This window comes from Erinaceus europaeus, chromosome 18 (assembly GCF_950295315.1).
Source record: "Erinaceus europaeus chromosome 18, mEriEur2.1, whole genome shotgun sequence".
Classification (NCBI taxonomy): domain Eukaryota; kingdom Metazoa; phylum Chordata; class Mammalia; order Eulipotyphla; family Erinaceidae; genus Erinaceus; species Erinaceus europaeus.
In genome coordinates, this window is record NC_080179.1 from 31,053,655 (window position 1) to 31,197,833 (window position 144,179).

A 144,179-nucleotide genomic window follows, 5' to 3' on the forward strand; every position below is an offset into this window, starting at 1 on the left:
ACCCTCCCCTCCCCGGATAGCTTTCCTATTCTTTAACCCTCTGGGAGTATGGTCCCATGGTCATTGTGGGATGCAAAAGGTTGAAGGTCTAGTTTCCATAACTGCTTCTTCACTGAACATGAGCATTGACTGGATGATCCATATTCCCAGCCTGTCTCTCTCTTTCCATAGTAGGGTGGGGCTCTGGGTAAGTGGAGCTCCAGGACACATTAGTGGGGTTGTCTGTCTAGGGAAGTCTGGTCGGCATCATGCTGGCATCTGGAACCTGGTGGCTGAAAAGAGAATTAACATACAAAGCCAGACAAATTGTTGACCAATCATGGACCTAAATGCTGGAATAGTGCAGATAAAGTGCAGATAAAATGTTGGGCAGGTGCTCCATTTTGTAGATAGCTAGTAGGCATATTTTAGTTATATTTCAAAGGGCCTGTAGCTCTACTAGTTTTTTTATTTTAATTAATCATTTTTAAATCAGGTTTCTTTTTCTCAAGATGTTCACTGGAATTTTTGTGATAACAAAATATAACTTCCACTATATTATACTTCTGAGTCCCATTTTTTTCTTAAAGTTTTCTTTTCACCTAATTTTTTAAAAATAAAAAAAAATACTTATTTGTTATTGGATAAAGACAGAGACATTGAGAGGGGAGGGAGATATAGAAAGGGAGAGACAGAGAGATACCTGTAGCCAGGCCTCCTTCACACTTGTGAAACTTTCCTCCTACAGGTGGGGACTAGGAGCTTGAACCTGGGTCCTTTCAGACTGTAATGCTAGTGCTTAACCAAGTGCAACACTTCTTGGCCCCGTAGTTCCATTTCTTCATTAATGGTAACTGTTTGTAAAAAGTGAAACACTTATTTTATAAATATAAGACTAAATATTAATATCTCTTGGACATATGCCATTAAAAATTTTCTTTTTTAAAAATATTTATTTACTTTCCCTTTTGTTGCCCTTTTTATTGTAGTTATTATTGTTGTTGTTACTGATGTTGTCATTGTTGGATAGAACATAGAGAAATGGAGAGAGGAGGGGAAGACAGAGAGGGGGAGAGAAAGATAGACACCTGAAGACCTGCTTCACCGCCTGTGAAGCAACTCACTGGTAAATGGGGAGTCGGGGGCTCAAACTGGAATCCAAAATTTTCAATCATTGCCATAAACATTAAAACTATTAAAATAGGCAAGTTATAAAATAATATTTTTCCCCTTCTACTTTATACACAAGAAATGTGAGACCAGTTGCATTTGGTTTTAGAAATTTGATGCCTCACATAATTATGCAGAACTAATTAATTCAAAATCTGTTTATCAACAGTAGTCTGTAGCTACAGCATTTTCTCCCAGAGGCATTAACAAAGGCTTATCACCTGTTTTCTTGCTGTAGTTTGTCTCAAAGGCAAATCAATACAAAAAATAAATGCTATTCCCAGAACTAACACTTTCAACAACTTATGAGAACTTTTAGTATCTGATACCAATTAGTTTCCTTAGCTTAAATTAAAGCAGTTTTATTTAGAAATGAAATGTCTCAAAATAATGATTTTAAAGACATAATATGGTTTTCCATAAGAATTTAAAAAATTAGGTGTTTCTCTCTTCTCCTCTCCCAGGCCAACTAGGAATACCAAAGGAGACCACCTGGGACTGCAACAAGACAGGACCAGAACAACTTTAGGAACATACCAAATCACTTCTTCTAGCGTTTGCCCTTCTTCCGTAGCCAGTCAACAGCATCAGGTTGAGTCTGATGTAAAGTTTCGAGACCTCCTTTGAATCTGGAGAGGTGGCAGTCGTTGACTATGTGGGTCATAGTCTGTCTGTAGCCGCAGGGGCAGTTTGGGTCATCTCTGGCTCCCCAGCAATGGAACATAGAACATAGCATCCCACCGGCCATGGCCTGTTCGATAGCGATTGAGGAGGGCCCAATCATAACGTGCTAGGTCAAAGCCGGGTTGATGCTTGCAGGGGTCTGTGATGAGGTGTTTGTTCTTTACCTCAGCTGGTTGCCAACTCTGTTTCCAAGAGTCTGGAACAGAGAAGTTCAGTGTAGGCGTAGGAAACCAGATTGGATGACGAGGCGTCAAGCGTTGAACAGGGTGGATATCTGCATATATTGGCAGGTCCGGTCAAGCGTAGACGTGGGAAATGAACTTAGATGATGCCGCATCCCGACGAATATCTGGCGGGGCGATGTTGCTAAGAACTGGCAGCCATGGAACTGGGGTGGGATGGATGGTTCCAGAAATTATCCTCATGGAGAAATATAATTTGGAATCGACCAAGTGGACATGGGGGCTACGGAACCGTACTGGGGCACAGTATTCTGCAGTGGAATAGCATAATGCCAGAGATGATGATGGTAGTGCGGAAGCACTCGCGCCCCATGAGGAGCTGGCCAGTCTTGCAATGATGTTATTCCTCACACCCACCTTTGCTGCAGTTTTTATGAGATGTTCGTGAAATGACAGAGTGCGATCGAGAGTAACACCAAGATAGACTGGCTGGGCTTCATGCCAGATTCTCGTATCGTCAAGCTGCACATTAAGCTCACGTGAGGCCGAGGCATGGTGTAGATGGAAAACAGATGATACCGTTTTTGCAGTGCTAGGGATTATTCACCATTTTTTACAGTAATCAGATATCAGAGACATGTCTTTCATGAGTGAGTGCAAACATGTATGGCTTATGGACAGAGAGGAGCCTAGGGAGAGATTAAGTGTCTGGTAACAGTCTGACTGTTTACCAGTTGAAACACCACCTCCAGTCTGTTTCCCCAACAAAAAGAAGGCTGAAGGGAGGAGAGAACTCCTCTAAACTCACCAAATACAACCGTGAGTCTCCACTGCTACTGCTCTCAGAATCTGGTCCAGTGGCAGGGAGGTCCTGTTTTGACACCAGGGACAGAGTGCTAACCAGGAAACTCAGGAGAAGATCTATACTTTGGTGGCCTAGCAGTGAGGCTGTGAGAGTCTCTTTGCATAACCACTGGATTATCCTGCCCCACCCTGCTTTATCTCTTGGTCAGGAGTCAGTGATTAAGCTAAGAAGATTACTTACAGTTTAAAAGCCCTAGGGCTCCCTTAGCCTACAGGGAAGAAAAAGAACAAAAGAGGCTTTGAAGCCACTGTGCTCCAACTCAGGGATTAAGATAATATTGAAGCAACTGTTAACTTCCACAACTATGAACTCTTTAAGTACCTTACTTAGACACAAGTCAATCCAGGAAATAGTGATCAGTAATTTGAGGGGTACTAAGAGAGAGGCCTCATAAGAACTATCTAAAATGGTTAAAGCAACAAGAAGAAATATTGGAGAAATGAACCAGGACAAGAGTCCAGCTAAAAGCTCCCCAAAGGTTGAAGCACAAAATGATGAGGTCAACATCCAAACACTAGTTAAGGAAATAACCATAGAAGTGAGTAAAGAGTTTGAAAGAATTGTCATCAGAAATGCAGAAACAACAAATGAGACCCTGGAAGAAAACATGAATTATCTCCAGGTTAATAGAGAGCTGAAAGCTGAAATAGCTGAGCTAAGAACACAACTAGCTGGACAAGCTAAAATAGTATCAGAACAGGGTAACAAAATAGATTAACTGCAGAAAACAACAGAGAAGAGAGAGAATAGAATCAATGAGGCTGAAGACAGAATTAACAAGATCGAGGATGAATTAGAGACAACTAAAAAAGAAGTAAGAGATCTCAAAAAGATATTAAGGGATACTGAAAACAACAACAGAGACCTATGATATGACTTCAAAAGAAATAATATCCACATTATTGGCTTACCAGAGGAAGAAAGAGAGGGAGGGGAAGAAAGCATTCTTCAGGACATAATAGCTGATAACTTCTCTAGTCTGGACAACATAAAAGACATAAAGGTTCAAGAAGCCCAGAGGGTCCCAAACAGAATTAACCCAGACTTAAAGACACCAAGATGCATCCTATTTGGAATGAAAGGAATAAGGGTAAAGAAAGGATCCTGAAGGCTGCAAGAGAAAAACAAAGAGTCACCTACAGAAGAAAACCCACAAGATTAGCAGTAGACTTCTCCACACAGACACAACAGGCCGGAAGAGAATGGCAAGATATCTATCTATCGATTATTCAGTGAGAAAGGCTTTCAACCAAGACTACTGAATCCTGATAGACTGTCATTCAGACTAGATGGAGGCATAAAAATTTTCTCAGACAAACAACAGTTGAAAGAATCAACTATCACCAAGCCTGCTCTGAAGAAGTTCTGAAAGGTTGCCTATAAACAGTCAGACCACCATAAATAACCCATATATCAGAACACTCTACAAATCTACAAGAATGATGTTAAAATATCTTCAATCTTTGATATCAACAAATGTCAATGGAATTCACCTATTAAAAGGCAGGAAAATGGCTCAGAAAACACAACCCAACAATATGCTGTCTACAGGAAACCCACTGAACTCAACAAGACAAACACAGACTCAAAGTGAAAGGATGGAAAAATATCATACAAGTCAATGGCCCACAAAAAAGAGCAGGGACACCTACTCTCAAATATGACATGATAGACTTTAAAATAAATAAAATTTAAAAAGATAAGGTAGGACACTACTTAATGCTCAGAGGATCAGTCAACCAAGAGGACATCTACTGAAAGAGCTACAGCAATATATTTACAGCAACACAGTCATAGTAGGGGACTTCATCACCCCACTCTCTCAACTTGACAGATCATCAAGGTAGAAATCAATAAAGACATGAGGGAGCTAAATGAGCAGGTAGATAAACTAGAACTATTGGACATTTTGAGAGTCATTCATCCCTAGAAACTGGAATACACATTTTACTCAAGTCTACATGGGTCATTCTCCAGGATAGACCATATGTTAGACTACAAATACAACATCAGAGCATTGAAATCATCCCAAGTGGCTTTTCAGACCACAGTGGAATTAAATTAACACTTAACAATCAACAAAAGATTAGTAGAGTCCCAAAATGTGGAAACTCAACAGTACACAACTTAACAACTACTGGGTCAAAGAGGAAATTAAGGAAGAAATCAAAATGTTTTGAGAGTTCACTGAAAATGAAGACACAAGCTATCAAAATATTTGGGACACAGCTAAGACAGTACTGAGAGGGAAGTTCATAGCCATAGGCACACACATTAGGAAATAAGAAAAATCACAAGTAAATAGCCTGATTGCACATCTTAAAGACTTAAAGAAAAAGACGAAAGGAACCCTAAAGCAACCAGAAGGACAGGAATAACTAAAGTTAGGGCAGAAATACATAACATTGAAAATAAAACCATACAAATGATCAATGAAAGTAAATGTTGGTTCTTTGAAAGAGTGAACAAAATTGGCAAACCTTTAACCAGACTCACAAAATGAAAAAGGAAGAAGACCTTAATAAATTGGATCATAAATGAAAGAGGAGATATCACAACAAACACTGTAGAAATTCAGCATATCATGCAAGACTTCTATGAACAACTATATGCCACCAAGGTAGAGAACCTGGAAGAAATGGATGATTTTCTAAATACCTATGAACTTGCAAAACTAAGTAAAGAGGAATTAGATACCATGAACAGGCCTATCACAGCTAATGAAATTGAAACAGTTATCAAAAACCTTCCCAAGAATAAAATTGCTGGACCAGATGGTTTTACAAATGAATTCTAAAAAACCTTCAAAGAAGAACTAATACCTCTATTTTAAAAAGTCTTCCAGAAGATTGAAGACACTGGAATACTCCCAACCTCAATGAAGCCAACATCACTTTGATACCCAAAGCAGAAAGGGACACAACCAAAAAGAAAACTACAGACCAATATCTTTGATGAACATAGATGCTAAAATAGTGAACAAAATTCTAGCCAACTGGGTACAGCAGTATATTAAAAAAATTGTTCAACATGACCAGTGGGGTTTAACCCAAGCATGGAAGGTTGGTTTAATAGATCAATCAGTGTGACCCACCACATCAAAAAAAGCAAGACCAACAACCACATGGTCATATCAATAGATGCACAGAAGGCCTTTGACAAAATCCAATATCCCTTTAGGATCAAAACTACAAAATGGGAATAGATGGAAAATTCCTCAAGATAGTGGAGTCTCTCTCTATATATTTATTAATTCATTTATTTAAAAAAGCATACATTAATAAAACTGTAGGATAGGAGGGGTACAACTCCACACAATTCCCATCACCAGATCTCTATATCCCATCCACTCCCCTGATAGCTTTCCCATTCTCTGTGCCTCTGGGAGTATGGACCCAAAGTCACTGTGGGTTGCAGAAAGTGGAAGGTCTGGCTTCTGTAATTGCTTCCCCAATGAACATGGGTGTTGACTGGTCGATCCATACTCCCAGTCTGCCTCTCTCTTTCCCTAGTAGGGTGGGGCTCTAGGGAAGCTGCACTCCAGGACACATTGGTGGGGTCCGCTGTCCAGGGAAGTCTGGTCGGCATCATGCTGGCATCTGGAACCCGGTGGCTGAAAGGAGAGTTAACATACAAAGCCAAACAAATTGTTGAACCATTGTGGACCTAAAGGCAAGAATAGTGGAGATGAAGTGTTGGGGGTACTCACTGCAGACTATTGTTTACTTCTGCTCTCAGGTATATATTTTACCCTAGTTTACGGATCCGTGTGAACATATGCTTTATCTCAGGGGACCTGTCTATATCTAGGTTTCCGGACTTTGTTAGGAAGTGCATCACCTGGAATGGAATTAGGAAATACTATGAAAGGAAAGGTCTCACCCAAGTAATGAAGCTGAAAGGTTGTCATTCCACATCTGAAGTCTCTGGACACAGTCTGAAGTGAAGCATGCTGGGGTGGCACTCCTTGCATTGATTAAGTTTCAATCGGCGGATCAATATTATTTGATATGAATTGAGAGAAGCATGCAAGAAAGTGGGCCCCACCCTAAGGTTCCAGGACTGGGGGAAATATAGGCTCTATATTGGAACTGTGAGGGTACTGCTGTCTTAGGGTTCAAGAAAACAATGGATAGTTATTGTTGTCATCACATTATTTGGTAATTGGGTTAACTTTGAAAGGTCCCTTTGTTAGGTTTTGCTAACAGCATCTTGTATATAGCTGTAACACTGGTTGTTTCTGTTATACATGGTCTAGGCTTTTGAGAGAGTCAACATATCAAAGACTCAGCCTATGTATTAAAAAGACTCAGCCTGTGTTTTAAAAAGTTTGAGACATACAATCAATTTTTTCCCTCTCATATTAATTAAATAGTGATTTATATGACTACACTTTAATAGGAGTGTACATTAACACCATTACCACCACCAAAAGACTTTGTCCCATCCCACCCACCCACAACCGACACCCTACCACCCTGGGAAGCCAAATGTCCAGCCTCTCACTCACCACAGGGTTTTTACTTTGGTGCCCTACTCTCAATTTAGTCAGATCCTGCTTTTAGTTTCCCTTTCTGTCCTTCTTTCTTAACTTCTATTTGTGTGTGGTATCATTCCCATACTATTTTTATCTTTCTGACTTAGCTCACTGAACATAATTCCTTCTAGCGCCATCAAAGATAGGTCAGAGAAGGTGAGTTCATTGTTCCTAATAGTTGCATAGTATTTCATTGTGTATATATACCACAGCTTTCTCAGCCACTCATCTGTTGTTGGGCATCTGGATTGCTTCCAGGTTTTAGCTATTATGAATTGTGCTGCTATGAACATAGGAGTACATAAATCTTTTTGATTGGGCGTTATGGAATCCTTGGGGTATACCCCCATGAGAGGAATTACTGGGTCATATGGAAGGTCCATGTCTAGCCTTGTGAGAGTTCTCCAGACTGCTCTCCACAGAGGCTGGACCAATTTACATTCCCACCAGCAGTGCAAAAGGTTTCCTCTGTCCCCACAGCCTCTCCAGCATTTGTTGCTGCTATCTTTTTTGATGTATGCCATTCTCACAGGAGTGAGGTGGTATCTCAGTGTTGTCTTTATTTGCATTTCTCTGACTATCAGTGACCTGGAGCAGTTTTTCATATGTTTGTTAGCCTTTTGGATCTCCTATGAAGTGAATGTTCTGTTCATAGTCTCTGCCCATTTATGGATGGGGTCATTTGCTTTTTTGGTGCTAAGTTTGCTGAGCTCTTTGTATATTTTGGTGATTAGTTTCTTGTTTGATGTATAGCATGTGAACATCTTCTCCCATTCTGTGAGGGGTCTCTTTGTTTGTGTGATAGTTTCTTTGGCTTTGCGGAGCTTTTCAATTTGATATAGTCCCATAGGTTTGTTTCTGCTTTAGTCTTCCTTGCAGTTGGGTTTGTTTCATCAAAGATGTCCTTGAGGTTTAGGTGGAAAAGTGTTCCACCAATGTTTTACTCTAAGTATTTGATAGTTTCTGGTGTAACATCCAGGTCCTTGATCCATCTAGAGTTGATTTTTGTTTCTGGTGAGATTAGGTGGTTCAATTTCATTCTTCTGCATGTTTCAACCCAGTTTTCCCAGCACCGTTTACTGAAGAGAGCCTCTTTCCTCCATTTAATGCTTTGGGCCCCCTTACAAAAGGTTAGATGTCCATAGGTGTGGGAGTTCATTTCTGGGCTTTCAGTTCTGTTCCACTGGTCTGTGTGCCTATTTTTGTTCCAGTACCATGCTGTTTTGATGATGATGGCCTTGTAAAATAGTTTGAGGTCCGTGAGTGTGATGCCTCCATTTCTGTTTCTTTTCCTCAAGATGGTTTTGGCAATTCTAGGTGTTTTCTGGTTCCAGATAAATGACTGTAGTTTTTGTTCTATTATCTTAAAAAAACTTGATGGAACTTTGATGGGTATCACATTAAGTGGAATATATATATAGCAAACCTACAGCCAAAATCATATTCAATGGTGAAAACCTGGAAGAATTTCCCCTCAAATCAGGTACTAGACAGGGCTGTCCACTATCACCATTATTATTCAAACATGGTTGGAAGTTTTTACCATAGCAATCAGGCAGGAGCTAGGAATTAAAGGGTTACATATTGGAAGAGAAGAAGTCACACTCTCCCTATTTGCAGATGACATGATAGTATACATAGTAAAACTTAAGGAATCCAGCAAGAAGCTTTTGGAAATCATCAGACAATACAGTAAGGTGTCAGGCTACAAAATTAACATTCAAAAGTCAGTGGCATTCCGCTATGCAAACACTAAGTTAGAAGAAGTTGAAATCCAGAAATCAATTCCTTTTACTAACGCAACAAAAACAATAAAATATCTAGGAATAAACCTAACCAAAGAACTGAAAGACCTGTATACTGAAAGTTATGAGTCACTACTCAAGGAAATTGAAAAAGACACAAAGAAGTGGAAAGATATTCCATGTTCATGGGTTGGAAGAACTAACATCATCAAAATGAATATACTACCCAGAGTCATATGCAAATTTAATGCTATCCCCATCAAGACCCCAAGCACATTTTTTAGGAGAATAGAAAAAATGCTACAAATGTTTATCTGGAACCAGAAAAGACCTAGAATTGCCAAAACAATCTTGAGAAGAAAGAACAGAACTGTAGGCATCACACTCCCAGATCTCAAGTTGTATTATAGGTCCATTGTCATTAAACTGGAACATGAATAGACACACTGACCAGTGGAATAGAATTGAGAGCCCAGAAGTAAATAAGTAAATCCCTAAACCTATAGAATCTGATCTTTGACAAAGCTGCCCTGACTATTAAATAGGGAAAGCAGAGTCTCTTCCACAAATGATGTTGGAAAAAATTGGTTGAAACATGCAGAATGAAACTGATCCACTACATTTCACCAAATGCAAAAGTAAATTCCAAGTGTATCAAGGACTTGGATGTTAGACCAGAAACTATCAGATACTTAGAGAAAAATATTGGCAGAACTCTTTTCCACATAAATTTTAAAGACATCTTCAATGAAACAAATCCAATTACAAAGAAGACTAACACAAGCATAAACCTATGGAACTGCATCAAATTAAAAAGCTTCTGCACAGCAAAAGAAACCAATATCCAAACAAAGAGACCCCTCACAGAATGGGAGAAGATCTTTACATGCCATACATCAGACAAGAGGCTAATAACCAAAATATATAAAGAGCTTGCCAAACTCAACAGCCAGAAAACAACCCCATCCAAAAACGGGGAAAGGACATGGACAAAATATAGTCACCACGGAAGAGATCTAAATGGCCAAGAGACACATGAAAAAATGTTCCAAGTCTTTGATTGTCAGAGAATTGCAAATAAAGACAACAATGAGATACCACTTAACTTCTGTGAGAATGTCATACATCAGAAAAGGTAACAGCAGCAAATGCTGGAGAGGTTGTGGGGCCAAAGGAACCTTCCTGCACTGCTGGTGGGAATGTCAATTGGTCCAGCCTCTGTGGAGAACAGTCTGGAGAACTCTCAGAAGGCTAGAAATGGACCTACCCTATGATCCTGCAATTCCTCTCCTGGGCATATATCCTAAGGAACCCAACACACCCATCCAAAAAGATCTGTGTACACATATGTTCTTAGCAGCACAATTTGTAATAGCCAAAACCTGGAAGCAACCCAGGTGTCCAACAACAGATGAGTGGCTGAGCAAGTTGTGGTCTATGGAATACTACTACAACGGAATACTACTCAGTTATAAAAAATGATGACTTCACCTTTTTTAGCCGATCTTGGATGGACCTTGAAAAATTCATATTAAGTGAAATAAGTCAGAAACAGAAGGGTGAATATAGGATGATCTCATTCTCAGGCACTAGTTGAAAAGAAGATCAGAAGAGAAAACACAAGTAGCACCTGAACTGGAATTGGCATGTTGCAGCAAAGTAAAAGACTCTGGGTTTGATGGTGGGGGAATACAGGTCCAAAAATAATGACAGAGGATCTAGTGTGGGTTATACTGTTATATGGAAAACTGGGAAATGTTATGCATATACTAACTATTGTATTTACTGTTGAACGTAAAACATTAATTCTCCAATAAAGAAATTAAAAAATATTTTATATATGTATATGTATACAAACATTTTTTTCTTTTTTTTAATCTCTTTTTTTAAATATTTATTTTATTTATTTATTCCCTTTTGTTGCCCTTGTTGTTTTATTGTTGTAGCTATTATTGTTGTTGTCGTTGTTGGATAGGACAGAGAGAAATGGAGAGAGGAGGGGAAGACAGAGAGGAGGAGAGAAAGATAGACACCTGCAGACCTGCTTCACCGCCTGTGAAGCGACTCCCCTGCAGGTGGGGAGCCGGGGTTCGAACTGGGATCATTATGCCGGTCCTTGTGCTTTGCGCCACCTGCGCTTAACCCGCTGCGCCACAGCCCGACTCCCATATACAAACATTTTAATTATTATATTATATGAGTAAATTATTGTAATTAATAGTTGAGTACAAGAATATGTAAGAGAAAGCTAATGTATGGTTAACTAAAAATTATGTTCCGTGTGCATAATCATACATAGCACATGCAAACTGAAATTTAAAATACACTACAGGATGTGTCTTCCTTTGTATAAGATGAACCAAATTGAAAAATGAATTATCAGTCAGTGCATGTGTCTGATTTATGATAGGATTTTCTGTTTAGTTAGGTTTTCTCAAACCTTATTCCAGTGAACATGATGCTTGATAGAACAGTACTTAGAATAAAGTATGAATTTTGGAAAGAGACTTGAAGAGTTTTGGAATTGAACTCACTTTTCCCTATGCTTAAAAAAGCCTATTTGTCTCTTGAAAATTGAATTGAATGTTCCCTTTAAATTAGGTTGAGTTTTAAGTAACTGAAAGATGTTTTATAGTTGACTTTGAAGGCTAAAGGAAAAGATTCACATCTGGTACTGGCTCATTAGACTCAAGGGTTTGATAAGGGTTTTGATACTTGGTCTTCTTTATTTTATAACACAACTAACAGAACTATTAGAAGTTTCCTTATGCCCTATCCAGAATAAATGAGAATCTTCTATACAGCAAAATAATAAACTCATGTTTGAATAGTTTATCAAGGAATAATACATAATCTGTATTGATGAAATTAAGCTGCAATGGAGAATGGGCATAAGTCTTGAACCACTGAAGGTACTGTATCATAGTTAACAATGTATTCCAGAGCTAAGATAGCTTCTTTGAGCTAAGGACATCTGTCTCCTCTATTGTCACAACCTCATATAGACCAAGTATATAGAGATAAAGACATTGAGAGCTATGCAGGAGTACGGGAATGATTAGAGTGCTTTATAAGACACCCACTACCTGTTATTTGCTTTCTTTTTCTTTTTTTTATTAGTGGTTTAATATTGATTTACAAAATTACATGATAAAAAGGGTACAACTCCATACCATTCCCACTACCAGAGTTCTGGATCTTTGATCCCTCCATTGTAAGCTACACTAGTTAAAAAAAAATATATACACATATATATATAATACATATATATGTTTATATATGTATTGTATATATATGTATATAGATTGCATAATGGTTATACAAAGAGACTCTCATGCCTAAGACTTCACAGTCCCAGCTTCAAACGCCCATACCACCATAAGCCAGAGTTGAGCACTGCTCTGGTTAAAACATACATATGTATATATACGTATGTTAAGAATGTATTCCAGAGCTAAGATAGCTTCTTACGTATATATATGTATTGTATATATGTATTATATAAATATATAGTGTGTATATATATATTTTAACTGGTGTAGCTTACAATGGAGGGATCAGGGATCCAGAACTCTGGTGGTGGGAATGGTGTGGAGTTGTACCCTTTTTATCATGTAATTTTGTAAATCAATATTAAATCACTAATAAAAAAAGAAAAAGAAAGCAAATAACAGGTAGTGGGTGTCTTATAAAGCACTCTAATCATTCCCGTACTCCTGCATAGCTCTCAATGTCTTTATCTCTATATACTCGGTCTATATGAGGTTGTAACAATAGAGGAGACAGATGTCCTTAGCTCAAAGAAGCTATCTTAGCTCTGGAATACATTCTTAACATATATGTGTGTGTGTGTGTGTGTGTGTGTGTGTGTGTATGTATGTTTTAACCAGAGCAATGCTCAGCTCTGGCTTGTGGCGGTATGGGGGTTTGAACCTGGGACTGTGAAGTCTTAGGCATGAGAGTCTCTTTGTATAACCAACCATTATGCAATCTACCCCCATCTATTATTTGTATACTATGCTGCTACTTTTTAAAATTTTTCTTAAAACAAAGTAAATTTGAAAGTGAGTGAAGTCTTTTTTTTCATAAATTTGATTATTAATTTGAACCTGTTTGCAAATTTCCAAAGCTGCATTATCCTAGAATACTATATTCAACCCATAAAGTTCAAAATATATTTTAAAAGGATAGACTCTCCAGAGCCCTGACCCACTAAAGAAAGGTAGAAACAGGCTGGGAGTATGATCAACTTAATAATGCCCATGTCTGGCAGAGAAGTGATTACAGAAGCCAGACCTGCCATCTTCTGCATTCCATAATGATGCTGTGTCCATACTCCCAGAGGGATAAAGAATAGGAAAGCTTCAAATGGAGGGGACGGGATATGGAATTCTGGTGGTGGGAATTGTGTGTAATTGTACCCCTCTTATCCAGCAAACTTGTTGATCATTATTACATCAATAAAAAATAAAAATAAAGAAAGGAAAAGAAGGTAGGACCATAGAAAAAATGGGCAAATATATAAAAATATAGATAGCTATAGAAATAATCCGCAGGCCGGAGGAGTAAGAGAACAGGCTATAGACAGATTAATTCCTTTGGAGTTAATCTTGCTCATTAGCAAGATTCCAAGCTTAAAGGGGAGTGAAGTTTCACTCCTCTTTTATCCAAAAGAGGAGTGAAGTTTTTCACAAGCTTAGGTTTATTTATTTATTTATTTATTTACTTTAAGAAAGGATTAATTAACAAAACCATAAGGTAGGAGGGGTTTTTTTTTGTTTTTTTTTAAGGGGGCTCAGACTCTGAGTGGTTGATTTCCTGGATCAAACTCTGCCTCCTGGCGGGGCTGTAAAAATAATCACCTTAGGTTTCCCTTGGGTCAGTTTACCTATCTTTCTTTCTTGAGTTTGTTTGATAGTTGTTTCTTGTAACTGTTTTTTTTTTTTTTTTTTTTGCTTTGTTTTAAGAAGTGAGGTGTTGGGTGTAGCCATTGTGGAATAGTTTAATCTGCAGACTGATACTTAGGTGTTTTTAATCTAATTTTTTCCTTTTTAAAAAATATCTATTTATTTAAGAAAGATACTAACAAAATCATAGGATGGGGGGGGTACAACTCCACACAATTCCCACCATCCAATCTCCATATCCCCTCCCCTCCCCAATAGCTTTCCCATTCTCTATCCCTCTGGGAGCATGGACCCAGGGTCTTTGTGGGTTGCAGAAGGTGGAAGGTCTGGCTTCTGTAATTGCTTCCCTGCTGAACATGGATGTTGACTGGTCAGCCCATACTCCCAGTCTGCCTCTCTCTTTTAGAAGGGTGAGTCTCTGCGGAAGCTGAGCTCCAGGATGCGTTGGTGGGGTCTTCAGTCCAGGGAAGCCTGGCTGGCATCCTGATGGCATCTGGAACCTGGTGGCTGACAAGAGTGTTAACATACAAAGCCAAACAAATTGTTAAAGAATCATGGACCCAAAGGTGGAATAGTGGAGATGAAGTGTTGGGAGGGGGGGTACTCACTGAAAACTCTAGTGTACTACTGCTTTCAGGTATATATTTGCCCTAGTTGATGGATACCTGTGAACATATGCTCTATCTCCTGGGACCTGGTCTATATCTAGGTTTTGGAACTTTGTTAGGAAGTGAATCACCTGAGATGGAATTAGAGAATACTATGAAAGGAAAGGTTTCACCTGAGTGATGAAGCTGAAGGGTTGTCATTCCATACCTGAAGTCTCTGGACACAGTCTGAAGTGAAGCATGCTGGGGTGGCACTTGTTGCGTTGATTAGGTTGCAATCAGTGGATGCAATATTATTTGATAAGAATTGGGAGAAGCATACGGAAAAGTGGGCCCTACCCTAGGGTCCCAGGACTGGGGGAAGATTAGGCTCTATAGTGGAAATGTGAGGTTCCTTCTGTCTTAGGGTTTGAGAAGACAATGGATAGTTACTGTTATCATCACATTATTTGTTAATTGGGTTAGCTTTCAAAAGTCCCTTTGTTAGACATACAATAAATTTTTCCGCTCTCATATTAATTAAACAGTGATTTATATGACTACAATTTAATAGGTGTGTACATAAACACCATTCCCATCACCAAAAGATTGTGTCCCATCCCACCCACCAGCCCCCACCCTCCCACCCCCCACCTGCCCAGGAAGCTGCATGTCCATCCTCCTGCTCGCCGCAGGGTTTTTACTTTGATGCCTTACTTACAATTTAGTCAGATCCTGCTTTTAGTTTCCCTTTCAGATCTTCTTTCTCTACTTCTATTGATGAGTGGGGACATCCCATACTCAGCTTTATCTTTCTGACTTAGCTCACTTAACATAATTCCTTCTAGCTCTGTCCAAGATGGGTCAGAGAAGTTGAGTTCATTGTTCTTAGTAGCTGCATAGTATTCCATTGTGTATATATACCACAGCTTTCTCAGCCATTCATTTGTTGTTGGGCACCTGGGTTGCTTCCAGGTTTTAGCTATTATGAATTGTGCTGCTATGAACATAGGAGTACACACATTTTGGTTGGGTGTTATGAAGTCCTTGGGGTATATCCCCAGGAGAAGAATTACTGGGTCATATGGAAGGTCCATGTCTAGCCTTGTGAGAGTTCTCCAGACATCTCTCCACAGAGGCTGGACCAATTTACATTCCCAGCAGCAATGCAAAACGCTTCCTCTGTTCCCACAGTCTCTCCAGCATTTGTTGCTGCTGTCCTTTTTGATGTATGCCATTCTCACAGGGGTGAGGTAGTATCTTAATGTTGTCTTTATTTGCATTTCTCTGACAATCAGCAACCCGGAGCAGTTTTTCATATGTTTGTTAGCCTTTTGGATCTCCTCTGTAGTGAATGTTCTGTTCATAGTCTCTGCCCATTTATGGATGGGGTCATTTGCTTTTTTGGTGCTAAGTTTGCTGAGCTCTTTGTATATTTTGGTGATTAGTTTCTTGTCTGATGTATGGCATGTAAAGATCTCCCATTCTGTGAGGGGTCTCTTTGTTTGTGTGATAGTTTCTTTGGCTGTGCAGAAGCTTTTCAATTTGATATAGTCCCATAGGTTTGTTTCTGCTTTAGTCTTCCTTGCAGTTGGGTTTGTTTCATCAAAGATGTCTTTGAGGTTTAGGTGGGAAAGTGTTTTATCCTCTAAGTACTTGATTGTTTCTGGTCTAACATCCAGGTCTTTAATCCATTTGGAGTTTATTTTTGTTTCTGGTGAGATAAAGTGGTTCAGTTTCATTCTTCTGCATGTTACAACCCAGCTTTCCCAGCACCATTTATTGAAGAGAGCCTCTTTCTTCCATTTAATACCTTGGGCCCCCTTACCAAAGATTAGATGTCCATAGGTGTGGGGGTTCATTTCTGGGCTTTCAGTTCTGTTCCACTGGTCTGTGTGCCTATTTTTGTTCCAGTACCAGGCTGATTTGATGATAATGTCTTTATAATAAAGTTTGAGGTCTGGGAGTGTGATGCCTCCATTTCTGTTTCTTTTCCTCAAGATGGTTTTGGCAATTCTAGGTGTTTTCTGGTTCCCGATAAATGATTGTAGTTTTTGTTCTATTAAAGAAGTTTGGTGGAATTTTGATGGGTATCGCATTAAATTTGTATATGGCTCTGGGGAGAATATTCATTTTGATGATATTTATTCTTCCGATTCATGAGCATGGATTTGCTGTTGTCTCCCCTTCTCTCAGGGTTGATCAAAATTAGCTGTTGGTGTTTTTTTTTTTAATTTTTTTAATTAAAAAATTTTTTTATTATCTTTATTTATTGGATAGAGATAGCCAGAAATCAAGAGGGGGTGATAGAGAGGGAGAGAGACATAGAGACACTTGCCGCTCTGCTTCACCACTCAAGAAGCTTTCCCCCTGCAGGCGGGGACCGGGGGCTCAAACCTGGGTCCTTGCACATTGTAATACGTGCGCTCAACCAGATGCACCACCACCCGGCCCCTTTTTTATTATTTAAATTTTTTTTTTATTAGGTGTTTTTCCATTGATTGGTTATTGGTGTATTCTCTGTTGTGGGAGAAGCTTGCTTTTCTCTCTCTTTTTTGTTCTCTTCTTTTCTCCTCTCTGATTTGAAAAATCTTTTTCCTTTTGCTGCTGTTTGTTTTGTATTCACTTGCGTTTCTTTGTGATTTATCTTGTGGAAGATGTCGGACTTGGAATGGTTTATCTCTCTCTTTTCTCCTTTCATTTCTCTTCTTTCCCACTCTCTAAAATTTATTTTATTTTATTTTTTCTGGTTTATGGTGGTACTGGGGATTTTTTTTAATTTATAAAAAGGAAACATTGACAAAATCATAGGATAAGTGTGGTACAACTCCACACAAGTCCCACCACCAGAACTCTGTATCCCATCCCCTCCCTTGATAGCTTTCCTAATCTTTATCCCTCTGAGAGTATGGACCCAAGGTCATTGTGGGATGCAGAAGGTGGAAAGTCTGGCTTCTGTAATTGCTTCCTTGCTGAAGATGGGCATTGGCAGGTCGATCCATACTCCCAGCCTGTCTCTCTTTCCCTAGTGGGGTGGGGATATGGGGAAGCGGAGCTGCAGGACACATTGGTGGGATTGTCTATCCAGGGAAGTCTGGTCGGCATCATGCTAGCATCTTGAACCTGTTGGCTGAAAAGAGAATTAACATACAAAGCCAAACAATCATGGACCTAAAGGCTGGAATAGTGCCGATGAAGAGTTGGGGGGTACTCCATTTTGTAGATAGCTAGTAGGCATATTTTAGTTATATTCTAAAGTGCCTGTGGCTATACTAGTTTTTTTTTCCCTGAGCCTGAAATCTGATATGCAGGTGGATCCAAGTTATTATCTGGGGAGATGATGTCATGGCTAGAAAAAGGACCAGAAAACTGCATCAGGGAAGAAAGTATCTCCCAAATATGGGAAGGGTGTATAAATATTGTTGACTGTAAACCCCATCGATTTGATGTGGGCTGGGGCCCATATTCAGCTTAGGAGTCTATGTGACCTCTGCATCCCTGTAGATCTGAGCTCACATTCTGTGGTCATGAGTAGGAATGTTACAAGCTGCCCCAATGTTGTTATTTAACTTAAGAGGAGGTTTGGGGGTTGGGGCGTTGGTGGCTGCTGCTGGGGTGCATAGAAGGATTCACAGCGGGAGCTTAGAACTGGTTTAAACAATACACGGTTTATTAGGGTGAAACAGGTAAAAGGCAAAATAAGCAATTATCACTAAGGGTTAAGCTTATGTTAGGTCTACAAAGTTTGAATATGGTTATAAAAGTTTAGTCCCATAAGATAAACAATTATAAGCTATGTAAATGTTGCTCATGGCTGTAGAGGGGTCTAAAAGTTTACCGGCTAGCAGAGTCACACGTGTTCAGTTCCCAGAAGTAGCCATGGCGCACGTGACCAGAAGAAGCTTCTGATGAGAAGCAGCAGCAACAAAAGAGAGCAAGAGTTCTGGCTGCTGTCATTTTAAGACTATTCAGCCTACCTACAGTGCTTTGCACACCTGCACAGTCTGGATCTACTTACAGTCCATCATGTGCCTGCGGAGATCACTGCACACTCTGTCAGCCTTCTGTTGCCAAGGCTGACATCGGCACTGTGTCAGTGCTCCCATCCATGGTCACCAGTATATTGTGTCACCATAATTCCCCATATTTGATTATAGACATGGACAAGAAGTACAGTCTGAGGGAGTCGGGCTGTAGCGCAGCAGGTTAGGTGCAGGTGGCGCAAAGCACAAGGACCAGCATAAGGATCCCGGTTCGAACCCCGGCTCCCCACCTGCAGGGGAGTTGCTTCACAGGCGGTGAAGCAGGTCTGCAGGTGTCTATCTTTCTCTCCTCCTCTCTGTCTTCCCCTCCTCTCTCCATTTCTCTCTGTCCTATCCAACAATGACGACAACAACAATAACTACAACAATAAAACAACAAGTGCAACAAAAGGGAATAAATAAATAAAAATAAATATTTAAAAAAAAAGAAGTACAGTCTAGTCTGTATGAGCATAGGAGAAATAAGCAAATCTTCAGTGATTCTAGGGTTATCCCTGCAAGCTCTGCCTTCACCCCCAGAGTGCGGGCACAGTAAATGGGTATCAGATAAGGCCCTATTAGCCTGAAGACCTGTGGTCTGTATCTGTTTCTAACCCAGAAATAGTCTATCACTCAAGGAAGCTCAGAACAGAAACTTACAGAGGCATCCCTAAGTTCAAGTAGCTCCTGGGTGACAATCATGGCATATGCAGGGTGCTAGACTGCTGCAATCCATGCTTCCGCTTGTGTTCTTGTGAGGAGAACTCTGAGCATATTCTGCCACTTGAGGAATCCTCAATATCCTGCAGTGAGTGCAGCCTAGAATGTTCCTAGCTGTGACCACAGAATGTGAGCTCAGACCTGCAGGCATAGAGAGGTTGCATAGGCTCCTGTGTTGAACACAGGCCCCAGATCAGATAGATGGGGTTACAGCTAACAATATTTGTTTACATTTCCTATAATTGGGAGCTACTATCTTCCCTGATACAGCTTTCTAGTCCTATCTTCATCTCTGACACCATTTCTGCAGACATGGTGACCAGCATGTTAGCTGTTGAGCTCAGGGAAAAATTAGAAGAGTCATGGGCCCCTTGGAATATACTTAAAATAGACCTATTAGTTTTTTTCCAAAATGGAGGAGACCCCAAATTTCATCAGCATAGTCCTGCCTTTAGATTCCTGATTATTAAACAATTTGTTCTGCTTTAGAAATTAATGATTTTTCAGCCACCAAGTTGCATATGCTACCATGATGTCAACCTGACTTCACTGGACAGATGACCTCACCAGCATACCCTGGACCCCCACCTGCCCAGAGCTCTGTCCTACTAGGGAAAGATAGAAACAGGTGGGGAGTATGAATCAACCTGCCAAAGCCCATCTCCCGTGTAGAAGTGATTACAGAAGCCAGACCTTCCATCTTCTGCACCCCATAATGATCCTTAGTCCATGCTCCCAGGGGGATAAAGAATAGGAAAGCTTCTAAAGGAGGGGATGGGATATCAGACTCTGGTGGTGGGAATTGTACCTCTCTCATCCTACAGTCTTGTTGATAATTATTAAATCAATGATAAAAAAAGAAATATTATCAACCCGTATCTGTAACTTTGGGGGATCTATTGCAGTTTCCAAAGGAGGGAATGGGGACACAGAACTCTGGTGGTTAGAACAGTGTGGAATTATATCACATAATTTTGTAAAACAATATTAAATCACTAATTTAAAAAAAAGAAAGAAAACCACGTAACTACATACAGAAAACTCATCTGGGTCCTCAACATCGCCAATCATTTCTCCCCTTCTTCATGACTATTTCAAACTTCCTCTTTCTCTTCTTCAAAACCAGTATCTACACCCTCTCTACCAGCATATTACTTCACTTCCTATTTTGTAGAGAAAATTGAAGTCACCAGAGAGAAATTATCCTACATTCCACCACTAATTCTGCAAACTGCTTGCCATTCTCTCCACTTTTTCTCTTGGTAACTTGTGTAACAAGTGAAGGTGTGCTTCTTTGCTCCCTTGCTAAGTTTAATTCCTTAGTAATAGTTTGGAATCCCCACACCACAATTTATTCATAGCTTCACTCTTTGCATTTTTTTTCTTTTCTCTCTGTCTGCCTCTCTTTTTATCAGAACTGTGCCTTATGGTGGTGCTGGGGGTTGAACCTGGGACTTTTGGTGGTTCAGGTATGAAAGTATTTTTGCATAACCATTATGTTTCTCCCCAACCCTCACTCTTTACATTTATTTTTCATGCTTACCTCTCTTGTTATGTGTTCCTTTTCCTTGCTTGTAAAATTTTGATTATCTTTAAATTTCACCTGTGAAATTTCTGAGACTGCAAACCAACAGTTTATAGATCCTATGAGAGTTTTACAAAAAGAACTCTTGTTTTCCTCATATTAACCTTAATAGGGAGATTTTATGCAACGTCTGCTTTGCAAATTATGGTGTCCAACATTATACAGTTGGTAAGTGGTAAGAACCAGGATTTGAACCCAAGAAATTTTGTATGTACTATTTTGAAAAATTACTTTAAGTGATCAGAAGAGAAAATAAAATTTAAGAAGTGAAGAAGGAGGAAGTCATAGAATAAAAAGATCATGACTAATTTGTGTCCTATGTTAAAGGTCTGGAAACAGACTTCCTTATTTTAAATACCACGTCCACTTTACCAGCTCTGATGTAGTTTATTTAATCTACGTGTGCATCAATTTTCTCATTTTTTAAAAGATATTTTATTTATTTATTATTGGATAGAGACAGAAAGAAACTGAGAGGAGAGGGGTAGTCAGAGAGGAGGAGAGACATCTACAGCCCTGCTTCACCACTTGTGAAGCTTCCCCCCTGCAGGTGGGGACCAGGGGCTTGAACCTGGCTCCTTGCACACTGTAATGTGAGCACTTAATCAGGTGTGCCTCTGCCTGGCCCTTAATTTTCTCATTTTTAAGAGAGATAACAGAAAGATGATTTCTTACTGGCTGTAAGAAATCAGGATCAGATACAATAATTTATATAAAAACACTTCAAAGCTAAAGAATATGTATGCTAAATATTAATTTTATTTTCCTTACTTCCCCATAAATTTGCTTATAATTGATATTGATGAACAGATAATGTGAAAAGAGAACTGGCAAATATCTCCTGAAGAATTTATGGAAGTGGGTCACAGAGACAGCTTACTTGGTAGGGCATGTGCCTTGTCATGCTCCTGGCCCATTTTTGAGCCCTGCCACGCCATGGTGGTGGTACTAGAGGAAACCGGTGCTTTGGTGTTTCTCCCTAGCCTCAGTCTGTCTAAATGAAAAAGTGATCTGGAGTTATAAAATCATGTACAATTGAGTCACTGGGCACACACGCACACACACTTGAAATTATAGAAGTGGCTTAATCTTTTTTGGTAGATCCCTCAGCTGTGGGTCTTCATCAATAAACTCAGCCCAAGTAAAAGGGGTCTCTGCCCAGGTGCCACACTCTTGAGAACCCCTTTTATTACAAATGCCATAAAGTAATTACAGATCACCTGGGTATCTCTATCACTTGTTTACCCTCTACATGCAGTCTCATGACTAACACTGTTAAGATACCACATCTACCTGAACTTCTTAAAAGCCACATTTTCAAATGGCATGAATGTGTGTGGGCTGAATTGATAGTGACATTAGAGAAGCACATTGTGTGGAATCCAAGGGTGATAATTCATGGAGTGAAATTACTTATAAGACAATACCTAAGTGCATTAATTTGTCAAATTCTTTCTCTTAATTAGCATGAATGAAATAGATTTTTAGATGATAAAGTATCCCAGTAGTATTGTCTATTTTCTTGCTTGACTTCTTATTTCAATTCATTGTTCCAGAAGTACTCATAAATTATTATAGTACTAGAAACAGCTGCACAAGGCTGTAGGAACTCTGCAATTTGAAGTAATTCAGAGTATTCAAATTTTATATATGTGGATATAAATTTTAAATATATAAAGTCTATCAATTCTTTATGTCATTGAATGTCTTTTCACATTGCTATAAGAAATGAAAAAGTTATGTGATAGTTACGCACATGATGAAATTGAAAACTTTGTAATATTTTCTGTAGCAATGATTATCATAATGGCTTTACTATATTGATTGAACAAGATATGTAGATCTAATTTATTTAAAAAGCAACTACATTTAGTAATTTGACAGTTATCATTGCTAGTGCCTCCATGGAGCAAGGTTTCTTCAAACTGAAATTAATAAAAATCTACTTAAGGACAGTAGTGACTAATGAAAGACTCTCTAATCTGATATTACTTTCAATAAAACACAAATAGTTAGAATTTTTTTTACAATAACAGTACTAATGGTTCTATACAAAACAAACACGATTTTTTTTTATGGAATAAGTATATGGTTATTATGAGTTGCATATATCTGCATTTTATTTCTCATCTAAATGTTACTGACCTACCAACAAATGTGAATGGTGAAAAATAAAGTCAGTCATTTGGTGCATTGCCAGTGTTTAGTTATATAAAAATTATAGCTTAACACAACAATTTTCTGTCTTTATGAAGATGTATTTGTCAAGACAGGAACAAAGAACATTTTAGCTCTCTGTTTGCTTTTTGCTTTTAAAGTAGTTGGATGTATGATATGTGGATTCCAATTTGTACATAAATTTGGATCCTTTTGATGTGACAGGAAAGGGAGAGTGATATAGAGGGAGAGACAGAGAGGAGAAACACCTGCACTACTGCTCCATCACTCTCCCTCCCCTGCAGTTGGGGGTTTGAATCCAGCTTCTCATGCATGGTAATATGTGTGCTCTACCAAGTGAGCCACCACATAGTCCTACTACCTTCAATTTTAAAAAACAAAGAAAAACTGAGTTAAAACATTTAGACTTTAATGATGCATCATTGTAAATGAATATTCACATACAGTACTACATCACATTATTGCTAACATTCTAATGCTGTGTTCATCTGTTTATCATCCAATTCATGCCTTTATCTGAATTATGTACCCTTCTTCCCCCTTATTTTCTGGTAATAACTAGTTTGTCCTATAGTTAAAAAAAAAGATTTAGTTTAGTTTATTTATTTGGTTTGTTACTGTATCCACAAGATGAATGAAGTTATACGATGCTTGTTTTTCTCCTTTTGACTTATTTCACTAAACATAACCATTCTAGATTTATTTTAGTTGCTATAAATGGAAGAATTTCACCTTTTTATTTAAAGAAATAACTGAGTAGTATTTCCCACTACCAGAATTCCATAACCCTATCCTTCCATTGGAAGCTTTCCTATTCTTTATCTCTCTGGGAGCATGAACCCAGGGTCATTATGGGGTGCAGAAGGTGGGAGGTATGGTTTCTGTAACTGTTTCTCCACTGAACATGGGCATTAACAGGTTAATCCATACACCCAGCCAGTCTCTATCCTTCCCTACTGGGGCAGGGCTCTGGAGAAGTGGGGTTCCAGGGTACAATGGTGATGTCATATGTCCATTAACATCATGGTAGCATTTGCAACTTGGTGTTTGGAACGTGTATTCCTTTGCTTCCTCCTTCCTTTTTTTATTTTTTATTTATTTTTATTTAAGAAAGTATTAATTAACAAAACCATAGGGTAGGAGGGGTACAATTCCACACAATTCCCACCACCCATTCTCCATATCCCACCCACTCCCATGATAGCTTTCCCATTCTCTATCCCTCTGGGAGCATGGACCAAGGTCATTGTGGGTTTCAGAAGGTAGAAGGTCTGGCTTCTGTAATTGCTTCCCCGCTGAACATGGGCATTGACTGGTCGGTCCATACTCCCAGTCTGCCTCTCTCTTTTAGAAGGGTGAGTCTCTAGGGAAGCCGAGCTCCAGGACACATTGGTGGGGTCTTCAATCCAGGGAAGCCTGGCCAGCATCCTGGTGGCATCTGGAACCTGGTGATTGAAAAGAGAGTTAACATACGAAGCCAAACAAATTGTTGAGTAATCATGGACCCAAAGCTTGGAATAGTGGAGAGGAAGTGTTAGGGGGATACTCACTGCAAACTCTAGTGTACTTCTGCTTTCAGGTATATATTTTGCAGTAGTTTACGGATACGTGTGAGCATATGCTCTCTCTCACAGAAACTGGTGTATATCTAGGTTATGGGACTTTGTTAGAAAGTGAACCACCTGAGATGGAATTAGTGTATACTATGAAAGGAAAGGTCTCACGTGAGTAATGAAGCTGAAGGGTTGTCATTCCACACGTGTAGTCTCTGGACACAGTCTGAAGTGAAGCATGTTGAGGTGGCAATCGTTGTGTTGGTTAGGTTGTGATCTGCAGATGCAATATTATTTGATATGGATTGGGAGAGGCATACGGGAAAGTGGGCCCTATCCAATGGTTCCAGGACTGGGGGAAGTAAAGGCTCTATAGTGGAGATGTGAGGTTCCTGCTGTCTTTAGGGTTGCATTGGATCAACCTTCTCGTGGTGCATCCCGTGAGTACCCATTCATTGGGGAAACTGACGATCCTTCCTAGCCGACTGAATCCACATGGATCCCAGTCACTTTCAAAGCCAGCAACAAGCAGCTCCTGACAGCTTTCAACCTGATGCTATTGACTGGCTACGGAAGAAGGGCAAACGCTAGAAGAAGAAGAAGGGTTCAAAAAGATACTCGATAGTTAATGTTATAAAGTCCCTTTGTTAGGGTTTGCTGTATAGTACCCAGTATCTTGTATATATTTGTGCTATTGGTTGCTTCTGATCTACTTGGTCTAGGCTTTTTAGAGAGTCTGCATATCAATTACACAGCCTATATATTAAAAAGATTCAGTTTGTGTCTTGAAAAACTTCGATACATACTATCAATTTTCCCCCTCTCGTATTAATTAACTAGTGATTTATATGACTACATTTTACTAAGAGTGCACATAAACACCATTCCCACCACCAAAAGATATTAAACAAGATCTTCGCCAACCGGATACAGCAACATATCACAAAGATTGTTCATCACGACCAAGTGGGATTCATCCCAGGAATGCAAGGCTGGTTCAACATCCGTAAGTCAATCAATGTCATTCACCACATCAATAAAAGCAAAGCCAGAAACCACATGATTATCTCAATAGATGCAGAGAAAGCCTTTGACAAAATCCAACACCCATTCATGCTCAAAATTCTACAAAAAATGGGAATAGATGGGAAATTCTTCAAGATAGTGGAATCTATATATAGCAAACCTACAGCCAACATCATACTCAATGGACAGAAGCTGAAAGCATTCCCCCTCAGATCGGGGACTAGATAGGGCTGTCCACTGTCACTGTTACTCTTCAACATAGTATTGGAAGTTCTTGCCATAGCAATCAGGCAAGAGAAAGAAATCAAAGGTATACAGATTGGAAGGGAAGAAGTCAAGCTCTCACTATTTGCAGATGATATGATAGTATACATAGAAAAACCTAAAGAATCCAGCAGAAAACTACTGGAAGTTATTAGGCAATATAGCAAGGTAACAGGCTACAAAATCAATGTACAAAAATCAGTGGCATTTCTTTATGCAAACACTAAATCTGAAGAAGACATCCAGAAATCACTCCCATTTACTGTTTCAGCAAAATCAATAAAATACCTAGGAATAAAGTTGACCAAAGAAGTGAAAGACTTATATACTGAAAACTATGAGTCAGTCACTACTCAAGGAAATAGAAACTGATACCAAGAAATGGAAAGATATCCCATGCATCCTCCTTTCTTGTGGGACTCGGTTCAGTTGTTCTTGTAAGGTGAGGTTGATTGTGGCAAATTCCTTTATTTCTTGAATATTTGAGAAAACCTTTATTTCTCCCTCATATTTGAAGGATAATTTTGCAGGATACAGTATTTGTGGCTGGAATTCCCTCTCCTTTAGAACTTTTAATATGTTATTCCACTCTCTCCTTGCCTCTAGAGTTTGTAAAGAGAAATCTGATGAGTCTTATAGCTCTGCCTTTGTATGTAGCTTCTTTCCTTTCCCTAGCAGATAACAAAAAAATTTTCCTTGTTGACTTTTGATAGTTTTACAATAATATGCCATGGCATTTGTCTTTTTGTGTTTACAAATCTGGGTGATTGTTCTGCCTCTTGGATGAGAATTTTCTGATGGTTTCCTAAGTGAGGGAAGTTCTCAGATAAAATTGCTCTGAAAATAGACTCTGGCATTTGTGGCCTTTGGCCTTGATCTCCTCTTCAGATATACCTATCACTCTTATATTTGATCTTTTGATGGAGTCTGCAATTTCACAGAGAGTTTCTTCAGTCTTTCTAAACCATTCCTCTCCCTCATCTTTGAATTGAAAGAGTGGCCTAGCCATATCTTCTGGATTGGAGATTACTTCTTCTGAATGTGTGGATCTACTTCCTAAGCCTTCTACCTGGGCATGGGTGACAGTTAGAGTTTATTTTACTCCCTGGAGTTCGGACTGAAGTTCTTCTTAAGGAAGAATTCTCTCATGTGTTTTAATTCCATAGTAATATGTTCTTTTAGTTATTGCCTAATTTCTTGGACAGTTCTCATAATGAGCTCTATGTAGTCTGTGTCTTAGAGTCTCTCTAAATCTGTAATTCCTTGGATTTCCTCTGCTTCATTTCTGTCTAGTTGATAGGACATAGTTGGCTGTTTAGTTCTGTCTCTCAGCTTGCACACTTTTTGTGCTGGTTATTGATGGCCAGCAGGTGGTGCTATTGTGATTTCTAGGTTTCTCTTGTTTGTATGATCTGTGGTGGGTGGGATGGCTTGGGGGGTGTTGTTTCTTTGGGCTGTCTTGTGGTCACAAATGCCCTATTTTATGTTGTGTCCTTGCCTTGAATTCAGAAGGCTAAACCCCCCCCCCCAGTCAAAGACTGAGAGTTCTTTTTTTTGTTTGTTTGTTTGTTTGACCTGTTTTCAATTTAAATAAAACTTATTTGAACTTCAGACTGAGAGGTTTTAAGCCCCTGTCTCTTTCTTCTGGCACTAGGAACAATGCTACTTGCTTAAAGTGAAATTGCCAAAATGGTGTGGCTCAGACCCAAAGGTCTAATTTGACTTTGCTCTTCTTCAACTGGAGCCTGCACCCCTTTTCACTCCAATCACACATGAGCACTGACCTGAGACTTTAGAACTTTCAGCTGTAGATAATGACTTCAGTTGGGTCTCTTATTGTATTTGTTTTTTGTTTTGGGAGGAGAGGTGATTTGGTCTCAGTTATTCCATGGCCACGCCTACCAGAAGTCTGATCACCTCTTTTCCAGGACTGGTCACACTTTATCCAGGACTGGTCACATGTCCCTACACTACAAAGAACTCATGAAACAGAATCCTTTTATGGCCAACATAGGAGAAAGCCAGAAATATTTGGTGAACCTTACTAATAACTATTATGCCGTTGCTAATTAAGTGGGGTGATGATGTGAATCTTTAGTCAATTCAGCATTAAGAAAAGAAGGTTTGGTGGCTGACAGTGTGAATATTGGTCTCAGGCTGTCATCTCATATTTATCCTCCTCATTTGATCCTACTAAAGCTTGTAATTTTTTCATCTGAAAGTTTTAAAAATATCATAGAATCAATTCTCATCCATTTTAGAAGATATGCCTCTGGAGTTTAGGGTTGGAATGCTTCCATTACAGAATGACAAAGTGTATGGTGAACTATAGACTATCTGGTGGCAAATATAAATGGAATCCTGCCTGTTATCATTTGACAAATGATGAGAATGAAAACATTTTTTTCTTTTGAACATTCAAAAGTATTTTACATTATCTGTTAAACATCTTAGATATGTTCTCAGTTGCTTTCTTAATTATGCAACAAAATCACTCAGTTCTGGTATGTTGGTTAAAAGTCAAAAAAGCTTGTATTTGAGTACACTTATACACATTCAACATTCAAAGGATGTTTTCATTATGATAATTAGACATTAAATTGTGATTTATATTGTTAAATACGATTTGGAGTTAACCAAATTACAGTTTGGATATTTAGAAGTATATCTTTTTTTTCTTTAAGAAAGGATTAATTAACAGAACCATAGGGTAGGAGGGGTACAACTCCACACAATTCCCACCACGCAATCTCCATATCCCACCCTCTCCCCTGATAGCTTTCCCATTCTCTATCCCTCTGGGAGCACGGACCCAGGGTCATTGTGGGTTGCAAAAGGTAGAAGGTCTGGCATCTGTAATTGCTTCCCCGCTGAACATGGGCGTTGACTGGTCGGTCCATACTCCCAGTCTGCCTCTCTCTTTCCCTATTAGGGTGGGTCTCTGGGGAAGCCGAGCTCCAGAACATATTGGTGGGGTCTTCAGTCCAGGGAAGCCTGGCCGGCATCCTGATGACATCTGGAACCTGGTGACTGAAAAGAGAGTTAACATACGAAGCCAAACAAATTATTGAGCAATCATGGACCCAAAGCTTGGAATAGTGGAGAGGAAGTGTTAGGGGATACTCACTGCAAACTCTAGTGTACTTCTGCTTTCAGGTATATATTTTGCAGTAGTTTACGGATACGTGTGAACATATGCTCTCTCTCACAGAAACTGGTGTATATCTAGGTTATGGGACTTTGTTAGAAAGTGAACCACCTGAGATCGAATTAGAGTATACTATGAAAGGAAAGGTCTCACGTGAGTAATGAAGCTGAAGGGTTGTCATTCCACACGTGAAGACCCTGGACACAGTCTGAAGTGAAGCATGTTGAGGTGGCAATCGTTGTGTTGGTTAGGTTGTAATTGGCAGCTGCAATATTATTTGATATGGATTGGGAGAGGCATACAGGAAAGTGGGCCCTATCCAATGGTTCCAGGACTGGGGGAAGTAGAGGCTCTATAGTGGAGATGTGAGGTTCCTGCTGTCTTAGGGTTCAAAAACACAATCGATAGTTAATATTATCATCACATTATTTGTTAATTGGGTTAACTTTGAAAAGTCCCTTTGTTATGGTTTGCTGTACAGTATCCAGTATCTTGTATATAGCTGTGCTATTGGATGCTTCTAATCTACTTGGTCTAGGCTTTTGAGAGAGTCTGCATATCAAATATATAGCCTATATGTTAAAAAGATTCACTTTGTCTTTTGAGAAACTTTGAGACATACAATTGATTTCCCCCCTCTCATATTAATTAACTACTGATTTATATGTCTACATTTTGCTAGGAGTGTACATAAACACCATTCCCACCACCAAAGGACTGTGACCCATTCCTCCTGCCCACTCCCACCCCCCACTGGCCCAGGAAGCTGCATGTCTACCCCTCACCACTGGGTTTTTACTTTGGTGCCCTACTTACAATTTGATCAGGTCCTGCTTTTAGTTTCCCTTTCAGATCTTCTTCCTCAACTTCTGTTGATGAGCGGGATCATCCCATACTCATCTTTATCTTTCTGACTTAGTTCACTTAACATAATTCCTTCTAGCTCTGTCCAAGATGGGTCAGAGAAGGTGGGTTCATTGTTCTGATAGCTGCATAGTATTCCATTGTGTATATATACCACAGCTTTCTCAGCCACTCATCTGGTGTTGGGCACCTGGGTTGCTTCCAGGTTTTAGCTATTATGAATTGTGCTGCTATGAACATAGGAGTACACACCTCTTTTTGGTTGGGTGTTATGGAGTCCTTGGGGTATAACCCCAGGAGAGGAATTACTAGATCATATGGAAGGTCCATGTCTAGCCTTCTGAGAGTTTTCCAGACTGCTCTCCACAGAGGCTGGACCAATTTACATTCCCACCAGCAATGTAAAAGGGTTCCTCTGTCCCCACATCCTCTCCAGCATTTGTTGCTGCTGTCCTTTTTGATGTATGCTCTTCTTACAGGAGTGAGGTAGTATCTTAGTGTTGTCTTAATTTGCATTTCTCTGACAATGAGTGACCTAGAGCAGTTTTTCATATGTTTGTTAGCCTTTTGGATCTCCTTTGAGTGAATGTTTTGTTCATATCCTCTGCCCATTTTTGGATGGGGTCATTTGCTTTTTTGGTGCTAAGTTTGCTGAGCTCTTTATATATTTTGGTGATTAGTTTCTTGTCTGATGTATGGCATGTGAAGATCTTCTCCCATTCTGTGAGGGGTATCTTTGTTTTTTAATAGTTTCTTTGGTGTGCAGAAGCTTTTCAATTTGATGTAGTCCCATTGGTTTGTTTCTGCTTTAGTCTTCCTTGCAATTGGGTTTGATTCATCAAAGATGTCCTTGCGGTGTAGGTGGGAAAGTGTTTTACCAATGTTTTCCTCTAAGTATTTGATTGTTTCTGGTCTGACATCTAGGTCTTTGATCCATTTGGAGTTGATTTTTGTTTCTGGTGAGATAAAGTGGTTCAATTTCATTCTTCTGCATGTTTCAACCCAGTTTTCCCAGCACCATTTATTGAAGAGAGCCTCCTTTTTCCATTTAATCCTTTGGGCCCCCTTATCAAAGATTAGATGTCCATAGGTGGGGGCATTCATTTCTGGGCTTTCAATTCTGTTCCACTGGTCTGTGTGCCAATTTTTGTTCCAGTACCATGCTGTTTTGATGATGATGGCTTTATAATATAGTTTAAGGTCTGTGAGTGTGATGCCTCCATTTCTGTTTCTTTTCCTCAAGATGGTTTTGGCAATTCTAGGTGTTTTCTGGTTCCAGATAAATGATTGTAGTATTTCTTCTATTCTCTTAAAGAAGCTTGGTGGAACTTTGATGGGTATTGCATTAAATTTGTATATGGCTCTGGGGAGAATATTCATTTTAATTATATTTATTCTTCCAATCCATGAGCATGGGATATCTTTCCATTTCTTGGTATCATTTTCTATTTCCTTGAGTAGCGACTCATAGTTTTCAGCATACAAGTCTTTCACTTCTTTGGTCAACTTTATTCCTAGGTATTTTATTGATTTTGCTGAAACAGTAAATGGGAGTGATTTCTCGATGTCTTTTTCTTCAGATTTTGTGTTTACATAAAGAAGTGCCACTGACTTTTGTACATTGATTTTGTAGCCTGTTACCTTGCTATATTGCCTAAAAACTTCCAGTATTTTTCTGCTGGATTCTTTAGGTTTTTCTATGTATACTATCATATCATCTGCAAATAGTGAGAGCTTGACTTCTTCCCTTCCAATCTGTATTCCTTTGATTTTTTTCTCTTGCCTGATTGCTATGGCAAGAACTTCCAATACTATGTTGAAGAGTAACGGTGACAGTGGACAGCCCTGTCTAGTCCCCGATCTGAGGGGGAATGCTTTCAGCTTCTGTCCATTGAGTATGATGTTGGCTGTAGGTTTGCTATAGATAGACTCCACTATCTTGAGAAATTTCCCATCTATTCCCATTTTTTGTAGACCAGAATCTTGGTAAAGAAAGAAGCTCAGTAGGGGAGCCTGCTAGGAGCTGGTCCCCAGGGACTGGTTATGGGGGCGGGGGAGGTGTGCTTAATAATTTAAAAGGAAAAAAAAATTTTTTCTACTCTATTTTTTAACCATATTAAGTTATAGTCACCTCCTTGGTGTCACCACTAGGACCCCTTATTGACTGGCCTACTAAACGCAGAAAATCCTACGTTTCCAGAGTTGTCTACACATGGGCACCATATTTCAGCTCTACATAACGGGTGTCAGCAAAATACTCCACACCAATCTAGGACTCCAAACACCTCCAAAGATTCTATTCTATACAACTATGTATTTTCAAATATGTATGTGCAATGTACAGAGCTGCTTTACTTGTTTGACTAGCAATACATAGTATTGTATTGATCTACTGTAATTTATTTGCCTGACTCTACTAATGACTTTCATGCCATTTCAAATGTTTTGCTATGCACATAACCACTTAAGTATTTTTATACATGTGTGACATAATTCTTCAAGAGACAGTTCTAGAAATGAAATTACTAGATAAGAGACAAATTTTATTAATAGAAATGTGATTATCATGAACTGAAATTTAAAATGTTTGATAGCATGAAAGTAAAAATGTTTTCTTTTCCCAGAATGAAAAATTTCTTCACTCAAGTGTTTAACTCTAGGGTAGAAATCAAATAAGAGGACCCACGTCCCAAGGTCCTTAAATGATGTAGACAAAAAAGAAGTTTATAAATAATGTAGCTTGAAAACCATTCTAACATTACCTTCATCAGACTTGTTTGCCAGCCTTCATAGTGTATCAAAAGGAGATAGTCAGGTGTTCCAGTGTACATATCTCGTCTCTGAAAATGCCTTAGCTATGGAAAATACTATACTTCTTTAAAAGTAAATGCATTTAAGAACAATGTTCTGATAAAACTCTCACCAGGAATAATATTATCAAACCTATATCAAAATTTCATAAATAGTGGACAAAATCAAAACAGTGATGTGCTTCCTCAAGGTTTTCACTGAAAATCTGATTTGTGAAGCAGTTTCCACTTAAATACAATCAAGTAAGTGTTGTAAGGTCTAAGGGAGTTCACCCAAATAATCTCACCAAGAATTCCTCTTAACTGAAAAATATTCTGTTCCATGTCTTGGGAAAGATATTTGGATTCTTTAGAAAATCTTACATGGTTGAGGATGATTACAGAAAGAATAAGTAGCTCCTTAGGAAAATAGTCAGAATTCATTTTCTAGAGAAGAAAGGTGTGGCTACCCAGAGCAGCACAGAAAGCGTTAAACTATCATTCTTTCTTGATTATTTCATATCATTTATGTAAGATTGCTAAATATCAAAAAGTGTTTATTTTATTTTATTTATTTTTTTTTTGTTAACAGTATAAAACTGAACATACTGTGAGACATAAGGTAGCAGGTGTCTTGGCTCTAAACTATCAAGTCTGTGGGCATTCTGTTATAACAGGTGCTCCAAAAAATGTGAACAGATTTTTAACAAGAGCTGTGCAGGTTTTTTAATTAGCTTGGTTATTCAGCATGTATTTAAAAAAAAACATTAGGTATATGCTTAAAACATCACAGGTTCTAAAAAAAAGGTTCACATAGTCACTCTTTTTTGGGTTTCTCTTTTGTTACTACATTTGACGTATGCACTTTTTTTATTACATAATTTCCTTAACTAAAGCAGGAACATGACAAAAAGTGATCCTTAGTGATAGTAATAGATTGATGAACCCAGGAAATTGTTCTATTACACAAATACTCTACACTTATTTATTTATTAATGTTCTACACTTTTAATAGAACTTGAGTTTGATACTTTTGGAGACAATCTAATCCTACTTGGAGTAATTTCTTTTAAAAATATTCATGAACTTGATGTTGCAAAAGAACCTGGCCTGTGGGCGAGAATGTACTGCAGAGAGCTTTCACAAGAAGATGAGAAATTGTGCCCAGGTATCAATATCTGCACTGTAAACTATATCCCCCAATGAAACTGATAAAAAGTTCATGCACCTCACAGATTTACTATTATCATGTTTATTTATATTTACATATATCATATAATATTTACTATTATTATTTTTACAAACTGAAAAAATAAAGCTGTTACTAGGATCCATGTTTAGGATTTTAGGGATAAATAATGAAATAATCCCTTGGTTCTAATTTAGTTATTTTTCTCAGTTATTATATAAGCATATATGTTAATTCAAGAGTACCTATTTCCTTTTGTTTTCATCTGCCAATGTACATTTTATCTTTGAAATCCAACTTTGCATTATGATTTTTTTCATCCAACAAGTATTTGTTAAAAATTGATTGGGGTGTGTGTATGTATTTGTATGTGTTATAAGAGCAGAAAACTGACAAATTTGCTGGCTCATGGACTTCTGAGACAGCTGAAAGTGAACTGAGTTCTTAAGAAAAATCAGGTGCTGAGCAAAATGTTTATCATAGGGTTGAGGGCTCTACCTGGTTTCAGATTTTGTTACTGTTAATGTGTGAGAAGTGACATCGTTAACTTGTTTGGAGTCAGGCAAGGGAATTAATCAGTAAGAAATAAGTGGTCCTTGAACAGAAAAGGTATATAAAAAGACCTTACTAATATAAATAGGACTATGCTATTCAATTTTTGTACATATAAAAACTTTTTATGAAACACTCCCTCTGTAAGAACACAATGAAATGTTTTCTTTCGACAGTCTTCCTGGTCTCATCTATATTCACTAGTTAGTGCTATTACATTTTCTGTATCAGGGGATTGTTTCCAGTCAACAATAAAATAAAATAGTTTGTACATGTGTAACATTGCTATTACATTTTTGAGAATGGTTGTACAATTTTTCTCCTTTTTCGGTTATAAGGAAAAGATGAAGATATACTCATCTTCCTCTTTCTGCAATTATGAGAAGATATATTATTCACCTTGTTCATATTTTTTTTTCCTTTCTAGATAATTCATTTTGGAGATTGCTCTATATGGGGAGATTCCTATTTTCTTTAATAGCTACATAATACTTTACAGTATGGATTATATTAATTTAACTATGTTCTTGTTGGTTGGCTTTTAGGTTGTTAGAATTCTGTGTTGTTAGAAGTAATTCTTTTTTTATTTCTTTATTGAGGAATTAATGTTTTACATATAACAGTAAATACAATAGTTTGTAGATGCATAGCATTTCCCAGTTTTCCATATACCAGTACAACCTCCACTAGGTCCTCTGTCATCCTTTTTGGACCTGTATTCCCCCCTACCTCAACCCAGAGTCTTTTACTTTGGTTCAATATGCCAATTCCAGATCAGGTTCTACTTGTGTTTTCTCTTCTGATCTTGTTTTTCAACTTCTGCCTGAGAGTGAGATCATATTCATTATTTTGTTTCTGAATTATTTCACTTAACATGAATTTTTCAAGGTCCCTCAAGATCAGCTGAAAACGGTGAAGTCACCATTTTTAATAGTTGAGTAGTATTCCACTGTATATATACCACAACTTGCTCAGCCACTCATCTATTGATGGACACCTGGGTTGCTTCCAGATTTGACTATTACAAATTGTGCTGTTAAGAACATATGTGTACCCAGATCTTTTGGTGTGGGTGTGTTGGGTTCCTTAGGATATATGCCCAGGAGAGGAATTGCAGGATCATAGAGTAGGTCCATTTCTAGCCTTCTGAGAGTTCTCCAGACTGTTCTCCACAGAGGTTGGACCAATTGACATTCCCACCAGCAGTGCAGGAAGGTTCCTTTGGCCCCACAACCTCTCCAATATTTGCTGCTGTTACCTTTTCTGATGAATGATATTCTCACAGAAGTTAAGTGGTATCTCATTGTTGTCTTTATTTGCAATTCTCTGACAATCAGAGACTTGGAGCATTTTTTCATGTGTTTCTTGGCCTTTTGGAACTCTTCTGTGGTGAATATTCTGTCCATGTCCTCCCCCCATTTTAAAAAACTTTTTTATTTAAGAAAGGATTAATGAACAAAAACATAAGGTAGGAGGGGTACAACTCCACACAATTCCCATCACCCAATACCCAAAACCCACCCCCTCCCATGATAGCTTTCCCATTCTCTAGCCCTCTGGGAGCATGGACCCAGGGTCATTGAGGGTTGCAGAAGGTAGAAGGTCTGGCTTCTGTAATTGCTTCCCTGCTGAACATGGGCGTTGACTGGTCGGTCCATACTCCCCGTCTGTCTCTCTCTTTCCCTAGTAAGGTGTGTCTCTGGGGAAGCTGAGCTCCAGGACACATTGGTGGGGTCTTCAATCCAGGGAAGCCTAGCCAGCATCCTGGTGGCATCTGGAACCTAGTGATTGAAAAGAGAGTTAACATATGAAGCCAAACAATTTGTTGAGCAATCATGGATCCCAAGCTTGGAATAGTGGAGAGGAAGTGTTAGGGAGGTACTCACTGCAAACTCTAGTGTACTACTGCTTTCAGGTATATATTTTGCAGTAGTTTACAGATACGTGTGCACATAAGCTCTCTCTCACAGAAACTGGTGTATATCTAGGTTATGGGACTTTGTTAGAAAGTGAACTACCTGAGATGAAATTAGAGTGTACTATAAAAGGAAAGGTCTCACCCGAGTAATGAAGCTGAAGGGTTGTCATTCCACACGTGAAGTCTCTGGAGGTGGCAATTGTTGCTTTGGTTAGTTTGTGATCGGCGGATGCAATATTATTTGGTTTGGATTGGGAGATGCATACGGGAAAGTGGGCCCTATCCAAGGGTTCCAGGACTGGGGGAAGTAGGGGCTCTATAGTGAAGATGTGAGGTTCCTGCTGTCTTAGGGTTCAAAAACACAATCGATAGTTAATATTATCATCACATTATTTGTTAATTGGGTTAACTTTGAAAAGTCCCTTTGTTATGGTTTGCTGTACAGTATCCAGTATCTTGTATATAGCTGTGCTATTGGATGCTTCTAATCTACTTGGTCTAGGCTTTTGAGAGAGTCTGCAACCCTGAAATGCACCTGCATATTGTCTTAGGTAGATTACAGGAAAGAGAGCTTGACATAAAGATCAGAGCAAGACGCCGTGTTCCCACTAGTGCCCCCCCTATTCTGGGTATTAAGGTCCAGTGCTTGGAAAGAGAAAGAATAGCCTTTTAGATAAATGAGAACAGTGAAAACATTTAGTTCTTACTGATAAATTGACTTTTGTCTAAAACCAAAGGGATGTGGTTAATAACCCATGAAAGAACAGTATGGCTGTGCTTTCGTTTTGATGGTAGTTGTATGCCTTCAGTTCCTCCTGTCTGTGTTACTTATAAAAAATCTACCCTGCGTACTTTGTGGTCAACTGACTTGACCAGCTTTTGATTTATGCTTCTTTGTTATGCTATTATAAAAAAAATCTCTATATCAGTAAAAGATTGCAGCAGCATTAAAACTCATGTGTCTCAGTGTTATCTGTCGCGCCGAATCCACCTCCCACCTATAAGTCTCATTCTCCCTGGATCGGCCTGCTGAGCCCCCAGTTGGGTGGTCGGCGGCAGGGTGTTATGGATTCCTTGGGGTATAACCCCAGGAGAGGAATTACTGGATCATATGGAAGGTCCATGTCTAGCCTTCTGAGAGTTTTCCATACTGCTCTCCACAGAGGCTGGACCAATTTACATTCCCACCAGCAATGTAAAAGGGTTCCTCTGTCCCCACATCCTCTCCAGCATTTGTTGCTGCTGTCCTTTTTGATGTATGCCATTCTTACAGGAGTGAGGTGGTATCTTAGTGTTGTCTTAATTTGCATTTCTCTGACAATCAGTGACCCAGAGCAGTTTTTCATATGTTTGTTAGCCTTTTGGATCTCCTCTGTGGTGAATGTTTTGTTAATTTCCTCTGCCCATTTTTGGATGGGGTCATTTGCTTTCTTGCAGCTAAGTTTGCTGAGCTCTTTATATATTTTGGTGATTAGTTTCTTGTCTGATGTATGGCATGTGAAGATCTTCTCCCATTCTGTGAGGGGTCTCTCTGTTTGTTTAATAGTTTCTTTGGATGTGCAGAAGCTTTTCAATTTGATGTAGTCTCATTGGTTTGTTTCTGCTTTAGTCTTCCTTGCAATTGGGTTTGATTCATCAAAGATGTCCTTGCGGTGTAGGTGGGAAAGTGTTTTACCAATGTTTTCCTCTAAGTATTTGATTGTTTCTGGTCTGACATCTAGGTCTTTGATCCATTTGGAGTTGATTTTTGTTACTGGTGAGATAAAGTGGTTCAATTTCATTCTTCTGCATGTTTCAACCCAGTTTTCCCAGCACTATTTACTAAAGAGAGCCTCCTTTTTCCATTTAATCCTTTGGGCCCCCTTATCAAAGATTAGATGCTCATAGGTGTTGGGATTTACTTCTGGGCTTTCAATTCTGTTCCACTGGTCTGTGTGCCAATTTTTGTTCCAGTACCATGCTGTTTTGATGATGATGGCTTTATAATATAGTTTAAGGTCTGGGAGTGTGATGCCTCCATTTCTGTTTCTTTTCCTTAAAATGGTTTTGGCAATTCTAGGTGTTTTCAGGTTCCAGATAAATGATTGTAGTGTTCTATTCTCTTAAAGAAGCTTGGTGGAACTTTGATGGGTATTGCATTAAATTTGTATATGGCTCTGGGGAGAATATTCATTTTGATGATATTTATTCTTCCAATCCATGAGCATGGGATATCTTTCCATTTCTTGTTATCAGTTTCTATCTCCTTGAGTAGCGACTCATAGTTTTCAGTATAGAAGTCTTTCACTTCTTTGGTCAACTTTATTCCTAGGTATTTGATTGATTTTGCTGAAACAGTAAATGGGAGTGATTTCTGGACGTCTTCTTCTTCAGATTTAGTGTTTGCATAAAGAAATGCCACTGATTTTTGTACATTGATTTTGTAGCCTGATACCTTGCTATATTGCCTAGTAACTTCAAGTAATTTTCTACTGGATTCTTTAGGTCTTTCTATGTATACTATCATATCATCTGCAAATAGTGAGAGCTTGACTTCTTCCCTTCCAATCTGTATCCCTTTGATTTCTTTCTCTTGCCTGATTGCTATGGCAAGAACTTCCAATACTATGTTGAAGAGTAACGGTGACAGTGGACAGCCCTGTCTAGTCCCCAATCTGTGGGGGAATGCTTTCAGCTTCTGTTCATTGAGTATGATGTTGGCTGTAGGTTTGCTATAGATAGACTCCACTATCTTGAGGAATTTCCCATCTATTCCCATGTTTTTGTAGAGTTTTGAGCATGAATGGGTGTTGGATTTTGTCAAAGGCTTTCTCTGCATCTATTGAGGTAATCATGTGGTTTTTGGCTTTGCTTTTATTGATGTGGTGAATGACATTGATTGACTTATGGATGTTGAACCAGCCTTGCATTCCTGGGATGAATCCCACTTGGTCATGATGAACAATCTTTTTGATGTGTTGCTGTATCCGGTTGGCCAAGATCTTGTTTAATATTTTGGTATCTATGTTCATCAGAGGTATTGGTCTGTAGTTTTCCTTTTTTGTTCTGTCCCTATCAGCTTTTGGTATCAGGGTGATGTTGGCTTCATAAAAGGTGGAAGGGAGTATTCCTGTTTCTTCAATCTTATGGAATAGCTTAAGAAGTATGGGTATTAACTGTTTCCTGAAAGTTTTGTAGAATTCGTTTGTGAAGCCATCTGGTCCAGGACTTTTGTTGTTGGGGAGATTCTTAATAACGGTTTCAATTTCTTTGTCTTTGATTGGTGTATTTAGATTTTGTAGTTCTTTTTGGTTCAATTTTGGAAGTGCATAGGTTTCTAGGAATTGTTCCATTTCTTCCAGATTCTCTAGCTTGGTGGCATATAGTTCTTTATAGAAGTTTCACAGGATTCTCTGGATTTCTGTGGTGTCATTTGTGATATCTCCTGCATCGTTTACAATTCTATTAATTTGAGTCTTCTGTCTTTTTTGTTTGGTGATTCTGGCTAGCGGTTTGTCAATTTTGTTTAATCTTTCAAAGAACCAACATTTGGCTTCATTGATCTTTTGTATGGTTCTTTTATTTTCGATGTTGTTTATTTCTGCTCGAACTTTAGTGATTTCTGTCCTTCTGGTTGCTTTAGGGTTCCTTTGTTCCTTTTCCTCTAAGTCCTTGAGGTGTGCAGTAAGGTCGTTCATTTGGGCTTCTTCTTGGTGTTTAATATGTGATTGTATGGCTATAAGTTTCCCTCTCAGTACTGCTTTACCTGTGTCCCAAATATTTTGATAGGTTGTGTCTTCATTTTCATTAGTTTCCAGGAACATTAGAATTTCCTGTGTGAGTGAGTCTCTGACCCAGTGGTTCTTAAGGAGCATGTTGTTTAGTTTCCAAATTCTATGTCTTTTAATAATTTTCCGTTTGTTGTTAAATGTTAGTTTTACTCCACTGTGGTCTGAGAAGATACTTGGGATTATTTCAATGCTCTTGAATTTATTGATGCTGTCTTTGTGGCCTAACATGTGGTCTGTCCTTGAGTATGTGTTATGTGGATTTGAAAAGAACATGTATTCCAGTTTTTTTGGGGTGGAGGAGTCTGAAAATGTCCAAAAGGTCTAGTCTGTCAATCTCTTCATTCAAGTCTCTTATATCTTTATTGGTTCTCTGCTTTGTTGATCTGTCTAAGTGTGAGAGTGGGGTATTGAAGTCTCCCACTATTATTGTATTACTATTGATGTATATTTGAAATTCTTTCAGTAGATGCTTAATGTATTTAGATGGTCCCTCATTGGGTGCATAGATGTTAATAATTGTTAAGTCTTCTTGGCTGATTGATCCTCTAATCATTATGTAATGTCCTTGCCTATCTTTTATTACTTTATTTCATTTAAAATCTATCGTGTCTGAGATGAGAATGGCTGTTCCTGCCCTTTTTTGTGGTCCGTTAGCCTGTATGATAGTTTTCCATCATTTCACTTTAAGTCTGTGTTTATCTTGTTGTGACAGATGGGATTCTTGCAAGCAGCATATGGTTGGGTTATGTTTTCTGATCCATCCCCCCACCCTGTGCCTTTTGATGGGTGAGTTTAAGCCATTGACATTTATTGATATTATGGATTTAATGTATTGTAGTGCCATTGTTCTAAAAAACAATTTGTTTACTCTGATATATTGCAAGTATTATAGTGATGTTCTTGTTTATAAGAGGTCTTTTAGTCCCTCTTTCAGGGCCGGCTTGGTGATGGTTGCCTCCTTTAACCGTTGTTTGTCTAAGAAGGTTTTGATCCCTCCATCTAGCTTGAATGAAAGTCTAGCAGGATATATTATCCTTGGTTGAAACCCTTTTTCATTCAGGGCTCGATAGATATCTTGCCACTCCCTTCTGGCTTTTAGGGTTTGAGTGGAGAAATCTGCAGATAATCTTATGGGTTTTCCCTTGTATGTGACTTTTTGTTTCTCTCTTGCAGCCTTTAGGATCCTTTCTTTATCGTTACTTCTTCTCATTGTGACTATGATGTGTCTTGGTGTCTTCAGGTCTGGGTTGATTCTGTTTGGTACTTCTGGGCCTCTTGAACCTTGATATCCTTTCTGTTATTCAGGTCTGGGAAGTTTTCTTGTATTATTTCCTCTAGAATGTTTGCTTCCCCTTCCTCTCTTTCTTCCTCTGGCAGGCCAAGTATATGAATGTTACTTCTTTTGAGATCATCCCATATGTCTCTGTTGTTGTTTTCAGTGTCTCTCAATCTCTTTTTAAGCTCTGTCACCGCTTTCTGAGTTTTCTCTAACTCATCCTCTGTCTGACTAATTTTGTTTTCTGCTTCTGTTAGTCTGCTTTCCCTTGCCTCAGCTTCTTTCTTCATTACAGCTATTTCAGCTTTCAGTTCTCTAATTGCCTCAAGATAATCAGTATTTTCCTTGGGGGTCTCAACTGTTGTTTCCCTAATACTGCCATTCCTTTCCTCCAATGTTGTTTTCATTTCTGTGATTAATAAGTTTATTATTGCTTGCATACTTTTCTTATCTATGGTTACTTCTGACTGATTTGTAGTTTCTTCTGGGCTCTTGTCTTCATTCATTGGAGTAGCAGTTTTATTTGTTTTTGATCTACCCATTTTTTTTATTTATGTGTTTCCTTTTTTTTATGCTCTGTTGTTCCTCAGTTGTTGTGTCTTGAGTACAAGTAACAGTGTACTAAATACCTTTATGACAATTGCATTCACCAAACTCCGGAATTACAGTAGCAACTGAAGTAAGTATTGAAGTAGTTTAATCATTACCAGTTAGCCAAACAATTTCTCCAGTCCGTGAAAAAATAGTAACCAAATCCCAGTGAAGAAAGAGAAAAGAAAGAGAGGATAGTAAGAATAGACAGTTATGCTAATCTACTATGCCTCCCCCCATTTTTGGATGGGGTTATTTGTTTCCTGGCTGTTGAGTTTGGCAAGCTCTTTATATATTTTGGTTATTAGCCTCTTGTCTGATGTATGGCATGTAAAGATCTTCTCCCATTCTGTGAGGGGTCTCTTTGTTTGGATATTGGTTTCCTTTGCTGTGCAGAAGCTTTGTAATTAGTCTTCTTTGTAATTGTATTTGTTTCATTGTAGATGTCGTCTTTAAAATTTATGTGGAAAAGAGTTCTGCCAATATTTTCCTCTAAGTATCTGATAGTTTCTGGTCTAAGAAGTAAATCTTGCATAACACATTGTATATCCATTATGTGTAGAAGCATGTGTGTGAACCACATTACCAGATAGGAAATTTTTCAGGGCCTAAAATATATGCACTTACTATGTTTCTTCTTTTGTTAATTTCAATTTTTAGGAAATGTGCTTCAGTTTAGGATGACCATTTTTCATAACCTTATTAACATAACTCAAATACATTAATTTCTCTTGTTAAAAAGTAGGGCACTTACAAAAATAACTACACCAATTGCACCAAAGTAAAAGACTCTGGGGTAGGTGGGGGTGAGAGTTCAGTTCCTGGAACAGTATGGCAGAAAACCTAGTGGGGGTTGAATAGTTGTGTAGAAAACTGAGAATTGTTATGCATGTACAAACTATTGTATTTCCTGTTTAATGTAAAACATTAATCCCCCAATAAAGAAATTAAAGAATAACTACACATATGAGAACAACTGTAGCACTTCACAAGTATTTAATTTGCTTTTTCTCAGCTATAGAAGCCTGTTCAGAGTATCATTCACACTGCTGGATAAAAGTAGGTTTTGCAATTTATTTAGGTATTATCCTTATCAGATAAATGTCATATCTTGTTAAGCTCAATTTTCTAAGTCTCATCTTTGAGATCAACTTCCAAATGACCAAGAAACATGAAAAGATTATGTTTGGAGCTTGGCTAAGTAATCAGCATTTTAACACTTGAAAAAATATATAGTGAGGTGTCTTAAACATCTTAATAAGATAGAAAATATTTCCATTTATGACTTATTTTTTGTGACTGTTGTTATGTCTGAAACAAGGGTATTTGAAAGTTTCTTTACTTGCCTTATATATTAGAGAGGGTTGTAGACAGTTGTCATTTATAGGCTAAAAATTTGTGTAACTATTGAAAATTTCAGATGATTAAATTTATATATGAATGCCTGATTGTCTAATGTAGTTAAAAAAGAGTTATCTTTCATTAAAAGTATCTCAAAGTGTTGAATACATTACTTTCACTGAAAAGTAAAGTTCTAGAATTCCTGCTGGAAGTTAGGATTGCAGTATTCAATATCTACCACAAGAGGGGGCATTTCTCTTGAAAATGTGAAACCATGGCCCACTCTTCAATATAAGCAATGTCACAGTAAGGCCGAGGTTGTGCCACTAGGGCAAGAATAAAAACTGTAAGTGAAAGTAGAGGATAGTGACTGCACATTAGGTAATTCTCAAGCTCAGAGGAAATTCCATAATTTTTCTGTCCAGCTACCTAAACTCAGTAATGTTGAGACTAGGCAGTCAGAATGAAGGGAGACACAAAATGGCAGAGGCTTCTTTGTAGTCTAGTTGCTAACAACAACAAGAATAATACAGAAGCCAGAGTTGAAGGATTATCTCTTATATACTAGAAAAGATCAGCTTCCTGGGCAAAGCTCAGGAAAACACAGGAGATATACTGCTTTTGCCTATTGCACAGCTTGTTTCTGTATGAATTTTTTGCTGCCCTGCTAAAAATGCAGTACACATTGGCAATAAGCCCTTTTGCACAGATGTTACATATCTCCTTATATTAGGCACATTATGCAAAAATTATTTTCTTTTGTATCATTCCGAGCTGTTGGTATTTTTAACATACAGGCTGTGGAACCCTTGATTGACAGGATGTTTGTCCTTCATTTGGCAGAGGGAGTTTGCTCTAAATGAGACACTAGGTTGCTCATTTATTGTGCAGTGTCACATTGCAAAGGGACACAGAACAAGAGGAATACTGCCTTCCAAAGTTGACTTTCATAATAATCACTAACTGACAAGGAAATGTTTTAACAATCAAGCTTTCTAAATAGAATATTAAATGATCTAAATAAGTTGCTTTACTAGAGGTATTCTTAAAACTAACAGGGGAAAGAGAGAATTTATAAAACAGATTATGGCATTTTATTCTGACATTCTGACTGATGACTGCCCTGGCCATTCTTCACTGGCCAGCATCTGAGGTCATTAGTATTCAGGAGTTTTGGATTCAGTGAATTATTCCAATCTGATAGATAATAAGTATATAAACATTTTCTTCTGTATCCACACTTTTCAAATTTGCACATATATTCAAACTATCTGGGTATTTTCCTTTGGAGGTTTGTGGACATTGCCTTTCATCCAGCTCCAAAATAAAGCATCAAGTTATTTGTTTGTTTTTCTGAGAAGGAAACATGGCTATTATGTTAAATGATGTGAGCATCTGCTTGTTATTGTGGAGAGGCAAGAAAATGGCTGTTTGATCCATGGCAGCAAGTACAGCTTGTCTTATCTCATGCAAAAGGAAGCAATTTATCAGTAACACTGTTGCCAAATCAACATTTCTAATGTATCAAGACAAAAAGAAAATGGTAAAAAAAAAAAAAATCCAAACAAAACAACAAAGCCAAGAATGTAAGGAGGATAATACTGGGTCAAGCTTTGGAAAAAGATACATATTTCATTTCAGAAATAATGATCCAGCTAGATGGTCCTGCTTTTTAAATTTTTAAAAAATTTATTTAAAAAAGGAGACATTAACAAAACCATAGGATAAGTGGGGTACAACTCCACACAAATCCCACCACCAGAACTCCGTATCCCATCTCCTCTCCTGATAGCTTTCCTATTCTTTATCCCTCTGAGAGTATGGATCCAAGGTCATTGTGGGATGCAGAAGGTGTAAGGTCTGTCTTCTGTAATTACTTCCCCAATGAACATGGGCGTTAACAGGTCGATCCATACTCCCAGCCTGTCTCTCTCTTTCCCTAGTGGGGAGGGGTTCTGGGTAAATGGAGTTCCAGGACACAATGGTGGGGTCGTCTGTCCAGGGAAATTTGGTTGGCATCCTGGTAGCATCTGGAACCTGGTGGCTGAAAAGAGAGTTAGCATACAAAGCCAAACAAATTGTTGAACAATCATGGACCTAAAGGCTGGAATAGTGCAGATGAAGTGTTGGAGGTCCTCGATTTTGTAGATAGCTAGTAGGCATGTTTTAGTTATATTTCAAAGGGCCTGTGGCTATACTAATTTTTTTTTTCTTTCTCTGAGAATGAATTCTGATATGCAGATAGATCCAAGTTATTGTTTGGGGAGGTGATGTCATGGCTGGAAAAGGGACAGAAAGCTGGATCAGGGAAGAGAGTAGCTCCCTAATAAGGGAAAGGGGTATAAGTATTGTTGACTGACGATATTCAGCTTAGGAGCCTATGTGACCTCTGCATCCCTGTAGATCTGAGCTCACATTCTGTGGTCATGAGTAGGAACAGTCCAAGCTGCCCCAATATTGACCCATCTTCCTCAGGTGTAGCATAGAGTATGTTGTCCATCCTCCCTTCGGAGGGTGAAACATTCTCTACTGTTGTTAATCCAAGTTGAGGGCAAGGTCCTATGGGGGGCCCACATAGGGGTCTATTTTGTTGTTCCTGATAGAGATGACTGGTAACAATGGAGATAGGGATATATTTGAGGTCTAGGCTCTTCATGTCTGTTTGGGAATCTCCGGACCCCCTGAATAGGGCCCCAGCTGATGGGGTGGCCTCATAGTGGCTAAAGAGTCACCATTAAAGTATGCCAGTCTCTTTCCATTGTTCAACTTTTGCAGTCCTTTTTTTGCTAAGGTTAGCTTTGGAGTGAGTGAGAGAATTGTAATAGGAAGTAGGTGAGGAGGGTTTCTAAGTCTAATTAGATACTATTTCATTAGGAATTTTATACTGACTCAATGCAGACTATTGTGTATTTTTGCTTTCAGGTATATATTTTATATATACCTGAAATATAATGTATGTTATACTTATATATAATATAAAAATATATTTACAATATATATTAATATATTTATATATATTATATATATTTATAGTTTATGGATACGTGTGAACATATGCTCTATCTCACAGGACCTGGTCTATATCTAGGTTTTGGGACTTTGTTAGGAAGTGAACCACCTGGAATGGAATTAAAAAATACCATGAAAGGAAAGGTCTTACCCGAGTAATAAAGCTGAAGGGTTGACATTCCACACCTGAAGTCTCTGGACACAGTCTGAAGTGAAGCATGCTGAGGTGGTACTCATTGTGTTGATTAGGTTGGGATTGGCAGATGCAATATTACTTGGTGTGAATTGAGAAAAGCATGGTGGAAAGTGCGTCCCACCCTAGAGGTTCCAGGACTGGGGGAAATATAGGCTCTATAGTGGAACTGTGAGGTTCCTGCTGTCTTAGGGTTCAAGAAGACATAGATACAGTTATAATCACATTATTTGGCAATTGTGTTAACTTTGAAAAATCCCTTTGTTAGGATTTGCTGTATAATACCCACCATCACCATAATTTATGTCCTTTGACATTATTTGTATATAGCTGTGCCACCAGTTGCTTCTGTTCTTCCTGGTCTAGGCTTTTGAGAGAGTCAACATATGAAAGACTCAGCCTATGTATTAAAAAGACTCAGTCTGTGCTTTAAAAAGTTTGAGATATACAATCAATTTTCCCCTCTCATATTAATTAGTGATTTATATGACTGCAAATTAATAGGAGTGTACATAAACATCGTCCCTACCACCAAAAGACTGTGTCCCATTCCACCCACACCCCACCCCCGCTGCCCTGGGAAGGCAAATATCCACCCTTGCTCTCACCGCAGGGTTTTTACTTTGGTGCCCTACTCCAGATTTAGACAAATCCTGCTTTTAGTTTCTATTCCTGTTCTTCTTTCTCAACTTCTTTATTTTTTTATTTATTTTTTATTTTTTAAATTTTTTATTTAAGAAAGGATTAATGAACACAAACATAAGGTAGGAAGGGTACAACTCCACACAATTCCCACTACCCAATCTCCACAACCCACCCCCTCCCATGATAGCTTTCCCATTCTCTAGCCCTCTGGGAGCATGGACCCAGGGTCGTTGAGGGTTGCAGAAGGTAGAAGGTCTGGCTTCTGCAATTGCCTCCCCGCTGAACATGGGCGTTGACCGGTCGGTCCACACTCCCAGTCTGCCCCACTCTCTCCCTAGTAAGGTGTGTCTCTGGGGAAGCTGAGCTCCAGGACATATTGGTGGGGTCTTCAATCCAGAGAAGTCTGGCCAGCATCCTGGTGGCATCTGGAACCTAGTGATTGAAAAGTGAGTTAACATATGAAGCCAAACAATTTGTTGAGCAATCGTGGATCCCAAGCTTGGAATAGTGGAGAGGAAGTGTTAGGAAGGTACTCACTGCAAACTCTAGTGTACTTCTGCTTTCAGGTACACATTTTGCAGTAGTTTATGGATACGTGTACACATAAGCTCTCTCTCACAGAAACTGGTGTACATCTAGGTTATGGGACTTTGCTAGAAAGTGAACTACCTGAGATGAAATTAGAGTGTACTATAAAAGGAAAGGTCTCACCAGAGTAATGAAGCCGAAGGGTTGTCATTGCACACGTGAAGTCTCTGGACACAGTCTGAGGTGAAGCATGTTGAGGTGGCAATCGTTGCTTTGGTTAGGTTGTGATCGGCGGATGCAACATTATTTGGTTTGGATTGGGAAATGCATATGGGAAAGTGGGCCCCATCCAAGGGTTCCAGGACTGGGGGAAGTAGGGGCTCCATAGTGGAGATGCGAGGCCCCCGCTGTTCCAGGGTTCAAAAAGACAACCGATAGTCAACGCCATCATCACACCATTTGCTAACTGGGTCAACCCTGAAAAGTCCCCCTGCCATGGTCTGCTGTATAGTATCCAGTATCCTGTACACAGCTGTGCCATTGGATGCCTCTAATCCACCCGGTCCAGGCTCCTGAGAGAGTCCGCACACCAAATACACAGCCCACACATCAAAAAGATTCAGTCTGTGCTTTGAGAAACTTTGAGACATATAATTGATTTTCCCCCTCTCATATTAATTAACTACTGATTTATATGTCTACATTTTGCTAGGAGTGTGCATAAACACCATTCCCACCACCAAAGGACTGTGACCCATCCCTCCTGCCCACTCCCACGCCCCACTGGCCCAGGAAGCTGCATGTCTACCCCTCACCACTGGGTTTTTACTTTGGTGCCCTACTTACAATTTGATCAGGTCCTGCTTTTAGTTTCCCTTTCAGATCTTCTTAGTCAGCTTCTGTTGATGAGAGGTATCATCCTATACTCTTCTTTATCTTTCTGACTTAGTTCACTTAACATAATTCCTTCTAGCTCTGTCCAAGATGGGTCAGAGAAGGTGGGTTCATTGTTTTTGATAGCTGCATAGTATTCCATTGTGTATATATACCACAGCTTTCTCAGCCACTCATCTGGTGTTGGGCACCTGGGTTGCTTCCAGGTTTTAGCTATTATGAATTGTGCTGCTATGACCATAGGAGTACACACCTCTTTTTGGTTGGGTGTTATGGAGTCCTTGGGGTATAACCCCAGGAGAGGAATTACTAGATCATATGGAAGGTCCATGTCTAGCCTTCTGAGAGTTTTCCAGACTGCTCTCCACAGAGGCTGGACCAATTTACATTCCCACCAGCAATGTAAAAGGGTTCCTCTGTCCCCACATCCTCTCCAGCATTTGTTGCTGCTATCCTTTTTGATGGATGCCATTCTTACAGAAGTGAGGTGGTATCTTAGTGTTGTCTTAATTTGCATTTCTCTGACAATCAGTGACCTGGAGCAGATTTCATATGTTTGTTAGCCTTTTGGATCTCCTTTGGAGTGAACGTTTTGTTCATATCTTCTGCCCATTTTTGGATGAGGTCATTTGCTTTTTTGGTGCTAAGTTTGCTGAGCTCTTTATATATTTTGGTGATTAGTTTCTTGTCTGATGTATGGCATGTGAAGATCTTCTCCCATTCTGTGAGGGGTCTCTCTGTTTGTTTAATAGTTTCTTTGGATGTGCAGAAGCTTTTCAATTTGATGTAGTCCCATTGGTTTGTTTCTGCTTTAGTCTTCCTTGCAATTGGGTTTGATTCTTCAAAGATGTCCTTGCGGTGTAGGTGGGAAAGTGTTTTACCAATGTTTTCCTCTAAGTATTTGATTGTTTCTGGTCTGACATCTAGGTCTTTGATCCATTTGGAGTTGATTTTTGTTACTGGTGAGATAAAGTGGTTCAATTTCATTCTTCCGCATGTTTCAACCCAGTTTTCCCAGCACCATTTATTGAAGAGAGCCTCCTTTTTCCATTTAATCCTTTGGGCCCCCTTATCAAAGATTAGATGCTCATAGGTGTTGGGATTTACTTCTGGGCTTTCAATTCTGTTCCACTGGTCTGTGTGCCAATTTTTGTTCCAGTACCATGCTGTTTTGATGATGATGGCTTTATAATATAGTTTAAGGTCTGGGAGTGTGATGCCTCCATTTCTGTTTCTTTTCCTTAAAATGGTTTTGGCAATTCTAGGTGTTTTCAGGTTCCAGATAAATGATTGTAGTGTTCTATTCTCTTAAAGAAGCTTGGTGGAACTTTGATGGGTATTGCATTAAATTTGTATATGGCTCTGGGGAGAATATTCATTTTGATGATTTTTATTCTTCCAATCCATGAGCATGGGATATCTTTCCATTTCTTGGTATCAGTTTCTATCTCCTTGAGTAGCGACTCATAGTTTTCAGTATACAAGTCTTTCACTTCTTTGGTCAACTTTATTCCTAGGTATTTGATTGATTTTGCTGAAACAGTAAATGGGAGTGATTTCTGGATGTCTTCTTCTTCAGATTTAGTGTTTGCATAAAGAAATGCCACTGATTTTTGTACATTGATTTTGTAGCCTGATACCTTGCTATATTGCCTAGTAACTTCAAGTAATTTTCTACTGGATTCTTTAGGTCTTTCTATGTATACTATCATATCATCTGCAAATAGTGAGAGCTTGACTTCTTCCCTTCCAATCTGTATCCCTTTGATTTCTTTCTCTTGCCTGATTGCTATGGCAAGAACTTCCAATACTATGTTGAAGAGTAACGGTGACAGTGGACAGCCCTGTCTAGTCCCCAATCTGTGGGGGAATGCTTTCAGCTTCTGTTCATTGAGTATGATGTTGGCTGTAGGTTTGCTATAGATAGACTCCACTATCTTGAGGAATTTCCCATCTATTCCCATTTTTTTGTAGAGTTTTGAGCATGAATGGGTGTTGGATTTTGTCAAAGGCTTTCTCTGCATCTATTGAGATAATCATGTGGTTTTTGGCTTTGCTTTTATTGATGTGGTGAATGACATTGATTGACTTATGGATGTTGAACCAGCCTTGCATTCCTGGGATGAATCCCACTTGGTCATGATGAACAATCTTTTTGATGTGTTGCTGTATCCGGTTGGCCAAGATCTTGTTTAATATTTTGGCATCTATGTTCATCAGAGGTATTGGTCTGTAGTTTTCCTTTTTTGTTCTGTCCCTATCAGCTTTTGGTATCAGGGTGATGTTGGCTTCATAAAAGGTGGAAGGGAGTATTCCTGTTTCTTCAATCTTATGGAATAGCTTAAGAAGTATGGGTATTAACTGTTTCCTGAAAGTTTTGTAGAATTCGTTTGTGAAGCCATCTGGTCCAGGACTTTTGTTGTTGGGGAGATTCTTAATAACGGTTTCAATTTCTTTGTCTTTGATTGGTGTATTTAGATTTTGTAGTTCTTTTTGGTTCAGTTTTGGAAGTGCATAGGTTTCTAGGAATTGTTCCATTTCTTCCAGATTCTCTAGCTTGGTGGCATATAGTTCTTTATAGAAGTTTCGCAGGATTCTCTGGATTTCTGTGGTGTCATTTGTGATATCTCCTGCATCGTTTACAATTCTATTAATTTGAGTCTTCTGTCTTTTTTGTTTGGTGATTCTGGCTAGCGGTTTGTCAATTTTGTTTAATCTTTCAAAGAACCAACATTTGGCTTCATTGATCTTTTGTATGGTTCTTTTATTTTCGATGTTGTTTATTTCTGCTCGAACTTTAGTGATTTCTGTCCTTCTGGTTGCTTTAGGGTTCCTTTGTTCCTTTTCCTCTAAGTCCTTGAGGTGTGCAGTAAGGTCGTTCATTTGGGCTTCTTCTTGGTGTTTAATATGTGATTGTATGGCTATAAGTTTCCCTCTCAGTACTGCTTTACCTGTGTCCCAAATATTTTGATAGGTTGTGTCTTCATTTTCATTAGTTTCCAGGAACATTAGAATTTCCTGTGTGAGTGAGTCTCTGACCCAGTGGTTCTTAAGGAGCATGTTGTTTAGTTTCCAAATTCTATGTCTTTTAATAATTTTCCGTTTGTTGTTAAATGTTAGTTTTACTCCACTGTGGTCTGAGAAGATACTTGGGATTATTTCAATGCTCTTGAATTTATTGATGCTGTCTTTGTGGCCTAACATGTGGTCTGTCCTTGAGTATGTGTTATGTGGATTTGAAAAGAACATGTATTCCAGTTTTTTGGGGTGGAGGAGTCTGAAAATGTCCAAAAGGTCTAGTCTGTCAATCTCTTCATTCAAGTCTCTTATATCTTTATTGGTTCTCTGCTTTGTTGATCTGTCTAAGTGTGAGAGTGGGGTATTGAAGTCTCCCACTATTATTGTATTACTATTGATGTATATTTGAAATTCTTTCAGTAGATGCTTAATGTATTTAGATGGTCCCTCATTGGGTGCATAGATGTTAATAATTGTTAAGTCTTCTTGGCTGATTGATCCTCTAATCATTATGTAATGTCCTTGCCTATCTTTTATTACTTTATTTCATTTAAAATCTATCGTGTCTGAGATGAGAATGGCTGTTCCTGCCCTTTTTTGTGGTCCGTTAGCCTGTATGATAGTTTTCCATCATTTCACTTTAAGTCTGTGTTTATCTTGTTGTGACAGATGGGATTCTTGCAAGCAGCATATGGTTGGGTTATGTTTTCTGATCCATCCCCCCACCCTGTGCCTTTTGATGGGTGAGTTTAAGCCATTGACATTTATTGATATTATGGATTTAATGTATTGTAGTGCCATTGTTCTAAAAAACAATTTGTTTACTCTGATATATTGCAAGTATTATAGTGATGTTCTTGTTTATAAGAGGTCTTTTAGTCCCTCTTTCAGGGCCGGCTTGGTGATGGTTGCCTCCTTTAACCGTTGTTTGTCTAAGAAGGTTTTGATCCCTCCATCTAGCTTGAATGAAAGTCTAGCAGGATATATTATCCTTGGTTGAAACCCTTTTTCATTCAGGGCTCGATAGATATCTTGCCACTCCCTTCTGGCTTTTAGGGTTTGAGTGGAGAAATCTGCAGATAATCTTATGGGTTTTCCCTTGTATGTGACTTTTTGTTTCTCTCTTGCAGCCTTTAGGATCCTTTCTTTATCGTTACTTCTTCTCATTGTGACTATGATGTGTCTTGGTGTCTTCAGGTCTGGGTTGATTCTGTTTGGTACTTCTGGGCCTCTTGAACCTTGATATCCTTTCTGTTATTCAGGTCTGGGAAGTTTTCTTGTATTATTTCCTCTAGAATGTTTGCTTCCCCTTCCTCTCTTTCTTCCTCTGGCAGGCCAAGTATATGAATGTTACTTCTTTTGAGATCATCCCATATGTCTCTGTTGTTGTTTTCAGTGTCTCTCAATCTCTTTTTAAGCTCTGTCACCTCTTTCTGAGTTTTCTCTAACTCATCCTCTGTCTGACTAATTTTGTTTTCTGCTTCTGTTAGTCTGCTTTCCCTTGCCTCAGCTTCTTTCTTCATTACAGCTATTTCAGCTTTCAGTTCTCTAATTGCCTCAAGATAATCAGTATTTTCCTTGGGGGTCTCAACTGTTGTTTCCCTAATACTGCCATTCCTTTCCTCCAATGTTGTTTTCATTTCTGTGATTAATAAGTTTATTATTGCTTGCATACTTTTCTTATCTATGGTTACTTCTGACTGATTTGTAGTTTCTTCTGGGATCTTGTCTTCATTCATTGGAGTAGCAGTTTTATTTGTTTTTAATCTACCCATTTTTTTATTTATGTGTTTCTCTCTCTTTTTTATGTTCTGTTGTTCCTCAGTTGTTGTGTCTTGAGTACAAGTAACACTGTACTAAATACCTTTATGACAATTGCACTCACCAACCTCCGGAATTACAGTAGCAACTGAAGTAAGTATTGAAGTAGTTTAATCATTACCAGTTAGCCAAACAATTTCTCCAGTCCGTGAAAAAATAGTAACCAAATCCCAGTGAAGAAAGAGAAAAGAAAGAGAGGATAGCAAGAATAGACAGTTATGCTAATCTATTATCCACTGTATATTCTATGGGTAACAAGAGGGGAAAGGGAACTTCTGGTGGGATAAAGTGGTTCAATTTCATTCTTCTGCATTTTACAACCCAGTTTTCCCAGCACCATTTATTGAAGAGAGCCTCCTTCTTCCATTTAATGCTTTGGGCCCCCTTATCATAGATTAGTTGCCCATAGGTGTGGGGATTTATTTCTGGGCTTTCAATTCTGTTCCACTGGTCTGTGTGCCTATTTTTGTTGCAGTACCATGCTGTTTTGATGGTGATGGCTTTATAATATAGTTTGAGATCTGGGAGTGTGATGGCTCCATTTCTGTTTCTTTTCCTCAAGATGGTTTTGGCAATTCTAGGTGTTTTCAGGTTCCAATTAAATGACTGTAGTTTTTGTTCTATTCTCTTAAAGAAGCTTGGTGGAGCTTTGATGAGTATTGCATTATATTTGTATATGGTTCTGTGGAGAATATTCATTTTGATGACATTAATTCCTCCAATCCATGAGTATGGGATGTCTTTCCATTTCTTGGTATCATTTTCTATTTCCTTGAGTAGCGACTCATAGTTATCAGTTTACAAGTCTTTCACTTCTTTGGTCAACTGTATTCCTAGGTATTTGATTGATTTTGCTGAAACAGTAAATGGGAGTGCTTTATGGATGTCTTATTAAGATTTAGTGTTTGCATAAAGAAATGCCACTGATTTTTGTACATTGATTTTGTAGCCTGACACCTTGCTATATTGCCTAATAACTTCCAGTAGTTTTCTGCTGGATTCTTTATGTTTTTCTATGTATATTATCATATCATCTGCAAATGTTGAGATCTTGACCTCTTCCCTTGCAATCCATATTCCTTTGATTTCTTTCTCTTGCCTGATTGCTATGGCAAGAACTTCCAATACTATGTTGAAGAGTAATGGTGTCAGTGTACACCCCTGTCTAGTCGCGGATCTGAGGGGAAATGCTTTCAGCTTCTGTCCATTGAGTATGATGTTGGCTGTAGGTTTGCTATATATAGATTCCACTATCTTGAGGAATTTCCCATCTATTCCCATTTTTTGTAAAGTTTTGAGCATGAATGGGTGTTGAATTTTGTCAAAGGCTTTCTCTGCATTTATTGTAATAATTGTTCGGGTCTCTGGCAGGGTGATCTCTAGGGGAAAGGTAACGGACCAGTTCTTTCTTTCTCACGACGGGGGTGACATGAATTAAAGACACTGGGGAGACTTGCAGCATGCTCAGATCTTGTTTATTAGCAGGTGGACATGAGTTAAATAGAAAATCACACAAAGGGAATTATTGAAGTATGTCAGAAATTACAGGTTTCTTAAGGGTCAGCTTTCCCTTATGGTACGGGGCTGGCATGACAGGAATTGATGAGATACAAGACAGTTATTCTCCATAATGCAAGCAACTTAATTATCCAAAGATATCTGAGAGAAGCATAGGGGTTAAACCAGTAGGGTGAGACAGAGAGAAGATGGATATCAAAAGGCCATATAGTTTGGAATTTCTCTTGTCTGGGGTCTGAGGTATATGATGGAGTGTGTGATAAGGTGTGTTCTCCTCTATGATCAGAAGGTAAGGTGACTTTGAGTAAGTGAATCTTAAAATAGGCAGCCATGTGGTGTGCAGTTAATGGGGAGAAGTATTGGGGTTTCCGTGGGCCTGACAGTCAAGAAGGAAAGAACTAAGTCTGAGTTTCTCCCCTTTTGCTCACCTTGGTTGAGAGAGACTAACCAAGAGGGTGTCTTCTCAAACCTCCATCCAAGGATGGGGGAGTTTTCCCTAGCTCTATCAAGCTTACACATAGTCCCAACAGATATCCATGTGGTTTTTGGCTTTGCTTTTATTGATGTGGTGAATGACATTGATTGACTTATGGATGTTGAACCAGCCTTGCATTCCTGGGATGAATCCCACTTGATCGTGATGAACAATTTTTTTGATATGCTGCTGTATCCGGTTGGCCAAGATCTTGTTTAATATTTTGGCATCTATGTTCATCAGAGATATTGGTCTGTAGTTTTCCTTTTTGTTCTGTCCCTATCTGCTTTTGGTATCAGGGTGATGTTGGCTTCATAGAAGGTGGAAGGGAGTATTCCAGTTTCTTCAATCTTATGGAAAAGCTTAATAAGTATGGGTACAGTTTCCTAAAAGTTTTGTAGAATTCGTTTGTGAAACCAACTGGTCCAGGACTTTTGTTGTTGGGGAGATTCTTAATAATGGTTTTAATATTTCTTTGTCTGTGATTGGTGCATTTAGGTTTTGTAGTTATTATTGGTTCAGTTTTGGAAGGGCATATGTTTCTAGGAATTGTTCCATTTCTTCCAGAATCTCTAGCTTGGTGGTATATAGTTCTTCATAGAAGTTTCGCAATATTTTTCTGGATTTCTGTGGTGTCAGTTGTGACATCTCCTCCATTGTTTACATTTCTATTAATTTGAGTCTCTCTTTTTTGTTTGGTGAGTCTGACTAGGGATTTGTCAATTTTGTTTAATCTTTCAAAGAACCAACACTTGGCTTCATTGATCTTCTGTATGGTTCTCTTATTTTTTATGTTGTTTATTTCTAATCATTAATTTTAATGATTTCTGTCCTTCTGGTTGCTTTAGGGTTCCTTTGTTCTTCTTCCTCTAAGTCCTTGAGTTATGCAGTACGGTCGTTCATTTGAGCTTTTTCTTTTTCTCCCAAATGTGATTGTATGGCTATAAGTTTCCCTCTCAGTACTGCTTTAGCTGTGTCCCAAAATTTTTGATAGGTTGTGTCTTCATTTTCATTAGTTTCCAGGAACATTTGAATTTCTTGCTTCAGTGACTCTCTGACCCAGTGGTTCTTAAGGAGTATGTTGTTTAGTTTCCAAATTCTTTGACTTTTAATAATTTTCTGTTTGTTGTTAAATGTTAGTTTTACTCCACTGTGGTCTGAGAAGATACTTGGGATGATTTTGATGTTCTTGAATTTAGTGATGCTGTCTTTGTGGCCTAACATGTGGTCTATCCTTGAGTATGTGTTATGTGGATTTGAAAATAATTTGTATTCCAGTTTTTTGGGGTGAAGGACTCTGAAAATGTCCAAGAGGTCTAGTATGTCAATCTCTTCATTTAATTCTCTTGAATATTTGTTGATTCTCTGCTTTGTTTAAGTGTGAGAGTGGGGTGTTAAAGTCTCCCACTATTATTGTATTACTATTGATGTATTTTTGAAGTTCTTTCAGTAGGTGCTAGATGTATTTACGTGGTCCCTTATTGGGTGCATAGATGTTAATAATTGTTAAGTCTTCTTGGCTGATTGATCCTCTAATAATTAAGTAATGTCTTTGCCTATCTTTTATTACTCTATTTCATTTAAAATCTATTGTGTTTGAGATGAGAATGGCTGTTCCTGCCCTTTTTTGTGGTCTGTTAGCCTGTATGATAGTTTTCCATCCTTTCACTTTAAGTCTTTGTTTATCTTGTTGTGTCAGATGGGATTCTTGCAAGCAGCATATGGTTGGGTTATGTTTTCTGATCCATCCCCCCACCCTGTGTCTTTTGATGGGTGAGTTTAAGCCACTGAAATTTATTGATTTTATGGATTTAATGTATTGTAATGCCATTTTTCAATAAATTTTATTTGCTCTGATATGTTGCAAGTATTATAGTGATGTTCTTGTTTATAAGAGGTCTTTTAGAACCTCTTTCATGGCCAGTTTGGTGATGGTTGCCTCCTTTAACTGTTGTTTGTCTAAGAAGGTTTTGATCCCTCCATTTGGTTTGAATGAATGTCTAGCTGGATATATTATCCTTGGTTGAAACCCTTTTTATTCAGGGCTCAATAGATATCTTGCCATTCTCTTCTGGCTTTTAGTGTTTGAGTGGAGAAGTCTGCAGATAATCTTATGGGTTTTCCCTTGTATGTGACTTTTTGTTTCTCTCTTGCAGCCTTTAGGATCCTTTCTTTATCCTTACTTCTTCTCATTGTGACTATGATGTGTATTGGTGTCTTCAGGTCTGGGTTGATTCTGTTTGGTACTCTCTAGGCCTCTTGAATCTTAATGTTCTTTCTGTTGTTCAGGTCTGGGAAGTTTTCTTCTATTATTTCCTCTAGAATGTTTGCTTCCCCTTCCTCTCTTTCTTCCTCTGGCAGGCCAATTATATGAATGTTACTTCTTTTGAGATCATCCCATATGTCTCTGTTGTTGTTTTCAGTGTCTCTCAATATCTTTTTGAGCTCTTTCACCTCTTTATTAGTTTTCTGTAACTCATCCTCTGTCTAATTCTGTTTTCTGCTTCTGTTAGTCTGCTTTCCCTTCCCTCAGCTTCTTTCCTCAGTTCAGCTATTTCAGCTTTCAGTTCTTTAATTCTGTCAAGATAATCAGTATTTTCCTTGGGGGTCTCAACTGTTGTTTCCCTAATACTGCCATTCCTTTCCTCCAATGTTGTTTTCATTTCTGTGATTTATAATTTTATTATTACTTGCATACTTTTCTTATCTATGGTTTCTTCTGGTTGATATATAGTTTCTTCTGGGCTCTTGTTTTCATTCAGTTTTGTTTTTGATCTACCCATTTTTTTGATTTATGTGTTTCTTATTGTTATGTTCTGTTGTTCCTCAGTTGTTGTGTTTTGAGTACAAGCAACACTGTACTAAATAACTTTATGACAAATGGAATCACCAATCTCAGAAATTACAATAGCAACTCTAGCAAATATTAAAGTAGTTTAATCCCTACCAGTTAGCCAAACAATGTCTCCGGTCTGTGAAAAAATAGCAACCAAGTCCAAGTGAAGAAGAAAGAGAGAGGAAAAAAGGGATAGCAAGAATAGATAATTGCTCAAATCTACTATCCATTGTATATTCTAGGGGTAGCAAGAGGAGAGAGGGAAGTAGAGAAGAGATACACACTACTCTGAGTCAGATTTCTTCCCCAAAATAATTGACAAATGAATATCAGTGAATTCAGAAAGCCAAAGAAGAAGGAAGGAAGAAAGGAAGACAAGAAAAAAAGAGAAACATGAGAGAACAAAAAGAGCTGTAATAAAAGTGCAGTAAAAGGGAAGTTTTTTAATTGATTAATTTAATTTTATTTTTTAATTAGCTATGAGGAGGGAGAAGGGGAGAGTGGGTAGAGGAGGTAGGAGTAGTGAAACAAGTTCCTCTCACAATGGATAAGACGCCGAGTCCTTTAACAATGGAAAATACCCTAAGAGTTAATTCTTGTCAACCTAAAGGAGCGGGAGAAAGAGATAGACCTTTATATAATATTAATAATAAAATAGAGCAGGGTAAAAAACCTGTTCCAGATTGCCTCAAGTCTTCTGAGCAGAGGCAGCTGATTGTTAAGAAAGTAAAACAAACAAAAAACAGAAAGAAAAAAAACACCTCAGGAATAGCCAAGAATAGCAAGAATAGACAAGAATAGCAAGAATAGACAGTTATGCAAATCTACTATCCACTGTATATTCTAGGGGTAACTAGAAGAGAAAGGGAAGTAGAGCAGAGATACACACAGAGTCCACTCTGAGTGAGCTTTCTTTCCCCAAATTATTCCCAAACATGTATCAGTGAATTCTGAAAGCTGAAGGAGGAAGGAAGAAAGGATTACAAGAATGAGAAAAAGAAGAAGAAAAAAAAGAGAGAGAAAAGAAAAATATAAGAAAAAGAACAGCAATAAAAGAGCAGTGAAAGGAAATATTTATTTATTATTTAATTAGCAGGGCGGGGGAGGGGGAAAGTGGGGAGGGGGGTAGGAAGAGTGAAACAAGTTACTTTAACAGTGGATAAGGCATCCAGTCCCCTAGCAATGGAAAATACGATAAGAGTTAATTATGGTTAACCTGAAGGAGAGAGGGAAAGGGATACGTGTTTATCTAGTAATGATAATAAAATAGAACAGATTAAAAAACCCTGTCCTGTCTTCAGATTGGATGGCTCCAGATTGCTTCAGGCTCCCTGAGCATAGGCAGCTGATTGTTGAGAAAATAAAGCAAAAACCAACCAACCAACCAAACAAACAAAAACCCTCTGGCAGTCTTTCCCTGTCTGAATAAGGCTCTGCTTGGTGGAATATTTGTAGCTGGAATTGGCCACTTAGAAAGAAAAAAGGCCAAAGGTTTCAGAAAGGAATATAATTAGAATGAATGACACCCCCTGGTGGGACAGTAATCTTGGTAAAGAAAGAAGCTCAGCAGGGAAGCCTGCTAGATCTTTGGCCCCCAGGGACTGGTTATGGGAGGGGAGGGTGTCAGGGGTGTGCTTTGGGAATAATAATTAAAAATTTTTTTCCTTTCTTTTTACTTTATTTTATAACCCAAATTGAGTTATAGTCACCTCCTTGGTGTCACTACTAGGACCCCTTATTGACTGGCCTACTAAGGGCAAAAAAATCCTACCATTTCCATTAGATGTAGTCGGAGTTCAAGCCTCTAGCAGCTTCTCATTCCACCATCTTCCGGAATCTCCCTCTTATTTTATATCTTGTTTATTTCTGCTCTAATTTTAGTAATTTCTGTCCTTCTAGTTGCTTTAGGGTTCCTTTGTTCTTCTTCCTGTAACTCCTTAAGGTGTGTAGTAAGGTCATTTATTTGAGTTTTTTCTTGTTCTCTAATATGTGATTGTATGGCTATGAGTTTCCCTCTCAGTACTGCTTTAGATGTGTCCCAAATATTTTTATAGCTTGTGTCTTCATTTTCGTTTGTTTCCAGGAACATTTCAATTTCTTGCTTGAGTGCCTCTCTGACCCAGCAGTTCTTATGCAGTATTTTGTTGAGTTTCCAAATTCAGTGACTTCTAGTAATTTTCTGTTTTTGAATGTTAGCTTTACTCCACTGTGGTCTGAGAAGATACTTGGGATGCTTTCAATGCTATTAAATTTGTTGATACTGTCTTTGTGGCCAAACATGTGGTCTATCCTTGAGGATGTGCTGTGTGGATTTGAAAAAATGTGTATTCCAGTATTTTGGGGTAAAGGACTATGGAAATGTACAGGAGGTCTAGTCTGACCATCTTTTCATTTAATTCTCTTGTTTGTTGATTCTATGCTTTGTTTATCTGTCTAAGTGTGAGAGTGGGGTGTTGAAGTCTTCTTCTATATTGTATTAATATTGTTGTGCTTTTGTGGTTCTTTCAGTAGGTGTTTGATGCATTTAGATGTTTCCTCATGGTTGTATAAATGTTAATAATTGTTAATCTTCTTGGTTGATTGATCCTCTAATCATTATGTAATGCCCTTGTCTAACTTTCATTACTTTATTTATTTAATTTAATTTAATTTATTTATTTTTTAAAATTTTTTTATTTAAGAAAGGATTAACAAAACCATAGGGTAGGAGGGATATAATTCCACACAATTCCCACCACCCAATCTCCATATCCCACCCCCTCCCCTGATAGCTTTCCCATTCTCTATCCCTCTGGGAGCATGGACCCAGGGTCATTGTGGGTTGCAGAAGGTAGAAGGTCTGGCTTCTGTAATTGCTTCCCCGCTGAACATGGGCGTTGACTGGTTGGTTCATACTCCCAGTCTGCCTCTCTCTTTCCCTAGTAGGGTGGGTCTCAGGGGAAGCAGAGCTCCAGGACACATTGGTGGGGTCTTCAGTCTAGGGAAGCTTGGCCGGCATCCTGATGGCATCTGGAACCTGGTGATTGAAAAGAGAGTTAACATGCGAAGCCAAACAAATTGTTGAGCAATCATGGACCCAAAGGTTGGAATAGTGGAGAGGAAGTGTTAGGGGGGTACTCACTGCAAACTCTAGTGTACTTTTACTTTCAGGTATATATTTTGCAGTAGTTTAAGGATACGTGTGAACATATGCTCTCTCTCACAGAAACTGGTGTATATCTAGGTTTTGGGACTTTACTTTATTTAATTTAAACTGTATGGTGGCAGAGATGAGAATGGCTATTCCTACCTTTTTTGTAGTCCACTAACCAGTATGATAGTTTTCCATCCTTTCACTTTAAGTCTGTGTTTGTCTTGTTGGGTCAGGTGGGATTCTTGCAAGCAGCATATAGTTAGGTTGTGTTTTCTGACCCATCCTCCAACTTTATGCCTTTTAATGGGTAAATTAAATCCATTGACGTTTACTGATATTATGGATTGAATGTACTGTAATGACATTATTCAACAATTCTTTATTTGCTCTGATATATGTTAAGTATTATAGTGATATTCTTGTTTATTAGAGGTCTTTTAGTACCTCTTTTAGGGCAAACGCTAGAAGAAGAAGAAGTACCTCTTTCAGGGCAGGCATGGTGATGGTTGCCTCCTTTAACTGTTGTCTGTCTGAGAAGGTTTTAATTCCTCCACCTAGTTTGATGAAAGTGTAGCAGGATATATTATCCTTGGTTGAAACCCTTTTTCATTCATGGCTCGATAGATATCTTGTTATTCTCTTCTTGCTTTTAGAGTTTGAGTGGAGAAATCCTCTGATAGTCTTATGGGTTTTCCCCTGTATGTGACTTTTTGTTTCTCTCTTGCAGCCTTCAGGATCCTTTCTTTATCCTTTCTTCTTTTCATTATAACTATGATGTGTCTTGGTGTCTTCAGGTCTGGGTTGATTCTTTTTGGGACACTCTGGGCCTCTTGAATCTTAATATCCTTTCTGTTGTTTAGATCTGGGAAGTTTTCTTCCGTTATTTCCTCTAGAATATTTTTTTCCTTTTTCTTATCTTTCTTCCTCTGGTATGCCAATTATACAAATGTTACCTTTTCTGAGATCATCCCATATGTCTCTGTTGTTGTTTTTAGTCTCTATCATTATCTTTTTGAGCTCTTTTACCTCTTTCTTTGTTTTCTCTAGCTCATTCTCTGTCTGGATAATTTTTTTCTGCTTCTGTTAGCCTGCTTACCCTTTCCTCAGCCTCTTTCTTCTGTTCAGTCATAGTATTAGCTTGTTCTCTTAGTTGACCTTTAAACTCAACTATTTCAGCCTTCATTTCTCTAATTACCTTGAAGTAGCTTGTATTTTCTTTGAGGTTGTCCTCTGTTGTTTCCCTAATTCTGCTAGCCCTTTCCTCCATAGTTGTCTTTATTTCTGTGATTATTAGGTTTATTATTGATTGCATACTTTTCTTATCTATGGTCACTTCTGACTGATTTGGAGTTTCTTCTGAGCTCCTATCCTGATTAATTGTGGTATCAGTTTTATTTGCTTTTGATTTAATCATTTTTTATTTATGTGGTTTTTATTTTTCTGTTCTGTTGTTCTTCAGTTGTCTTTTGAGTACAATCCATGCTATACTAAAGACCTTTATTATAAGTACAGTCATCAACCTCTGAATTTACAACAATAGTAACTGAAGCAAGGATTGATGCAGTTCAACCAATACCATTTAGCCAAACAATACCTCCACTTCAAGAAAAAACAGCAACCAAACAAAAGAAAAAGAAAGAGACAGGAAAAAAGGGAAATCAAGAACAGACAATTATGCAAATCTACTGTCCACTATAAATTCTAGGGATAGAAAGGGAACTAGAGAAGACACACACACATAGAGTCCACTCTGAGTCAGATTTCTTCCCCGAAATAATTCACAAGTGAGTATCAGTGAATTCAGAAAACAAAAGAAGGAGCAAGGAAGAAAAGAATTAAAAGAGAGAAAGAATAAAAAAGGAAGAGCAGTGAAAGGAAGAGTTTTTTAAGAATTTAAATTAGGTAGGAGGAGGGGAAAAAGTAGAGTGGAGAGAAGAGGTAGAGAGAAACAAGTTCCTCTCACAATGGATAGGACACATAGTCACCTAGCAATGGAAAAAACAACAAAGGTTAATTTTGGTCAACCTGAAGAAGGTGGATGGAAAAGGGACACATGTATATAGTAAAATAAAATAAAATAAAATAAAATAAAATAAAATAAAATAGAGTAGAAGCTCCCTAACAGTCAGTCTGTAGCTTGGACTGCTTGATTGGCTGCAGGCAGCCTGATCAAAGACTGCCAATTGTAAGAAGTATCCAAAAAAAAAAAAAAATCCCTCCAGGTAGTCTTTCCCAGGCAGGAATGAGGCTCTGATTGGTCAGGTATTTTGTCACTCAAACAGAGATCCAGCTACTTAAAAAAAGAGAGAAGTTAAAGAAAGGGCTTGTAATGACACCCCTGGTGAGCCAGGAATTTTGGTAAAGGAAATAGCTCAGCAGGGAGCCTGCTAGGAGTGGCTGCTCTGCCCTGGGGGCTGGTACTGAAGTGGGGGGGGTGAGCACTGAAATAATCAAAGTATTGTTGTTAAAATTTGTAAGCTCCAGCTGGCCGGGCTAGCTCCACGGGCGGGTAACAGAGACGCGGAGACAACGGCTGGGCAGGGAAGCTGTATTTCTTTATTCAGGAACAACAATTCATAAACTAAACCAAACTAATCACCAAACAGAACTCTGCTGTCTCTTTGCGGTGGCACAAGCACTCTCTCTTACTCTGGAACTCAGGAACCCTCCAACTCTCGAACTCAGGAACTCTGGCGGGGTCCCTAGGAGCGGGGCCAAGCAGGTCCGCAAAATTAACTGGACTGATCTAATTCTCTTGGCGGGGGAGAACTAGAACCCAATGTAAAGCATACAACAAAGTATTTTCCTTTGTCCCCCTGACCTCTGTTTGTCAGCCTGAGAGAGTTATGGGACTGTATTTTTTTTTAAAATTTAAACTTTTTTTTTAATTTTAAATTTATTTATTCCCTTTTGTTGCCCTTGTTGTTTTATTGTTGTAGTTATTATTGTTGTCAAGACAGAGAGAAATGGAGAGAGAAGGGGAAGACAGAGAGGGGGAGAGAAAGATAAATACTTACAGACCTGTTTCACCACCTGTTAAGTAATCCCCCTGCAAGTGAGGAGCCAGGGACTGGAACCCGAATCATTCTGTAGGTCCTTGAACTTTGCACCATGTGCACATAACCCGCTGCACTACCACCTGAATCCTGGGACTGTATTTTGGTTTCACTCTGACTAGCCTGTGTTCACCCTCCTAGAGACAGCCCAATATCCTACCCTATCCAGCTGATCTTTGATTGCAAGCTGATGCCTCTTGGAGCTCAAGGAAACTGAGGCTCCAAAGTTACCATCTTGGCTCTGCTCCCCATGGTTCTGTTTTGTTTCATTGTTTTTAGTGAGTTAATGTTCTCATTACATTTCTAAAACAAAAAGCTTCTTTAGGTGAGCTGTGTGCAAGGAATTGTCTATTGCTTGTAGGTTCTTACAGTCCAAATATGAGTAATATTTGGAGTTGGTCTTAGATATATTTTTTTTTTGTGTGTGTGTATGTCCTAAAAGGACTGCATATAGAGGGAAATAATTTTATATATCTGGCAAAATAAAAGCTCTATTTTTAAAACAATATATTAAAGGGATTTGCTACATGTACATATAACTTATACAGTGTATCACAGAATATAAATATAATAAGTATTGAGATACAGTTAGAAAGATGTGAAAAGGTGAAAAGCAGATGGTTTCTTATTCTACCTCAGAGTCCTTGAAATAGCAGCTGTTGCTTACTTTTCCCAATGGCTCCCATTTTAATTCCTAGAACAGAGCAAGAGTAAAGAGATACAAATTGGGAGATGTAGAAAGAGAATTTATTAAGCTGCAGAGATGGAAGAGTGGCAGAAAGATACCATTGGAACAATATTGGGGATTTACTTTGCGATCTTTCTTTGTAAGTCCCCTGACCACACATGTTTATGACGCTGTCCTATTAGTGGGTGGTAAGACAGTGCTTCTGTGATAAAGGTGTACATCACACCAGAGTTCTAGAGAGTGACAGCATAGTTATTTCATTTTATCTTATTTTTGTTGTCATCAGGTTATTGCTAGGACTCAGTGCCTGCATAACACATCCAGCAGCCCCTCCTTTTTCTTTCTTTTTATGAGAGAGACAGGGAGAGAAATGGGGGGGATGGCTAAAAGAGGAAAGGAAAGAGAGACAGAGAGGGTGAGGGAGAGTGAAAGAGAGTTGTATCACTGCTCCACCATTAGTGAAGCTTACCCCCTGCAGGTATGGACTGGAACCATGGTAACTTGTGCACCATGGTAACGTGTCCTACCACCCACCACCAGTATATGCAGTATATGCAGTACTGCAGATCAAACATGGGGCCTCACAAATACAAGTCCTGCTTTCTAACAATATAAGTTTTGTTAATTGAATAGGTGCTTCTAGTTGTAATTCAGTTCTCACCTACACTTAGGATTGATGAGACCTGAGTCAAGTATTCACAGAGATGAGAAGAAAACAGCAACTGGGCTATTATTTTTTTTATTAGTGATTTAATACTGATTTACAAAATTACAAGATAACGGGTACAACACTGAACAGTTCCTACCACCAGAGTTCTGAATTCCCAGTCCCTCCATTGTAAGCTACAGCAGTTCTCCCAAGGTTACAGATATGGTTCAACTATTATTTCTATAGGTATATTCTTTGCAATTACATGACTTGATTTTTGATCACCAGAAAAACTCAGATTCTGAATAATTTTCCTAAATTGGAGGCAGGAATTAAAATTTACTGCAGACTGCTCAGTGTCATTTTCACTTGTTTTCCAGGGGTGGGATAGTATAGGGTGGGTTGATGAGACTTCTGAATGCTTTTGAAGAATGCCGAGGTCTCATATCACATGGAATGCAAACTCTAGGTGATTGCAGATGTCTTTCCATCTGTAAGTGAATTCCAACCCCTAATATTGATTTATGGACTTTTTATTAAAATATTTTTCTTTTTTAATTAATTAATTTAATCATGAAGCTAGAAAGAGAGAGAAAGAACCAGACATCACTCTGGCACATGTGCTGCAGGGAACTGAACTCAGGACTTCATACTTGAGAATCCAATGCTTTATCCACTTGGCCACTTCCCAGACCACAATATTTTGTTTCTTTATCTATTAGAGGGATAAAGAAACACTTGCAACACTGCTATACCACTTGTGAAACTTTGTCCTTGTAGGTGAGGACTGGGGACTTGAACCTGATTCCTTCTACATTGTAACAAGTGTGTTTAACTGTGTGCACTATCATCTGGGTTCTTTTTAAATTTCTATTAGTGATTTAAAATTTATTTACAAAATTATAAGATAACAGGGGTATAATTCCACACCTTTCTCACCAACAGAGTTCTGTGTCTCCATTCCTTTCATTAGAAACCGCATTAGTTCTCCCAAGGTCAGACTATTATTTCTACAACTTTATGTCTATATTTTTATATATTCACCTATTTTTCTATAGTTCTATCTTCTCTTCCTTTCTAAGTTATATCTACTACTTCTGAGTCTTTCCTTTTTTTTTATCCCTCTTCTCTCTCTGGTTCCTGATGGAATTAAGAGTTCAGAGCACCTGGATCCTCTTGATGGAATTATTATAAGAACATGAGCCTTTATATATAAATACTATGGCAGTGAAATTTCTCCTTATGGATCTCTACTTACTACTCAGACTGCAATTGCTTTTTATAGCCAGATCCAAAAATCAGATCCTTGATACTGTTTTATAGCATCAGATGCATGCTGATGACTGAAGTAGAGGCCTTATGTGCTCAAAAGTGCTCCATTCTGTATATTTTCCAGAAATTGTCTACATTAATTCTGGCAATTGCTTTGCATTGATAAAACAGATCTGTCTCCATTCTACCTGTGGGGTGGAGGAGGTTAATGGTTTAAGTACAATTATTGATATATGGGTACAATTTCCCAGCTCAACATGATGTTTGTCTGCAAAACATTCTCAAACCCAAATTAGGACACCTTGAAGCCTACCTCTTCCACTCCCTCACCTGAGTTCTTTGTGCTGATGCAATACACCACCCCAGCCCAATTTTTACTTTGTGGTTTCCCTTTCTGTCCCTATCTCTTAAGTTCCACCTATGAGTAAGTTCATCTGGTATTTGTTCCTCTCTTCCTGACACATTCCATCCAACACTATGCCTTCAAAAGTTCCCTCCAAGGTGAAGTAAAGACTGGGATTTTAGAGTTTATGGTCTAGTCTTCAGGTCCTTGTTCCATTTTGATCTGATTTTGGTGCATGGTGTTAAGTGGGTAGTTCAGTTTCACTTTTCCATATGTGGCTGTGTAGTTTGCCCAGCACCATTGATTGAGAAAAACTCTTTTACCCAATTGAGTGCTTATCATATATGTGGTCTGGGCTCTTGATTCTGTTTTATTGATACAACTACTCATTTCTATTCCAGTACCATGCTATTTTTTATTAGTGATTTAACATTAGTTTACAACATTAAAAGATAACAGGAGTACAATTCCACACTGCTCCTGCCACCAGAATTCTGTATCCCCATTCTATTCATTGGAAATAGCAGTTGTTCTTCCTTGGTCACAGATATAGGTTGACTATAATATCTATATCTATTACTCTATCTATCTATCTATCTATCTTTCTGTCATCTATCTATATTTTGGCTATTTTTTCTATGGCCCTGCCTTCTCTTCCTTTCTAGGTCACACCTACACCTATCACAATTGAATGTCTTTTTTTTTTCCCCCCCTCTTCTCTCTCTGGGTCCTGATGGAATTGGATTTCAGAGCTCTTTAGTCATCTTCCCCTAAAATTTCTCCCCCTCTGGGAGTATGGATCAAAATTCTTCTTGGGATGCAGAATGTGTAAGTTCATGGGCTTTGGTAAGTTGATCCATACCCATAGTCTGTTTCTATTTTTTCCTAGTGGGGTAGGGCTCTGGAGAGGTAATGTTCTGGGACACACTGGTGGGGTTGTCTGCCCAGACAGTTCAGTTTGTAATTACAGTAGCATCTGTAAATTGGTATCTAAATGTTAATTAAGATATAAAGCAGGACAAAATATTTAATGAACAGGAACTACAGAGTAGGAACAGACAAGGTGAGAATAAGTATTTTAGGGTGATAAGAAGCTAGGAAGTCTATTTTAGGTATGTTTCTAGAGGATCTGACTAGTAATTTTTGAGCTTGATAACATTGAGGTAGACTAAGAATATTGTATAGGAAAATGTAGTCAGAGTTGAGAATGGAGCTTCAAAGCTAGATAAGGGCAGAGAAGATCTCCTAAACTTGAAGAAAATATATAAATACAATTGTTTACCCCCTTAATCTGGCCCAGGGCCCATGCACAGTCATAGCTAGCACAGGATCCTATATGACCTCCTGGTCCATGTTAGTCTGAGTTTGTAATCTGTGGTCACAGCTGGGAACATTCTAGGCTGCACTCATTTCATACAAACTTTTAGGCAAGCTTTTTAATTTTCTTGAAGAATGTCATTGGCTTATCATAAGAATTGTGTCTCACTTACTCTATTTACAACAGTCATTTTTTAATTTGGCCTTGGTTGACCAACATAGATCATATTACTGTCATTTTTGTCATTCCTTTTCCTATGTATTTATTTTCTCCTGTTTTTTTAAAAATATTTTCTTTGTTTTTTATTTATTGGATGGAGACAGAGAGAAAATGAGAGGGTAGAGGGTGATAGGGAAAGAGACAGAGAGATACCTGCAGCCCTGCTTTACCACTCGTGAAGCTTTCCCCTTGCAGGTGGAACCAGGGGCTTGAACCTGGGTCCTTATGCACTGTAGTGTGTGCACTCAGTCGGGTGTGCCACTGCTTGAACCCTCCTGTTTTTTTTTATAGTTGATAGGAATGTATATTAACACCATTCCCACCACCAAAGGTCTGTGTCTCCCTCCCCCCCAACCCCCGTGAAGCTGAACATCAACCCTCTCCCCTGAGATTTTTACATTGGTGCCATACTCCAAACTCAGATTCTGCTTTAAAAACAGATTCCCTGTTTTTGATGTGTTCCTGGTTCTATTCTACCTCTGATCACTTCATTTAGAGTTGGAATTGCTTTGTTCTTTTCATGTGGGACTCCTTTCAGTAATTTTTGCAAGGCAGGGTTGTTGCTGGTGAATTCCTTCAGTTTCTATATGCTTGGGAGGATTTTTACTACTTGCTCATATTTGAAGGGTCATTTGACAGGACAGAATATCTGTGACTGGACATTCTTTCTTTGCTTATTTTTGTTTTTTTTTCCTCTTTCTTTTCTTCTTCTTTCTTCTTTTTAATAGAACACTGATCAGTTCGGGATTATGATGGTGTGGAGGATTGAACCTAGGAATTTAGGCATGAGAATCTGTTTACATAGCCATTATACTATCTCCTCCATCCATTGCTGGAAATTCTTAGCATTTAATACTTTGAATATTATCATTCCTTTTTATTGCTTCTAGGGTTTGTGATGAAAAAATCTAATGACAGATTAATGAGGCTATCTCTGTAAATAAGATTCTCCCTTTCCATAGTAGCCTGAAATATATTTTTCTTTGCCCTTGCTTCTAAATAGTGTTACTATGATGTGCTCGGTGTAGGCCATGCTGGATTAGGAACTTAGGTGCTCATTTAGCTTCTTGGATGTCCATGTCTTGAATATTGCAGATGTGGAAAATTTTTATAATTTTTTTATGCTTTCTGCTCTTCTCTCTTTCTTCTTCTTCAGGGACCCCAATAACTCTCAGATTAATTTTTTGGATGGAGTCTTCTATTTTACAGAGAACTGCTTCATTTTTCATAAACATTTCTTCTACAACAGTTTTGAACTCATAGAATGTGGTGGTTTGACTATATTTTTAAAAATTCTTTCACTATTTGATCTGGGCCCCATATTCAGCATAGGAGCCTATGTAATCTCAACATCCCTGTAGGTCCAAATTTGAATTCTGTGGTCATCACTAGGAACATTTTGAGTTGCACCAATTTCAGGACCCATCTTCTTCATATATGTTAGAATATTCATAAAAAATGAATATTCTCCCCAGAGCCATATACAAATTTAATGCAATACCTATCAAAGTTCCACCAAGCTTCTTTAAGAAAATAGAACAAAAACTACATTCATTTATCTGGAACCAGAAAACATCTAGAATTGCCAAAACCATCTTGAGGAAAAGAAACAGAAACAGAGGCATCACACTCCCAGATCTCAAACTATATTATGAAGCCATCACCATCAAAACAGCATGGTACTAGAACAAAAATAGGCACACAGACCAGTGGAACAGAATTGAAAGCCCAGAACTGAACACCCACACCTATGGACATCTAATCTTTGATAATGGGGCCCAAAGTATTAAATGGAAGAAGGAGACTCTCTTCAATAAATGGTGCTGGGGAAACTGGGTTATAACATGCAGAAGAATGAAATTGAACCACCGTATCTCACCAGAAACAAAAATCAACTCCAAATGGATCAAAGACCTGGATGTCAGACCAGAAACAATCAAATACTTAGAGGAAAACATTGGTGAAACACTTTCCCACCTAAACCTCAAGGACATCTTTGATGAATCAAACCCGACTGCAAGGAAGACTAAAGCAGAAACAAACCAATGGGACTACATCAAATTGAAAAGCTTCTGCACAACCAAAGAAACTATCACACAAACAGAGAGACCCCTCACAGAATGGGAGAAGATCTTCACATGCCAAACATCAGACAAGAAACTAGTCACCAAAATATACAGAGAACTCATCAAACTTAGCATCAAAAAAGCAAATGACGCCATCCAAAAATGGGCAGAGGATATGAACAAGACATTCACTTCAGAAGAGATCCAAAAATGCTAACAAACATATGAAAAACTGCTCCATGTCACTGATTGTAAGAGAGATGCAAATAAAGACAAAATTGAGATACCACCTCACTCCTGTGAGAATGGCATCCATTAAAAAGGACAGCAGCAACAAATGCTGGAGAGGCTGTGGGGACAGAGGAACCCTTCTACACTGCTGGTGGGAATGTAAATTTGTCTAGCCTCTGTGGAGAGCAGTCTGGAGAACTCTCAAAAGTCTAGACATAGACCTTCAATATGACCCAGTAATTCCTCTCTTGGGGATTTACCCTAAGGATTCCATATGCCCAACCAAAAAGATGTGTGTACATCTATGTTCATAGCAGCACAATTCATAATAGCTAAAACCTGGAAGGAACCCAGGTGCCCAACAGCAGATGAGTGGCTGAGAAAGCTGTGGTATATATACACAATGGAATACTATGCAGCTATCAAAAACAATGAACCCACCTTCTCTGACCCATCTTGGACAGAGCTAGAAGGAATTATGTTAAGTGAGCTAAGTCAGAAAGATAAAGATGAGTATGGGATATCCCCACTCATCAACAGAAGTTGAGAAAGAAGAACAGAAAGGGAAACTAAAAGCAGGATCTGATTAAACTGAGAGCAGGGCACCAATGTAAAAACGCTGTGGTGAAGGGGAGGGTGGCCATTGAGCTTCCTGGAATGGCAGGGGGTGGCGGGCAGGGTGGGTTGTGGGGATGGGACACAGTCTTTTGGTGGTGGCAGTGGTGTTTATGTACAATCCTACTAAAGTGTAAACATATAAACCACTATTTAATTAATATGAAAGGCGAAAAACTGATGATATGTCTAGAACTTCTTAAAACACAGACTGAGTCTTTTTAATACATAGGCTGTCTTTGATATGTTGTCTCTCCCAAAAGCCTAGACCAGGGAGAACAGAAGCAACTGGTAGCACAGCTATATATATATACAAGATGCTGGGTATTATACCCCAAACCCTATCAAAGGGACTTTCCAAAGTTAACCCTATCACCAAATAATGTGATGATGACAATAACTACCCATTGTCTTCTTGAACCCTAAGACAACAGGAACCTCACATTTCCACTATAGAGCCTATATTTCCCCCAGTCCTGGGACTTTAGGGTGGGGCCCACTTTTCTGCATGCTGCTCTCAATTCAAATAAAATAATATTACATCCTCGGATCGCAACCCAATCAACGCGAGTGCCACCCCAGCATGCTTCACTTCAGACTGTGGCCAGAGACTTTAGGTGTGGAATGACAACCCTTCAGCTTCATCACTCAGGTGAGACCTTTCCTTTCATAGTATTCTCTAATTCCATTCCAGATGTTCCACTCCCCCATAAAGTCCCCTAGCCTAGATATCATCCAGGTCCCCTGAGATAGAGCATAGGTTCACCCATGCCCATAAACTAGGGGAAAAATATATACCTGAAAGCAGAAGTACACAAGAGCATGCAGGGAATACCCCCCAACACTTCATCTGCACTATTCCAGTCTTTAGATCTATGATCGTTCAACAATTTTTTGGCTTTGTATGTTAACTCTCTTTTCAGCCACCAGGTTCCGGATGCCAGCAAGATGCTGACCAGACTTCCCTGGACAGATGACCCCATCAATGTGTACTGGAGCTCCACTTCCTCAGAACCCCACCCTACTAGGGAAAGAGAGAGGCAGACTGGGAGTATCGATTGATCAGTCAGTGCCCATGTTCATTGGGGAAGTAATTACAGAAGCCAGACCTTCCACCCTCTGCAATCCACAATGACCCTGGATCCATACTCCCAGAGAGATAGAGAATGGGAAGGCTATCAGGGGAGGGCATGGGATATGGAGATCGGGTTATGGGAATTGTGCAGAATTGTACCCCTCTTATTCTATGGTTTTGTTAATGTCTCCTTTCTTAAATAAAAAAAAAATTCTTTCACGATTTGATCTGGGCCCCATATTCAGCATAGGAGCCTATGTAACCTCTACATCCCTGTAGGTCTGAACTTGAATTCTGTGGTCATCACTAGGAACATTTTGAGTTGCACCAATTTCAGGACCCATCTTCTTCATGTATGTTAGATAGAATATGTTATCTAGCCCCTCTTTGGAGGATGTAACATTCCCTACCATTGCTGATCCACATTGAAGGCAAGGTCCTATATGGACCCCCATAGGGATCCATTATATCGTTTCTGATGGAGATGACCAGTAATAATGGAGTGAGGGATCTATTCAAAGTCTAGTCTAATCATGTTTGTGTGGGAATTTCAGGACTCCCCGACTAGGGTCCCAGCTGATGAGGTGGCCTGCTAGTGACTAAAGAGTCATCATTAAAGTATGCCAGTCTCTTGCCCTTATTCAGCTTTTGCAGTCCTTACTTTGATAAGGTTAGCTTTGGAGTGAGTTAGGGAAGTTTAATAGGAAGTAGGTGAGGATGGCATCTGGGTCTAAGTAGAAACTATTTTATTAGGAACTTTATGGTGTCTTTTTAGGTCTTCCTACTTGCTTCATTTATTGACTCACTACAAACTATTGTGCACTTTTGCTTTCAGGTGTATATTTTGCCCTAATTTATGGATACGTGTGTACATCTGCCCCATTTCATGGCACCTAGTCTACATCTAGGTTTTGTGGAACACCCAAAATGGAATTAAGGAGTCCTATGAGAAAGGAAAGTTCTCACCCGAGTAATGATGCTAAACTGTTGACATCAAATTGATGGGATTTACTGTCCACAATATTTATATACTTTTCCAATATTTGGGAGCTACTCTCTTCCCTGATCCAGCTTTTAGCCCTTTTTCAGCCATGACATCACCTCCCAAGACAATAACCTGGGTCCACCAGTATATCAGATGTCAGGATCAGGAAAAAACTAATAAAGTCATGGACTTTTTGTAATATACCTAAAATAGACCTACTAGCTATTTCCAAAACAGAGACCCCAAATCTTCATCTGCAATATTCCAGCCTTTAGGTACACGATTAATCAACAATTTGTATAGCTTTCTATGTTAACTCCTTTTCAGCCACCAGGTCCCAAATGCTACCATAATGCCAACCAGACTTCCCTGGACAGATGACCCCACCAATGTCCTGGAGCTCCACTCTGTAAGAGCCCTGCCCCACTAGGAAAAGGGAGAGACAGGCTGAGAATATGGATTGACCTGTCAATGCCCATTTTCAGTGGGGAAGTATTTACAGAAGCCAGACCTTCCACCTTCTGCATCCCATAATGAACCTGGATCCATACTCACATGGGGCTAAAGAATAGGAAAGCTATCAGGGGAGGGGATGGGATATGGAGCTCTGTTGGTGGGAATTGTATTCCTCTATCCTATGGTCTTATCAGTGTTTTCATTTTATATATAAATTAAAAGAATAAAATAAAAAAATTCTTTCACTATGTTTTCTAAAAGTTTGGAACTTTAACCTCTGTCTTTTTTATATTCATTTATTTGTTATTTCTAAAAAGGAAACATTAACAAAACCATAGGATAAAAGAGGTGTAACTTCACATAATTCCCACCACCAGAACACTGTATCCCATCCCCTTCCCTGATAGCTTTCCTATTCTTTATCCCTTTGGGAGTATGGAATCAGGGTTATTATGGGGTGCAGAAGATGGAAGGTCTGGCTTCTGTAACTGCTTTTCCACTGAACATGGGTGTTGACAGGTCTATCCATACTCCCAGCCTATATCTCTCTTTTCCTAGTGTGGCAGGGCTCTGGGGAAGCAGGGCTTCAGGACACATTGTTGGGGTCATCTGTCTAGGGAAGTCTGTTTGGCATCATGTTAGCATCTGGAACCTGGTGGTTGAAGAGTTAACATATAAAGTCAAAACAACTTGTTGACTAATCATGAAACTAAAGGCTGGAATAGTACAGATGAAGAGTTGGGGGGTCTCCATTTTGTAGATAGCTGCCAGTCTCTTGCCCTTATTCAGCTTTTTCAGTTCTTACTCTGATAAGGTTAGCTTGGAGAGAGTGAAGGAAGTGTAATAGTAAGTAGGTGAGGAGGGTATCTAAGTTTAAGTAGAAACTACTTTATTATGAAGTTCATACTGACTTACTGCAGACTATTGTGTACTTTTTCTTTCAGGTATATATTTTGCCCTAATTTATGGATACATGTGAACATATGCTCTGTCTTATGGGACCTGGCTTATATCTATGTTTTGGGACTTTGTTAGGAAGTGAACCACCTGGAATGGAATTAGAGAATACCATGAAAGGAAAGGTCTCACCCGAGTAATGAGGGTGAAGGGTTGACATTCCACACCTGATGTCTTGGATACAGTCTGAAGCGAAGCATGCTGAGGTAGTACTCTTTGAGTTGATTAGGCTGGGATGGGTGGATGCAATATTATTTGGTATGAATTGAGAGAGGCATGCAGGAAAGTGAGCCCCACCCTAGAGTTCCCAGGACTGGGGGAATTATAGGCTCTATAGAGGAAGCGGGATGTTTCTGCTGTCTTAAGGTTTAAGAAGGCAATAGATAGTTAATGCTATAATCACATTATTTGGCAATTGGGTTAACTTTGAAAAATAACTTCATTAGGATTTGCTGTGTCATACACAAAATCACCATAATTTATGTCCTTTGACATTATTTGTATATAGCTTTGCCACTGGTTGTTTCTGTTCTCCCTGGTCTAAGCTTTTAAGAGAGTCAACCTATCAAGGCATGTGGTCTGGGCATTTAAAAGTTTGAGACATTCAATCAATTTTCTCTCATATTAAGTAAATAATGATATATACGACTACAAATTAATAGGAGTGTACATAATCACCATTCCCACCATCAAAAGATTATGTCCTATTCTATCCTCCCCCTCCTATCCCAGTGAAGCCAAACTTCTGCCCTCACCCTCAACCCAGAGATTTTCACTTTGGTGCTCTACTCCAAATTCACTCAAAATCCTGCTTTTTGAGTTTACCTTTCTGTCCTTTCTCAGCTTCTCTTTATGAGTGGGATCATCCCATACTTGTCTCTATCATTCTGACTTAGCTCACTTAACATAATTCCTTCTAGCTTCATCCAAGGTGGGTTAGAGAAGGTGGGTTCATTGTTCTTCATAGCTGTGTAGTATTCCATTGTGTATATATACCACAGCTTTCTCAGTCATTCATCTGTTGTTGGGCACCTGGGTTGCTTCCAGATTTTAGCTATTATGAATTGTGATGCTATGAACATAGGTGTACATATATCTTTTTGGTTGGGTGTTATGGAGTTCTCTGGGTTGTATTCCTAGGAGAGGAATTACTGGGTCATATGGAATGTCCATGTCTAGCTTTGTGAGAGTTCTCCAGACAGCTCTCCACAGAGGTTAGACCAATTTACATTCCAACCAGCAGTGCAGAGCATTTCTTTGTCCCCACAACATCTCCAACATTTTTTGATGCTGTCCTTCTTGATGTATACGTTTCTCAAAGGGATGAGGCAGTATCTCAATCATGTCTTTATTTGAATTTCTCTGACAATCAGTGACCGGGAGCAAATTTTAATGTGTTTGTTAGCCTTTTGGATATCTTCTGTAGTGAATATTCTGTTCATATCCTCTGCCCATTTTTGGATGGGGTCATTTGCATTTTTGTTGCTGAGTTTGCTGAGCTCATTGTATATTTTGACTATTAGTCTCTTGTGTGATGTATGACATGTGAAGATCCTCTCCCATTCTGTGAGGGGTCTTTTTGTTTGTGTGATGGTTTCGTTGGCTGTGCAGAAGTGCTGGTAAATTGTGCAGATGCAGTCACATCTGCCATGTTGTCTCCTCGGGCTACTGCTAGTTCCCGCGAGAGTTGGGACATTCTCAGAGTGCCTGTTCAGCCATGTTGTGCCCTTAGGGCATTGTCTATATCCCCACGATATTTGGAGTGCTTTGATTTCTCCTCCCCCCTCCCATTCTCATGAGAGTTATTATCCTATCCTGGAGTGCTATAGTTACTCCTCCCCCTTCCCATTCTCGCGAAAGCTACTCCTATAAAAGCCCTTCTTCTTCCGCACCTCGTTCTCTTGCCAGCGCTTCACTCCAGTGTTCAGACGCAGGAAAGGTTACTGTGTGAGGCGGCTATTTTCGCTACCTCCACGTGGCCCAACCTGCTTCTCTAGCACCCAACTCTGAGGTGCCAGCGCAAATAAAGATTTGTGTTTCCTCTTCGCTCCAGACCCCTCCTCTCTCTCTTCTCCGTGGCCCATGCACAACAACACAGAAGCTTTTCAATTTGATTTAGTCTCATTGATTTCTTTTGTTCCAGTATTCATTGAGGTTGGGTTTGTTTCATCAAAGATGTTCTTGAGGTTTAGGTGGGAAAGTGTTCCATCAATATTTTCCTCTAAGTATTTGATAGTTTCTGGTCTAATGTCCATGTCCTTGATCCATTTGGAGTTGATTTTTGTTTCTGGTGAGATAAAGTGGTTCACTTTCATACTTCTGCATGTTTCAACCCAGGTTTCCCAGCACCATTTATTGAAGAGAGCCTTCTGCCTCCATTTAATACTTTGGGCCTCCTTATCAAAGACTAGATATTCATAGGTTTGTGTATTTTTTTATTTTTTATTTATAAAAAAGAAACATTGACAAAACCATTGAATAAGAGGAATATAACTCCACACAATTCCAACCATTAGAACTCCCTTGATTGATTTCCTATTCTGTATCCCTCTGGGAGTATGGACCCAGGGTCATTATGTGGTGCATAAGGTGAAAGGTCTGGGTCTGTAATTGCTTCCTGGCTGAACATAGGCATTGGCAGGTCAATCCATATTCCCAGCCTGTCTCTTTCCCTAGTGGGATGGGGCTCTGGGGAAGTGGGGCTCCAGGACACATTGTTGAGGTTGTCTGTCCAGGGAAATCTGGTCAGCATCATGGTAGCATCTGTAACCTGGTGGCTAAAAAGAGAGTTAACATATAAAGCCAAACAAGTTGTTGACTAATCATGAACCTAAAGGCTGGAATAGTGCAGATCAAGAGTTGGGGAGGTTTCCATTTTATAGATAGCTAGTAGGCCTATTTTAGTTCTATTCAAAGGGCCTGTGACTATATTAGTGTTATTTTTTCCCTGAGCCTGAAATTTGATATGCAGGTCGATCCAAGTTTTTGTCTGGTGATCTTCTTTCTAATTCTTACCTGTTCTTTCCTCAGCTATTAAAAAGTTGAGTTTTGATAGAGACTTTCAAAGGTGGGGTTATGGAGCAACAGCAACTGTGTTTCTCTCCTCTCCTATCCCAGGTCAACTAGTAATATCAAAGGAGACCAGCTGGGACCGCAAAAAGGCAGGAATAGAGTGACATCAGGAACCCACTAAACCACAGGAATGAGTGATTAAGCTAAGAAGCCTACTTATAGTTTAAAAGCCCTCAGGCTCCCATAGCTTACAGTGAAGAAAATGAACAAAAGATGCCTTTAACAGCCTCTTTGCAAGTTGAAATAATATTGAAACAACTGTTATTTTCCACAACTTTGAACTCTTTATGTACCTTACTTAGACACAAGTCTATCCAGGAAAGAGTGATCAGTAATTTGAAAAGTACTGAGAGAGGGACCTCATAAAATACTATATAGAATGGTTAAACCGACAAGAAGAAATATTGGAGAAATGAACCAGGACAAGAGTCCAGCTAAAAGCACCCCCAAAGGTTGAACCACATAATAGTGAGTTCAACATCCAAACACTAGTGAAGGAAATAATCACAGAAATGAGTAAAGAGTTGGAGAGAATTTTCATCAGAAATACAGAAACAGCAAACTCTGGAAGAAACTCTGGAAGAAAACACTAATTATCTCAAGATTATTAGAGAGCTGAAAGCTGAAATAGCTGAGCTAAGAATACAACTAGCTGAACAAGATAAAACAGTATCAGAGAAAGTCAGGTGGTAGCGCAGCAAGTTAAGTGTACATGGTGCAAAGCGTAAGAACCAGCAGAAGGATCCTGGTTCAAGCCCCCAACTCCCCATCTGTAGGGGAGTTGCTTCACAGGCGGTGAAGCAGGACTGCAGATGTCTATCTTTCTCTCTCCCTTTCTGTTTTCCTCTCCTCTCTCCATTTCTCTCTGTCATAACCAACAATGATAATATCAACAATAATAACTACAACAGTAAAAAACAACAAGGGCAACAAAAAGGAAATAAATAAATATTCTAGAAAAAACGTATCAGAACAGGGTAATAAAATAGATAAACTCCAGAAAACAGTAGAAGGGAGAGAAAATAGAATAAATGAGGCTGAAGAGAGAATTAGCAAGATCTATGATGAATTAGAGACAACAAAAAGAATTAAGATATCACAAAAAGAGATTAATAGATACTGAAAATAATAATAGTGAGTCCATTGGGATGACTTTAAAAGAAATGATATACATTTTATTGGATTACCAGAGGCAGAAAGAGAGGTAGGGGAAAAAATTCCCCTAATGAAAATTCTTTCCAACTCTTTTACTCACCCTTGTGATTATTTCCTTCACTAGTGTTTGGATGTTGAATTCACTGTTATGTGGTTCAACCTTTGGGGGGGGGCTTTTAGCTGGACTCTTGCATTCTTCAGGATATAATATCTGGGAACTTCTCTAGTCTAGACAACATCAAAGACATAAAGGTTCAAGAAGCCCAGAGGTTGCCAAATAGAATTAACCCAGACTTAAAGACAACAAGACACATCATATTTAGAATGGAAAGAATAAAGATAAAGAAAGGATCCTGAAGGCTGCAAGAGAAAAAACAAAGAGTCACCTATAGTGGGAAACCCATAAGATTAGTGGCAGACTTCTCCACAAAATCACTACAGGCCAGAAGAGAATAGCAATATATCTATGAGAAAGGCTTTCAATCAAGACTACTAGACTTGTATTCTGATAGACTGTCATTCAGACTAGACAGAGGCATGAAAACCTTCTCAGACAAGCAGCAGTTGAAAGAATCAAATATCACCAAGCCTGCCCTGAAAGAAATTCTGAAAGTTCTCCTATAAATACTCAGACCACCATACATATGCCATATATCAGAACACTCTAAAACTCCTCAAGAATGGTGTTAAAATATTTTCAGTCTATGATCTGAATAAATGTCAATGGCCTGAATTCACCTATTAAAAGGCACAGAGTAGAAAGATGGATAAGAAAATACAACCCAACAATATGCTGTCTACAGGAAACCCACCTAACTCAACAAGACAAACACAGACTCAAAGTGAAAGGATGGAAAAATATCATACAAGCCAATGGCCCACAGAAAAGGGCAGGAACACCTAGTCTTATATCTGACATGATAGATTTTAAAATAAATAAAATTAGAAAATATAGGGATGGACATTACTTAATGCTCAGAGGATCAGTCAACCAAGAGGACTTAACAATTACTAACATCTTTGCACCCAATGAGAATCCATCTAAATACATCAAACATCTACTGAAAGAACTATAGCAATATATTAACAGCAACACAGTCATAGTAGGGGACTTCGGTACCCCACTTTCTCAACGTGACAGGTCATCCAGGCAGAAAATCAACAAAGAAATGAGGAAGCTAAATGAGGAGATAGATAAATTAGAACTATTGGACATTTTCAAAATCATTCACGCCAAAAACTGGAATACATATTCTCCTCAAATACCCATGGGTCATTCTCAAGGATAGACCATATGTTAGACCACAAAGACAGCATCAGCAAATTCAAGAGCATTGAAATAATCCCAAGAATCTTCTCAGACCACAGTGGAATTAAACTCACACTTAAAAATCAACAAAAGATTAGTAATAGTTCCAAAATGTGGAGGCTCAACAGTATACTACTTAACTCCTGGGTCAAAAAGGAAATAAAAGAAGAAATCAAAATCTTTGGAGTTCAATGAAAATGAAGATACAAGCTATCAAAATATTTGGGACACAGCTAAGGCAGTACTGAGAGGGAAGTTCATAACCACACAAGCACATATTAGGAAACAAGAAAAAACACAAATAAACAGCCTGATTGCACATCTTAAAGACCTAGAAAAAGAAGAACAAAGAAACCCTAAAGCAAGCAGAAGGACAGAAATCACTAAAGTTAGGGCAGAAATCATAAATATTGAAAATAAGAAAACCATACAAAAGATCAATGAAAGTAAATGTTAGTGCCTCGAAAGAGTGAACAAAATCAACAAACCAAAAGTGTAGGGGTTTATTTCTGAGCTTCAAATAACATTTTTTAAAAGCAGTAAACCTGTTTAAAACCATTACTGTCCTTTGTATAGTCTCCTTTGCCTTTTAAAATATAAATTGGTAAAAATTAAAAGGTTAGTTACATTATTCACAGTCCCAATGCTTAAATACCCATGTGAGTTTGCTAACTTCTGTGTTGAATAACACAGCACACTTCTAATCATATCAGAAAGTTCTAGTAGACAGCACTGGCCAAGTAATAATAGCGGTAAATATTTGAGCATGTACTATGTGCTGGGCACTGTTCTAAGTAATGTATAGATATTAGTCATAAAAAACCTATGAACCATACTATCAATATGTTCCATTTGTGGATGTGCAAGAATACATACAGAGAAACTGCTTATGCCATAAAAGTAACTCAAATCAAACTTCTAATATATAGGGAAAGGCAAACAAAGGCAGCTTGGGTCCAGTCCATAAGTTCTGTTCGTCTATGTTAATTTTGATTTTTTCCTTACACTGGGTACAATAGGAGAAGTGGAACCTCAAACTACCTTTGATTTAAACAATACTTTTATTGAAAAGAATGAATGGCAGTTAATCTGGTAATGATATTTCTCTGCCCTCCACAGCTTTTTCTCTGGTCTTGGCAAGTAGTTTAACCTAGTGCACAAAAAGGAAGGAGACAGAACACCTACCCCTCAACTTCTTCCTTTCCTACTTGAATATTGTCCAGTTTCTTCATCAATTTTTGTCCCCTTTTGATTCTTTAAAAATATTACGTATTTATTTAATCATGAGCAGAGAGTACCTGGGCATTGCTCTCATACATGTGGCATCTGAGTATTGAACCTGGAATCTCATAAATGCAGTCCTGCACTCTATTGCTGAGACTTGCTTCCTTTTGATTTTGAAAATCATACCTATCAGTTTTATACACAACACAGCTGCCCTTATTTGCTGTTGGTATGCTTCTAAATGCTTATAAGACCTTCTGTTTTGATCATCACATTAGGTTTGCTTGTATTACTTATGATGTGGTCTATTTACATAATCACTGTTTTACCTGGGTCCCACCCTGCCTGCAGGGTATTGGTTTAATCCCCACTGCTTAGATGGAAGCTTTCTGTGTTCTTTTTGTGCTCTTTTTTTGCTCCGCCCCTTTCCTAGTCATTTCCTTTTGCTTGCCACTTCCGTTGAAGAGATGCATAAAAGGCGATGTATCTGATTAATAAACGAGATACTGCTTCCCAGCTCAGCCATGAGTCCCTGGTTGTCTCTCTACCACCCGTAAAGCTAGGCCAGCCTGGCAAATTGCACCTGAACAGGGACTGGCAATTTGCCCTTTCTCCTTTACATCCACTTCAAGTTTTCCCTCCTTTAAGATTCTTTGCTTTTTCAGAAAACAGTTACATTTCCCTTTTTATTGAAAATACGCCAAATTTATCTATAGCTATCTCAAATTCAACAGGCAACACTTATTTGGATGGCCCTTTAGCAACACTTTTACCTTTCTTTCTTTGGTTTCATGTCCTTTCGCCTACCAATTATTTTTACGTAGCAACATTGAAGGGAAGAGAGAGGGGTGGAAGGAAAGAGAGAAGTCACAGCATCAAAGTTTCCTTCAGTGCTATGGGGAATAGGCTTAAACCTGGGTCACTCAGATGGCAAAGTAGTACACTCTACCAGTAAGCTATTTCACTGGTCCCTTTTTCCTATCTTAATTGAAACACTAACTGTGTTTGTTGAGCAAAATATTTAAAGGTTCCAGGTGATACCATGATGACAACATATTTAAAGGTTCCAGATGTTACCATGATGCCACCCTGACTTCCCTAGGAAGATGACCTCACCATGTGTCCTGGATCCCTGTCTCCCCAGATCCCTGCCCCGCTAGGGAAAGAGAGAGATAGGCTGGGAGTATGGATCAATCTGTCAATTCCCATGTTCAGCGGGGAAGCCAGACCTTCCACCTTCTGCACCCCATAATGATCCTGGATCCACACTCCCAGAGGGATAAAGAATATGGAGAAGGGGATTGGATATGGAGTTCTGGTGGTGGGAATTGTACCCCTCCTATCCTATATTCTTGTCAATATTTCCATTTTATAGACAAAAAATATTTTTTTATTTTAGTCATTAAATAATTGACTGCATAAGAGTAAGGATGAAATTCCAATTGTTTTTGGACCTCACACACCAACTAGCACCATGTCACAATGTAAACACTAAATAAATATTGGCTGGAATATAGTCACTTCTTTTTTTTTAATTTTTTTTATTTAAGAAAGGAGACATTAACAAGACCATAGAATAAGAGGGGTACAATTCCGCACAATTCCCATAACCCGATCTCCATATCCCATGCCCTCCCCTGATAGCCTTCCCATTCTCTATCTCTCTGGGAGTATGGATCCAGGGTCGTTGTGGGTTGCAGAGGGTAATAATGGAGTGAGGGATCTATTCAAGGTCTAGTCTAAGCTGCAGGGTTGTCATTCCACACCTGAAGTCTCTGGTCACAGTCTGAAGTGAAGCATGCTAGGGTGGCACTCGTTGCGTTGATTAGGTTGCGATCCGCGGATGCAATATTATTTGATTTGAATTGAGAGCAGCATGCACAAAAGTGGGCCCCACCCTAAGGTTCCAGGACTAGGGGAAATATAGGCTCTATAGTGGAAATGTGAGGTTCCTGTTGTCTTAGGGTTCAAGAAGACAATGGATAGTTATTGTTATCATCAAATTATTTGGTGATAAGGTTAACTTTGGAAAGTCCCTTTGATAGGGTTTGGGATATAATACCCAGCATCTTGTATATAGCTGTGCTACTTTTTGCTTCTGTTCTCCCTGGTCTAGGCTTTTGGGAGAGACAACATATCAAAGATAGCTTAGAATATAGTCACTTCTAAAAAAGAAGAAAATAAGAGAAATTTAAATTTGTCAAAGTTATTTTGACTCCTTTCTTTCTTTCTTCCTTTCTTTCTTTTCTTCTCTTTATTACCAGGGTTATCACTGTGGCTCAGCACTGGTATTATGAATGTGCCACTCTAAGTGGTGATTTTTTCCTATTTATTTATTTATTTATTTATTTTACCAGAACACTGTTCAGCTCTGGCTATGGTGGTATACGGGATTGTACCTGGGCCTTTGGAAACTCAGGCATGACAGTATCTTTGCATAATTGCTATCTACTGCCACATTTTCCCCTTTTTTAGATTTCATTTGCTAGAACAAAAATAAATCGAGAGGGGAGAGTAAGAAATATAAGTATATATATATATATATATATATATATATATAGAGAGAGAGAGAGAGAGAGAGAGAGAGAGGCAATTTCAGATCTGCTTCACCACTTGTGAAGTGTCCCTCTTGCATGAAGGGAACAGAGTCTCAAATCCAAGTCCTTGTGTAGGGTAATGTGTGAGCTCAAGTAGGTATGCCACCACCCAATCCCCAACCCTATTCTTGTTCTGATATAGACTTTTGGTATTTTTATCCTAACATCTTAAAAAAATTATATGTAATCCTTATATACATGGGACAAATGAACTCTTAAAGTAGATAAAATGTCTGTGCCCTGATAATACAGTTCAAACATTCTTTCTCACTTTTTTTTTTTTTTTTACTGCCACCAGGGTTATTCATGTGGCTCAGTGCTGACACCATGAATTCACTGATCCTGGAAGCCAATTTTTGTCTTTCTATTTTATTTGACAGGACAGAAAAAAAAATCAAGAAGGAAGGGGAGATAGAGATAGATGAGAGAGAGAGAGAGATGCATACCGGCTTAACCATTAATGAAGCATCCTCACTGCAGGTGGGGATGGATGGCTTTAACCTAGATCCTTATATATGGTAATATGTGCTCCTTATACATGGTAATATGTGCCACTGTTTGGCTCCTTTATCTATATATATATATATATATATATATATATATATATATCTTCTCTGAAATACCCTGATCCATAAAATTCTATTCTCCCCAGCATTTGAACTTGCTATTTGTTTTTGTCTTCTGGACTTGATTCTAGCTACAACTGCTCATTAATTAGGGCATTCCTTATGCTTTTCCCTTTCCCTTTGCAAGGCAATTTTTAAAATTACTTCAATTGTTTTCTCCATGGAATTATTTGTGTATTTATATTCTAATCTTGTCCATTCCTGGCATCTTTGCTTTATGTCCTGTTGATTCTTGAAACATAACACTTGTAAACTAAATTAATCACTCTTGCTGTTAGACTTGCTTCTGCACCTGACTTTGACTGCAACTTTCCATTACCATATTTTAACCTCAAGATCATAGGTAATGCTTTTTATTATACTATCGTAGCCTTGGGGGTATGGATCAACCTGCCAATACCCATGTCCAGTGGAGAAGCAGTTATAGAGGCCAGAACTCCCACCTTCTGCACCCCCAAAATAAATTTAGTCCATACTCCAAGTTGGGGAAAAGTGCCAGGGGGAAGAGCATTAGAAGGCTCTGAACTCCAACTCCATCAGGACCTAGAGAAAGAAGAGGAGAAAATGAGGGACATTTGGATTTAGTAATAGGGTTATATGTAATTTGGAACCTTAAAAAAGGGCAATTATATTCAAATATAGACAGATAGTTGTAGAAATGTAGAAATAATATTTAACCCATATCTACAACCTTAGAAAACTGCTGTAGCTTACAATAGAGGGATTGAGAATTCAGAAATCTGGTGGTAAGAATGATGTGGAATTATACTCCTGTTGACTTGTAATTTTTTTCATTGATTCTTTCATTTGAAATTTTTATTTATTTTTATGTTTTATATTTTTATATTACACAATTATATGTTGACAGGGGTTTGAATCCACACCATTCCCATCACCAGAGTTCTGAATCTTCACTCTGCACTGCAATCCACCACAGTTCCCCTAAAGTTGTAGATGTGGGCCAAACATCTTCTCTACAACTATCTGTCCACATTTATACATAGTTGCCATTTCTTTTTCTGATTCAATCCTCTCCCTCTAAGCCACTCATGACATCATAACCACCTCCATATGGCCCTTTCCTTTTCTTTCTCTCTCTCTGGGTGCTGATGGAGCTGGAGTGCAGAGTGCTCTTTTCTTCATCCTATCACTTCTCCCCCACTGGGAGTATGAATCAAAGTTGTTTATGGGGAGCAGAAGGCAGGAGTTCTGGCTTCTGTAGCTGCTTCTCCACTGAGCATAGGCATTGACAGGTTGATTCGTACCCCCAGCCTATTTCTATATTTCCCTAGTGGACCAGAGCTCTGGATGTGTGAGGGTCAGGACACATTAATGAAGTCATCTGCCCAGAGAACTTGGGGTGGAATCATAGTAGCATCTGCAGCCTGGTGTCTGGAAGGTAGCATGACCTAAGTTGAGACAAAGATGGTTAATGAACAGGAACCAGAAAGTAGGGTCAGAGCAGATGAGATTAGGGATTTTAGAGTAGAAGAAAGCTAGGAGAATAATTTTAGGCATGTTCCTGGGGGCATACAACTATAGTAATTTCTCCTGAGTTTGGTAGCTAGCCTGAGGTTGGATGAGAATATTGTCTTAGAGAATGGTGTCATAATGGAGAAAAGGGCTAGAAAGTTTGATTAGGGAAGGGAGTAGCTCTCATTCTTATAAAAAAATTTTTTTTGTATGTGTGGCTAAAATTAACTATTTACCTTCATCCACCTGCCAGAGGCCCATATGTAAATGCATATTTATATTTAATGCCAGAGCCTGTATAACCTCTAAGTTTCTATCGGTCTGAGCTTATAGCTCATGGTCCCATCTGAGGAACATTGCAGGCTGTACTTATTTCAGGACCAGTTTTTTTTTTTTAAGTGGCAGGGTAGGATACCCCCAGATTCTCTTCAGAGACTGGGGTTATCCCTACTGTCATTGCTTTATGGTACAGCCAAGGTCCTAAGAGGGCCCACAAGATGCTGTTCCTTATGGAAGTGACCAGTGGTAGTGGAGAGAGGGACCCTTTAGAGGACAAGACCCATAATATGTATATAGAAATCCAAGGATTTACTAACTAGGATCCCAGATGATCAGATGGTGTGATATTGATCAAACAGTCCTTTATGAAGTGGGTCAGTCTCTTGCCCTTATCAAACTTTTGTAGTCCTTTATTTACCTGATTATCTTAGATTTTCTCTCAGTTGTTTAGGCATTGATTATCATTTGTTGAGCCCAACCAGGGTTATATTTTGGGGATCTGTCTTCTTTGGGCCTTTCTGCTAGGCTGTCCTGCTAATTTTGTCTAAATTCAGTCAATTACAGAATTTATGATGCCTTCTTTAGGCACTGAAACCATTATTAAGCACTCTGACTTTGAGTTATATGATTGTCCCTTGTTTATGGATACATGTACACCTGTATCCCTAAGCCCTAGCCTAATCTGGTATCTGTTACTTAGTTAAATGATGTGACATCTAACATGGATGTAGGTAGTCCCATGTGTTAGGAAAGGTCTCACCAGATTTGAAGAGTTGTGAGGTTGACTTCTCAGGCTCTGTATCTCTGGTTATAGTCCACAGTAGGATTTCAATAGCAGCATAATGTGGGGTGGCAATTTGGTTGAAGTTGACAAAGTTGGTATGGCAGTAAGGAATCATAGAGAAGGAATTTCAAGAAGTATGGGCATATCCTAGAGATACCAGGACTAGGAGAAATGCAGGTCTTAAAGAGGATGCAAGGGGTTTCTTATAGTCTGAGAGAGAGTTAAAATATCAATAATTAATCATTATAGCCAGAATAGTTGGGGGTTTAGCATCTATATTAGTATACTTCACTATGAGTTGAATGCTTTTAGTGGTATCTGAACCTCTTTATATTTTAAATACTTACAAGGTCAAAAGTTGTACATGTCTGTCCTAAAGCTGTAGTAGATTTAGATGTTTGCAGAGCTATATTTTCACATACATTTTTAGAGATCCATAAGCAATTAATCCCCTTATCAGAGTTTGATCATTTTTCAAATCTAAGATAAATATTAGCAAAAGCTAGTATTTGTGGTTAGGGCTACAGTCTAGGCAGTTGGGGAACTTGAGATATTAAATCTATCCACCCCCCCACTACATGTCATATTATTATTGATAGAACGAAATAGTGATAGAACTAGAGTTTCATACCTTCCTCTCCCCCCTAGGTAACCACTATAGTTTTCCCAATTTACATATGTCTGGTTCCCAATTTACATGTGTCTGGTTTTTATTTTATGTATGTGTGTTCAGTTCCCTAAACTCCACATATGAGTGAGACCATCTGTAGTTTTCCTTTACCTCCTTGCTTTTTTCACTAAGCATAATCTTCTCAAGTTTCATCCATTTTATCCCAGAGGATTTAAAATCATCTTTTTTTTTAATTGCTGAGTAGTATTTCATTGAGTATATATCCCATAACTTTTTTAAGCCGTCATCTGTAGAGGGACATTTTGGTTGCTTCCAAATTTTTGCTATTGTAGATAATGTGGCTATCAACATGGGGGGGGCATATATCCCTTCAAATTAGTGATATTACCAGTTTTGTATAAATTTCTAAGAGTGAGATTGGTGGTCATAAAGTGTTTCCATCTGTATTTGCTTAAGGATTCTCTATACTGCTCTCCATAATGGTTGTACCATTTTGCATTCCCACCAGCAGTGTATTAGAGTTCCTTTCTCTCTACATCCTTTCCTACACTTATCTTCTGTTTTGTTGATAAAGGCCATTATTGCAGGTGTGAGGTGGTATCTCAGTGTGGTTTTAATTTGCATTTCTCTGGAGATGAGTGATCTAGAGCATTTTTGCATATGTCTGTGGGTCATGTGTATTTCTTCTTTGGAGAACTGCCTATGAATGTCCTCTTGCCCACTTTTTTAGTGGGTTGTTACTTTTCTTTTTATTGAGCTGAATGAGTTCTTTATAAATGTTTGATATCAAGTGCTTGTCTGAACTATGATGTGTGAATATGTTCTCTCATTTGCTGGGTTTCCTATTTATCTTTATGGAGCTTTTTTTTTCTTTTTCTTTTTTTGATGTATGGAAGCTTTATAATTTGATATAGTCCCACTCTTTCAATCTTGCTTTTGTTTCCTTGCTTATGAGGTACAGTCTCCAAATATGTCCTGTTAATGTCATGAAATGTTACACCAATATGTTGTTCTATGTATTTTATAATTTCAGATCTGATATCCAGATCTTCGATCCATTTTGATATATGGTGTTAATTGGTGGTCTAGTATAATTTTTCTACATGTGGCTGTCTAATTCTGCCAACACCATTTGTTAAAGAGACTTTCTTTTCCCCAATGGACAGATTTGGCCCCTTTGTCATATATGAGGTGTCTGTACATGTATGGATTGAGTTCTGGGCTCTCTAAGCCTCCCATAATATGTTAAATTTCTGTGGTGTGTGTTGTGAATTCTCCTCTTTCCTTTACAATCCAGTTTATTGTGGTCTTCTTCTTCTTCTTCTTCTTCTTCTTCTTCTTCTTCTTCTTCTTCTTCTTCTTCTTCTTCTTCTTTTTCGTTTTGTGATTCTGGTTAAGGTTTTTTGACTTTGTTTACTCTCTCAAAGAACCAATATTTGGCTTCATTGATCTTTTGTATGGTTTTCTTATTTTCAATATTATTTATTTCTGCCCTAACTTTAGTTATTCCAGTCTTTCTCATAGCTTTTAGAGTTTCTTTGTTCTTCTTCTAAGTCTTTTAAGGTATGCAATCAGGTTGTTTATTTGAGCTTTTTCTGGTTTCCGAATATGTGATTGAATGACTATGAATTTCCCATTCAGTTCTGCCTTAGCTGTGTTCCAAATATTTTGATAACTTGTGTCTTCATTTTTTATTGAACTCTCAAAACATTTTGATTTATTCCTTAATTTTCTCTTTGACCCAGTAGTTTTTAAGTAGTGTACAGCTGTTTCCATATTTTGGGACTTTCACTATTTTTTTGTTTATTGTTTAGTGTTGATTTCACTGTAGTCTGAGAAGATGCTTAGAATGATTTCAGTGCTCTTGAATTTGTTGACACTGTCTTTATAGCCTAACATATGGTCTATCCTTGAGAATGACTCATGTGAATTCAAGTAGAACATGCATTATAGTTCCTTTGGGTGAATGACTCTGAAAATATCTATATTTCTAGTTTACTTATGTCTTCATTTATCTCCCTTGTTTCTTTATTGAGTTTTTGCTTGGGTTTTCTGTTAATTTGAAACAGTGGGGTGTTGAAGTCCCCTCTTATTACTGTGTTGCTGTTAATATATTTCTGTAGCTCTTTCAGTAGATGTTTGATATATTTAGATGGCCTCTGATTGGGTGCATAAATGTTAATAATTAACATTAATTAATTGATGTTAATTAATTTTAATTAATGACCATCCCTATCTGTTGGGCTAGCTTTGCGGGTGGGAGAGAGAGACATGACCAAGGACTCATGGATGAGTGGTACACAGTTCAGTCTTTATTCATGTGGAACACAGCGCAATCTAAGCTATCTCTAATCACAATCCTGTCCTTATCTATCCTGAAGCGGAAGAGTCAGGTCCGAAGAGGATGTACATAGGATAGGGGGTGGGGAGAAGGAAAAAGCATACAAAACAGTGAGAATTAAACCAATTCCCTGGAGGCAGGGTAGTGCTTAGTTAACAGTGGTTATGTAAATAGAATACAGTGTTAAGCAGGGGGGATTAAACCAATGAAACAGACAGGGTCTTAGAAGCAGAATTTAGAAGCATACCAACACCTGTCTTTTTAAATTTTATTTATTTTAAGATCTATCATGTCATATATGATAATAGCTGTGCCCCTTTTGTGTGGTCCATTAGCTTGTATGATAGTTTTCTATCCTTCCACTATGAGTCTGTGTTTATCTTGTTGAGTTATGTGGGATTCCTGAAGACAACATCTGGTTGGGTTGTGTTTTGTGACCCACCTTCTTACTCTGTGCCTTTAAATGAGTGAATTCAGGCCATTGACATTTATTGATATTATAGAATGAAGATATTTTAATGCCTTTATTGTAGAATTTTAGTGTGTTCTGATATATGGCATGTTTATGGTGATCTGATTGTTTATAGGAGACCTTTTAGAACTTCTTTCAGGGTAGGCTTGTTGATAGTTTATTCTTTTAACTGTTCCTTGTCTGAGGAGCTTTTTTTTTTTTTTGCCTCCATCTACTCTGAATGACAATCTATCAGGATACAGTAGTCTTGGTTGAAAGCCATTATCATTTTATATATAATATATATATATATATATATATATATATATATATATATATATATATATTCAATGTATATATTGAACTCAGTATATATCTTGCCATTCTCTTCTGGCCTTTAGTGTTTGTGTGGAGGAGTCTGCTGCTAATCTTATGGGGTTTTCTCCATAAGTGACTTTGGTTTTTCTTACAGCCTTCAAAACCCTTTCTTTCTCCTTATTCTTTTTCATTCTAAAAATTATATGTCTTAGAGTCTTTACGTCTGAGTTAATTTTATTTGGGACCCTCTGGACTTCTTGAACTTTTACGTCTTTTATGTTGTCTAGACTAGAGAAGTTGTCATCTGTTATGTCCTATAGAATGCTTTCTTCCCCTCCCTCTCTGATAGGCCTATAATATTTATCTTATTTCTTTTGAAACCATCCCATATGTCTCTCTTGTTGTTTTCAGTATTTCTTAATCTCTTTTTGAGATCTTTTACTTCTTTATTAGTTTTCTCCAATTCATTCTCAATCTTGCTTATCTGCCTTCTGCCTCACTCTATTCTCTCTCTACTCTGCTGTTTTCTGTAGCACAGCTATTTTGTTACTCTGTTCTGATACTGTATTAGCTTGTTCAGTTCGTTGTGCTCTTAGCTCAGCTATTTCAGCTTTTAGCTCTCAAATTACCTTGAGATAATTAGTGTTTTCTTTCAGAATCTCATTTGTTGTTTCCACATTTCTAGTGACATCTCTTTCAAACTCTTTCCTCACTTCTATGACTGATATCTCAATTAGAGTTTGGATGTTATCTTCATTCTTATGTGTTTCTACCTTTGGGTTTTTTGTTTTAATCTGGGCTTTCTTCCTGGTTCATTTATCCAATGTTTCTTCTTGGTTTAACCATTGTATATAGTGTGTTATGAGGTCCCACTCTGTACTTTTCAATCTACTGATCACTCTTGCCTGGATTGACTTGGGTCTAAGTAAGGTACTTAAAGCATTCACCACTGTGGAAATTAATGGTTGTTGCAATGTTATCTCAATCCCTGAGTTGAAGCACAGTGACTGTTAAAGCTTCTTTTGTTCTTTTTCTTCTCAGTAGGCTAATGGGAGCCTGAGGCCTCTTTAAGGATAAGCAAGTTTTTTTTTTTTTTTTTTTTTTTTACCTTAATCACTCACTGCTGACCAAGTCATAAAGCAGGGTGGGGTAGCAATATCATAGTGGTTATGCAAAGAGACTCCCACACCCCAAAGATCCAAAGCATTAGCCTCAATTCAGCTGCTCTCCCAATAGCCAGAACCAAGCCAGGCATCTCTACTTGAATATGTGAGTCTCTAAACAAGCCCCATTTATAGTCTGTGGGTTCTGAGGCAATTATTCACTGTGTTCTCATCAGGAGAACAATGTAGAAAGGCTCCCACTACACAGCCCTACTTCTAGACGACCAGAGTTTGTCTCTTCTCCTGAGACTCCTGGTCAATTATCTGCCCCTCAGTGTCAGCACAGGGCCTCCCCACTGCTGCTCCAGCCTCCAAGGTGCAGTACTAATGGAGACTCACTGTGGCATTAGGTTAGCCTTAGGGAAGTTCTCTCCTCCCTTCAGCAGTCTTTTTGTTGGTAAAACAGACTGGAGGTGCCATCCTAACCAGCAAACTGCCAGACTGTTACCAGCTGCTTGGGAGTTGAAATGGTGTTTAGCCCCAAGAATCTCTCCCCAGGCTCCTCTTTGTCCATGTTTGCACTCACCGGTGACTTGGTGGGTTCCCAAAGTAGTCCTAGTCTCATCTTGTGGTCTCAGGTTATCTTCTTTAATATTCCTAGTTGACCAGGGAGAGGAAAGAAGAAAAATGCAATTGCTGCTACTCCTTGCAATGAGATGTTTTGGGTACATAAAATGTATCTAATTGCTTAAAGGTAGGTGTGTGTGTGTGTGTGTGTGTGTGTGTGTTTGCCATCACAGTTATTCCTAGGGTTCAGTGCTGCAGCTCCCAGCAGCCAACTTTTCCATGTTAAATTTATGATTGAGACAGAGAGAAATATGGCAAGAGAGGTGGGGGAGAGAAGAGGGACACCTATAGCCTGCTTCATTGCTCTGAATCTGCCCTCTGCTGGTGGGGACCAGGGGCTTGAACCTGTGTTGTTGCACATGGTAACTTGTATCTTCTACTGGTTGTGTCACCACTTGGCCCCTCTTAAAGGTCTTAGTTTCCTATTTATGTCATAAAAACTATCACAAATTCAGCAGTTTTTTACCACACAAAACAAATCTATAGGTCAGTGCTCCAGTGGGTTTGACTGGTTTATCTGTTTCGATCTCATGTTGTTAAGGTGGCTGGGACTGGGGCCTGGGGCAGAATTTGCTACTAGGTTCATTCAACTTGTTAGCAGAATTGATTTCTGTGTGGTTATAGGAATCAGGTTCCAGAGGGACCTGATTTCCTTGCCAGCTGTGGAAGGGGAAGTTGCAATTAGCTTTCAGATAATGCCTACATTTTTTACTTATTCTCTCCTCTCTTCATCTTTAGAGTCAAAATGACAATGGAAGTCCTTCTTTCTTACATTTTGAATTACTGCCACATTAATTTTTTCTGCTCTTTTTTTTTCTGATTCTTCTGCTTTTATTTTCTAGTTTTAAGGCCTAATGTGATTGTACTGGGCCCAATCTAATAATTCAGGGCAATCACCTTATCTCCCTAATGTCTGTAGTGTATATATATTTTAAAGAACCATAACCTTAATTTCTATGTGCAAAGTTCCATGAGCCACATAATGTAATTTGGATTCTAGAAATTGAATGCTAAATATGGAAATTTGAATGGGCTACAAACATATATCTGAGAAGCATTTAGAACCAAGGGAAAGGATGTAAATGATAATAATAGTGCACATGGTGGAGAGAGAACAGAAGTCCTATAGATAAAAGTGACTTTTAGCAGCAGTCTGACTGGGAGAATTCAAATTTAAAAATATTAAAGTATATAAAACTCTCTGCATTCCCCTGTTTCTGTTTAAGAATTTGCCCTTTTAAGAGTGCATTAATGTGTCCCATAATTACTTGTTCAGTGGAGTTGTAAAATATGCCAGTTACATGCTTAATCTTAGAAACATATGCAGGGTCATTCTTTTTCTTAGCAGCAAAGGCAGAGAGAAGGAGTTCACAAACATGGGTTGCCTTCTCTCCTGTTTAACAAATGGCATGTACCAAGCCTGAAAAGCTATCCACAGAAACATGAACAAATTTTAATTTATCAAACTGAGGGATATGTGTAACGTCCAGTTGCTACAATTCTGAGCTAGTCTAATCATACCTTTTAAGAGCCATTTATTTAATATCTCTATAGGAGGTTGCTCCTCTCTTCATGACCATAAGCAGCTTAGCAATGTAGTTTTCCCCCTGAATATATGCAAGATTTTTCATGAGAGTTCTAAAATAAATACTATTTAACTCATTACCTTTCCAGTGATATTTGCACCTCTTTTATATATTAATAACATAGTCACCCCACTGTATTCTTTGCTCCAAAATGATGTTCATTCATGAGCAGTTGCTATGTGTGAGCCCCATTCTGCATGCTGCTATTATTGTATTAAGTGAATGAAATACGTTTGCTTCTGGAGCTCATCTTCAAAGGAGTAGGAGGGGTCAAGAATCAAATAAGTACATATAAGATAATTCAAATATTAAGACAATAACTAAGTAGGTTAGAAGGATAGAAAGTGATGGCAGCAGATAGAAGGTAACATCTGAGCAGACACTTGAAAGAAGGGAGGATTTCATTTACCTGATTGTCTGGGGTTAGGGTGTTCCAGAGGAAATAGAGACTATAATACAATTACCCTGAGGCGGAAGCAGGAATACTTTTGGATGTGGGTCTCCATGGTTAGAGTAACGAGAGTGAGAGGATTAACAGCATGGGTAAAGGAGGTCAGAGAGGTGTGGGCTGTACTGTAGTAAACTCATCTGTTACCCATCTGCACTAAGCAGTATTCAAAATTGAACCCACACACTCTTGTACACTGTGCCAAGATTTTTGTATGATTACTGTACGGAAGGATTTATTTGTCTCAAGAAATTTGGATCAAAGAATGAAATAACATATTTCAAGTTCTGGGTATATATTGCTGTGAAAAATTAGCCTGTTATATGCATTTATTGACTATTGTTTATGACATAAACAAAGCTGCTCTTCTTCTATAATAAGAAGAGTTTGTAATATTGTACCTTTCTTATTTTCCTTGCTTAACATTATTGTACAATAAAGAGATGAATGTATAATGTACTGCTGAGAGGGTAATGAGCAGCATTCAATCACACATTTAAATGAATTGCAAAAAAAAACTGAATCATGTCCAAGTTCTTCTATCTAAGCATCACTTAAAAATCTGTTTGTTCAGTTGAGTTTCATCTCTGCAGCTGCCAAGCCACTTTAGTTCTGCCAGCTCAACTCTCTGATTGCAAAATAAAGGGTGGTCACTTAACAGTGATGCTAAAGAGTAGCGCGTTCTGTAAAAAGAATGACATTATGAGAAATCCTCATAGAAAACTGGGGAATTCCTTCTTAGGCACCCCCTTAGCCTTAGGGCAGTTAATTTTGAAGGGATATTCTCACCTTCCACACATCTAAGGAGTCTTTGGGAGAGTGTGTGTGCTTTTGGAAGATGGATGCATTTTGCTGAAGCTTACATTCATAAATATTTTTATAGTATTATAAGTTGTCAAAACAGATCTGTGTATTCCGTGTGTGTGTGTGTGTGTGTGTGTGTGTGAGCTTCTTAATTTTTTTGTCCATTTAGAGGTAAAATATGCATAGTTTACTTTCCTCTGAGTGTATTTTTCCTTACAGTTTAGATTCGTGCAAAAGTGAGTCATGTGTTATAGGTTGGTTGATGGCCATATGATCTGTGGCAACAACTTCTTTACCTTTATCTTAGAGGTTATGTGAAAAGCTGTAGCTGCTTTTAGCATGTCCAGTAGCATTACTGTTGGAAACCTGGCATTAACTATGTCGTTGGACTGGGGATGAAGAGTGAAAGTGATCTTCCTAATAACAAAGTTATAATTGTGGAAATGTAGCAATTGCTGATAGCTACATTGTGACAGACACCTTTGCATGACTTTAGAATCAGGGAGCAGACAAACCTAGGTTGATGTCTACCTAATTTTATTATTAATTATCTATGTGATCAGACGCAATTTCCTTTCTCCGCCGTCCCCCCTTTTCTTACTGCTTTTTTTTTTTTTTTTTTTTTTTTTTTTTTTTTTGCCTCCAGGGTTATCACTGGGGCTTGGTGCCTGCACTACGAATCCACTGCTCCTGGAGGCTAGTTTTCCCCATTTTGTTATTATTATTGCCCTTGTTATTATTATTATTGTTGTTATAGCCATTGTTGCTGTTGGATAGGACAGAGAGAAATCGAGAGCGGACGGGAAGACACAGAAGAGAGAAAGACACCTGTAGACCAGCTTTACCACTTGCAAAGCGAGTACCCCTGCAGGTGAGAAGCTGGGGGCTGGAACTGGGATCTGTATGAGGGTCCTTGCACTTTGCGTCACATGCCCTTAAGCCACTGCCCTACCGCCCAGCCCCCACACATGAGTTTCTTAACTGTACTGAGTCTCTTTTTACTACTCTGTAAAATGATAGGAATGATGCCTACTTACTAGGGCAACTGTGAAGATTATGTGATATATGTGGACAGAGCACTTAGTATAGTGCCTGCACCTGTTAAGTGTTCTATAAATGGTAGTCGCTTTTATTATCATCGTTTTCCTTTGCTTATTTCATTTTGATGGCACAGCATGTAGACTTGGCATGAAACAGCAGTCTTTTTGGTGCACAGAGAAGCAGGTCCCCTGGAGGATAGCGCATTAAAGCCTGAAACTCAACATATACCTTCCTTTGCATTTTTTCATAATATTTGTCTGTCATCAAGCAAACCTGGAGAAAATATTTTACTGCTTGCTCCTGAATTGGCCAGCAATTGTAGTTTCCAAGGAGATTGTAAATGATTGTATTTGTGTATGCTGATTTGTCTCAACTTTAGAAGAATATTCCAGGGAATTCTTCAAAGGGAACAAAACATAATGAGAATGCTTTTTTCTTTTTTTTTTTTTCTCTATAACCCATAGAAAACTGTACACATGTATGTGTATCCTTAGTGATCTAAAAGTTACTTAGAACTGGTCAGGCAAAATGAAAAGATTTGGTAATGAAAGATTTATCTCCCCCTATGACTGAATTTTATATGTCCTTTCAAATTAATTTATCTAGGGCTTTTGCTATTTAGAAAAGCATTTAGTATAATTTGGAATTGTAATTGGGATATTCTTTTCTTTTTATTTTATTTATGAAAAGGAAACACTGACAAAACCATAGGATATGAGAGGCACAACTCCACACAATTCCCACCACCAGAACTCTGTATCCTATCCCCTCCCTTGATAGCTTTACTATTCTTTAACCCTCTGGGAGTATGGACCCAAGGTCATTGTGGGATGCAGAAGGTGGAAGGTCTGGCTTCTATAATTGCTTCCCTGCTGAACATGGGTGTTGACAGGTCTATCCATAATCCTGGCCTGCCTGTCTCTTTCCCTAGTGGGGTGGGGTTCTGAGGAATCGGAGCTCAGGACACATTGGTGAGATATTCTGTCCAGAGAAGTCTGGTTGGCATCATGGTAGCATCTGGAACCTGGTGGCTGAGAAGAGTTAACATATAAAGCCAAACAAATTGTTGACTTATCATGAGCCTAAGAATATAATCATGAACTAATCAACAATTAATCATGAACCATGAAATAGTTCATAAGAAGAATTGGGGGGTTCCATTTTGTAGTTAGTTAGTAGTCATATTTTAGTTATATTCCAAAGGGCCTGTGGCTATACTAGTTTTTTTTTTTTTCTCTCTGATCCTGAAATCTGATATGCAGGTGGATCCACGTTATTGTCTGGGGAGATGATGTCATGGCTGGAAAAAGGACCAGAAACCTGGATCAGGGAAGAGAGTAGCTCCCAATTATAGGAAAGGTGTATAAATATTGTTGACTGTAAACCCCAATGAACTGATGTGATCTGGGCCCCATATTCAGCTTAGGAACCTATGTAACCTCTGCATCACTGTAGATCTGAGCTCACATTCTGTGGTCATGAGTAGGAATGTTCCAAGCTGCCCCAGTATCAAGGCCCATCTTCCTTAAGTGTAGCATAGAGTATGTTGTCCAACTACCCTTTGGAGGATGGAACATTCTCTACCATTGTTGATCTACGTTGGCAGAAAGGTCCTATGGGGGGCCACAAAGGCATCTATTTTGTTGTTCCTGATAGAGACAACCAGTAAAAATGGAGAGACAGATTTATTCAAAGTCTAGGACCATCATGTCTGTTTGGGAATCTCAGGACTCCCTGACTAGGGCCCCAGCTGATGGGATGGCCTCATAGTGACTGAAGAGTCATCATTAAAGTATGCCAGTCTCTTATCCTTATTCAGCTTTTGCAGTCCTTACTTTGATAAGGTTAGCTTTGGAGTGAGTGAGAAAACTGTAATAAGAAGTAGGTGAGGAGGGTATCTAAGTCTAAGTAAACACTATTTCATTATGAACTTTATACTGACTCACTGCAGATTCTTGTGTACTTTTGCTTTCAGGTATATATTTTGCCCTAATTTATGGATACATGTGAACATATGCTCTATCTCACAGGACCTGGTTTATATCTAGGTTTTGGAACTTTGTTAGGAAGTGAGCCGCCTGGAGTAGAATTAGAGAATACTATGAAAGGACAGGTCTCACCCGAGTAATAAGGGTGAAGAGTTGACATTCCACACCTGAAGTCTCTGGACACAGTCTGAACTGAAGCAACGAGGTGGTACTCGTTGCATTGATTAGGTTGGGATCAGCTGTTGCAATATCATTTGGTATGAATTGAGAGAAGCATGCAGGGAATTGTGCCCCACCCTAGATTTTCCATGACTGGGGGAAATTTAGGCTCTATAGAGGAAGCAGGATGTTCCTGCTCTCTTAGGGTTTAAGAAGACAATAGTTATTGTTATAATCACATTATTTGGCAATTGGGTTAAGTTTGAAATATCCCTTTGTTAGGATTTTCTGTATCATACACAACATCACCATAATTTTGTCCTTCAACATTATTTGTATATAGCTATGCTCAAAGCAGGATTGGACTGAATTTGGAGTAGGGCACCAAAGTAAAAAACCCTGGGTTGAGGGTGAGGGTAGATGTTCAGCTTCAAGGGATGGGGGGAGGATGGGATGGGACACAGTATTTTGGTTGTGGGAATGGTGTTTATGTACACTCCTATTAATTTGTGGTCATATAAATCACTAATTAATATGAGAGAGAAAAATTGATTGAATGTCTCAAACTTTTTAATGTAATTGGGGTATTTTATACCATCTGCAGTGCTTGATATAATTCTCTAGTTTTACTATGGTTACAACAAAAAGATGTTGGAATTGAATTAAAGTCTGTTTTTCTTTTTTTTTTTTTCTAGTAAACCTAAAAACACCAGTGCAGTGTCTATCCTAGATGACTATTCAATACTTTTTAATGATAATAAATGTTTCCTTCTGGTGCTCAATTTCCATTAGTACTGGGGTAAGAACTGTACATCAGTATTTGAAAAGTTATGGATTGCTTAGCAGAGGATGCAGTTTCCAAAGGCTCTTAGCTTTAATTCTAGATTGATAACAATAGCTCAATTACATTGATCCAGACCTTTCTAAATCTGTTTCCATTCAGTCACCATATGGGATTAGAAAACTGATGTTCCTTCTTTTCCACAAAAATGCTATTTTTCATATTTATTACTTTTTAAATGAGAGAATAGAGATAGGTAGAACAGAACTACCTTTGGTTCAGAATTGATCTATTGACTTGAGTAGATGGTAGGCACAAGACTTGCATGTCTGAGCTTATGGGTTTCAGCCCTGATGCATACACTACAGTGGTGCTCTTCTCTCTCTCTCTCCCACTAGTGTCTCATGAAATAAAGAAAAGAGATATTCTAAACAATTCATCAATTGACTTATTCATTGATTTATTTATCACAAGGAATACTCATGTATTCATTTAACAATGAATGACATAAAGTGGGGTGTAAAGAACACATATTTTATACATAGAAGAAAGGATTAGGAGACCACTTCATGATCTGTGTTTTGAAAATGTCTTCAAAGACTTGAATCTAACATAAAGGAAAACAAAACAAAACAAAAATAAAACAAAGACAACAAGCAAACCAATGGGAGGTTATATCAAGCTGAAAAAAATTTTTACAGCAAAAGAAACCACCATAAAAATAGAATGACACCCGACAGAATGAAAGATCTTTATATGCTAGATGAAGGGCTAATAACAAAAACACACAAAATGCCCAGTAAACTCAATGACAAGCAAATAAGCAACCTCACTAAAAATGGAGCAAGGGAATGGGCAGAATATTTACTAAGGAAGAGATACAGAGGGCCAATAGAGTCACTATTTGTCAGAGAAATGCAAATAAAAACAATATGGTACATTTCACACCTGTGAGAATGTCATTCATTGCTAAAAATGTACCTACCTTATGATGTAGCAATTTATCTCCTGCAGATTTATCCATAGGAATCAAAAACACCAACCCAAATATCTGGGTATGCCTATGTTCAGAGCAGCACAATTCAGACTATCCCAAACATGGATGCTATTATTATGAGTGACTGAGAAAGTTGTAGTATGTATATACAATGGAATACTACTCAACTGTTAAAAATGATGAAGTAATTTCCATTTCCTCATTTTGGATGGAGCTTGGAGAAATCATGCTAAGAAAGATAAGCCAAAGAGAAGGAAAAATACTGAGTGATCTCACTTTTTAGTGGATCTTCTTCTTCTTCTAGCGTTTGCCCTTCTTCTGTAGCCAGTCAACAGCGTCAGGTTGAGCCTGATGTAAAGTTTCGAGACCTCCTTTGAATCTGGAGAGGTGGCAGTCGTTGACTATGTGGGTCATAGTCTGTCTGTAGCCACAGGGGCAGTTCGGGTTGTCTGTGGCTCCCCAGCGATGGAACATGGCGCACTGGCCATGGCCTGTTCGATAGCGATTGAGGAGGGCCCAATCATAACGTGCTAGGTCAAAGCCGGGTTGACGCTTGCAGGGGTCTGTGATGAGGTGTTTGTTCTTTACCTCAGCTGACTGCCAACTCTGTTTCCAAGAGTCTGGAACAGAGAAGTTCAGTGTAGGTGTAGGGGACCAGATTGTGTGACGAGACGTCAAGCGTTGGACAGGGTGGGCGAAGATATCTGTGTATATTGGCAGGTCCGGTCGAGCGTAGACGTGGGAAATGAACTTAGATGATGCCGCATCCCGACGAATATCTGGCGGGGCGATGTTGCTAAGAACTGGCAGCCATGGAACTGGGGTGGAACGGATGGTTCCAGAAATTATCCTCATGGAGGAATATAATTTGGAATCAACCAAGTGGACATGGGGGCTACGGAACCATACTGGGGCACAGTATTCTGCAGTGGAATAGCATAATGCCAGAGATGATGATCGTAGTGTGGAAGTGCTTGCGCCCCATGAGGAGCTGGCCAGTCTTGCAATGATGTGATTCCTCACGCCCACCTTTGCTGCAGTTTTTATGAGATGTTTGTGAAATGACAGAGTGCGATCGAGAGTAACGCCAAGATAGACTGGCTGGGCTTCATGCCGGATTCTTGTATCGCCAAACTGCACATTAAGCTCACACAAGGCCGAGGCATGGTGTAGATGGAAAACAGATGATACCGTTTTTGCAGTGCTAGGGATTAGTTGCCATTTTTTACAGTAATCAGATATCAAAGACATGTCTTTCGTGAGTGTTTCCTCGAGGATGTCGAACTTGGATGCCTGAGTTGCACAGCAGATGTCATCGGCGTAGATGAACTTCCTTGAAGTTTCTGGGAGGTCATTGATGTAAATATTAAATAGTGTAGGAGCCAGAACAGAGCCCTGGGGAAGGCCACTTGAGACAAGTCTTCATCTGCTAGACTTGTCACCCAGATGCACCCAGAATCTTCTGTTTTGGAGAAGAAACGATATAGTGTTGACCACCATGGAGGCAGGCATCTTGAGATCTTGACTAGGAGACCACGGTGCCAGACCATGTCATAGGCTGCTGTGAGATCAACAAAGACAGCACCCATCTTTAAATTCTTCTGGAATCCATTTTCAATGTAAGTTGAGAGGGCCAGTGCTTGTTCGCAGGTAGATCTTCCTGGGCGGAAACCAGCTTGGGCGGGTGACAGGAATTTCTCTGTAAGATGAGAAATATGTGACAGAAGCAGCCTCTCAAGGAGTTTGTAACACATGGAGAGGAGAGAAATTGGTCTATAGCTGGCGGCCAGTGTTGGGTCTTTCTTTGGTTTCAAAACCGCTATAATCTTCGCACAACGCCAAACTTTGGGCATAGACTCAGATTCCAAGATGTGGGACAGGAATGAAGCAAGCCACTTCTTAAGAATCTTAAGAAGCAAGGACAGAAAAGGAAAACACAAAGTGAAACCTAGATGTGTGTAGTGTATTGCAACACAGCAAAGGCTTCTGGGGAGTAAAGGGATGGAAGTGCCATTGGGTTCCTGGAATGGGATAGTAGAGCAGGATCTAAATTGAAGGTAAGAGTGTTTTGTAGACACCTATCACAGTGAGATGAAAAATTATAGCCATGTATCAACCATTGTACTGTAAACCATTATTCTCTCCCCCCAATAAAATGAAAAAAGCTCTGTAAAGTAAAAATGGTTGGGGTTTTCATCGATGCTCTCACAGTTTACAGTTTCAGTAAGATAACTTTACCTTTATGACTTTTCATAAAGATATATTTGGACATAGGTTTCTGTGGTGAAAAAGTGAAATGTTTTCCCAGTGTATTACTCTAGAAACATAACTTACTTTCCACATACTGTGCACACAAGCACCCCATTGCAAAGAATTAACAGTTTTGGTCCTCAAGAGAGTTTATAATTGAGATGGGAAATATGTAAGAAAGAGAAAGTATAATTAAGACTAGGCAATAGCTGTCTTAGTTTACTAAAACTGGTCTCTGCAAGAGGCTAATAACAAAAATATATAAAGAGCTCACCAAACTCAAGAATAAAAGAAATGACCCTTTCTAGGAGAACAGAACAATTGCTGCAAATGTTTATTTGGAACCAGAAAAGATCTAGAATTGCCAAAACAGTCCTGAGAAGAAAGAACAGAACTGGAAGCATCACACTCCTAGATCTCAAATTGTATAATAGGACCATTGTCATAAAAACTCCTTGGTACTGGAACATGAATACATACACTGACCAGTGGAATAGAATTGAGAGCACAGACGTAAACCCCCACACCTATGGACATCTAATTTTTGACAAAGGTGCCCAGACTATTACATGGGGAAAGATGAGTCTTTTCAACAAATGGTGTTGGAAAAAAATGGGTTGAAACATGCAGAAGAATGAAACTGAACCACTATATTTCAGCAAGCACAAAAGTAAATTCCATGTAGATCAAAGACCTGCATGTTAGACCAGAAACTATCAGATACTTAGAGGAAAATATTGGCAGAACTCTTTTCTGCATAAATTTTAAAGACATCTTCAGTGAAACGAATCCAAGTACAAAGAAGACTAATGTAAGCATAAACCTATGGGACTACATCAAATTAAAAAGCTTCTGCACAGCAAAAGAAACCATTACCCAAACCAAGAGACCCTTCAAAGAATGGGAGAAGAACTTTACATGCCATATGTCAGACAAGAGGCTAATAACCAACATATATAAAGAGCTTGCCAAACTCAACCACAAGAAAACAAATAACCCCATCCAAAAATGGGGAGAGGTCATGGACAGAATATTTACCACAGAAGAGATCCAAAAGTCCAAGAAACACATGAAAAAATGCTCCAAGTCTTTGATTGTCAGAGAGTTGCAAATAAAGACAACAATGAGATACCTCTTTACTCCTGTGAGACTGTCATATGTCAGAAAAGGTAGGAGCAACAAATGCTGGATGGGTTGTGGTGATGGCAGAGGATCTAGTGGGGGTTGTATTGTTATGTGGAAAACTGGGAACTGTTATGCATGTACAAACTATTGTATTTACTGACAAATGTAAAGCATTAATCCTCCAATAAATAAATAAAAATATATACTGGTCTGTTGATAGTTAGGTTGAAAAAGTGAGTGATAGCCAGGGTCCAAACAGGAAGTCTAAATGAAACGTGGTTGGAAGTGAATCATTACTTATTGCACTGGAGCAACTCCTTTACCAGTGCTTTTTTTTTTTTTTTTTTTTTTTTTACCAATGTGTACGCGTTAGCAAAATTATCAAAGTGAAATCTCTCATAGCTATTGCCTTCAAGGGGATTAGGATTAGCTACATGTTAGTTGTGTTGAATTAAGTGTTTGTAGTGTTTGTCTTTTCAACTACTCCCAAATAGATTAAGCAACAAATAGTGCTTCTGGTTTAATCAGCTTTAATATTTTAAATTAAAATTTATGCAATGGGTAGGGAGTGCTGGGGGGGGGGGTGTACCCAACCCCCACTAGCAGATTCTTTGCCACCCCAAATGCTAAATCCCATCTGCCACCCCAAATGCTAAATCCCAGGAACACCATTGCTTTGCAGTATGTTATATTTTACAAGACTTTGAGGAAAGAAAAACAGAAAGATGGTGACAATCACTGCAGGGCTAGAGAGACAGAGAGCATAAGGTTAGAGCTAAAACTTCTAAAAAGCAACTGGAGTGCTGGAAAAAAAAGGAACAGAGGGAAGAACTGAGTACATTTAACAGAGAACTAATGAACAGGATAAAGGTATTTATGAAGGCAGAGAGCAAGCATATGGAAAGGGGAAGTGAATCATGGAAGAAGCAGTCAGTATTCCTATACAGTTTATTTCATATTGATAAATGTGTTCAGGTGTGTATACACACATACATGCACACATAAAAGCACATAGAAATTATGGTTTTTCATTTATATATGGTTGGAGAAAGAAAAGGTTATTAAATTCAGTCTATACTATATGAGAGGGAAAAATTGTCAAGGAAATTAAGGTTTTCAGAAGTACAATGTTTTTTTAAATTTTTATTAGTGATCTAATAATGACCAACAAGATTATAAGATAACAGGGGTATAATTCCATGTAGTTCTCACATCTGAGTTCTGTGTCCCATTACCTCCACTGGAAGCTTCCGTATTTTTTTTTTATCCCTCTGGAAGTATGCACCAAAATTCTTTATGGGGTGCAGAAGGTGGAAGGTCTGACTCAAGTACTAAGTTTTTTTTTTTTTAATTTATTTATTTATTAGAAAGTTAGGAGGAGAAAGAGAGAAAGAACTAGACATTACTCTGGTACATGTGCTGCTGGGGATTGAACTCAGGGCCTCATGCTTGAGAGTCTAATGTTTTATTCACTGTGATACATCCTGGACCACCTGAAGTACAATGCTTAAACTGCCTTACTACTCAATGCTTGCCGTTTTTATCACTAATCATGACTTGTGGTGCCAATTAAATGGCAAGCATTGAATTAAATTTTCTTATCAGGAATAATGAAAATTAAAATAAAGTAAGTTAATCTGTCAATTCCTCTCAGTACAGGTAAAGTAAAATAAGATTTTATCTGCTAATTGTGTTTTTACATATGTCTATTTAGTTTTAAGGTTAATTTAAATTGCTAAGTAAAATGTGAAATTTCTGGGATTCAGAAATGGATTATTTTAAACACAATTAGCAGATAAAATCTTATTTTACTTTACCTGTACTGAGAGGAATTGACAGATTAACTGGATGATTATGAGGTAGAAAAGGAGGAGGAGGAACTACTTTGAGGAGAAAGCCAACTCAAGGGCATTAGAAAGGTGCGTGGTCTGCAGACAGCCTTATCCCAGACATTCTGACTGTTCTTGCCTGGCAGTGGCCTTTCCTGGCTGTGCAGCATGACTGCCTTATCCATCAGCTCATTCTTCTTCTTGTAGTAGCATGTCTTCTTGGGGGAGTTAATGAGGATCTAATTCATGAGCTGATGATGTAGGCTATTTTGCTGAGGGGGGATTTGGCGGGAAGAAGGCTGGTGCTACCAGAGCTTTATGCACGGTCAACCTGCCTAGGGTTAAGTACTGCCCACCGCTGTTGACCTGGTGACACATGGTCAGGTTCTGTCCCCTGTGGTGCAGACACTGTAGAAAATGTCAGAGGAGGGAGTCGGGCTGTAGCGCAGCGGGTTAAGCGCAGGTGGCGTAAAGCACAAGGACCGGCATAAGGATCCCGGTTCGAACCCCAGCTTCCCACCTGCAGGGGAGTCGCTTCACAGGCGGTGAAGCAGGTCTGCAGGTGTCTATCTTTCTCTCCTCCTCTCTGTCTTCCTCTCCTCTCTCCATTTCTCTTTGTCCTATCCAACAATGACAACAACAATAATAACTACAACAATAAAACAACAAGGGCAACAAAAGGGAATAAATAAATAAAATAAATATTAAAAAAAAAGAAAATGTCAGAGGAGGGGGTTTCCCAGAAGCTGGCGGACTGAGAAGCTGCAAGTGGCTGAGCTCTAACAACGTCTCCTGGAAACGGTAGGATTTTCTGCCGTTAGCAGGCCAGCCAATAAGGGGTCCTAGTGGCGACACCAAGGAGGTGACTATAACTTAATTTGGGTTAAGAATTAGAGTAGGGAAAAAAGGGAAAAAAAAAAGGGAAAAAAATTTTTTTTCTTCCTTTTAATTTTCAAGCATACCTCCTTCCCAGCCCCCCCCCCCATAACCAGTCCTTTTCTTTAACAAATTCCTGTCCCACCAGGGAGTATCATTAATTCTAAGTCAATACCCTTCTGAAACCTCTGGCCTTTTTTCTGTCTAAGTATCCAACCCCCCCACCTCACCCCGCATAGCTAATTAAATAATTAAAAATAAATACATTAAAAAAACCCTTTCCTTTCACTGCCCTTTTATGACTGTTCTTTTTCTTATCTTTTTCTTTTTTCTCTCTCTCTCTCTTTCTTTTTTTCTTTTATTTTTCTCATTCTTGTCATCCTTTCTTCCTTAATCCTACAGCTTCCAAAGTCACAGCCCCCAGCCACCACATCAACAAACAGTGTGCTTTTTTGAATTCACTGATACACATTTGGGAATTTCCTTTCACTGCTCTTTAATTACAGCTCTTTTTCTCGTCTTTTACCTTTTTTCTCTCTTGTCTCTCTCTTTCTCTCTCTCTCTTTTTTTTTAATCTTGTCATACACTTCTTCCTTCTTCTTTGCCTTTCTGAATTTGTGAATTATTTTGGGGAAGAAATCTGACTCAGAGTGGACTCTCTATGTGTGTATCTGTGCTCTAGTTCCCTTTCCCCTCTTGCTACCCCTAGAATATACAGTGGATAGTAGATTTGCATAACTGTCTATTCTTGTTATCCTTTCTTTTCTCTTTCTTCACTGGGATTTGGTTACTATTTTTTCATGGACTGGAAAAATTGTTTGGCCAACTGGTAATGATTAAACTAATTCAATACTTGCTTCAGTTGCTACTGTAATACCTGAGGTTGGTGAGTGCAATTGTCATAAAGGTATTTAGTACAGTGTTACTTGTACTCAAGACACAACGGAGGAACAACAGAGCATAAAAAAAAAGAAACACATAAATAAAAAAATGGGTAGATCAAAAACAAATAAAACTACTACTCCAATGAATGAAGATAAGAGCCCAGAAGAAACTACAAACCAGCGAGAAGTAACCATAGATAAGAAAAGTATGCAAGCAATAATAAACTTATTAATCACAGAAATGAAAACAACATTGGAGGAAAGGGATGGCAGTATTAGGGAAACAACAGTTGAGACCCCCAAGGAAAATACTGATTATCTTGAGGCAATTAGAGAACTGAAAGCTGAAATAGCTGTAATGAAGAAAGAAGCTGAGGCAAGGGAAAGCAGACTAACAGAAGCAGAAAACAGAATTAGTCAGACAGAGGATGAGCTAAAGAAAACAAAGAAAGAGGTGGAAGAGCTTAAAAAGATATTGAGAGACACTGAAAACAACAACAGAGACATATGGGATGATCTCAAAAGAAGTAACATTCATATACTTGGCCTGCCAGAGGAAGAAAGAGAGGAAGGGAAAGCAAACATTCTAGAGGAAATAATAGAAGAAAACTTTCCAGGCCTGAATAACAAAAAAAACATCAAAATTCAAGAGGCCCAGAGAGTACCAAACAGAATCAATCCAGACCTGAAGACACCAAGACACATCATAGTCACAATGAGAAGAAGTAAGGATAAAGAAAGGATCCTAAAGGCTGCAAGAGAGAAACAAAAAGTCACATACAAGGGAAAACCCATAAAGTTATCTGCAGACTTCTCCACTCAAAATCTAAAAGCCAGAAGGGCATGGCAAGATATCTATCAAGCCCTGAATGAAAAAAGTTTCAACCAAGGATAATATATCCTGCTAGACTTTCATTCAAACTAGATGGAGGGATCAAAACCTTCTTAGATAAACAACAGTTAAAGGGGGCAACATAACAAAACCGGCCCTGAAAGAGGTTCAAAAAGACCTCTTATAAACAAGAACATCACTATAATACTGGCAATATATCAGAGCAAACAAAAAATTTTTTTTGAGCGATCGCACTACAATACATTAAATCCATAATATCAATAAACGTCAATGGCTTAAACTCACCCATCAAAAGGCAGGGTGGGGGATGGATCAGAAAACATAACCCAACCATATGCTGCTTGCAAGAATCCCATCTGTCACAACAAGATAAACACAGACTTAAAGTGAAAGGATGGAAAACTATCATACAGGCTAACGGACCACAAAAAAGGGCAGGAACAGCCATTCTCATCTCAGACACGATAGATTTTTAAATTAAATAGAGTAATAAAAGATAGGCAAGGACATTACATAATGATTAGAGGATCAATCAGCCAAGAAGACTTAACAATTATTAACATCTATGCACCCAATTAGGGACCATCTAAATACATTAAGCACCTACTGAAAGAATTTCAAAAATACATCAATAGTAATAAAATAATAGTGGGAGACTTCAATACCCCACTCTCACACTTAGACAGATCAACAAAGCAGAGAACCAATAAAGATACAAGAGAATTGAATGAAGAGATTGACAGACTAGACCTCTTGGACATTTTCAGACTCCTCCACCCCAAAAAACTGGAATACACCTTCTTTTCAAATCCACATAACACATACTCAAGGATAGACCACATGTTAGGCCACAAAGACAGCATCAATAAATTCAAGAGCATTGAAATCATCCCAAGTATATTCTCAGACCACAGTGGAGCAAAACCAGCATTTAACAACAAACAGAAAATTATTAAAAGACACAGAATTTGAAAACTAAACAACATGATCCTCAAGAACCACTGGGTCAGAGACTCACTCAAGCAGGAAATTCAAATGATCCTGGAAACTAATGAAAATGAAGACACAACCTATCAAAATATTTGGGACACAGCTAAAGCAGTACTGAGAGGGAAACTTATAGCCATACAATCACATATTAAACACCAAGAAGAAGCTCAAATGAACGACCTTACTACACACCTCAAGGACTTAGAGGAAGAGGAACAAAGGAACCATAAAGCAACCACAAGGACAGAAATCACTAAAGTTAGAGCAGAAATAAACAACATTGAAAATAAAAGAACCATAGAAAAGATCAATGAAGCCAAATGTTGGTTCTTTGAAAGATTAAACAAAATTGACAACCCCCTAGCGAGACTCACCAAACAAAAAATAGAGAAGACTCAAATTAATAGAATTGTAAACAATGGAGGAGATATAAAAACTGACACCACAGAAATCCAGAGAATCCTACGAAACTTCTATAAAGAACTATATGCCACCAAGCTAGAGAATCTGGAAGAAATAGAACAATTCCTAGAAACATATGCCCTTCCAAAACTGAACCAAGAAGAACTACAAAATCTAAATGCACCAATCACAGACAAAGAAATTGAAACCGTTATTAAGAATCTCCCCAACAAAAAAAGTCCTGGACCAGATGGCTTCACAAACGAATTCTACAAAACTTTCAGGAAACAGTTAATACCCACACTTCTTAAGCTATTCCATAAGATTGAAGAAACAGGAATAATCCCTTCCACCTTCTATGAAGCCAACATCACCCTGATACCAAAAGCTAATAGGGACAGAACAAAAAAGGAAAACTACAGACCAATATCTCTGATGAACATAGATGCCAAAATATTAAACAAGATCTTGGCCAACCGGATACAGCAACATATCACAAAGATTGTTCATCACAACCAAGTGGGATTCATCCCAGGAATGCAAGGCTGGTTCAACATCCATAAGTCAATCAATGTCATTCACCACATCAATAAAAGCAAAGCCAAAAACCACATGATTATCTCAATAGATGCAGAGAAAGCCTTTGACAAGATACAACACCCATTCATGCTCAAAACTCTACAAAAAATGGGAATAGATGGGAAATTCCTCAAGATAGTGGAGTCTATCTATAGCAAACCTACAGCCAACATCATAATCAATGGACAGAAGCTGAAAGAATTTTCCCTCAGATCAGGGACTAGACAGGGTTGTCCACTGTCACCGTTACTCTTCAACATAGTATTGGAAGTTCTTGCCATAGCAATCAGGCAAGTAAAGAAATCAAAGGAATACAGTTTGAAGGGAAGAAGTCTAGCTCTCACTATTTGCATATGATATGATAGTATACAGAGAAAGATCTAAAGAATCCAGCAGAAAATTACTGGAAGTCATTAGGCAACATAGCAAGGTATCTGGCTACAAAATCAATGTACAAAAATCAGTGGCATTTCTTTATGCAAATACTAAATCTGAAGAAGACATCCAGAAATCACTTCCATTTACTGTTTGAGCAAAATCAGTCAAATACCTAGGAATAAAGTTGACCAAAGAAGTGCAAGACTTGTATACTGAAAACTATGAGTCGCTACTCAAGGAAATAGAAACTGATACCAAGAAATGGAAAGATATCCCATGCTCATGGATTGGAAGAATAAATATCATCAAAATGAATATTCTCCCCAGAGCCATATACAAATTTAATGCAATACCCATCAAAGGTCCACCAAGCTTCTTTAAGAGAATAGAACAAACACTACAATCATTTATCTGGAACCTGAAAACACCTAGAATTGCCAAAACCATCTTGAGGAAAAGAAACAGAAATGGAGGCATCACACGCCCAGGCATTAAACTATATTATAAAGCCATCATCATCAAAACAGCATGGTACTGGAAGAAAAATTGGCACACAGACCAGTGGAACAGAATTTAAAGCCCAGAAATAAATCTCCACACCTATGGGCATCTAAACTTTGATAAGGGGGCCCAAAGGATTAAATGGAAAAAGGAGGCTCTCTTCAATAAATGGTGCTGGGAAAACTGGGTTGTAACATGCAGAAGAATGAAATTGAACCACACTATCTCACCAGAAACAAAAATCAACTCCAAATGGATCAAAGACCTAGATGTCAGACCAGAAACAATCAAATACTTATAGGAAACATTGGTAAAACAGTTTCCCACCTACACCGCAAGGACATCTTTGATGATCAAACCCAATTGCAAGGAAAACTAAAGCAGAAACAAACCAATGGGAATACATCAAATTGAAAAGCTTCTGCACGTCCAAAGAAACTATTAAACAGAGAGACCCTTCACATAATGGGAGAAGATCTTCACATGCCAGACATCAGACAAGAAACTAATCACCAAAATATATAAAGAGCTCAGCAAACTTAGCACCAAAAAAGCAAATGACTCCATCCAAAAATGGGCAGAGGATATGAACAAAACATTCACTCCAAAGGAGATCCAAAAGGCTAATAAACATATGAAAAACTGCTCTAGGTCACTGATTGGGGACAGAGGAACCCTTTTACACTGCTGGTGGGAATGTAAATTGGTCCAGCCTCTGTGGAGAGCAGTCTGGAAAACTCTCAGAAAGCTAGACATGGACCTTCCATATGACCCAATAATTCCTCTCCTGGGGTTATACCCCAAGGACTCCATAACACCCAACCAAAAAGAGGTGTGTACTCCTATGTTCATAGCAGCACAATTCATAATAGCTAAAACCTGGAAGCAACCCAGGTGCCCAACACCAGATGAGTGGCTGAGAAAGCTGTGGTATATATACACAATGCAATACTATGCAGCTATCAAGAACAATGAACCCACCTTCTCTGACCCATCTTGGACAGAGCTAGAAGGAATTATGTTAAGTGAACTAAGTCAGAAAGATAAAGATGAGTATGGGATGATCCCACTCATCAACAGAAGCTGACTAAGAAGATCTGAAAGGGAAACTAAAAGCAGGACCTGATCAAATTGTAAGTAGGGCACCAAAGTAAAAACCCAGTGGTGAGGGGTAGGCATGTAGCTTTCTGGGCCAGTGGGGGGTGGGAGTGGGCGGGAGGGATGGGTCACAGTCCTTTGGTGGTGGGAATGGTGTTTATGTACACTCCTAGCAAAATGTAGATATATAAATCAGTAGCTAATTAATATGAGAGGGGGAAATCAATTGTATGTCTCAAAGTTTCTCAAAAGACAAACTGAATCTTTTTAATATATAGGCTGTTTATTTGATATGCGGACTCTCTCAAAAGCCTAGACCAAGTAGATTAGAAGCTTCCAATAGCACAGCTATATACAAGATACTGGGTACTGTCCAGCAAACCATAACAAAGGGACTTTTCAAAGTTAACCCAATTAACAAATAATGTCATGATAATATTAACTATTGATTGTCTTTTTGAACCCTAAGACAGCAGGAACCTCACATCTTCACTATAGAGCCCCTACTTCCCCCAGTCCAGGAACCCTTGGATAGGGCCCACTTTCCCGTATGCATCTCCCAATCCAAACCAAATAACATTGCATCTGCCGATCACAATCTTACCAAAGCAACGATTGCTACCTCAACATGCTTCACCTCAGAATGTATCCAGAGACTTCACGTGTGGGATGACAACCCTTCAGCTTCATTACTCGGGTGAGACCTTTCCTTTAATAGTACACTCTAATTTCGTCTCAGGTAGTTCACTTTCCAACAAAGTCCCATAACCTAGATATACACCAGTTTCTGTGAGAGAGAGCTTATGTGCACACGTATCCATAAACTACTGCAAAATATATACCTGAAAGCAGGACTACACTAGAGTTTGCAGTGAGTACCTCCCTAACACTTCCTCTCCACTATTCCAAGCTTGGGATCCATGATTGCTCAACAATTTGTTTGGCTTCATATGTTAACTCTCTTTTCAATCACCAGGTTCCAGATGCCACCAGGATGCTGGCTAGGCTTCCCTGGATTGAAGACCCCACCAATGTGTCCTGGAACTCAGCTTCCCCAGAGTCACACCCTACTAGGGAAAGAGAGAGGCAGACTGGGGGTATGGACCAACCAGTCAATGTCCATGTTCAGCGGGGAGGCAATTATAGAAGCCAGACCTTCTACCTTCTGCAACCCTCAACGACCCTGGGTCCATGCTCCCAGAGGGATAGAGAATGGGAAAGCTACCATGGGAGGGGGTGGGTTATGGGGATTGGGTGTTGAGAATTGTGTGGAGTTGTACCCCTTCTACCTTATGCTTTTGTTCACTAATCCTTTCTTAAATAAAAAATTAAAAAAAAAAAAAACAGAAAAAAAAAACATATGAAAAACTGCTCTAGGTCACTGATTGTCAGAGAAATGCAAATTAAGACAACACTAAAATACCACCTCACTCCTGTAAGAATGGCATACATCAAAAAGGACAGTAGCAACAAATGCTGGAGAGGATTTGGGGACAGAGGAACCCTTTTACACTGCTGGTGGGAATGTAAATTGGTCCAGCCTCTGTGGAGAGCAGTCTGGAAAACTCTCAGAAGGCTAGACATGGACCTTCCATATGATCCAGCAATTCCTCTCCTGGGGTTATACCCCAAGGACTCCATAACACCCAACCAAAAAGAGGTGTTACTCCTATGTTCATAGCAGCACAATTCATAATAGCTAAAACCTGGAAGCAACCCAGGTGCCCAACAACAGATGAGTGGCTGAGAAAGCTGTGGTATATATACACAATGCAATACTATGCAGCTATCAAGAACAATGAATCCACCTTCTTTGACGCATCTTGGACAGAGCTAGAAGGAATTATGTTAATTGAGCTAAGTCAGAAAGACAAAGATGAGTATGGGATGATCCCACCCATCAAAAGAAGTTTAGGAAGAAGATCTGAAAGGGAAACTAAAAGCAGGACCTGACCAAATTGTAAGTAGGGCACCAAAGTAAAAACCCTGTGGTGAGGGTAGATATGCAGCTTCCTGGGACAGTGGGGGGTGGGAATGGGTGGGAGGGATGGGTCACAGTCTTTTGGTGGTGTTAATGGTGTTTATGTAAACTCCTAGCAAAATGTAGACATATAAATCAGTAGTTAATTAATATGAGAGAGGGAAAATCAATTGCATGTCTCAAAGTTTTTCAAAACACAAACTGAATCTTTTTAATATATAGGCTGTTTATTTGATATGCGGACTCTCTCAAAAGCCTAGACCAAGTAGACTAGAAGCATCCAATAGCACAGCTATATAAGATACTGGATACTGTACAGCAAACCCTAACAAAAGGACTTTTCAAAGTTAACCCAATTACCAAGTAATGTGATGATAACATTAACTATCAATTGTCTTTTTGAACCCTAAGACAGCAACAACCTCACATCTTCACTATAGAGCCCCTACTTCCCCCAGTCCTGGAACCCTTGGATAGGGCCCACTTTCCCGTATGCGTCTCCCAATCCATACCAAATAATATTGCATCCGCCGATCACAACCTAACCAACGCAACAATTGCCACCTCAATGTGCTTCACCTCAGACTGTGTCCAGAGACTTCAGGTGTGGAATGACAACCCTTCAGCTTCATTACTTGGGTGAGACCTTTCCTTTTATAGTACACTCTAATTTCATCTCAAGTGGTTCACTTTCTAACAAAGTCCCATAACCTAGATATACACCAGTTTCTGTGAGAGAGAGCTTATGTGCACACGTATCCATAAACTACTGCAAAATATATACCTGAAAGCAGGACTACACTAGAGTTTGCAGTGAGTACCTCCCTAACACTTCCTCTCCACTATTCCAAGCTTGGGATCCATGATTGCTCAACAATTTGTTTGGCTTCATATGTTAACTCTCTTTTCAATCACCAGGTTCCAGATGCCACCAGGATGCTGGCTAGGCTTCCCTGGATTGAAGACCCCACCAATGTGTCCTGGAACTCAGCTTCCCCAGAGTCACACCCTACTAGGGAAAGAGAGAGGCAGACTGGGGGTATGGACCAACCAGTCAATGTCCATGTTCAGCGGGGAGGCAATTATAGAAGCCAGACCTTCTACCTTCTGCAACCCTCAACGACCCTGGGTCCATGCTCCCAGAGGGATAGAGAATGGGAAAGCTACCATGGGAGGGGGTGGGTTATGGGGATTGGGTGTTGAGAATTGTGTGGAGTTGTACCCCTTCTACCTTATGCTTTTGTTCACTAATCCTTTCTTAAATAAAAAATTAAAAAAAAAAAAACAGAAAAAAAAACATATGAAAAACTGCTCTAGGTCACTGATTGTCAGAGAAATGCAAATTAAGACAACACTAAAATACCACCTCACTCCTGTAAGAATGGCATACATCAAAAAGGACAGTAGCAACAAATGCTGGAGAGGATTTGGGGACAGAGGAACCCTTTTACACTGCTGGTGGGAATGTAAATTGGTCCAGCCTCTGTGGAGAGCAGTCTGGAAAACTCTCAGAAGGCTAGACATGGACCTTCCATATGATCCAGCAATTCCTCTCCTGGGGTTATACCCCAAGGACTCCATAACACCCAACCAAAAAGAGGTGTTACTCCTATGTTCATAGCAGCACAATTCATAATAGCTAAAACCTGGAAGCAACCCAGGTGCCCAACAACAGATGAGTGGCTGAGAAAGCTGTGGTATATATACACAATGCAATACTATGCAGCTATCAAGAACAATGAATCCACCTTCTTTGACGCATCTTGGACAGAGCTAGAAGGAATTATGTTAATTGAGCTAAGTCAGAAAGACAAAGATGAGTATGGGATGATCCCACCCATCAAAAGAAGTTTAGGAAGAAGATCTGAAAGGGAAACTAAAAGCAGGACCTGACCAAATTGTAAGTAGGGCACCAAAGTAAAAACCCTGTGGTGAGGGTAGATATGCAGCTTCCTGGGACAGTGGGGGGTGGGAATGGGTGGGAGGGATGGGTCACAGTCTTTTGGTGGTGTTAATGGTGTTTATGTAAACTCCTAGCAAAATGTAGACATATAAATCAGTAGTTAATTAATATGAGAGAGGGAAAATCAATTGCATGTCTCAAAGTTTTTCAAAACACAAACTGAATCTTTTTAATATATAGGCTGTTTATTTGATATGCGGACTCTCTCAAAAGCCTAGACCAAGTAGACTAGAAGCATCCAATAGCACAGCTATATAAGATACTGGATACTGTACAGCAAACCCTAACAAAAGGACTTTTCAAAGTTAACCCAATTACCAAGTAATGTGATGATAACATTAACTATCAATTGTCTTTTTGAACCCTAAGACAGCAACAACCTCACATCTTCACTATAGAGCCCCTACTTCCCCCAGTCCTGGAACCCTTGGATAGGGCCCACTTTCCCGTATGCGTCTCCCAATCCATACCAAATAATATTGCATCCGCCGATCACAACCTAACCAACGCAACAATTGCCACCTCAATGTGCTTCACCTCAGACTGTGTCCAGAGACTTCAGGTGTGGAATGACAACCCTTCAGCTTCATTACTTGGGTGAGACCTTTCCTTTTATAGTACACTCTAATTTCATCTCAAGTGGTTCACTTTCTAACAAAGTCCCATAACCTAGATATACACCAGTTTCTGTGAGAGAGAGCTTATGTTCACATGTATCCATAAACTACTGCAAAATATATACCTGAAAGCAGAAGTACACTAGAGTTTGCAGTGAGTACCTCCCTAACACTTCCTCTCCACTATTCCAAGCTTTGTGTCCATGATTGCTCAACAATTTGTTTGGCTTCATATGTTAACTCTCTTTTCAATCACCAGGTTACAGATGCCACCAGGATGCTGGCCAAGCTTCCCTGGATTGAAGACCCCACCAATGTGTCCTGGAGCTCATCTTCCCCAGAGACACACCCTACTAGGGAAAGAGAGAGGCAGACTGGGAGTATGGACCGACCAGTCAACGCCCATGTTCAGCGGGGAAGCAATTATAGAAGCCAGACCTTCTACCTTCTGAAACCCTCAACGACCCTGGGTCCATGCTCCCAGAGAGATAGAGAATGGGAAAGCTATCAGTGGAGGGGGTGGGTTATGGAGATTGTGTGGTGGGAATTTTGTGGAGTTGTACCCCTCCTACCCTATGGTTTTGTTAATTAATCCTTTCTTAAATAAAAAAAAATTAAAAAAATAAAGAAAATGTCAGAGGAACTTCCAAGAAAGTTAAGGTTCTGAACTTTTTCAACAGAGTCCCAAATTCTGGAAATGAAACCAGCCAGAACTTTTTTTGTTTGTTTTTTGCTTTCCCGGAATATGCCACAAGTTCCAGTGAAAGGTCTGCTTCTCTCTAGGCCACTGCAGACTGCCAGCATCACCACTGGCTGGAGGTCCCTGGGTGGAGGGTATAGCCAAGCAGCAGGTATAGGCACATCTTACAGGGGTCATGGGCAGACCTTGAACTGGTGAAAATCCTGGCCCCATTAGCAGAAGTGCACAGCTGGTGCCACATCTCCTGCTGCCTCTTGTACTGGCCCCATCTCAGCAGTTTAGATGTCCTCAGAGAGGTGGACTGTGTTTCAGGCTGGGGGTGAACTGGCCTACCCTGGAGGCTGCTGCCTTCTGAATGTAGCTCTAGAAGCAGTGAATGTAGACCCAGGAGAATTGGTCCTGCTGCAGTTCATAGCTTCTCACACCTTGCAGAGGTCTGCTGGGCTCTTCACATACTGTGCCCACCAACATCACAGCATCCTGGCCTGGGGCCACCATGCTACTCACAGTGCTGAAACTGAGAGACAGGAATGGGAACTTATACACTAGTTTATATTAAATTGGTCTCTGACTCCCAAGATCTCTGTTGCTAAAATGGAATTTGTCACCATTCATACCAGTATGTAGTATAAAGGATTACAGCTGATTTGTTGAGACTTACAAAAATTCCTGCTCAGTTCTTCATTTATTCCTTTTCTTCTTTAGATTTTTAGTGTGTGTGTGTGTGTGTGTGTGTGTGTGTGTGTGTGTGTGTGTGTGTGTGTGTATGTGTGTGTGTGTGTGTGTGTGTGTGAGAGAGAGAGAGAGAGAGAGAGACCAGGAGGTGGTGTACCCAGTTAAATGCACATACTACCTTGTGCAAGGCCCCTGGCTTGAGCTCCTGCCCCCCATCTGCTGGGGGGATGCTTCACTAGTGGTGAAGCAGATCTGAAGGTGTCTTTATCTCTCTATCTTCCCTCTCTGTTTCTCTCTGTTATGTCAAATAAAATAGAAAATGGGGGGAAAGGCAACTGGGAGCAGTAGATTGGTAGTGCTAGCACTAAGCCTAAGCAACAACCCAGACGGGAATAAATAAATAATTAATAAAAAAAGATCGGGAAGGAGGGACACACACACATACACACACACACACACACACACACACACAGAGAGAGAGAGAGAGAGAGAGAGAGAGAGAGAGAGAGGAGAGAGAGAGAGAAGGGGGAACTGGATCATTGCTCAGCTCTGGCTTATGATGGTGCTGGGGATTGAATCTGTGAGCTTTGAACCTCAGTCATGAAAGTCTTTTGCATGAGCATAATGCCCAACCTCCTCATTTTTCTTGAACAGACCCAATGCCTGGGGCCGATATAGCTTCTAGGAGATTACTCCCTTGACCTGACACCTTTTTTTTTTTTTAACTATTAGTGATTTAATATTCATTTACAAAATTATAAGATAACAGGGGTACAACTCTGCACCATTCCTACCACCAGAGTTCTGGATCCCCAGTCCCTCCATTGGAAGCTACAGCAATTCTACATTCTAAGCTACAGCAATAATATAGGTTAACTGTTATTTCTACAACTATCTGTCTATATTTGTATATATTTGCACTATTTTTATCTTTCTATGATCTAATCTTTGCTTCCTTTCCAAGTCATAGACACACATATTACAACATCCAAGTGTCCAACCTCATTTTTCTCTTCTTTTTCTGATTTCTGATGGAGCTAGAGTTCAGAGCCCTCTCATAATCTTTCCCCTATTATTTCTCCTGCACTGGGAGTATGGATCAAAATTATTTTGGGGGTCCTGTCACCCTTTTCATACCACTGAATATTGTTCGAACATTAGACTATGCTTTCTTTTAAACTTTCCTAAAAGGATTAAACTTTCTAAGATATTTAGAAACTCTAATATTTTTCATCAGTGCAAAGTCTTTTTCTAGGGACAAATAACTAGTTTACTGGCAAGGAATCAATGGGCCCCATAGTATGCTAGCCAAATGGTTTAATGAATTGATATGTGTTCTAAGAAGTCTTTAATGAGATGAAAATGTTGATTTCTTTGGCTGAGTTGTCCTGTTGGAAAAATTTAAAACTTTGATGTCAGACAGATATATGTAGAATTTTGATTTTCTATTTTAAAATGTGTGGATTTATATTAGTCATTGTTTCCTTACTTTTGAAGCTGGTATAGTAATAGCTTTCCCAGTGCCAACAATGGGTAATTGAATGATTTATTATTAATGTGTAAATAGGGGCTGGATGGTGGCGCACTTAGTTGAGCATACTAGTTACAGTGCACAAGGACCCAGGTTCAAGCCCTGAGTCCCCACATGTAGGGGGGAAAGCTTCACAAGTGGTGAAGCAGTATTGTAGGTGTCTCTCTTTCTCCCTATCTCCACCTACTCTCTTGATTTCTGGTTGTCTTTATCCAACAAATAAAAATAATGAAAAATAAAAAAGTTCTTTAAAAATAACATATAGGGGGCCAGGTGGTAGCACAGCAGGTTAAGTGTACATGGCGCAAAATGCAAGGACTGGCTTAAGGATCCCGGTTTGAGCTCCTGGTTCCCCACCTACAGGGGGTTGCTTCACAAGTGATGAAGTAGGTCTGCAGGTGTCTATCTTTCTCTCCACCTCTCTGTCTTCCCCCTCCTCTCTCAATTTCTCTCTGTCCTATCCAACAACAATGACATCAATAACAACAGTGACAACAATGACGATAAAACAATAAGGGCAACAAAAGGGGAAAAAATAGCCTCCAGGAGCAGTGGATTCGTAGTGCAGACACTGAACCCCAGCAGTAACCCTGGAGGCAAAAAAAAATGTATAAATAAAATATGTGACTTTCCCTTGTTTCCATTATTTGGTTTTGTTGTTCATTAAATATGATTTTAAATTTTGACATTTTTTTCCCTTTTTGCGACCAAGGTTATAACTGGGACTTGGTACCTGCACAACAAATACACAGCTCCCAGTATTTTATTTTATTTTATTTTATTTATTGTAATGACAGAGTCAGAGAGAGAGAGGGAGAGAAAGAGGGAGAAGAGGGAGGGGGAAAGAGAGGTACCTACAGCCTGTTTAAGCACTTGTGAAGCTACCTATCTTCAGGTGGGGAGCAGGACTTTATACCCATGTTTCATGCATGGTAACTTTTGTGCTTTATCTGTTGCACCACTGACCCATTCTCTCAAATTTGATTTTATGTAAATTCAATCTAAACTTTTAAATGACAATTGTTTTAGTGTTCAAACTAAATTAGGAATTTTTTGCACTAACTTGCTATTTAATCCAATCTCACATATTTTAATTTATTATGTAAAATGTGAAAAAAATTGATTCCTATGCTGACCAGGCTACTCCTGAAGACCTGGGTAAAGAGCTCGTGATAGAGTGGCACACAGATGGTGTATTTTCTCTTGACAACAGCATAAACTGCATTTATCTTCAGGGCTGGAGGAGGGAGATGGAACACTCTTGAATAGTCTTTATTCTGAATGCAGCTGATACTGCTTTCTATAGGACTGAGAAAATGCATTCATTGCCATGAACTGAAAGAGAAATAAATAATTCTTGCATTTGTAGGCATGAAAATGCTTCTTAGGCAATTTTTTTTTCTAGTTCTATTTGCATTGTAAGGATATGATGGATGTGGAATCTCAACTTCTCAGATGCTCAACTAGTAGTCTTTGTGATCTCCTGATTCCAATTCTTACAATCAGTTTGTCTCTTGGTTTCCTCAGAGGTACAGATACCAATAACTTAAAAAAAATTATAAAAAAGAAACACTGACAAAACCATAGGATAAGAGGGGTACAACTCCACACAGTTTCCACCACCAGAACTCTATATCCTATCCCCTCCCTTGATAGCTTTCCTATTCTTTAACCCTCTGGGAGTATGGACCCAAATTCACTGTGGGATATAGAAGGTGGAATGTCTGGTTTCTGTAACTGCTTCTCTGCTGAACATGTGTGTTGACAGGTCAATCCATACACCCAGTCTGCCTCTCTCTTTCCCTAGTGGGACGGGGTTCTGGGGAATTGGAGCTCCAGGACACATTGTTGGGGTTGTCTGTCCAGGAAAGTCTGGTTGGCAACAGATACCAATAACTTATTTGATAAATTTTCTCTATATGTTTTTCCCAAGGCATCCTGCATGGTACTGCAACTAGAAGAATATGATGATCAAGTTTTCTTGGAGAGATGCCTTTCTGTCCATAGTCAATCTTGACAGTTCAAGAATGTTTGGGTTTCTTTCCCGTTCTCTTGAATTGATTAGGTTAATATGAAAAGAAGCTTGAATGTGATGTTGAGTTAAGGAAATCTCTCTTACAGTGTAGATTTTAGCACATGATGTCATAGTTATTTTTACCAAGTTTATAATAACTAAGGATGTTAGAGTGGGCAGGTGAAATAACTAGAGCAAGAGTGATATACTAATAACCATATATTTTATTTTCTATTCTTTTGCTCATGGTGGACTTTACCTTTACCAAATCAACATTTTAATTCATTTTACTTAGTGGAGGGGTGATCTTCCCTTGGTGCTATGGTACTCCCAATGTGGTGCCAGAGCCTAGGCCACATGAATGGCAAGGCATATATCCTACTGGATGAGCTATACCTTGGTCCCAATAATTTAACTTTTACCAGCAGCATAGATGCTAGTAAGGACAAACCACTCATAACTAACTTTTGTGACTATTCTTTTAGCATTGTGTTGGGGGGGTTGGTTAACAGTTGTTGTTAAAATTCGGAGGCTCTAGCTGGCCGGGCTAGCTTCATGGGCAGGTAACAGAGACGACCAGAGACATACGGCTGGGCAGGGAAGCTGTATTTATTTAGGATCAACGATTTATAAACTAAGACAAACTAATCACCAAACAGAACTCTCCTGCCTCCTTCCCCCGCGGACAGAATTTAGTTAAAAAGAAAAGGGAGAATTGTTGTATGCTTTACATTGGGTTGTTCTAGCTCTCCCCCTGCCAAGAAAATTGGTTTCGTGGGCCCGCTTGTCCCCGCCCCAAGAAACCCCGAGAGAGATCCAGAGTTCCAGAGTTGCAGAGTTAGAGGGTGCTTGGCGCCGCTGCGGGGAAGGAGGCAGGAGAGTTCTGTTTGTCTAGAGTATAGTTGTTGATATATGTGTACAATTTCTCACCGACCTGTGATGTGTCTGGAGAACATTCTTACCAGAACTTTCCTCTATCTCCATGCACTCTTTTTTTTTTTTTTTAAAGATTTTATTTTTTATGAGAAAGACAGGAGAATAAAGAGGGAAAAAAACAGAGTGGAGGGTAGATAGCATAGTGGTTATGTAAAGAGACTCTCATTCCTGAACCTCCATAGTCCTAGATTCAATCCCCTGCACCACCATAAGCCAGAGATGAGCAGGTTCTAGTGAAAAAATAAATAAAGAGAAAGAAAAAAGAGGGAAAGAACCAGACATCATTCTGGTACATGTGCAGCTGGGGATTGAACTTGGGACCTCATGCTTATGAGTCTAATGCTTTATCCACTGTGTCACCTCCTGGACCACTTCATACCCTATTTAACTCCCCCTTTTTCCTTCCCAGGAGTCCTTTGCTTTGGTGTAATACACCACACCCAGTCTAAGTTTTACCTTCTGTTTTCCCATTCTGCCCTTGGTTCTTAAAGTCCACTTATAAGTGTAATGATTTGGTATTTGTCCTTTCTTTTGGCTTATCTCACTGAACATGATTCCAACAACTACCAACCAAGATGAGGGAGAGAAGAGGACATCATCATTTTTTTTTTAAATTGGGGTTTTGGTGGTTTATAGCATAGTGGTTGACATATGGGCATATCAGTACTTAGAATTCAGTATTCTTAATAGCTAAGTACTGTTTCATTGTGTATATATGCTACAACTTGCTCATCCACTTATCTGTTGAGCACCTGGTGTTCCCAGGTTTAGACTATTAAAAAAATTGTGCTGCTATGAACATAGGTATACACATATCTTTTTTGGGTGGGTATGTTTGACTCCTTAGGATATATTCACAGGAGAGAAATTACTGGGTCATAGGAAAGTCCATCTCTAGACTTATGAGGGTTCTCCAGGCTACTTTCCATAGGGGCTGTACTTATTTACATTCCCACCAGCAATGCAAGAGGGTTCCTTTGTCCCTACAACCTCTCTAGCATTTGTTGTTGTTGTCATTTCTGATGTGTATGATATTCTCACAGGAGCGAGGTGGTATCTCATTGTTGTCTTTATTTGCATTTCTCTGACAATCAGTGTCCTGGAGAAATTTTTCATATGTCTGTTAGCCTTTTGGATCTCTTCTGTTGTGAATGTTCTGTTCATATCCTCTCCTCACTTTTGAATTAGGTCATTTGCTTTTTTGTTGCTAAGTTTGGTGAGCTCTATATATTTTGGTTATTAACCTCTTGTCTGATGTATGTCATTAAAGATTTTCTCCCATTCTGTGGGGAGTCTCTTTTTTTGGTTGATGGTTTCTTTTGCTGTGCAGAAACTTTTACATTTGATGTAGTCCCAATGGCTTGTTTTTGTTTTAGTCTTCCTTGGAAAGATGCCCTTGAGATGTAGCTGGTCAAGAGTTCTACTAATATTTTCCTCTAAGTATTTGATGATTTCTAGTCTGACATCCATGTCCTTGATCCATTTGGAGTTGACTTTTGTTTCTGTTGAGATACCATGGTTCAGGTTAAGTCTTCTGCACTTTTCAATCTAATCTTCCCTGCACCTTTTATCAAAGAGACCCTCCTTTCTCCATTTAAAAGTTTGTACACTCTTATCAAAAGTTAGATGTCCATATCTGTGGGGATTAATTTCTGGGTTTTCAATTCTGTTCTACTGGTTTGTGTATCTATTTTTGTTCCAGTACCAGGCAGTTTTGATTACAATGGCCTCATAATATAGTTTGAGATCTGGAAGTGTGATGCCTCCATTTCTGTTTCTTCTTTTCAAGATAGTTTTGGTGTTTCTAGGTATTTCCTGTTTCCAGATATATGTTTGTATTTTGTTCTGTTCTCTTAAAGGAAGCTGGTGGGACCTTAATGGGTGTCACATTAAATTTGCATATGGCTCTGTGTAGAAAATTCATTGTGACGATGTTAATTTTCCCAATCCATTAGTATGAGATATCTTTCCACTTCTTAGTATCCTTTTCTATTTCCTTGAATAGTGACTCAGTTTTCCATGTACAAGTCGTTTACTTTTTTGGTTAGGTTTATTCTTACATATTTTATTGATTTTTCTGCCATAGTTAATGGAAATGATTTCTAGATATCTTCTTCTGACTTAGTGCTTGTGTAAAGGAATGCCACTGATTTTTTATGTTAATTTTGTAGCCTGATAACGTACTACATTGCCTAATAATTTCCAGAAACTTTCTGCTGAATTCTCTAAGTTTTTCTATGGATACTATCATATCATGTGCAAATAGAGAGAATTTAAATTCTTCTCTTTCATTCTGTATTCCTTTGATTCCTTTCTCTTGCTTGATTGCTATGGTGAGAATTTCTCATACTATGTTGAAGAGTAATGGTGATAGTGGACAGAACTGTCTAGTCCCTTCTCTGAGGGGAAATGCTTTCAGCTTTGAGTATGATGTTTACTGGAGCTTTGCTGTATATGGACTCCATTATCTTAAGGAGTTTTCTATCTATTTCCTTTTTTTTTGTAGTGTTTTGATCATGAATAGGTTTGGGTTTTGTCAAAAGCTTTCTCTGCATCTATTAAGATGATAATGTGGTTTTTGGCTTTGCTTTTACTGATGTAGTAAATCACACTGATTGATTTACATATTTCAGATCAGCCTTGAATTCCTGGGATAAGTCCCATTTGGTTGTAATGAATAATCTTTTTAATATACTGCTGAATAAGTTGGCTAGAATTTTGCTCAGTATTTTAACGTCTATGTTCAACAGAGATATTGGTCTGTAACTTTCCTTTTCTGTTGTGTCCCTATCTGCTTTTGTTAGGGTGATGTTGACTTTATAGAAGCTGGAAGGGAGTATTCCTGTGTCTTCAATTTTTTTTTAAGAACTTTAAAAGTAGAAATATCAGTTGTTTCCTGAAGGTTTTGTAGAATTCATTTGTAAAGACAATTGGTCCTGGACTTTTATTCTTGGGCAGATTCTTAATAGCTGTTTTGATTTCTTTCTCTGTGATTGGTCCATTTAGATTTTGTAGTTATTCCTGGTTCAGTTTTAAAAGGGCATATGTTTCTAGGAATTCCTATTTCTTCCAGGTTCTCTATCTTGGTGACATATAGCTGTTCATAGAAGGTTCACATAATATTTTGGATTTCTGTTGTGATATCTCCCCTATCATTTACAATTGTATTTGTTTGTATATTCTCTCTCTCTCTCTCTCTCTCTCTCTCTCTCTGAGTTTGGCTAAGTTTTTATTTTTATTATTTTTTTTCAAAAAACAATATTTGGCTTCATTATTCTTTTGTATGGTTCTCTTATTTGCAATGTTATTTATTTCTGACCTAATTTTAGTGACTTCAGTTCTTCTGGCTGCTTTGCGATTCCTTTACTCCTCTTTTTCTAAGTCTTTAAGGTGTGCAGTCAGGCTGTTTACTTGAACTTTTTCTTATTCCCTAATTTTTGCTTATATGACTATTAGTTTCCCTCTAGAACTGTTTTAGCTGTGTTCGAAGAATTTTGATAGCTCACATCTTCATATTACTTTGATTCTAGGAACATTTGAATTTCTTGCTTGAGTTCCTCTTTGACCCAGGGGTTGTTAAGCAGTGTGTTGTTGAGTTTCCATATTTTGGGACTTTAACTACTTTGTTGTTGTTGTTGTTAAGTGTTAGGCTAATTCCACTGTGGTCTGGGAAGATGCTTGGGGTGATTTCAATGCTCTTGAATTTGTTGATAGTGTCTTTGTGATCTAAGGTATGATCAGTAATTTTCCCCTTCCTTCAGATGGCTTCCCACTGAGGTATGAAAAAAGGTTCCATCTAGAGTCTTGCATGATGAATTTAATTCCACAGGAGGGCCTCTTTGTCTGTAGATGGTTCTCTCACTAGGAGTAAGCCAGAGGCCTGGCTTGGGGGGTGGTTTGGGACTGGGGGTGCAGAGGAACAAAACTCACTTCTAGTTCTCCTTCACCCTTTTTAGCAGCCTGTTGCCAGCTATAATGTTCCACCTTCATCTTTGTCCCTTTTTCTATAGTTTCTCTTCTAGTGGCTTGGACATCCTGCTATCACTTGAAACTCCCAGGTTTAAAATGACTTTTTTTTTTTGGTGGAGAATATGCCAGGTGTTGTTCTCAAGCCACCATCTAGACTCCCTCCATGTCTTAATTATCATTTAATTCTAGAAGCATTTGCATTTCTTCCTTGATTTCCTCTTTGACACAGTAGTAGTTAAGCAATTTGTTGCTGAGTTTTAATATTTTGGGATATTTATTAGTTTTCTGTTTGTTGTTAAGTGTTATGTTAATTCCACTGTGGTCTGAGAAGATGCTTGAGATGATTTTAATACTCTTGAATTTGTTTATACTGTCTTTGTAGCCTAACATAAAATCTGTCCTTGAGAATGTTCCATGTGGATTCAAAAAGAATGTTTATTCCAATTTCTTGGTGTTCAGAACTCTGATAATATCCATAAGATCTAGTCCATTTCTGTCTTCAACTAATTCTCTGGCCTCTTTATTGATTCTTTGCCTAGATGACCTTACTAAGTGTGAGATAGTGGTTTTTGAAGTCTCCTACAATTATTGTGCTACTATTGATGCATTTTTGTAACTCTTCCAGGTGCTTGATATATTTGTGTGGAACTTCATTGGGTGCATATATATTAATTGTTGTTAAGTCCTCTTGGTTGACTGACACTGAGGGCGATGTAATGTCCATGCCTATCTTTTATTACTTTATTTTAATGTTTATTATGGTAAAAAGGAGAATAGCTGCCTTTTCTTTGTGGCCCAGTAGCTTGTATGATAGTTTGCTATCCTTTCACTTTGAGTCTGTGTTTGTCTTGTTGAGTTAGGTGGGATTCTTGTAGACAGCATATGGTTGGGTTGTCTTTTCTGACCCATCTCAATACTATGTGCCTTTTAATGGGTGAATTTATGCTGTTGACATTTATTGATATTATGGATTTAAGGTATTTCAATACCGTTATTCAATACTATTCTCTGTTTTAATATATGGTAGGTTTTTGGTGATGTTATTAATGTTTATACTAGGCGTTTTAGAACCTCCTTCAGGGTGGGCTTGGTGATAGTTGCCTTCTTTAACTATTACTTGTCTGAGAAGATTTTTCTACTTTCATCTAGTTTGAATGACAGTCTTGCAGGGTATTCTATTTTGGTTGGAAGCCTTTTTCATTAAGTGCTCAATAGATATCTTGCCATTCTCTTCTGTATTGTAGAATTTTTGTGGCTAAGTCTGCTGATAGTCTTATGGGTTTTTCTTTGTGACTGTTTGCTTTTTATCTTGCAGCTTTCAAGATTTTTTCATTACCCTTACTTCTTTCCATTGTAACTATGATGTGTCTTGGTGTCTTCAGGTATGGGTTGATTTTTTTTCAGACTTTCTGGGATTCTTGAGCCTTGATGTCTTTTCTACAGTTTAGGGTGGGAAAGGTTTCTTCTATTATTTACTCTAGGATTCTTTCTTCCCCTTCTCTTTCTTTCTCTGGTAGTTCAATAATATATATGTTACTTCTTTTGAGGTCATATAATATGTCTCTATTTTTTTCAGTGTCTCTCTCTCTCTTTTTCTTTTTGTCTTTTACTTCTTTCTTAGTTTCCTCTAATTCATCCTTGGTCTGGCAATTCTGTTATTCTGTCCTCCCTTCTGTCAGCTTCATTCTTTAGTTTGGGTATTATTATTATTTACCTTGTTCAATTACAGTATTAGCTTGTTCTGCTACCTGGCCTTTTTGCTCAGCTATTTCACCTTTCAGTTCTTTAATTGCCTCAAGATAGTCTGTGTTTCTTTCAGAGTCTCATTGGTTATTTCCCTATTTATGTGAGTATTTTCCTCAAAAGCTTTCCCCACTCCTGTGGTTAATGTATCAATTAATGTTTGGGTACTTTCTTCATTTTTATTTGCTTCTGGATTACTTGAAAATTTTATAGTTTTTTTTTAATTTATTTTTTGGTGTGTTTTTCAGTTTGTGTCCTGGCTATTGCTGTTCAGTTATTGTGTTGTGGGACTTCTAGTCTCTTGTTTCCCAGACAACTGAAGTGAGTCCCCTCGTGGTCTGATTCAGGAGTTGCTGGAGCTAATGTCTTACAAATGAAATCACAGCCATGCATTTGGAAGATGAGATGAAGTGTCTCTTGCATTCAAATTGAATGGGAGGGCATATGACAGAAACACACACACACACACACACACACACACACACACAGAGAGAGAGAGAAAAGAAAAAGAAAAAAGTTAGAGGAAGAGCCCCATCAAACCAAACTCCTCTCACAAATGAAATCACAAACCTCAGCAAATACAATGGAAACAAAAGTGAAGATTGATCAAACCAGAGCAAAGGAAAAATATAAATAGAAAGAAAAGAAAAGCAAAGTAAAAGAAACAATGACAAACAAAAAACCTCCAGCAAGACCAAACAAAATCTCTCCTGCAGAACGGATCACAGTTCACCACCAGCCAATATAACAACTGGTGCAAAAGCAAAAGTTTGATCAAGCCATGGAGATGGAAGAAAAAAAAAGAAAAAAGAAAAGAAAGCAAAGGCAGACCATACCAAACTCCTCTCACCAATGAAATAAAAAACAAACCTCAGTGAATACAACAACAAGAGAAGCAAATATTGATCAAACTGGGGGTGGAGGGAGAAAGAAAACAAAAACAAAAAACAAAACAGCAAATCTAAATACCTCCCACAAAGAGAACCAAATCATCCACCATGCAATACAACAATTACAACAAAAGCAAAAGGAAAAATAGATCAAACCAGAGAGAAGAAAAAAAGAAAATGAAAAAGGCAAAACCACACCAAAACAAGCTCCTCCCACAGGCAAAATCACAAAAAACACATAGCTAACAAACTAAAACAAACAAAAATCAGAAAGCAAATTAACAAATAGACAGCCTTTACATCAAATCAAATTTGGAGCACAAATATTCCACCCCACCCAAACTATGGTTTGCCACTGTCTTCAGATGTAACCCAGTGAGGCAATTTTAGATGATTCCTCACTTAGTGCTTAACAAAAGTTCAGCTTTTGAATCTTACTTGATAAGTTTAACTCCATAGGGGGGCTTCTTTGTCCTTGCTCTATTTCCTCAAACAGGGCATCTCTGACCTGGAGGATGAGTAAGGAGTGTGATGGAATTCTCAGGGTTTGATTTTTCTCTGTCCTTTTCATCTCCTTTTTGTAGTTTATAGATGACTGAAAATATTTCATAGTGGTTCTTCTTTGTCCTCTCATCTACAGTTTATCTCCTACAAGCTTGGAAATCCTGTTTCCATTTGGAATTCCCAGTATTTGAATCAGTTATTTTTGAGACTCTGTCTGGGTGTTGTCTTCAAGCTGCCATATTGACTCCACCACCTTGGTACTTGTCCTTTTAGTTTTGACTTAACATAATGCATTTAAGTTCCATCCAGAATGGAGCAATGGAGATATCATTTTTGATAGTTCAATATATTTCCATTGTGTATATACAGCACAACTTTTATAACCACTCATCTGTCATTGAACATCTAGACTATTTCCAATACTGGTCTATTACAAATTGTGCTGTTATAGACATAGATGTTATCAACATAGATGTTTCCTTTAGACATAGCCTCAGGAAGGGGAATTGCCAAGTCATAGGAAATGTCCATTTCTAGTCTTCTGAGAAATCTTAAGACTATTTCCTACAGTGGTTGGACCAATTCACATTCCCATCAACAGTCTAGAAGGATTCCTTTTTCATCACATCATTTTCAACATTTGTTATTACTGTCTTTTCTAATGCATGACATTCTCACAGGTGTAAAGTGGTATTTCATTGTCTGCACTTTTCTGGTAATAAATGACTTGGAACATTTTTTAATGTTGGCTTTGCCGATCTCTTCTTTGATGAAGATTCTGTTTATATTCTCTCCCTGTTTATAGATTTAAAAAAATTATTGTGGATTTTTGTGAGTTCATTATAGATTTTGGTAATTTGCCTTTTGATATGTTGTGTATGAAGATCTCTCATTTTGTGGGGAGTCTCTTTGTTTTCATTCTGGCTACTTTTGCTGTGCACCTTTTTAACTTGAGGTAGTTCCACTGACTTATTTTTGCTTTTGTTTTTGTTGAGATTGGATCTGAGTTATTAAAGATATTTAAAAGCTGATTTGGACTACACTAACTGGAAATCCTGAGGTAGAAATTCACAGTGGCTTTGAGAGATTTCTTTCTAGAAAGAAACTGAGTCTGGGACTTCTGGAGGTGGGGCTATGAACCAGCAGCAGCTTTGTTTCTCTCCTTTCCTCTCCTGGGTCAACTAGGAATACCAAAGGAGACCACCTGGGACAGCAACAAGACAGGACTAGAATAGAATAGAATAAATGAGGCTGAAGATAGAATAATCAAGATCGAGGATGAATTAGAGAAAACTAAAAAAAAACAAGAGATCTTAAAAAGAGATTAAGAGATACTGAAAACAACAACAGAGACCTATGGGAGGACTTCAAAAGAAATAATATACACATTTTTGGCTTACCAGAGGAAGAAAGAGAGGGAGAGGAAGAAAGCATTCTTCAGGACACAGTACTTCTCTAGTCTAGACAACATCACAGACATAATGGTTCAAGAAGCCCAGAGGGGGAAAACTGGGTTGTAACATGCAGAAGAATGAAATTGAACCACTTTATCTCACCAGAAACAAAAATCAACTCCAAATGGATCAAAGACCTAGATGTCAGACCAAAAACAATCAAATAGTTAGAGGAAAACATTGGTAAAACACTTTCCCACCTACACCGCAAGGACATTTTTGATGAATCAAACCCAATTTTGCAAGGAAGATTAAAGCAGAAACAAACCAATGGGACTACATCAAATTGAAAAGCTTCTGCACATCCAAAGAAACTATTAAACAAACAGAGAGACCCCTCACAGAATGGGAGAAGATCTTCACATGCCATACATCAGACAAGAAACTAATCACCAAAATATATAAAGAGCTCAGCAAACTTAGCACCAAAAAAGCAAATGACCCCATCCAAAAATGGGCAGAGGATATGAACAAAACATTCACTCCAAAGGAGATCCAAAAGGCTAACAAACATATGAAAAACTGCTCTAGGTCACTGATTGTCAGAGAAATGCAAATTAAGACAACACTAAGATACCACCTCACTCCTGTAAGAATGGCATACATCAAAAAGGACAGCAGCGACAAATGCTGGAGAGGATTTGGGGACAGAGGAACCCTTTTACACTGCTGGTGGGAATGTAAATTGGTCCAGCCTCTGTGGAGAGCAGTCTGGAAAACTCTCAGAAGGCTAGACATGGACCTTCCATATGATCCAGTAATTCCTCTCCTGGAGTTATACCCCAAGGACTCCATAACACCCAACCAAAAAGAGGTGTGTACTCCTATGTTCATAGCAGCACAATTCATAATAGCTAAAACCTGGAAGCAACCCAGGTGCCCAACAACAGATAAGTGGCTGAGAAAGCTGTGGTATTTATACACAATGGAATACTATGCAGCTATCAAGAACAATGAACCTACCTTCTCTGACCCATCTTGGACAGAGCTAGAAGGAATTATGTTAATTGAGCTAAGTCAGAAAGACAAAGATGAGTATGGGATGATCCCACTCATCAACAGAAGTTGAGGAAGAAGATCTGAAAGGGAAACTAAAAGCAGCACCTGACCAAATTGTAAGTAGGGCACCAAAGTAAAAACCCTGTGGTGAGGAGTAGACATGCAGCTTCCTGGGAAAGTGGGGGGTGGGAGTGGGTGGGAGGGATGGGTCACAGTCTTTTGGTGGTGGGAATGGTGTTTATGTACACTCCTAGTAAAATGTAGTCATATAAATCACTAGTTAATTAATACGAGAGGGGAAAATTAATTGTATGTCTCGAAGTTTTTCAAAACACAAACTGAATCTTTTTAATATATAGGCTGTGTAAGTGATATGCAGACTCTCTCAAAAGCCTAGACCAAGTAGATCAGAAGCAACCAATAGCACAGCTATATACAAGATGCTGGATACTGTACAGCAAACCCTAACAAAAGGACTTTTCAAAGTTAACCCAATTACCAATTAATGTGATGAAAACATTAACTATCGATTGTTTTTTTGAACACTAAGACAGCAGGAACCTCACATCTCCACTCTAAAGCCTCTACTTCCCCCAGTCCTGGAACCCTTGGATAGGGCCCACTTTCCTGTATGCCTCTCCCAATCCATACCAAATAATATTGCATCTGCCGATCACAACCTAACCAACACAATGATTGCACCTCAACATGCTTCACTTCAGACTGTGTCCAGAGACTTCATGTGTGGAATGACAACCCTTCAACTTCATTACTCGGTGAGACCTTTCCTTTCATAGTATACTCTAATTCCATCTCAGGTGTTTCACTTTCTAACAAAGTCCCAAAACCTAGGTATACACCAGTTTCTGTGTGAGAGAGCATATGTTCACACGTATCTATAAACTACTGCAAAATATATGCCTGAAAGCAGAAGTGCACTAGAGTTTGCAGTGAGTACCCCCCTAACATTTCCTCTCCACTATTCCAAGCTTTGGGTCCATGATTGCTCAACAATTTGTTTGGCTTCGTATGTTAACTTTCTTTTCAGTCACCAGGTTCCAGATGTCATCAGGATGCTGGCCAGGCTTCCCTAGACTGAAGACTCCACCAATGTGTCCTGGAGCTCTGCTTCCCCAGAGACCCACCCTAATAGGGAAAGAGAGAGGCAGACTGGGAGTATGGACCAACCAGTCAATGTCCATGTTCAGCGGGGAGGCAATTACTTAAGCCAGACCTTCTACCTTCTGAAACCCACAATGACCCTGGGTCCATGCTCCCAGAGGGATAGAGAATGGGAAAGCTATCAGGGGAGGGGGTGGGAAATGGAGATTGGGTGGTGGGAATTTTGTGGAGTTGTACCCCTCCTACCCTATGGTTTTGTTAATTAATCCTTTCTTAAATAAAAAAATATATATATAGATGCCTTCTGATGGCAAAATAAAAAATAAAAAAGATATATAATATATATATATATTATATATATTTATATTATATATATGTATTAGGAAAAATGATTTTGAGCCCTTGGATCTGCTAAATCAGACCATAGCTTATCATTGTTTCCCTCTGTGTTTTTACTCACTAAGTTTCTGTTTATTTATTTACCTTACTGTCATCAGTTATTGATGGGGCTGGGGTGTCTGCCAGAGACCATCTCCTATCCTTCCCCACCTCCTCTTTTTTTTTTTTTTTTAATTTTGTAGGACAGAGATAAATAAAAAATTTTTTTTTCCTCCAGGGTTATTGCTGGGGCTCTATGACTGCACCACAAATCCACTGCTCCTGGAGGCCATTTTTTCCCCTTTCATTGCCCTTGTTTTTTATCATTGTTGTGGTTATTATTGCTGTTATTGTTGGATAGAACAGAAAGAAATGGAGAGAGGAAGGGAAGACAGAGAGGGGGAGAGATAGATAAGACACTTACAGATTTGCTTCACCACCTGTGAAGTGAATCCCCTGCAGGTGGGGAGCCAGGGGATTGAACTGGGATCCTTACGCTGGCTCTTGCACTTTGTGCCATGTGTGCTTAACCCACTGCCCTACCGCCTGACCCCAAAATTAAAAGTTTTTTTCTTCCTACTCATGATCACAAAATGTAAGCTCAGATCTACAGGGATGCAGAGGTCACATAGGCTCCTAAGCTGAATATGCGCCCCAGATCACATCAAATCGATGGGGTTTACAGTCAACAATATTTATACACCTTTCCCCTGTTTGGGAGCTACTGTCTTCCCTGATCCAGCTTTCTGGTCCTTTTTCCAGCCACGACATCATCTCCCCAGACAATAACTTGGATCCACCTGCATATCAGATGTCAGGCTCAGGGGAAAAAACAAACAAAATAACTAGTATAGTCACAGGCCCTTTGGAATATAACTAAAATATGCCTACTAGCTATCTACAAAATGGAGGAAACACCCCCCTACACACACACTCTTCATCTGCACTATTCCAGCCTTTAGGTTCTTGATTAGTCAACAATTTGTTTGGCTTTGTATGTTAACTCTCTTTTCAGCCACCAGTTTCCAGATGTCAGCATGATGCCAACCAGACTTCCCTGGACAGACAACCCCAGCAATGTGTCCTGGAGCTCCGATTCCCCAGAGCTCTGCCTCACCAGGGAAAGAGAGAGGCAGGCTGGGAGTGTGGATCAACCTGTCAATACCCATGTTCAGCAGGGAAGCAATTACAGAAGCCAGACCTTCCACCTTCTGCAACCCACAATGACCCTGGGTCCATACTCCCAGAGGGATAGAGAATGGGAAAGCTCTCAGGGGATGGGATGGGATATGGAGATCATGTGGTGGGGATTGTGTGGAGTTGTAGCCCTCTTATCCTATGTTTTTCCCCCCAGTGTTTCCTATTTATAAATAAAATAAAAAATATATAAAAATGAAGCCCAGAGGGTCCCAAACAAAATTAACCCATACTTAAAGACAAGACACATCCTATTTAGAATGAAAGGAATAGGGGAAAAGAAAAGATCCTGAAGGCTGCAAGAGAAAAACAAAGAATCACCTATAGAGGAAAACCCATAAGATTAGCATCTGAATTCTCCTCACAAACACTACAGGCCAGAAAAGAATGGCAAGATATCTATCAAGTTCTCAATGAGAAAGGCTTTCAACCAAGACTACTGAATCCTGCTAGATTGTCATTCAGACTAGATGGAGTTATAAAAACCTTGTCAGAAAAACAAAAGTTGAAAGAATCACCTATCAGCCTACCCTGAAAGAAGTTCTGAAAGGTGTCCTATAAGTCAATCCACCATAAGTAGGCCATATATCAGAACACTCTAAAACTCTACAAGAATGGCATTAAAATATCTTCAATCTATGATATCAGTAAATGTCAACAGCCTGAATTCACCTATTAAAAGGCACAGGGTAGGAAGATGGCTCAGAAAACACAACCCAACAATATTCTGTCTACAGGATAACCACCTAACTCAACAAGATAAACACAGATTCCAAGTGAAAGATGGAAAAATATCATGAAATCCAATGGCACACAAAAAAGAGCAGGGACACCTATTCTCATATCTGACATGATAGACTTCAAAATAAATAAAAAAGATAGGATGGACACTACTTAATGCTCAGAGGAGCAGTCAATCAAGAGGACTTAACAATTATTAACATCTATGCAACCAATGAGAAGCCATCTAAGTACATCAAACATCTACTGAAAGAACTACAGCAATACATTAACAGCAACACAGTCATAGTAGGGGACTTCAGCACCCTACTCTGTTAACTTGACAGATCACCCAGGCAGAAAATCACTAAAGACAAGAGGGAGCTAAGTGAGGAGATAGATAACTAGAACTATTGGACATTTTGAGAGTCATTCATTCCAAGAAACTGGAATAAACATTCTATTCTCAAGGATAGACCATATGTTATACCACAAAAACAGCATCAACAAATTCAAGAGTATTGAAATCATCCCAAGCATCTTCTTAGACCACAGTGGAATTAAACTCACCTTTAACAATCAACAAAAGATTAGTAATAGTCCCAAAATGTGGAAGCTCAACAGTACACTACTTAACAACTACTGGGTCAAAGAGAAAATTAAGGAAGAAATCAAAATATTTTGAGAGTTCAATGAAAATGAAGACACAAGCTATCAAAATATTTGGGACACACCTAAGGCAGTACTGAGAGGGAAGTTCATAGCCATAGGCGCACACATTAGGAAACAAGAAAAAGCACAATAAACAGCCTGATTGTACATATGAAAGACCTAAAGAAGAAGAAGAAGAAAGGAACCCTAAAGCAAGCAGGAGGACAGAAATCACTAAAGTTAGGGCAGAAATAAATAGTATTGAAAATAAGAAGACCCCCGCTCTCCCCCCACTAAAATAAGTAAATAAAATACTGAAAGAGGAGGAGGAGGAGAAGAAAAAGGAGAAGATGAAGATGATCTTGGGTGGGAGCAGATAGCATAATGGTTCTGCAAAGAGACTTTCATGCCTCAGAGATCAACGAAAAAAAGATCAACGAAAGTAAATGTTGGTTCTTCAAAAGAGTGAACAAAATCAACAAACCTTTAGCCAGACTCATAAAACAAAAAAGGCAGAAGACCCAAATAAATTGGATCATAAATGAAAGAGGAGATATCACAACAGACACCACAGAAAATGAACATATTATTTGAAGCTTCTATGAACAACTGTATGCCACCAAGCTAGAGAACCTGGAAGAAATGGTCGATTTTCTAGATACCTATCAACTTCCAAAATTAAGTAAAGAGGAACTAGATAACATGAACAGGCCCATCATAACTAATGAAATTGAGACAATTATAAAAATCTCCCCAAAAATAAAAGTCCTGGACCAGGTGGTTTTACAACTGAATTCTACAAAATCTTCAAAGAACTAGTACTTCTACTTTCAAAAGTCTTCCAGAAGATTGAAGACATTACAATACTCCCTTCCAGCTTCTATGAAGCCAAAATCACTCTGATACCAAAAGCAGAAAGGGAAACAACCAAAAAAGAAAACTACAGACCAATATCTCTGATGAAAATAGGTGCTAAAATAATTGAACAAAATTCTAGCCAACCAGATACAACAGTACAACCAGATACAACTGTTGTATATTAAAAAGATTGTTCATCACGACTAAGTTGTGTGTATCCAAAGCATGCAAGGTTGGTTTAATATACATAAATAAATCAATGTGATCTACCACACACAAATAAAAGCAAAACCAAAACCACATGGTCATATCAATAGATGAAGAGAAAGCATTAGACAAAATACAACATCCCTTTATGATCAAAACACTACAAAAAATGGGAATAGATGGAAAATTCCTCAAGATAGTGCAGTCCATATATAGGAAACCTACAGCCAACATCATACTTAATGGTGAAAAACTGGAAGCATTTTCACTCAGATCATGTACTAGACAGGGCTACCCACTATCACCATTGTTATTCAACATAGTGTTGAAAGTTCTTGCCATAGCAATGAGGCAGGATCAAGGAATTAAAGGCATACAGATTGGAAGAGAAGAAGTCATACTCTCCCTATTTGCAGGTGACATGATACTATACATAGATAAAGCTAAGGAATCCAGCAACAAGCTTTTGGAAATCATCAGGCAATACAGTAAGGTGTCAGACTACAAAATTAACATTCAAAAGTCAGTGGCATTCCTCTATGCAAACACTAAGTTAGAAGAAGATGAAATCCACCAACAAAAACAATAAAATACCTAGGAGTAATCCTAACCAAAGAAGTGAAAGACTTGTATACTGAAAATTATGAATCACTACTCAAGGAAACTGAAAAAGACACTAAGAAGTGGAAAGTTATTCCATATTCATGGGTTGGAAATATTAACATCATCAAAATGAATATACTACCAAGAGCCATATACAAATTTAGTGATATCCCCATCAAGATCCCAACCACATTTTTAGGAGTATAGAACAAAAGCTACAAATGTTTATCTCGAACCAGAAAAGACCTAAAATTGTCAAAACAATCTTGAGAATAAAGAACAGAACTGTAGGTATCATACTCCCAGATATCAGTTTGTATTATAGGGTCATTGTCATCAAAACTGCTTATTACTAAAACATGAATAGACGCAATGACCAGTGGAATAGAATTGAGAGCCCAGAACTAAACCCCCACACCTATGGACATATAATCTTTGACAATGGCGCCCAGACTATTAAATGGGGGAATTCAGAGTCTCTTCAACAAGTGGTGTTGGATGAAATCGGTTGAAACATGCAGAAGAATGAAACTGAATCACTATATTTCACCAAACACAAAAGTAAATTCTAAGTGGATCAAGGACTGGATGTTAGACCAGAAACTATCAGATACTTAGAGGAAAATATTGGCAGAACTCTTTTCTGCATAAATTTTAAAGACATCTTCAATGAAAAGAATCCAGTTAAGAAGAAGACTAAGGCAAGCATAAACCTATTGGACTACATCAAATTAAAAAGCTTCTGCACAGCAAAAGAAACCACTACCCAAACCAAGAGACTCCTCACAGAATGGAAGAAGACATGTACATGCCATACGTCATACATCAGGCTCGTATCCAAAATAAATAAAGAGCTTGCCAAACTCAACAACAAGAAAACAAATAACCCCATCAAAAATAGGGAGAGGACATGGACAGAATATATTCACCACAGAAGAGATCCAAAAGTCCAAGAAACACATGAAAAAATGCTCCAAGTCTTTGATTGTCAGGAAATGCAAATCAACACAGTAATGAGATACCACTTAACTCCTGTGAGAATGTCATACATAAGAAAAGGTAACAGCCGCAAATGCTCTAGAAGTTGTGGGTCAAGTAACACTCCTGCATTGCTGGTGGGAATGTTTATTGGTCCAACCTCTGTGCAGAACAGTCTGGAGAAATCTCAGAAGGCTATAAATGGACCTACCCTATGATCCTGCAATTCCTCAACTGGGGATATATCCTAAGGAACCCAACACACCCATCCAAAAAGATCTGTGTACACATATATTCTTAGCAGCATAATTTGTAATAGCCAAAACCTGGAAGCAACCCAGGTGTCCAACAACAGATGAGTGGCTGAGCAAGTTGTGGTCTATACACAATGGATTATTACTCAGCTATAAAAAAATGATGACTTTACCATTTTCACCTGATCTTGGATGGACCTTGAAAAATTCATGTTAAGTGAAATAAGTCAGAAACAGAAGGCTGAATATGGGATGATCTCACTCTCAGGCAGAAGTTGAAAAACAAGATTTAAAAGAAAACACAAATAGAAACTGAACTGGAATTGACATATTGCATCAAAGTAAAAGACTCTGGGGTTTTTTATTGAGGGGTAACACAGGTCCAAAAAGGATGATAAAGGACCTATTGGGGGTTGTATTGTTATATGGAAAACTGGGAAATGTTATGCTTGTACAAACTATTGTATTTATTGTCAAATGTAAAACATTAATTCCCCAATAAAGAAATTAAAAAATATATATTTGAAAGCTTATACTGTAGTGATCTGATGTTGGTCTGCTTCTAAATTCTGCTTGTAAGACCACTTCTGTTGCTTTGCTTGAGGCTGTAGTCTATTTACATAATCATTGTTTTGTTTGCATTGCTTTAATCCCCACTGGTTCATGCTCTTTTTCCACTCTGCTCCCTCTCCTAGTCACATCTGGTTTTCCATTTAACCCTCACTGGTTCGCATGCTTTTTCCTTCTCCCCACTCCCTATCCTATGTACATCCTCATCCGACCTGACACTTCCACCTCAGGATATATATAGGACAGGATTGTGATTAGAGATATATAGCTTGCACTGCATTCCTTATCACTAAATATTGAATTGCATCCCATTCAGCCATGAGTCCCTGGTCATCTTTCTCCCACCCCGAAGCTAGACCAGTATATGGTACACCAACATGGGACCTAACCCATCCATCCCCCAGATAAGTAAAGCTGTTTGGCTACCTATCCATTATTGGCTGCCTTTTTACTTATGAAGAGTTTTCCCAAAGCCTCGACTCTTTCTTTATGAGACAGTTTCTCTGTTTCTGGAACATTTTTCTCTGGGCCACACTTTGGTTCCCAGACTGGGAACTTTGGTTCCTTATGACCATGATCATAGAGCTTGGGATATGCACGAAGATATCCCCTGGGACTTTCTGGACTCCCTCTCACATATTTCCCATGGAGAAGGACTACTCTAAATTGAAGATCATTCTCCATTACCCTGGCAGTCCCCAAGAATGGAGATACATGGTTAGTTCTACCCTCCTGATTTAATTCTTTCTTAGATGGGAAGACACTTTTAAAAATGGATGCCTGCAGCAATCCTGCAAGATGTGTCAGAAGCACCCTAAATGGAATTTTGAGGAGCTTTTAGGACTACGATGCCCTCTGGGGGACTCCTGATACGACATAGTAGAATCTAATAATCTGGTTCAAGTTGTGTTTCATAAAAAAGTGATTTGAATGACTGAATTTTTGCATGACCCATTTTGCTGTGAGTATTCTGAAATTTAATTGACAAAAAAATGCTGGACACAGCCATGATTTCTAGAGACATCCAGAAACAGTCCAAAAATGTTTTTTTCTCTTTTGATATTTTTTACATCTTGGTATTAATGTGAAATTTTTAATCCTAAAAACTGTATGAGTATGGGCGGGGTGGATTGTGCAATGATTATGTTAATGATTCTCATGCCTGAGGCTTGTAACCATGGTTCTTCTATTGAGCTTATACTGTTTAAACAACCTTAAAATCATACTAGAAAGGACTTCCAAAATTATAAAGGTATTTAAACCAATTATAATCGAGTTATCAATTATAGTAAACTTCTAATCTATTACAAGTTTTGCTTCACAAGTAAGTGAATTACAGCTGTCAAGTCTTCACATGAAAAAACATCTGCTCAAATGGCATCCCAGGAAATCCATTTGGACCCCTGTTCTCTGACATTGCCACAAGATGGCATGACTACAACACACCCCCTGAAACCAGTGATGTGACCTGGCACAACCTGAAGAAACTGTTTCACATTCTCCAAAGCTCACTTTCTACAGAAAAGCAGAATTACAATGGTTAACCTTCCCCATCAAGACAGACATGCAGCGTTTCATCCCCTGGCATTCCTTCCGTGGACTGACACTTCTATCAGACTTACTGGTACACCTCCTGGACACTTTATAGAACTTTACAACATCTTCCCTTTATGCTGCTGGGTTTCTCAAAGACTGACTTCAGCAGTCCATGGACTTTGCATCCATCTGTCTTGGGACTCTATAGGATACGCCCCCTCACCTGCAGGCCCTGGCCCCAGAGTTAGGAAACCCCCCTCCTTACTAGGTCCTGCCCCCAGAGGCAGGAAATGCCCCTTGAGGCATGAAATGCCCCCAGAGGCAAAAGATGCCCCCCAGAGGCAGGAAATGCCCCTTCATGCCTTCCCTTGGCATCACACTGTTTCTTGCTGCTCTCCTATTTGTTCCTCCATGTCTTATGCCAGTTCTTTTGAAAACACTTGCATGATATAGGTTTCTGTTCACCCCACACTCCTGATACCATGGATATTAGTTAAAAAGAAAGGGGGAAGTATTGGTCTGCTTCTAATTCTGCTTCTAAGTCCCCTTCTACTTTGATCATCACGTTAGGTTCCCAATGAGCCATGAGTCCCTGGTCATCTCTCCCCTGCCTGTGAAGCTAGACTGGCAATCTGATAATATTTTACTCTAAATATTTGATGATTTCTACTTGAAAGTCTAAATATTTTATTTATTTTATGTTTAATTTATTTGTGTGGTGAGATATAGTAGTCCAGTTTTTTTTTTTTAGTTTTTTAAAAAAATTATTTATTCCCTTTTGTTGCCCTTGTTTTATTATTGTTGTTATTGATGTCACTGTTCTTGGATAGGACAGAGAGAAATAGAGATAGGAGGGGAAAACAGAGGGGGAGAGAAAGATAGACACCTGCAGACCGCTTCACTGCTTGTGAAGTGACTCCCTGGAAGGTGGGGAGTTGGGGGCTTGAACCAGGATCTTTACGCCAGTCCTTGTGCTTTGTGCCACATGCTCTTAACCTTCTGTGATATTGCCCAACTCCCAGTGGTCCAATTTTATTGTTCTGAATGTTTCAACCCAATATTCCAAACACTATTTGTTGAAGAGACTCTATTTACTCTATTTAATGCTTTGGTCCCCCTTGTCAAAAATTATATGTCTTTAAGTGTGGGGCCTTTCTTCTGTATTCTCACTTTTATCCTACTGATATGTGAGTCTATTTTTGTTCCAATATCAGGCAGTTTTGATTACAATAGTCCTATAAGATAGATTGAGGTCTGAAAGTGTGATGCTTTCATTTTATTCCCTCAAAGAAATTTGGTACAACCTTAATGAAAATACCATTAAATTTGTGTATGTCTCTAGGTATAATGGTCATTTTTACAATGTCAGTTCTCTCAATCCATGAACATGATATATCTTTCCATTTCTTTGTGTCTTTTTCTATTTCCTTTTCAGAATACAGGTCTTTCACTTATGTTGTTGGGTTTATTTCTAGATATTTGATCCTCTTCACTGAGATTGATTTCTGGATTTCTTCTTTTGCTCATTTAACCTTTGCATAGAGAACTGCCACTGATTTTTTACATTGATTTTGTAACCTACTATTTTACTACATTGCTTAATAATTTCCAGAAGTTTTCTGCTTCATTCTTTAGGGTTTTGTATATACTCTATCATATCATCTTCAAATAGTGATAATTTCACTTCTCTTCCTATCTGTACCCCGTCTAATTTTTCATCTCTTGCCTAATTCCAAGGCTATATTGAATAATAATGGTGATAGTGGGCACTTCTGCCTCCCAAGGGGGGAAAGTTTTCAGCTTTTCATCACTGAATACATTGTTATCAGTTGGTGTGCTATATATAGACTCAACTAATTTGAGAAATTTTCCTTCTATTCCCATTCTTTTTAATATTTTATAATGAAAGGATATTGGATCTTGTCAAAGGCATTCTCTGCACCTATTGAGATAATGTGATGTAACACATTTATTGATTAACATGCACGTCTGGGATAAATTCTACTTGGTCATGGTATAAAATCTTCTTAATGTACTGCTGTATGTGGCTTTGTAGAAAGTGTTAGGGAATGTTCCTGCGTCTTTTATATTTTGGAAGACCTTGAAGAGTATAGGTAGTAGCTCTTCC